At 39.2% G+C, this 143962-nt stretch overlaps 2 protein-coding genes across 14 annotated transcripts; one reads left to right on the top strand and one right to left on the bottom strand.

Moving 5' to 3' along the window:
• Nucleotides 1-11831: 11831 nt before the first annotated feature.
• Nucleotides 11832-32759, bottom strand: LOC134056322 (zinc-regulated GTPase metalloprotein activator 1A-like). Of its 13 annotated transcripts, none has more exons than XR_009934145.1 (15): nucleotides 32644-32759; nucleotides 31520-31606; nucleotides 30604-30700; nucleotides 29321-29412; nucleotides 28192-28251; nucleotides 27097-27134; nucleotides 23942-23988; nucleotides 23136-23222; nucleotides 22289-22333; nucleotides 19729-19785; nucleotides 17047-17098; nucleotides 15122-15190; nucleotides 14953-15018; nucleotides 13020-13130; nucleotides 11832-12384 (listed from the first exon to the last, which is right to left on the bottom strand). XR_009934145.1 is itself a non-coding variant. In XM_062513048.1 (15 exons), the coding sequence occupies exons 1-15, from the start codon at nucleotides 32753-32755 to the stop codon at nucleotides 12311-12313; spliced, it is 1113 nt and encodes a 370-aa protein (XP_062369032.1). In that variant the 5' UTR covers nucleotides 32756-32759; the 3' UTR covers nucleotides 11832-12310. The 13 variants fall into 13 exon arrangements, 12 of the variants coding, with proteins under 12 accessions (XP_062369032.1, XP_062369035.1, XP_062369033.1 ...); XM_062513048.1 differs by having other exon boundaries at nucleotides 13020-13149; XM_062513051.1 differs by lacking the exon at nucleotides 15122-15190 and having other exon boundaries at nucleotides 13020-13149.
• Nucleotides 32760-39858: 7099 nt separating this feature from the next.
• DOCK8 (dedicator of cytokinesis 8) lies at nucleotides 39859-126253 on the top strand. Its single transcript, XM_062513722.1, has 48 exons — nucleotides 39859-40033; nucleotides 57062-57164; nucleotides 61377-61552; nucleotides 63329-63400; nucleotides 66704-66827; nucleotides 67560-67772; nucleotides 68175-68260; nucleotides 69387-69453; nucleotides 69706-69855; nucleotides 70487-70567; nucleotides 71399-71558; nucleotides 72149-72294; nucleotides 72528-72621; nucleotides 73706-73868; nucleotides 81059-81176; nucleotides 82861-82931; nucleotides 83684-83822; nucleotides 85313-85414; nucleotides 86205-86300; nucleotides 87382-87616; nucleotides 88561-88725; nucleotides 90483-90655; nucleotides 92283-92378; nucleotides 93298-93393; nucleotides 94173-94322; nucleotides 95721-95834; nucleotides 96727-96882; nucleotides 99554-99693; nucleotides 100284-100453; nucleotides 101738-101880; nucleotides 102623-102805; nucleotides 103436-103571; nucleotides 104171-104258; nucleotides 105945-106041; nucleotides 106751-106885; nucleotides 108729-108881; nucleotides 109950-110108; nucleotides 110863-110963; nucleotides 111407-111599; nucleotides 116148-116291; nucleotides 117148-117279; nucleotides 118884-119018; nucleotides 119544-119633; nucleotides 120085-120321; nucleotides 121039-121182; nucleotides 122213-122319; nucleotides 123171-123338; nucleotides 123925-126253. Exons 1-48 carry the CDS (start codon nucleotides 39981-39983, stop codon nucleotides 123986-123988), a joined length of 6318 nt encoding a protein of 2105 aa, XP_062369706.1. The 5' UTR covers nucleotides 39859-39980; the 3' UTR covers nucleotides 123989-126253.
• The last annotated feature ends 17709 nt before the right edge of the window (nucleotides 126254-143962 follow it).

Below are 143962 nucleotides of genomic sequence, written 5' to 3'. Positions count from 1 at the left end.
CCTGTGACTGTCAAACATCAGCTGAAATTTTCCATCCAAATGCTCTTTTCACACTGGGCCCACACAGCATTTTTTTGCCAGGACAATTCTCTTGGTAGGGGAGTTGGGGAAAATAGTAATGTATTTATATTTATCTGACACCATAGTCATTTTTATGTCGTTCTTGTGCTTAGGAAATCCCTGGTGTAAATAGACCTACATCTGAGCAGGCAAAAATAGTTTTGTAAGGCATTTTTCTCATTTCTATGGAGGAGTCTGCTCCTACACCACTCAGAAGCCTGATGGAGTGTTATGGTTCAACATAGCAGCATGTTAGCTGCAATGGTAGCTGGTGGCCAGGCAAACATGGGTGAAATGGTTTTGTCTTCTACTGAGGCTAAGAGTTCATTCAGTAATTCATTCAGTAGTTCGTTAAGAGTCAGTGAGAGTCACCTGCTGAATGGTAACCAGAGGAACTGAGTCATGGTTTTGAGCCCTATTTCTGCAGGCTTTTTAGTGGTTCATAGCAGATGAAGTGTGACAGTTTAAGATACAATTTTCTACACATACATTTCTTTGGCAGGGACAACTGCCATCACAGTAAAATACAGTAAAACATGCTATGGTAGGCAAAGCCCAGCAGTTTAGTTTAAACAAAATAATCCATATAAGCAGATACAAGAATTCTGGGCCTGTTGGCAGAATACCTTTATAGGGGGCCATGTACTGCAGCAGAGGGCCAGAGCACATACAGGAGAACAGTAATCTCTTTTGTTAGACCTCCTAGCCTGTAGTCATGACTGTGGCTTCCTATACTGATTCAGAATGCATTTTAAACAGTAAAAGGGAAAAATACGCCTGTGGAAATGCCAGTTCTCTTATCCCTAATACAAACAAAGCATAATTTAAATGAGGTAGCTGTATCTTAAATAATTTTGGGCACTGACAGCAGTGAAACCACTACATTAGTGTGCATTAGTGAGAGCTGAAATAAAATCAGGGTAACTGCTATCTACCAGACCAAGTACCCAACAAGAAAAGAGCGAAAAAAGATAGAAAGTGTTAGAAAGAACAGATAAGATCCAAATAAAGGAAAACACATGACTGAAGTAAGAAGAAATGTGATAGTCTTTGGAATAAAGAATTGACTGCACTTTTCATGTGGATGGAGAAAATGTGTTGAACATTTGGAAAAAAATATATAAATTTGAGTCCATTTTAAAAGCTCTGCAAACACTGACATTCTCAGAACGTATATTTTGAGGGACAATCAATGACTATTTTCCAGAATTCCTTGTCTCCACCCATGTAATGTAGGCACAGTAATGAAAAAGTGTGTTTTAAAGTCTTTTCAAGCATTGCCTTGACAAAGACACTAGCAGAAGTGTAATGGGTTGTACTGAGAACTGTAAATTTTTTAGTTCAAGCTCTGCTTTAGGTAAGTCAATCCAAAAGTTTATGTAACACCTCTTTCATTGTGATTATTGTAATACTTTGCAGAACTGTGTAATAAACTTATGTTATTTCAGGGGACCTCAGGTTGTGTTTTAAAAAATAAAATACCAGGATTTGCTCCACAGGAGCAGTGCGAAGTATGAGGAAGTTAATGTAGGGAGCCTGAACATTTTAGTACAAAAGCTGAAGAAAAGGAACACTTTCTTACTATTTCTAGTTCAGTTCTTCAGTTTTCCAGCAACCAGATTAGCATTATGTTGATGCATTTATCAGTGGGTAAGTGCTTCAATTTCTGTTTTATAGCAAAGCAAATCCCATAAGCAGTCCTGTTGTCAGCAGATGTCATTGAGAAGTGGAGGTATCTGTAAATGGCCAATATGGCAGTGCATTAACTGATTACTGCTGTGTATCTTCAACAAATTAATAATTATCAATTTGGGATATTAAAAGTCTGGAATGTCCTCTTGGGAAACAACAGCTCAATGTATTCTTAGTATTACTAAACTGTGTTGTGAGTTTTTTAAAGGTTGTTAAAATAAAAACCAGCTTAATGGAGTGACAGAATACATGTTAAATTTGTTCTGTTTCCAACTAAAACAATGAGCTTTCTGAATGCCAATTTTAGAAACTTGGTTTGATATGTGTGTAATCTAGTCAGGAATGTTTTCAGCCCCTGCTTGGGTTCTTATTTGATTCTTAAAGCTTTTTAATTCCTGAGTCTTAAAATGTTTACCATCACTCATTTGTCTTATGACAACATGGCAGTGTTAATTACTTTAAAAGCTATATTTTTGTGTTTGACAATCTACTTTTTACCACCATTTTACTGGTGTCTTTGTCCTTTTACTTAGGTCCAGTTTTCTCATGCACTGAGCTGGGAATTGGGTTGTTGCCTGTGTGGACTTGAAGGAAAGAAGTCTGTCCCAGTGCAGCAGAAGCCCTTTATAGCCACACAATTACTTGTAATTCAGTTGACCTGGTGACCTGAAGTGTCCCCTCTGCAAGATGGCAGAGAATACTAATGGATTTTCTTGAAGGTAGATTATAGAAGCCCAGCCCAGTTCTGATTTGATTTCAATGTACAGGAAATTGCTGTGGACATGACACTTCCTTTCTGTGGAGGAAAAATATTTTGTATCTGCTTGCAAATGTTGCAGGGGAGTTGAACCAGTGCTATTAACTAAGCAAGTTTTGACTTAAAGCTCACAGCTCATCACTAGTATAATACCTGAGTTTTAGATGGAAACATATTTTTACAGTTGTTTCATGCAATATTCGTTGCAGATAGAAATGTGGATACTCAAAATTAATTCAGCCATTCCCCAAGGTGCTGTGTTTTGAAATTCAAATTCTTATCCTGCCACTGAGCTGGATACTCCAGTTCCTCTTATAGTGCAGTTACCATATGAAAAATGGCATGCACTTACTGTAAGTTGTTAACCTGAGCTATTGAAATAAAAAATAAAAAATAAAATGTCAGTTTATTTAAACCACTCCAAAATTGCAATTCAATGAATATGTTGTTTTGCTAATAAAAGCAAAATCACTTTTAAGCTCCAGTGCTTCCAAATGAGGCATTTTCTATTTTTTTTTCTTAAACTTGCAATGATTTTGTTTCAAAATGTAAATTACTTAGGAGTTAAAAGAAATTAAAAGAGAAAATAAAATTGAAAAAATGATGGACATTTTCACTGACTATAGCTGTCTTGTCTTTCAGTTCACAAATTGAAGTTTTTCTATGCAAGCATTTCTATTAGAAAAGTCAGAGAAAATGTATTTTATATCCTTATAGGAAAGTTACTTCCCTTGTTGCAGAGTTTTATTGAGAAATAGTATTTATGATTTCATGGATACCCATCGAGTTACTTCCTGGAAATTTTACTTAATCCCCAGAAAGGCTACATTTCACTACAGCTGCAAGTCTGTAATTACTGTGAAGCCTGGTGATTGTTTTAAGGAATATTTTCACACAAACTTACATGCAAATTGATTTACAAAGCCCAAACAGGAAAAATTCTTGAAAACATACTTCTCGTAATTGATAACTGATTTACTGCTATGCCAGCAACTTATGATGTTGTGTAAGTCAGGTCTGACTTATAAAATTGCCTGTTACTATCCATCTAATCAGGAGAAACAGGAAGAAAGAAAAGGATCAAGAAAAGGAACCAGAATCATCAATCATTCACCTAAACAGAGAAGGCAATTCTTACAAAAGAAACATCCTCCAAAATGTCCAAAGGATGTAGAAAGTTTATTCAAATAGTTTTGCCCACTCTCAGGTGAGTCATACTCTCTAACTGAAAGTAGGTTAGTTAATCTTACTTCATGAAAAATTAAGTGTGCAGTCACCATAATCTTGCTAGATTGTGTTATAGAGATAGATATGTTCTGTTTAACAAGCTGTTTGTACTGCCAAGTAAGCACTGTGTTGTCAAGGCCTGATTTAGCAGGAACTTATTTCAGATACACTGTGAAAGCCTTACACTTCCATTTATGGTTATTTACCAATTATGTCACCAGTTAAGAGTGGAAAATTTATTCATATGGTTGTCATTCCAGCACATGGTATACAAAGAACAAAATGCAACTTCCAAACCATTCCTACTGCTGCAGACCTGCAGATTCCCAGTCTGATTTTCAGAGGTGCAAGAAATAGCTACTGCCATGGCATCCAATGAGACTGACGTACGACAAGGCCCTCCAGGCTGTAATGCTCAGGTGACATCATGTTCTATAATGTTCTACATCTTTAAGATACTGCCAACCAAATGGCCTCTTTCACATCATCACCCACTTCTGCACTGTGGATTCCTGGCAAGCAAATTACTTCAGGGTCTGAAGTCCCCTCCTTCCAAGCAATCATGTACTCTGTGTATCTCCATCCTTCTCAGTGGTGGAATTACTGAGTAAAATGAAAGCCTCAGCTGGGACGCAATGGTTTGATGCTGGGAGCTAGGCAATGATAACACAAAATGCATTCTCAAATTTATCCTGCCTATCTGTCTCCTAGCCCAGGGATGCTAGGTAGAAGGGTGCAGAAATACTGCTGGTTTTCTTGCTATACTAACTATGAAAGAAAGATTGAAATTACAGTAGAGATCTATTTTTCATCCATTTTAAAAGCTATGATTTTTAACATTAAGTCAAAGCATATGAGTTTAAAAACAAAGGGAAAGAAATGTTCCTACAACACATCTTCACCAATGTATCTGAAGGAAGATAAACAGTCAGCATAATGATTGCCTTATAAATGTGGGCCTTCTACAACAATAAAGCAAAGTTATAAAAGCAAAATAACATCACTGTTCTGAGTGGTAGCATCTCTGGAAAGAGCTCAAAGCTTAAACTTCTCAGGAACACAAACACAGAAACACAGAAAAAAAAATAAAATGAAGAGTAAAGCAGTATAGAAAAACAGCTCCTTCAAATCGAGGAGGATTTTAATAGCAGATTTATTTCTGAGTTTTTGGGAAAGACACGATATGCTTAAGTCTCAGTTCAACAAACAAATTCACTGGCCTTTTAGAAAGCACTTTGAGACATAAGGATTAAAAAGCCCTGTTTTAAGGAAAAGTTCCAGCTAGAATTCCAGTGATTCTTTAATTAAGTGTCAACATCATGGTATTGATCACTTTGCATAGTTGCTTAATGGTTTGCTTTGGGGCTTTTTTTGCACCTACTGAGAAATAGTTAACTTCACCATGTCAGCTATGTCTGTCTCTGCTATTTAAGGGAATACTATTGGACAAAGCACTTGAGATTTTTCTCTTTTTAAGAATTCTTCTCGTGTCAAGGATCAAGCAATTTTTCAGTATCCGTAGTCTAAATTCTACCTGAAAATTTTATTTTGTCAGGGAACTTGCTTTATCTTCTGACAATAGCTGATGAAAGGAAGAAAATTTCTCACGTTAACATGCCATGTCTGCTAAACAACCCTTCTACATCCAAGTGACTCTGATTGTTCCTTCTGTAAGATTAGACAGACATAAGAACAGTTCTTTAAAATTATAAAAACAGTTCAGAGGAAACCTTTGACTAAGGTCCAGGGAAAAATTATAGAAAACGAGTCAAAGGTGTAATTTCAGGATACCTCAAGAGATTTGGAGCCAAGTCCTGGCCAGAACCTGGAGTGACTGCAGGTGCCACCCTTAGGCATGGAAAGTGGTGGAGCAGCGCCTCCTTCCGTGGGCATATATGCTCTGCCAGCCTCTGTGGAGTTCTGTCCACAGCCAAAGTCTGATTTATTTTTCTCTTTTGTGACCTACCAAACCTTCTGGCTCATCTCTGAAGAGTTCGCTCTCACTTCTCATGACCTGCAAGCCAGGAAGGGTGCTTAGTTAGGGATATCCATTATTGTGTACACCTTTGGAAAATTGTTGTCAGACGAACTAGACAAACTTTTCTGTTTTGCTGCATCTTCCATTCTTGGTTTTGCCTGACCTTTCATCTGGTTCTGCAGCCTACCACTGCAGAAATAAACCTGTCATTGAACTCCTTTGACCAAGTCTGTCTTAAAAAAGACCACAATGCTTTTAGACAAGCAACATGGCTGATTTAGTTACTCTGGAATTACCAGTTCTTTTTCCCAGGATGCTCCTCTTGCACAGAGTGAAGAGCTATTTCTACCTATCTGTTTAACTAAGGGTGCAGGTTTGACTTGCTCTTGTTGAACTTTGCCTGTCAGGTTTTACTTTGGATCAGATTATGTCAATGATGTCAGTTCCCATCCAGTCACTTTCATGGCTAAATAATTAATCAGGAACACTCTCCCTCCTGTAGCATCAGGAATACCTGGGGGGTGGAGGAAGGTTAGAAAAAAAATCACTACCAGACCAAAAATACGTAATGAACTTTGCACTCTTGACTGCTCTTTTTGAAGACCATGATTAAAGTTATCACTCTTCCTATGGTGGTGGTGCAGGAAAGCTAAAACTTACCTTCTCAGACCCTTTTGATATCGTAATTCAGTCAGCAAAGGCTTCCATCAAAACCATGAAGTCAGTATTCCCTTACTTTTAGAAGAAAGAGGAAAGAATTTGCAGGCGGAAAAAATCCCACTCTGATTTTAGACTGAACCATCTAGGGATAGTTCAGTCTAAAGGGATACAGATTTTTATTTTCCATAAACTCTCTCCTTTGTTACCTAGAAGAAAAAGCATTAAACCAAAATCAGATAAGCGCTTCTTAGGAAACTGCATCTGCGTAGTTAAACAGCTGACAAAGTTGCTGAAACAAATGTTACCACTAGATGACACCAAATACTCGATAATGTGAACATTTTCCTACCTGCGAGTGGGCTACCTAGAAGACAAAAACAAAGACATGGAGCAGCTGGGATAAATCGTCTTTTGGAACAAATTCGTTTTCCCCAGGAAACAATGGCAGAGTTCTTCACCGAGTAAAATTTGCTTACTTATTGGATAGTAATGTCTTTTAGCTCAAGTAATATGCTGCTTTACAGTCTTCGAGTTGTCCTCTGACATACGACTTTCTGTTATTCCTGTTTGCAAACCAGAACTCCAGGAACTGTGTCAGTTTTCATTTTTACTCACCTTCCTCCAATTCCTCCAAGGCAGATGCTGATCCCACAGGCATGTTTTCAGAAACAAATAGCAGAACATTTACAAAGAAGCAAATGAAAACACTGATTTTAGAAGTTTTGTCTATTCTGGCTTTGACTGATAAGCAAACTGATCTAGTTGAAGATGTCCCTGCTCAGTGCAGGGGGTGGACTAGATGATCTTTAAAGGTCCCATCTGAACCAAACTATTTCATGCTTCTGTGATTCTATGGCTATGATTGAGACCTCCTGGAAAGTACAGCTTAAATATCATAGGAATGTCAAGCCTTTGCTCAGGTAGCTCCAAGTACATTGATGGCAGCCGTATCAGTTTACAACAACCAGGCCCTTTCATCTTGTTATAACATTAGAATGGCATTATCTTGCTATGTGTTGTTAGCAGGTAATTGTAGCATATATGTAGGGGTTTTTAATAAACTTTCTCCGTAAGATGAGGTTCAACGCTGTGATTCTGAACAACCTCTTGTGAATTAAAACAAAATTCTGCACTGGTCAAGACAGAGAAATGTAGCCTTGTCTGTTGTATTTAAGTGAAATTATAAAAAATACCGATTTTAGCATTTTAAGATCATTACTAGCTGCTCATTCCGACAAAAAAAAAAAAAAACAAACTTGAGCATTTCAAGAACAGCACAGGGAAAGCAATAAAGAAACCAAATAACAAATTAGCTGTGTTTGTAGATTGTAATTATTAAACTGAAATGATGAAATAAATTTGAATCCTATTAGGAGAGCAACGTGAAATTAGTAGGCATTTCAGTTTAGCTGAGTGAGGACAGTAAGATCACTGGAACTCTCCATCACGCTCAAAGATTGGAAGCACTACAAGTAAAGCCACACTTTAGACCAATATTTTAAAGTAAATGCAAGTTACAAACATTTTACTCATTTCTTAATGGGCAGTACACATCCTAGACTGCTTGACACTTGATCTGTTACAGCCGCATCCTTTTCTGAACATTTCTGTGGATGTTGTTTTGCGGGACTGAGGCCAAGGTGCACTGGAGCCCGAATGCCTTGAGCAGGTGTCTCTGTGAAGCTGCTGGCCATAGCCAGACTTGAATTTCCTCTTTGTTCCCTTTGCCTGCATGTACACAGCTGGAAGGGCAAAGGACTATGTGTGAGCCATCGCGATGGGATTGCAGTCTTGTCATCCTGCAGGATGCCACTGCCAGTAACAGGCCACAAGCTTTGTGCTGAGTTGTGCAGCACCTCAGGGCTGAAGTTCGCCACACCTGGTCTGCCCAATGTTTTCCTGACCTGCCTGAAGGTCTGACTTCTTTAATTTTTTTGACAGCATTCTCTAACTAGCCAAGTGTAAATTGCTAATTTGTTTTACTTTTTTTTTGTCCTTGGATGTTACAACCGTACTTTTACATCTAGTAGTAACAAGCTGCCATTCTGCATAGGATGAGATATTCATGGCTTGAATGTAATAATGCAGCATACGGAAACATGACTGATACAGTATCAGTGGCCTTGAGAAGTGGAGATTCTAGGATTCCAGTATCTCTAGGATTCTGGACTAGGATTTGTTGTAGATGAGTACAGGCATAAGGGGTGATAAGAAATGTACCACAGGCCTAGCACTGGAATCCCACTGCTAGAAACAATTCACCTACAATCACTTAAAACCATGCAGACCTGGACCTGTATGAAGTGAATATATTGTATATGTAATTTTTATAACAAATTTGGATGCAATGTGAAGCTGTATAGCAATGCAGGATGAGCAAAGCATGGTTGCAAACACAAAAAGAGCTCATGTAGAGAGAGGGAGGAGTAAGAAACAATGGAAACTGTAAGGGCCAATGTACCTGGTAGCAGAGGAAATGCCCCACAAGGAGAGGCAGATAGCGTTGGTGTGAGCTCTGCAGGGCAGGTGGGCTGATGACAGCAGTAGAGAAAGGGTGGCTCATGAGAACAGCAGGTGGCTGGGACCCCAACCCTATCCATCCTGTCCCCTCTGGTCACATCCTGCCTACAGGAGTTGGGAAGGAACAGGGACAACCACCTGCACCAGCAGGTACAAGGTCATACATGTGGATTAAGAAGTAATGATCTAGTAAAATACTACCAAATTCAGAACTGTCTACATTTTAAAGGGCATAATAAATTAAACCATGATCATCCATTCATCTTCCTGGGTAATTCCTGAAGATTAAACCAAACAAGTGATATAAACAAATGGCACAGGAGTGCAAGGATATAGTTTTTGTTAGTTTCCAGTTTAATGGAGCACATAAAAACACATGGAAAGTAGAATACTGTGGGGGAAAATGCTGCTCTGTAAAGTTTGTTTCTGCAGATGTTTGATATTCATGAAGGCACATGAGTAAACAAATCATTGCACTTTGCCTCTAGGACAAAAACTCCTCAGCCTGTGCTAGGGAACAAAATGTGTGGGGTTTGTTGACAGGATCACTTCCTGCCTAGAGCTTTGTGTCTTTTGGTGGAGGGACTGAAGCAGTATTAGTGGGAGCAATCTGGCTGGGAGTCAAGCCCAGCTCTAGATGGCCATCATTTCTTCAGAGACGGTGTGGCTGTGCCCCTGCTGGGACCTGCACAAGAAAAACGGCTAATGCTTGTCCTCACCAGATCCCTCCTCACCCAGCCTGAGCATCCCCTGCCTGCCCCACCATCCACACCACAACCTCAAGACAGGGCTGAGCGGTGTCTGCTTGTCCCTTTCACCCTCCACAACCTCACTTCACCCCAATTCCAGTTTCTTGGAGAAAGCCATACTTGACATACATCCCAGGAACACAAATATTACAGCAATTTCATAGCTTTTACAGAGCTGTCATTATCTTTCCTCCTCTTTTTGTTCTGGCATGATGCAAAGACAAGAGATGGCACCCCAGGTTGTGCATGTAAGAACAGACCAGAAAAAAAAAAAGTTGGTTAAATAAATATACAAGAAATGTAACCAGTGGTCTTTTTGGGAGACAAAGACCAAGTCCTTGGCACGTTTCCAGTCTCATTATGTGTGAACAGAATAGAGGACAAAGCACTGGGGCATCCTGACAGCAAGAGAAGTACAAACTCCCACCCTGCTCAGGAGCTGCTTAGTCTCCATCCCAGGAGATGCCTTGAAATATGTAGGCAGTTTACAGAAGACAAGCAGAGACAAAGATGTGCAAACTGACTAGAGCTTCTCTGACACCAGCATCGCAAGCAGCGCACGGAAAAGTCCTAGCAAGAAAGGGTAAGTAGTATCAACATGAGCTATACAGAATGCAGAGCATATACTCCAGCTGCGGAGATGCCCCTCTACAAGAACAAAAAACCTCCAGTGTACTGACAGTCATAATGGAAATTTTACAGTGTGATGGAGTGTGTGGTGGGTGAGCAAAAAAAAAAAAAAAAAACAAAAAAACATCTAAAATAAGACTGCAAGCTCTCCATGGCTTTTTCCCTTATGACTTGCAGTTGAAGCTCTTACTAGGTCTCTGACTTTTTCTGAAATTGAAAGGTAGTAACACTTCAGAGATTAATCACTCTAAAGAGAACAGAGTTCTTCCATTACATGAGGCATTTATAAGAGGTATGTTGATCAATTTTCCTGTGACAAATGGAAGCAAAAGCAGCAAAAATATAAATTATCCACAAATTAAAATTTATGTGATCGTACTACTTAATGAGTAACAGTGATGGCAGTAATTTGACAAATTTTCATGCAGGACTGTGTCATTTCTGCAGTTCAAAACAGTGTGAGAACATATCCTAGTTTTAAAAATTAAGAGATCTGATTGCTAAAGGGAACAGTCATAGTATCACTAAGCAATATCAATTCACTCAAATGCCACCAATGTTCACTAAACAGAAAGCATCATTGTGCAAGCAGATTGTTCTCTCTTTATACTTTGCTTTGGAGAAAAAATTAGGTCCTGAAAACTACCTCAAGCTACCTGGAGCTACTTCCAAGGTGAGGAATGAATGTCTGCTGATGTATCTACTAGGAGATTAAAGAGTTCTATCTGAGCTAAGATACATGACTTAAATATTTTAATCAATTGAGACACCAGTACCTGGCAGTGCAAGGTTAATAAATGTCTCCATCCTCAGCTCTTTTGGAAACAGATTTCAAACTCGCATATTCCAGTAGAAGCAAAGTGAAAAAATTTAAGACTGCCAATACTGGCTGAGGGAGAGACTGAAGGAATGGCCCTCATTCTTTTCTTTCTAATGTTAGGTGTGTGACAAGTAACACAGTCCTAGTACTGAAAACAAGCTTCTTCTTATGCAGATACATCACCCAGCATCCACAGCAAGCACTGTAGCTGAAGTCCATCCTTCAGAATTGCATGTCCTAGAATTTAGTTTGTAAACATTTTCAATTCTACATTGTCTTCTTGCATTGACTCATTTTGCTTTCACACAACTGTAGTCAAAATATCCCTGTAAAGCTAAGAGGTAAACAAAATACTGGAGAAAGTAGAGGGCAGGAAGTTCAACTCTGAACTGTAATGAGTAGAGAGGTAAGAGCTTGAGACTAGGTTTTCAAAGCAGTGTCACAGAACCCCATAATAAATCATGCAGAGCAGCCTAAACACAGTGGAAATGTGCAGTCCCCAGTTCCCCAAATCCTGAACTCGCAGGATCATGGCCTAGAAGATCGAAGCGTTCAAATACATCTTTCAAACTGCTGACTATGTGACCAAACACTGCATTCATAGCTTTTGTGTAGACAGCATTTACTCCATGTGATCTTGTGCCTCTGCTACCTGTGTATTTTTACTTTCATTATGCAACAGGTTTAGCAGTACCTGGGATGAGTGCATACATTCAAAAATCACAAAGCAAGTGGAAAGAGATGGAAGACAGTTTAATAGTAAACACCAGACATTTTGTACTGTGGCACTAATCACTATTGCTTCATTCCCAGTGGAAGAGTTAGCAAGAGAATGCACTATGCTTCAAACATGTTTCCCATATCCCCACAGTAACACTTCATGTAGAATATAACAGCCTTTTGCCATCTGCATTTCAGCACAGTTACACGATATTGCTGACATAGGTTCAGCCAAATCCAAAACAGAACTGTGTTTGATTCTAGACCATAAGAGCTAATTTAAACAGTTGATCAGCTGGAATTCTTGGGAAGACTTCAGGGTTTAACAGTTGCATAAACTGCAAGAGGATAGAGAAACTACTACAGTCTTATGTCATTCAGTCTTTTCTGTTATAAAACTGTTGCAGGATTAAAACTGACATTTAATCTTTTTTATTAAAAGATTATAAAATTATATTATAAATTGAGTTTATAAACTCAGAAAATTTAGTTTTCTGTCAACTGTTTCCTTGTTCTTCTCTCACAGTGGCTATGAACACTTCTTTGATGATCTCTTTATCCAAGTTCCTGCCTGTAAAGAGAAGTAAAATATCTAACTGTATTTTACAGTGCATTACAAAAAACCACATACAAGCAGTTTCTTCTAACCTAAGAAAATATTTATTAAAGCAATCAGTGAGAATAGTAGTATTGAAATTAAGGCAGCAACAGACTTCAAGCCGCACAAGATAAGGGAAAGGGGGAAAAGTGGGTTATTTTTGGTAATAAAACACTTTGCACAGCAAACAAATAAACAGAAAGTTGAAACATAGAACCTCACTTCAAGCTTTTCAGAAACAGAACTGATTTAAAAACCTTCCTTATAGTTACTAAATATTTGATCAAATATTCAAACTATTCCCATCACCCAATTTATAATCAGATTTTAAAAATAACATTAAATATGCCAACATAATTTAAGAAAGCTTAGTATTTTATTGATTTGATTTTAATGGTACAAACAAGGACAGTAGACTCCTCTCAGCTGCAATTTTGAACCTCAGGAGGTTTTGATGGATAAACCTTTGAGAAAGGGTTATGCTGAACATGCTCACTGCACTTACTCTGCCCACTTTAGTCTGATTGCTTTTCACTGGTCAAGTCAGAGGACTATCTGTGAAAAAAACAGCTTCAACTCAAACAAGGAGATGTGTAATTTTCCCTTACCAATTAGGACCAGCCTGTTTGTTCTCTTTTCATCTTCTTTCCAGGCTACTGAAGTCTCTTCTAGGTCATAGAGCTCATGGACACCTTGGACTATCACTTGATGAGATTTGCCTTGAATAGATACCAGTCCCTTATCAGAAAAATAACTGTTAGGGTATATAAACAAAACTTTAAAGTATGTAAGAAGGGAAACAAAACTTTTAATTTAGTTCAAGAGGGAACAGTATTTCTGGCAACTATGCACTTGTTAGTCAATCAACATATCATATGTCTACTTGTAACATCCACTTTCACATCTCCTTATTTTGTTAAAGGCTAAGAACTACACTCTACCAATTACACTTTGCCTTCTGTTCCTCCCTTATCAGTACCTAGCCTGCTCAAGCAAAAATTAAATGTCATCATCTTCTATGCCTCTTTGAATACATATATGCAGTTTGACATGGGAGTCCATGAAAGCCTGTCTGCCAATGAAATGATGCAAAATGAACAAAAATGTCTGATTTCAGATTAGTCCAATTAAGCTCTTATGCTCAGTATATTTACTTTTCTGAAAGAGAATCTCTGAATACTGGAGAAAAAATAAACATTTGTGAAATACAACAACTAGCAACAGAAGGGATTACAGTCAGCATGAGTCCATTAACCCACATATCAAAAGCTCTATTAAAACTAACAGTTTTCATCACTTCACAGTACAATGTTCTAAAATACTTTTGCGCAACACCTTCTGCAAAACATGTCTTATACTTTCTGACAATTCCTCCCAGAATTTGCCCTAAAACAGGACACTTCCCTAAAGAAAGAAAGAATTAAAAATATTTCATAAAATAGGTCTCCATTTGACCTATTAGTTGGAATTCTGACTATTACTGCCAAAAGGGATATGACTGCAGAAAAAAATACAAATATAAAAGCAACAAACTTTGGAACCTGTTCTGTAAGCTGCTTGGCGTTCATTTGCTTTGGTGTATTTGTCTGTGACTGAAGCACAACACAAATCTTATCATAGGCCTCACAGCTCATAAAGGAGTAGTTTGACTCCAATGCTCAATACACCAAAAAACGCACTTGTGCATGGCATTACTGCTTTTCAGGTATCTTCAGATACATCAGTGGCTACTCTCTTATTTGTCAGGAAGGGGTAGACAAGGATACTCTAATTTTGTTGCTGAAAAAGCAAGAAAACATTTTCCTTCCAATAAAACTGAAATAATTATGTTGCTATCTAAAGATGGTCAAGTGTTCTCAGGAAATGAGAGCTTTACTTTCTTGCTTCTTACAGCATGCTAAACGACTGACTGGATCCCCTTTTTTTTCATTATTTACTCAGCTGCATGATATAATGTAAATGAAAATAGACCCTGAATCATCACCTCTACTCTCCAAACCAGGCAACTGAAAAACATATGAAGTACCCATGAAGATGAATACTTATGAGCTGTATCTTTAAAACTACTGCCTGACAATAATGTAAAAAGTTAATTGTAGACCACAATTACTACTGCATTCCTGTGTTATGCCAAACTGAATTTCTGCATATCATGGCAACAATTTTAAGTGCATCTAGCAACCTACAGGATCCAATCTATATTATCTCAGCCCTAGATATGTGAGATGGATGGTATCTTTCAAAGCAATGGAGGTGGAAAATGAAAAGTGATTTACATATGGCTTGATTTTTAACCCTCCCACTGAATGTTTGGGAACTGTACATCTGCCCTCCCCATTGAAAACAAGTAGGATCAATGTTTGCTCCTCTGCCATCTGTCTTTCTGAGTTGTTCATGGAACAACTTGCTACTCGCCATTTCATCTGCTCTGCTACAGTGATCCAGCAGCACCTTTGAGGTCCGTAACTCACAGCACATTGCAGTTTTTTAGGTGTAAAGATGAAAAGCACAAAACAAAGAAGCTGGTAATTTCTGACTAACCTTCAGTCTTATAACATCCATGGTGCACCCAGTCTTATCTTTCACATTCTTCTCCCATAGAAGATTCTATAAAAAGAAAAAGTTGTTTCCAATAAACAAAGTGGCATGGGATTAGCTTCTATTAAAAAACCACAATGATTTTTTGAGTTGATGGTGATATATTACTTACCTGAATAAAGAGATTTAAGTTTTCTTCTTTTATATTTCCTGGAACTTCAAATGTTACTGTAATTATAGCCTGCAAATGGGAAGATACACTTATTATTACCACACTGAATAAACATCCCCTTACAGTAATTTCAAAAAATGTTCTTTTTAAGTTGGCCTCATAGAAAGGCAAGTATATGACAGTATCAATTTTTTTTTTTAAAAATCTCTATTTCTCTTCTGCTATAATTTGCTAAATGAAGCTCTACTTTTTGCTTCTGTTTGGGTGTGCACTTATAGGGCATACACAATGCTTTGAACAGCTTAATATCATTAGCTACTACCATGCTATTCTTTGCGGTAGAGACTATCATGATCAAGCTTTCAAATATGGTTAAGAATGCTGTTTTTTTGCATATGATCCACAACAATTCTATCAGACCAAAAATAATCAACATAGTTTTCATAAAAGGCAACCTGTACTTGCTTTTTAAGAAAGGATATTTATTAACAGACTATATAGGAATAGATTCAGAAAATAAAGATGTATGAAGTTAAGTTTTGTTCCAAAGCAACTACCAGCTATTTAAAGAGGAAATAATACGTATTATTTTTGTCACTGTAACTGCTCAATGGTATGGAAGAACAGAGAGAGAATTACTTCCTGTCATGTTTTCAAATGACTACCTTCAGATGACTAGTCTAACTTATGGAATAAAATTAAAGCAACAAGCAGCAAATGTTTGTTTAATGACCAAGTAAACTTATCGAAACAACCAAGAGCTAACACTCTTGAGCAGCCTCAAAACACAGCAGACCAAAGTTCACTGTGCTCCAAGCACAGTGCAGTTTGTTTTTGTTGACCTTCAACATGAAGATAATAAGCATACTTTGTCATACAACAAGAACATGCAGCCTACTGTGAGAAGTGTTCTGCCCTCATTTTGGTCTCAAATGTCTCAATTATCATCTTAAATACGTGGGTGTTAAACTAAACAGAGATACAAACAATGAATTCTGTCTAATGACTCCACACTACAAAACTAACAGTAATCTCCTTAATAATACAAAGATACTATAACTCATAACATTTAGAAGGCTTCTACTCAACATTTCTAGCTACTTTAGGGATCAATTAAGATTCTATAACTGAGCATAGTTAAGATTTTTTGATTAAATGAAAACTATCAACATTGTCTTTGTAATTATAATTAAGCACAAATTGGTTTTATATTTAAATTTCAGTTCCAAAATTAAATTAAAATTGCTTTTTCCTGTTCTCAAGACTAGCAACTTCACAGTTAAAATATTCAGTTCAAAAAGAAAAACACAGGCATTTTATGTATCATATTTTAATTTGAAAATTAAATTTAATCATAGAAACTTTCCAAAGAAAGCTCACTTTTCTAAGACACCTTAAGAAATAGAAATTTTTACTCTTTTGCAGCCACTGAGGGAACTTGTGGACTATAAGTGAACCCAGCTAGAGATAACCCAAGGAGGACTGTGACCCACAGTTCAACCCGAGAGATTTTGTTTTGGACAGAAAACCTGCAGGACAGACTGGCTACAAATTTAGGACTTGTATCTGCACATACCTAAAAAAACAACCAAAAAAAACCAAAAAACCAAACCAAAACAAACAAACAAAAAAAAAAGTTCTATTTGGTTCACTAATACTCCCCATGTGAATCAACAAAGGACATGACTGACTGGAGCACTGGAAGCTTATAAGCTATTTTTGAAAATGAAACTTAATATAGCCATTTAGAATCTATCTACAACAAAGCACATTCCTTTTCTGTAATCTAGGTAATCGTCCAAATACCTTAGAACACATTACTCCCTAACTGAAACGTTTTGAAACATTAACAAAATTAATGTGCAATATTGAACAGCCCTGTTGGAAAAACATCAAAGCAGTATTTTTGGTAATTTGGTAGTTACCTTATCTAGATGTGCATGTGTTGTCTTTACATGCTCAAGCTTTTTCTGCAAACTGAAAATAAGTAAAGTTAAATGTCACATTTGAGTAGGATGGATGAAATGTCATTATTTCAAAATTTTTAAAATTCCAGTATTGCAGAGCAAAACTGAAATATCAAAGATAAGACTATATATTCAGAATAAACTTCAACAGTTAATTCAGTTTTAATCTCAATATAAAATGTTTAACTATATTTGTTTGATACAGTTAATTGTTTGTGTTAGAAAATTAAGGGTTTTAAAACATAAAGGCAATTATAGTGCTGATTTGTAGTATTTTCAGCATTAAAAACACAACACCCTTGATACTCTTTTGTGCAAAAAAGGGAAACTACATCATTAAAGCAAGCAAGAAAAAACAAACTCTAGAATTTATCAAGTTAATAGATGTTGCTTTTTTAAAAAAACTTTACTTGAAAATCAAGAAGAAAAGAACATACAAAAGCTGTTGCTTGAGAGAATGAAATCTGTAACATGAATTGAAATATTATATACCAGCTTCCACTTCTCAGGTGTACAGCTCACTTCTACTACGCAGTGTGCCTGCAAACTTAAAACAGATATACTCTCTACTCAATAAAGGAACTTGGGGACTTCTTTTGTAAATTAATATTTAGAATCTTATTACATCCTTTTGTGTGTACAACACAAAATTGTACTGCAGCTTTAGATTTCACATCCACATCTGTCTTCTGTATTGTTTCTGTTTTCTCTCTATATTGTGAATAACACAAAGAAGAAATTCTGTAGCACAAGTTACTGTGATGCTCTCTGCTGCTTCAGAGGCATTGCCCATAAAAATCCCTCCTCCTAATTTGATGACTGTAAAATTTTTAGAAGCCTTTTTGGTGGGGAAAAAAGGCACTGTCTGCTACAGAAGTAACATTTCACCTTCCTACTTCTCCTATTTCCTTTGCTTTGCTGTCTTAGTCTCTTACTGCCCTTCACAAAATCCCGAATTCATTATGTGTTTCCTGTGACTTCAGGGTACATACAGACTACAAGGTTCTGCGACACAGTCACACCAAACAGATGTTGTATCTATCTGCTAGCAGAAATCCTTCCTGCAGTATGCCATTAAAAGAACAAATTTATTAATGTACTGTGTTCAAGTGATGCTGGATGCAAAGAGTTTTTCTGGTCAGGTGATGGCACTGAAACCACAACTAATATTTTATGTGCTGATTTCTTTATCTAGGAACTAAAAACATGTAAGCAATTTTGCTGTGCTGAGTTCAAACATAAACAAAACAAACCAAACTTTTTAAAAGTAGTCTACAATCTTCTAGGTACTTTTAGAATTTGTCTTTAAATGCTTACATTTTTGAGTGTTTCCCCCGTTTTAATACCAGATATTCAGAAGCTCTAAAATAACTGAGTGTAATAGGACAGAAGACTAGACTGAGGAAAGCAATGAGGAATTTGTCAGTTCTGTGGAGTGCAACAAACTAGTAAACTTCACAGAACACCACCTATTATTACAAGTAATCAGATCTAACTGTGAACTGCTGATATCAAGAACAATCCTTTCCTGGTTCACATCTTTTTACTGCTTTATTTCTGTTGTGGGGCTCCAGCATGAGTTAATTCAATTAGCTGATCCATTACAAGAACTTGGAAAGTGGGTTGATGATCTGGCTTACTAACCAATAGTTACCTGTTGCCTCTAAATGATGTATTAGCCTCCCACATCTCTTAACTTTGTTTTGGATGCCTAGTTTATTATTTCCCTGATGCTGCCATTGGTAGAAATCTTGAAACAAACACTACAGCATTTCACTGATCAGACAAAAGCCACTGCCAGCAAATAAAAGACCAAACCTATCATTTTGATTGTACTGTATCAATTCAGAGGGAAATCTCACAAGCACATGTTATCTAATAGAGGTTACTAATTTGCATGTCCTGCAATTTCTCTCATCTGTGAATAAGGAATCTGCTCCACTCCATTTTCTGAAGTGAAGTGTATCTAGGAAGAAAAATCAAGCTGATACTGCCCTCCTTTTCCTCCTTTCCTTTATGATTGCTCCAGTAATCCTCACTCTCTTTGCTGTGCTTCAGCACATAAAAAATGTACAGAAAGACTCTTTCCTCTCCCTTCCCATTTTACTTCTGCACCCATCCAGGATGCTGAAGCATGCATTTGGCATTAAAAAACCCCAGGAATGAGAAACACAGTGATCAGAATTTGTAGAGCCTTTGTTTGCTGTGGAACCCCAGTCCATCACTCTTTTCTGTGAAATCTAAGAAGGCCTACATTTCATCAAGATACAAAGGAGAAAAAATTTGAAATGCTTTAAAAGAACCAGGGAAGTGTATAAATCTATTCTGATATTAAACCAGAACTTGCATTTTAGGGGATAGAGACAGTCACACACACTCTGGCTCTTCTAACTTTATAAGGCTGAAAAGGTTTTTGTAGGCATTTGAAAAGAATTCCATCTGACATTACCACTTATAAAGCAATAATTTCTAAAATGTGACTGTCCTGGTTAGACAGGACAGACTAAACTAGAATTTCTAGCAGAAACTGAAAACAGAAAAATTCCAGAAACAGATGCAAATTTGAACCAGGATTTCAGTGTGTCTATTTCATACATAGATATTTTTTTCTAATAAAAGACAACAAAACTATCACCATACCTTACTCCAGATAAACTGTCAAAAGCATGTAGGTCCAAGACATTAGAGAGATCAACTCTAAATAGAAGGGAAAAAAGAAAGCTTTGTATTTTTCATGTATTTAAATGTCAGGCTTTAAAGGTGTTCACTGAAGTTTATGTTTCTTTTCTTGTCTATCAGACCAGTGCCATTAATACTTAAGACTTATTTTTGGATATCAGTGGTTGGTACTGTCTTCTACAAGGAAATGCTGTGTTACTTACACAATAACATGTAAGCACAGAAACATATTTTTTAAAAAAATACCCTAAAATACAAGGTATTTTCAAAAAATATGAAAAAATCCCTTATACTGGATGCCTGAATAATAGATTATTTTCCCTAAATAGGAAATGGAACCTTGAGCCTCTCAAGACAAACACAAACCCCTGAAATATATACAGCTAATACTGACACGCTGTTAGCAAACAAAACTGAAACAACTTCATGAGGCAAGCACTACTACAAGGAATTTTAACTCTACAATGTGAAACAGACAAATGAAAAATGTCGTACAGAATACTGTATTGTTACTGGCAGTACTGATCGTATCTGCTTATAAGAATGGCTACCTAAAAACTTATGTAAGAAACTTTTCTTCAGAAAGCAATACAGACTACAGATTTCACTGCTGATCGTCTCTGATAGCTTTTCAGATGCAGTTAATGACATATGGCTAAATGAAAAGAGAGGAAAAAAAATATCACCTCTGGAATACAACCAGAATCATTAAACTTTTACATTCAATAATAGTTGTACCAAGCAGTTTCTAAAATGAAAGATTTGTAATGGAATACACTAACAATTCCTGTGCAAAATTAATGACCAGCTCAGTGCCAGTTGTTCTCAGCAGTGCTGCAAAAAATCACATAATAACCCTCCCTTTTAAATGTGGGCTTTTGAGGGATAAACCCCCCTTAAAAAAGGTATGCCATCACATAACATGGCAATAAATTAATTTTGTGTTTACTTCATATTTGTAATGTTTAATAATGGAAGAGACCCTATGTGTCATTTAGAGAAGAGTATTTGCAAGTAGTGAAGAGTTGTCATTGAGGATTGTATCTGAGGCCCACTTTATTTCATATACAAAACACAGTGCTAGCTGGCATCAGACACTATATAATACGCAAAGAGATCATATGTTGGATCTCCTCCAATGGCCATTTAAAACACAAATCATGTAGTTCAATAGCTTCTTCAAAATTGGTGCTATCTGATCACGCAACAACAGCAAGTACTTTTCTCCATGATTTCCAACTACATTTGACAAGAACTTTAAAAAATCAGGCATACTTTATTAAGGTTATAACTATTACCGTCTCTTTAAATTTGCTTAAATCAAAAACCTGTATTTTATGACCGTTGACCACAATAATCCAATAACTGACATAAAAATACACAAATCAGTCCTAGCAGTCAGGAAGATACACTGCTCTCCTAATGCTACTGGGAATACAGTATCCATTTAACTCCTTATTAAAGGAAAAATCTGAGTCAGAATTTCAATTAAAAACAGCAAAAACAGTGCAATGATTTTTCTTGTTCTTGTAATTTCCTTCCACTGCTTTCAAAGTCATTTCATAGGAACAACTTGGCAGAAGCAATGAATAGAAGGAACAATAGAAGGAAAACACTGTAGTGCACACGTCCGATTATTAGCTCAAAACCAACCTGGCCTTGCAAGCCGCTCTTCAATCACAAGGCTGGTTAGCAGTGTATCTTTGTGGCCAAGAAGGCCAAGGGTGTCCTGAGGTGAATTAGGAAGAGCACTGCCAGCAGTGGAATGGAAGCTGATCCTGCTGCTCCAGTCAGCTCTAGTGAGGCTGTGCCTGGAGTGCTGTGCCCAGTTCTGGGCTCCTCAGCACAGGGGATGCAGAGCTCCTGGACAGTCCAGGGGAGGGCAATGAAGATGTCTGAAGGACCAGAGCACCTGCTCCTTTAGGTCCTTCATAACGAAAGGCTGAGGGAGCTGGGCCTGTTCAAACTCAAAAAGATGTCTGAGATGGGACCTCCTTAGTGTACAGAAGTATCTGAAGGGAGGGTGGCAGAGGATGGACCAGGCTCTCCATGCTGCCAGGACAAGAGGGAACAGGCAGAAACTGACACACAGGAAGTTCCACCTGAACATGAGCAAGAACTACTTTACTGTGTGGGTAAAGCACTGGAATAGATTGCCCATAGAGGTTGTGGAATATCCCTCATGGGGGATATTCAAGAACCATCTGGACACAATCCTGTGCCATGTGCTGTGGGATGACCCTGCTTTGCAAGAGGGCTGAATAAGATGACCCACTGGGCTCTCTTCCAACCTAACTCATTCTGGGATTCTGTGATATGAACACTGACAAAGAAAAATATAAATTAAAACTACATTACTATATTAAAAAAATATTTTCTAGATGCTTAGTCATAATATAAATATTGGATTAAATATTTCTAATTCAATAATTTTCCTTTAATAAAGCTAATTTAATAGAGTACTTTAAACTGTCACAAAAGAAGCAGGATCTAGTACCTAGTAATAGTGGCCATTTAATACCTTGATCTTTGTGTCTCTAGGATTTTAACAAGTCCATTTATTGACCTAAAATAAAACAGAAAAATCATTAGTTAGATGAAAATACAGCTATGATATATTGTTTGAATATGTTAACAGCATTGTGTGAAATAGCACCCCAACTCTTGTTATCAGCTTGTTAAATAACTATCAGATAAGGCTTGAGATATTTGGTTTCCACTAACAGCCAGGGAATTTCACAAGTTCTGACAACAAGATACCACCAGTGAGAACAGCATTTTCCTGTCCAAAGCTATTCATGATACACTCTGCTCAGTCTAAGCATTTTTTTTTATTATTTCAAAAAACTAATACAGTTGTAAAGTATTTAAAATTTTCAATGTTTAATATGGCTTATCATAGTATTGACAGAAAAGGGTATTCAATCTTCAAATCATTAATGATCCTGATCACTAATTTGACTCAGACCACTGGCTCTTCTGCTCTCATGATAATCGTTTGAGACTTCCTCCCTGTATCTTTGCATTTGTTAGTGAACTCGTATTTACCAGCAGATTTTTTTTTTCCCACTTCTGCTAATTCTCAAAACCGGCAATAGCTGCTCAGAAACTAAACACTTAAGAGAAAGCCTGTCCTTAGTAAATAACATCAAATCTTACCTAGATTGACAAAATGCTGACATTGTCTAAGCACACAGAAGTACTGGAATACCTTTAGCAAGAGAAAGTCTCTTTTCCCTTACAAGCTTATCAATTTGTGCCACTCTAATAATGACAATTAATTTCTATTCTAACGGCAGTAAAGAAGTAGCTATGTTTAAATTAATTTTTGAGGCAGTAGTGTTACAGTTATGCCAAAAGTTTCATACCTCACAGATGTCCTGACTTTATTCAATTCTTCCTCTGAAACCAAATCTGTTTTATTGATGATTATAAGATCAGCTAATGCAACCTGCCTATATATTAAGGGAAAAAAAAGAAAGAAAAAGACATCACTAACAAACAAATACTTTATCTGTAAGGCAGAAACATCATCCCTCCCATGGCCTCAAAAGATACTATGAACATTAATCAAACCAGAACATCATGGAGAATGATTAAAGTACTACTGACTTCTCCTTCAAGTATGTTCTTCTGTGCCCTAACAGATCAAATTAAGGCTTGCTAGGTTCTTTTATTTTAGGATTGTTTTGTTTGTTTATTGACTTTTTTTGTCTAATCCAAAGTACCTAGTGATTTAATAACCACCAATTCCTATTTGCCTTGCATGTGGTCCTTGTAATGTGATATTTGAAGCCTCATTGCTTTATGCAGATAGGAATTGCTACAATTACTCTTCATTACTGCGGCTCCACATTTATTAAAAAATATTCCTTTATCTCCAGTTCTGCTTCAAGCATGATAGATTCTAACACAAAACTTTTAATTCCCCCAACACAGGTACTTCTCAGTCAATTAAATAAAATCCCATCACTATTAAAATACAAGAGTAAATTCTTGGCAGAAAGACCAAATGAAGCATGAGGTTGCTTTTTCATATATTACCTCATTATACCAATCTACCTTGGTTTAAGCAAAGCAGGAGAAGAAGCCCTATAAAAGGACCCATTTCCAATTAATTTTTATACAGTGCAATTCCTAACCTGATACATAAAATTAATTTTTACGTCCATACCGTGATGCTTCATTGATAAGACCATCTGGTTTCTCCTCTGTCAAGTGCTAAACAAAAATTAAAATAATTGGATTAATCAGATTCAAATTAAATTGGAATTCATTTGCAATTAGATAAAGCCAAACCCAACTCAGCTGAGGTCTATTTTTCAACCAGGTATTGAGGAAGATGGCATCTAGAATCCTTGTGTTAAATGATGGTGAAGAAGTACATTTATACATTCACCATTACAGGGATTTATAATAACCATAAAGCAAACTCTTCTAATTAATTTTATTATTAGAATGCTAAAGAGTTGGAAAAGTTTATAATATTTATTTTAATTACTTTTCAAATTTACAATGAAGTGAAAAAGTCACCATGATGTACAGCAACAATTAAAAAATATTACTGAAAGAAGATGAAGGATAGGAATTTTACAAACGTATGTGAACTCAACTAACTAACAAACCACAGGCTAGGCTTTCAGTATAGCATTTCACATATGTAACTTCACACTCTTTTTCTCTGGAAGACTGTACAAGACAAACTATACTTTGATAGTAAAAACTGTTAACTTTTACCAGGTTCGTATGAATAAGCCACTGCTCTTTGGCAAATCTGTCCAAAATCAGAAGCTACAAGAGTTTCACTATCATCTCCACTTGTCTGCCCAAGCTAGTGCCTCCACAGAAGAATTAATGAAAGGGAAAAAAAAATACCTGCATCTCAAGCAGCAGCAAACAAAGCTTTTCTTAACTTAGACACAGCAACAGACTACATTGAAGCAGCAAGGTCTAATTACAAATTGTTTTCTGCCCACTCTGCCATGCAGGCAGCAATCTCTAGGAGAGAAATAGCACAGACATCTGAAGGAAGCCAAACTTCAAACTGATTCTGTAATATTAGTTAAGAACTTGCCACTTATACTTGCATCTCTGGGAAGGTTAGAATCCTGTGCCTTCCTTCCTCAGCTCTAAATATATCAGAAATATTATTTTAAAAGCTCAGTTTCAAATTACAGAAACATCAGATTAGAAGTGGAATCAATTGTCATGGGAAATACATAGATTTTTAATAACCTAAATTTTTTTCCCTTTATTGGAATTATCAGGCATCCAACAGTATTTTACTTGAAAAACAAAAATAGGTTATGGCATACTATGAGTCTATCATATCAAAACAAACAAAAACATTTCCTGATTGTGCACAACCTAAGCAGAGCATAGCAAGATGACTCTCAGGAACCTCTCCTCTGACCTTTACTTTGTAATCCTCTCTGTATTGATCCTATTCAATTAATAATTCAGTTTGTTGCCCTGAAAAGAACACCTGACAGTAGTCCAGATGTCAGGTCCTGGCAGTTGAGGACTGCATCTTCAACGAGTCCAACTGTTTGCCCTCGATTAAAGAAATTAGTATTTCAAATTGCTGTGTGACAAACCTGTTAAGGTGATAACCCATGGTGTCAATTACCACTTCAGTTTCAATTTGTCTGACTGGTCACAGGGATGTTTGTCAGCTTTTCTTGTGATGGGCTGGTTCCTTGAAGCATGACACACTTAAAATTGCTGCCTATTATCTCAATGTTATTAACTGTACGGCTTTCAAAGTTCTTTGAATAATAAGCAGCTGCTAAGGTCAGGCTTTGCAACCAGAGGAACTAAACAAGTCAGAAAGTCCTTATATATAAAGCAAAAGTTATTTACTTAGTGCACTACTGAGAAAGTCTGAAGTTCCTACTATTCTGAGTAGATGTCAGTGTTTTACAGGTTTACTGATTAAATAATGTATGTTTTCAATGAGCTGCCAAAGGTAATAGTAGACAGAAAATTTGAATGTTTCAAAACATTGTTGTGTTGTTTCCACTATACTACTTGAAAGTCTAATATTTAAAAACATAATTTTCAAACAGTAATGATTTAGTGCTACTGTGTGCAGCACAGTTGTATTTGATCTAAGACAACAATTCAGCACTGCATGAAGAAAAAGATAAACAGAACAATATTTCTGCAAGCAATGAAACACATCTGAATTAGTATGAGGGAACCCAGCTGAAAAGGGGCTGACCTAAAGCATGATATGATTTTTTGTGATAGCTGAGTTGATTCAGAAGACAGTTCCTGTTTTGAAGGGCAAACCACCCCCTTCCCCTCACTCTTCTACCAACTTCTCCACAAAAGTTCTTGTGGAACACAATGAACTTCCCATTCTTGCTTGCTATGAGGTTAGATTTGTTCTGTTCCAGTCTAACACAAATTGATGAGAAGACCCAAGTAATCCAAACAAACAAACAAAAAAAAATCTTACACAAGAAGCATCACTCTCTTATTTTTAAACCATTATTCTTCACCTCTCTGAGCAATATGCAACCCTTGTAAATGCAGAATTATTAAGAACACAGCATGTGGAATTTTTATATAATGAAGGCATTTTTTCTTATGGTGACTTTTTTTCAATCCTGCAAAATCAATACCCAATCAAAGCAGTAACCTCCTAAGTTACCAAGTTGCAAACAGTTATATTTACATCTACTTATTACAAAAAAAAAAAAAACCCTAAACTATTTGAACCACAATTTCTGTTGACCCAAGCTCATTGTTCCTATATTATAGATTGTTCTATATGTTTGTTCTTACATTATACTTTATATATAGATTACTCTAATACCTGCTCTTTTTGTCTGCTTCCATACAACATTTTAATGTGAAGCAGTACCAGGACACCTGTGCTTTCATTTCTCCCTGCCACAGCTGCCCTTCTCAGTCCAAGACCTAACTCAATTGTTACCACACTGCTATAAGGCATCTGTTCTTAGTCCTCTCCTTTCAAGTGATACAGATCAGTTACCAGTTTCTCCACTGTTTTTACAGAAATCGAAATTCCTGTTTGGATTAAAAGCAAGATTTCTGAGTGAAGAGATAGAACTAGAAGGAACCAAGTACTTAGCAACCTGGCAACTCTTGTCAAACATGTTGCTACATCTGTAAGAATCTGAATTCCTGTGAGTATCAGTAGTTCGTTGTGCTCATTCAAAACACAGTAATAACAAAATACATCCTCATTCAATGTAAGAATTACAGCTATTGTTAAAATTAATTAATCCACATGAACATGACTGCAATAGCTTTTCTAACACTGCAGTTTTAAACCATGTAACAAATCTAGTACCTTACCTGCAATCCATACTTTGCATCAACAACAGACACGATACCTAAAAAAAAAAAATTAAAATGAAAATTTCTGTGCTGAAAGCAGCTGGAATGTGCTGAAAGCAGCTGAGAGTTTAACAACTTGCAAACTCCTGTAAAAGGTAACAATACCAGCACATTTACAACTAGTTACAATAAACCGAAAGCATCTGAATATTAAACTTGTTATCTAAATAGTTTTTTATTGATTGTCCTATCTGTGGTAGTAAAAATGTCTACAGAACCAGGTGAGATAAATTCTTGCAAAGTAGATACCTCATCTTCCATAAGACTAAATTGGCTGAGGTATGCTGTTACAGAATATTGAAACAAATGAAAGGACTGACTGATGTATGCAGCCATTCCAATGGTGAATGACCAGGAATTTGTAAGTCTTTGGCAGAAACTTAGGAAGCTCTTTCTTAACGAACTCAATGTTTCCTTCCTTGGCTAGATGGGTATTTCACAGACTGACCAAAATGTTAGTCAGGCATTTTTAAAGCCAAAAAGTAATTTCTTTTCCTACATTAAAAAATGGCTCTTTAGTTACATATAGTGATGATTTTAATATTCTCAGATTTTTTTGGGAACACAGCAGGTATTAGAGCCAGCGAGTAGAATAGGTAAAGAAAGAAGGAAACAAAAGGCAGAAACATCCAGCTGTTGACATGTTATGACTTCAGAAAAATAGGAAACCCTTTAGGAAACACCACATTGCAGGAGAAGCAGGGCAAGGAAGAAAGATAAAAAAGCATGCTGTAATATTACTCCTAAATGAGGTTTTATAACATCTAGCTAATGAGATTTCCACCCCTTACACCACAATCAAGAGCTGTCCATAACTGATCCCTTAGAAAAGCACTACACAACTTCTGTTGGATTTAGCAAGATTAAACTAAATAAACAAGCATCAGAATAAGCAAGGATACCTCTGTGATTAAATCTGGCAGTGTGAAAACCAAGTTCATACATTTCCAACATTTTCTGACCTCTTGCCTTAAAACACCTTAAAAAGAATACATTAGTCTAAATCCAGATATGAAATGCCAATACACAGAAAAATAAGCTTGCATTTCTTACCATCAAGATATATGTCACTTCCCAGCTCAGAATCAACCCAGAACATGGAGGCCACAGCTCCTGAGAAGTGCAATATATATACAGTTGCAAAATTGAGATTTTTCCAGTAAACTAACAGAAAACTAATTGAGATATTTCATAGCAAAACTGTACTTGTAGTGGTAACAATAAGATCAGTAACTAAAGAAATTCCAACACTTGAAACTGTCCACCTGAAGTGATACAATGCAGTCCTTCAAACATCACTCTGTATTCGACCCAAATACCTGTCATTTGTTCTAGTGCTTATTCATGCAACATATAGCAGGGATCACAACATGAAATCGTTTTCTGGTATCTATTGATTTTTTCTCCAAAAAGCTTAATAGTTTTCCAATTTGACTCAAACAGAATTTGTGTGTAACAGAGGCCAAATCAATGTGCTGTCTTTTGAAGAAAATTACTTTATAATGACAACTATTTAGCTTTGAGCTGGAAAGCAGCAGTCTCCTAAAGGGAAAACGATTGAATTTCTGAGAAGAATTTCCTTCCTTCTCCATCTACAACAGATTTTTAACGTGGATGATTTACAGAAAACTGTTTTGGATAGCTGTTCCTAACATGAGCTCAAGTTTAAACACCTTTCTATAATAAATATTACTAAAGAGCACAGAACAATTCTGTAAAATCTATTATTGCACTTTAAGAAGAATATACTAGTCTGTTTCACAGTGTATTTCAGGACTTAACAAAATATAAGCTCTATCACAATCAGTGTAACAATACAACAGAGGCTAACTATTTAGACTTCAAAAGGAGGAATGCAGAACATCAAAAGTTTTCAGTAAACTACTACTTTCAGTCTATGCTTCTCTTTGCTAAGCCCAGTGTCTTCTCTAAATGGAAGTAGAGGAAATATATTTTAGCTGGATTTCCAAGCTCTATATTCAACTTAGAGCAAATCTGACAAACATACTCTCATTTCCACCTTAACCAATTCACTGGAATCTACACAACCATAAAAGTATAGGTGCCTGACAACTCACCACTTTACATTACAACTATCGAACTGAACTAACTGGCAAGCAAATAAGCACTTCATAAAAACAGAGTAATTATCATGGTTATGAAAATTGGTGATGTGAATTACCTGGATCTGCCAAACCAGTTGTTTCTAGCAATATATAGTCAAATTTTCCTCTCCTTTGCATCAGATTCTCAATTGCTTTCACACCATTGTCCCTGCAAGAAGAAACAATTAAATCTGAGAACGGAGAAAACAAGCTAAAGCACATATTCAAATGTATCTTCTGATGCAGAACACACAGTATCATCAGAGCAAAAGTTCTGAGTCAGGACATTTGCAGACTTACAGTCTACAATGAAATTTTAGTTATATGGTGGCATAATATAAGGCAAATTTTAGTTTTCTGTTTCATTCGGTCTGAAAATAGTATTTGCCAAATCCCACCAGATGACCTAAAGATTTGTTTTCAAACACTAAACAACCTGTAAAGGACAGAAGGGCTGTGCAGATATGTAACTATTTGGTTTGGCAGCTGATATTACAGAAATAAGGGGTGAGGTAGAAGTGAAGCATGTTGCCCTGCTTTTCTACCTCACTTACACCAAGATTAACATGTGCCATTTACTTAAATTACAGTGGATGAAGTCAGCCTGAAGCAGAAATGTATAGCATGTATATAAGAAACCAACATATATAAACAAATCAGCAAGATAGTATTCCTTACACTCCAGAACAACAGAATCCAGTAAGATCTTCTGTTTTCCACTCACTACCTACTACTATTTAAGGCAGAAGACCAGTTCTCAGGACAAACAGGCCATGACCCTTATCTACAAACTTAGCACAAAAAATTGAGCCTAGGAACAAACAGGGTAAAGAGCATGTCAAAGAAACAAATACTCTCTTGCTTTTCAATAGTACCATCAGCTTACAGATTTGGATACTGTGTTTCATTAGGTCATAAAAGGTTTTCCATTTATCCTTTTTGATGAATACAATACTGACGCAGTAACCAATGTACAAAGAAAAAGAAGAGTAAGTATTTTGTGAGGAAATTAGGAATCCTGAATCATAGGTCCAGTCATCCTGAATCTTCAGCTCTCTACATGGAAGCATATAATACTAACAACACAGGGATAGATCCCTACTCTACAATACCCCACCAGTGCCTATATTGGAATTTAGATTACTTTTCTGAAAGACACCAAGTCCAAATCCAGTAAGGCAGGAACAGGAAATAACTTTCTACCTACAAAGTTCCAATTGTTGTTTCATCTGACAAAAGAAGTCTCAGTAAATTATACCATCAGTTTCAGGAATCAAATCCTGGATGTCTTCTCCCTTCCTCAATTCCCCACAGTATCCACTGTAAGAACTTGTATATATATATAATAGTCCTTACTTACTTTACTGAACAGCACAAGCAGCCATTTCTGAGCTCCAGCCATTCTTCATAGAGTTCTCCCCCTTGACTGATTGACAGAGATTTCTCCAAGGCACTTCCTAAAAATCCAAGTAGTGCTGTATTTTTAATCTACAAGCTTGCACGACAATGCCCGTAAGAGAGAGATACATGGACTACACTCTTCTCTCCCAAGACCACGTTTCTGACCTATTCTTAAGAAATTTTTACTTTCCATTTTCCGAGAAATTTAAAAGCCAAGACAAAGCTGATTCCACAAAGACCAAACTCCACTGGATGATGGTACATCACAAGTGCCACAAATTTTGCTAAAAGAAAGGGACACCAGCTTGTGCCTTTGTATCAAATAAGGTTCTGCCATTTTATTTTAGGCTTTGTGAGCAGAAAAATGACACATCTCTTTGTTGATGAAGACAAACAAAAGGACCAACACAGTGTAAACTGTAAGCTTCTCACTGTAGCACAGATATGAAATTATAGCTAGAGCAATTAAAAATCCTCAAAGCAAAGAGTTCAAAGAACCATAGCCATCAAACACATCTCCCCATTTTCTTGGCCCAGGACAATTTGTGATCTGCAAATGGCTGAGGGAAAAGGAAATAAAGGAAAGTATTATCGACCAACATATTGTTTTAATTTCCATTTGCTAGAAAGTGAGTGAGACAAATGGAGGTATAGTACTTCCAACAAGGTGATGCATTTATTTGCTTTACTGTGAGGGCCTACATTTATATGTGAAACAGATTAATGCATGTCATTATTTTATGAAAACCAGCAAAAAGACTATAAGGTATAATAATTTCAGTAATGGATTTAAGCTTAGAGAAGTCTTGGTTTACAGCAGTTTTATGTACTTGTCATTTTGTGGCAAAAAGAAAGGTTTCTGCACGTTTACATACCTTCTCCAAATTCATTCAGAATAACTGCTATTCTTTTACTATGCTGCTCTGTCAGTATGTAATTTAGAAGAGTTGTTTTTCCAGCTCCTAGAACACAGACCAATTTCTATTAAAATGTAAAAAAAACACCCATATGTATTTTCAAATAAAAACAAAATACTGTTATGCATGCACATGCACACTTCAAGCAAATCCCTACTAAATAGCAGTTTTCATTCTAATATCCTACATTCTATTCTAATTATGTAGAAAGTAATTTGTAGATATATTTGACCCCATAAAACGACCAAGACATTAAATCTCAATCTTAAATGACTTATGTATTTTCCATTCATTAAGTGTCAGTACTTCATAAACTTACAAGTTCCCTACTAGCACGGTAGTCTTTTCCTACAAAACTAACTTTTATGCTTCTCTTAACAAAAGGCACACTAAATCTTCTCCCTCTTACTGCCTTTTCTGACCCGTTCTGCCATCACTAACCACGGATGTGCTACTAACTGCGTTTAAACAAGTCATTGTTCAAAAACGTGATTGCAACCCCTGCGACACCACCTTAGGAGCAGTTTCATCACATGCACAAGATCACAGAGTTGTCAAGGGTGAAAAGGACCTCTGAAGATCCAAAGCACGAGACCACTACAACTAGTGAACCTTCCTTACTCGTCCTTAATAAGAGTTTTTTTCTGCAACACTGTGATGCTAAGTACTAAGTTAAAACTTTCAGAACAGCGACAGCCATCCTAAATTTAACCAGATCCTTATTGTCCATAACTGTGTGTAGCAACTCACTACAGTCGAGGGGTACGGGAAAAAATCCGTACCTCACTTTTTTCAGAGTGCAACAGAATCTGCATGTGACCGAGTCAAGTATGTTGCGCTATTCTGACGTTAAGGGGCCAAGAGCCATTTGTCAATCGTGACCTGAACGAAGCGGCCCCCAGCAAACAAGGTGGTAAAAGCAGCAGCGGGTGCTTACAGCGCTGCTCAGAGCGGCCCTGCAAACCCACCAGAGCGGCCGGACGGCCCCGCGCTGCTCCCCCGGCCCCGCGGCAGCCCGACCGCTCGCTCGGGCCTTCCCTACCTGCACGCAGGCCCTGCCGCGCGCTACTCTCGCTCCTCACCTAAGTACCCCGTGATGATCGTCACGGGGATCTTCCTGCCGGGGCCGGTATCGGTGTGCTCCGTGCCGCCGGCGCCTATGGGCACCAGGTCGGGGCAGTCCTCGTCCTCCATAAGCACGGCCGGCCCCACACAGCCAGCCCTGCCACCGCAGTGACGTCATCGGGCGGGGTCACGCACCGCCCAAGGGCACCTCCTCCGCGTGGGTTCTGCGCAGGCGCGGTTCGGGGGCAGGCGGGGCGGGGCGGGGCGGGGCGGGGCGGGGCGGGGCGGGGCGGGGCGGTCTCAATAGAGGAAGGTTTGGCTCGCGGAGTGCTGGGATGGGTGGGAGTTTGTAGTGCGTGTTTGGGGAGTGTCCTCACTCGGGCAGGGACGTCGCATCCCACGTGGCACAGGTGTGTGCCAGACGGTTCTGGAACGTTCTGCTGGGAGGGAGCCTCTACGCCCTCTCGGCGAAATCTGTTCCCCTGCTCAGTCACCTCCACACCAAAAGTTCCTCCTCATGTCCCGGTGAAACTCCGAGTTTCTGCCTGTTAACTCTTGTGCTGTTGCCTGCCACTAGTGAGGGGAGCCTGGCTCCACCCACTTGACACCCTCTTTGAGACAGTGGTGGACACTGGTGGGGTCCCCTCTGCTCAAGGGGTTGTTTCTTGAGCCTGAAAAGGCCCAGTTCCCTCAGCCTTCCCTCATACGAGGAACGCTGTTCTTTAATCACCTCTCTTGCTCTTTCTTGAACCTGCTCCAGGAGCTCCACGTCTCTCCTGTCCTGAGGGGCCCAGAACTGGACACAGCACTCCAAGTGAGGTCTTGGGAGGGCTGAATAGAGGGGCAGGATCACCTTCCTTCGCCTGTTGGCAATGCTTTTCCTAATGCCCTCCTAACATTCCCCATTGTCCTTCTTGGCCACCAGGACACGCTGCTGGCTCTTGGACAGCTTCTTGCCCACCAAGACACCCGGGTCCTTCTCTGCAGAGCTGCTCCCCAGCAGGTCAGCCCCAAGCCTGGTTCAGACAAACAGAAGCAGTGAAGGGGCCCCAGTGTGAATAACAAACATGGTGCAGGATGCACGTTCTCTCATCTATCTATAATCAAATAATCAACAAGGTGAATGTTGACTTTTGCCACTCTCTATTAGGGACTGTGAGGGGGGCACTTAGGATGTGTCAGACACAACTATGGGTAATTTGAACAGTGTTATGTGCTCCCCAGCTTTCTGCATGCCATAGGTTTTGCAAATGGGTAACACATGTTCCATTTCTCCATGTCAGAAGGTGTAAATGTAAGGGCATTCGGAGGCACAGAGGATATTGGCCTGATGCATGCTGATACATGCACACACCTTAAACCTAGGTGGGGTTCTCTCTTCTCAATTAAGTTTCGGTAACATTGGTTTGAGTTCTGTTCACCTTCTTAGTCCATCTATTGGCTTGTATGGCAATAAATGTACTTGGTATTTATTCTTGATTCTTCCTATAATTGTATAAGTTAAAATATTTAATCCTTATCATATTTAATGATATTCCAATCTAAATAGGTGACTTCTCCTTTAGTCATTCTAATTTTAACAAACATGTGAAAGTCTGCTTTAAGAAATGATAAAATAATTTATTTAATCCATTGATTCAGCTTGTCCTTGGAGATACAACCATATTTATTCCAACAGAAATATCCACCATATACAGACTGTTGATTTCTAGAGTTTTAGAACCAATGCGTTATAAAATGCATCTTTTTGCATTCTTGTTTCAGTGACTCAGGTCATTGTCTTGTATGATTCATCCTATTTTAGAGGAAAAATCTGATCAGGTTTTCAAAGCTGTATCTGCTAGAACCCTGCCTGGTGGTAGATATTTTTGCTGTCCTGGGACTGCACAGCTTTATAAAATTTTGTTATTAAGGTATTGATTAAAAAAAATTACAGGACCGTGTAAAAGAGGAAAAAGAAAGGCATTGGGAATGAGCCACTTTGCATTGCAGCAGATGGTAAAAAATGGGTGTAAGTTGTCTTTCAAAATGAGATGGTGAAAAATGCGTGTAAGTTGCCTTTCAAAATGAGACTATTTGTAATACTGAAATTTCAGTTACATGTCAGTGAGACATCTGCTATTGGGAAAGAACGGTGATTAAACCAGCGTCATGGTTCCTTAAGTGGTTCTGCTTTTCATCAGCTCACATAAGACTGCTTATTATTTTTTCTTTTGAACATTACCTAAAACAAATACTATGTTTTCTGGTTTTTCTTTTGGTTTCTTTAAAGTTTATATTCAAATACTAGAATTTTGCTGTAAGTGTTAGCTGTCCTTTCATTTCTGCTGAATTATGTAATGAAGTCTACTTTGTAAAGTAGACTTTACAACCTGCAAAACCTGTATATTTTAATGTGGGGGCAGCCAAATGAGCATAGCAAACTTAAATCTGGGTGGCACAGTTGAAGTGTTTTGTTCTAAGATATTTGTAGACAAGACATACAACATCAGAAAGCAGTAAGGTGTTGTTAAGTACCAAGAAGTTGTATTTAATTATTATTTTAGTTGGCTGCCCTTAAAATAACTTACTCCCTTCCCTAATACTGAAGATCTCAGTGCAAGCAAGGCCGTCTTAATAATGGACCAAAGACTGATTGTAATGATGGACTAAAGTGTTTAAGGCTTTAGTGGAGAATTAGGGAAGAAGGCTATAACAGGAAAATAAGGAACAGCATTGCAACTTGCTAATTCCTGACAGTAGCTAGGAGAGCATGATCTGAGCAAAACAGCAGGAGAAAAAAAAATCATTGGCATTTTAATATTATGTTGAATATGAGTCTTAAAGCACAATAGCCCTGTGAGAAGGACCCTCCCTTTATAGTACTACTAGTCAATATATTACAATGTAGTTCAGCAGCTCAGAGAAAGGAATTGCAAATTCATACAATGATATCAGTTAACCTGCCAAACAGTAAGAAAATGGATATTAAATTCAATTTTGTGATCTCAGAATACAAGATGGTAGGCAGATGCATAACTTCAGTCAGTGTGATTTGCATATTCCCTAGGGTACATTTACTTCTTTGTTTGTTATCTGTGTAACTATTTCTATAATGTTATTTTCATTTTCTTATCTGTACTTGCATTGACAGTTTCTCCTGACAACAAGACCTCATTTTTCTTTGAAGAATGCATATTATTCACATGTCATTTAAGACAAAGAAGATCTTACTTCAGCCAAGGCACCTGCTTTTTAACACTGCAACTATTTATGGTTTATGTTCTTAGTACACCTTGTAACGTGAAACTAGAAACATTAGAAAAAATGTATGGTTTACAGTCAGAATCTGAATATCAGACCTCATCTAGCAAGTTGCCTCATTGTATGTGAGAAAACTATGTCAGTAAGGGAAAATTTTGTGAGTGTTGGTTTTACTAGAGGTTTGTTGACTGTGAAGGTGAACAAAGAAACATTTCTGTTTGAGAAACATTCTGATGTGAATCTGGCCAGTAGCATTTGTATTCCTCCAGAAGAATTTGCACAGACAAGTGAAAAAAGAAGATATGCTTTCACATAGACTATTTTTCTTCTTTTGGACTCAAGTGCTTTATTTTGTAGCCTTTTGAAAAAGGGCTGCAAAGTGATCTAAGTTCCCTTTCTTCTGTTTCACCAACACAAAACTGAAACTTAAACCTAGGAGTGACTTATTTTTTTAAGGGAGTTCATTATTTAATTGCCAATCTATATAAAACAATAATAGGAATAATGGAAAATTGCACTCATTTTTCTGAGGTTTAGTCTGCTAAATTTCATATAACATTTTTTGTTTAAGCACTTTTGACTAAATTACTTAGATTTTACTGGATACTGTTGAGATCTGTGCCAGAAAAGCACTGAATTTGATGGCATGTCAGCTTCCTCTATGGAAGGAACATCTAGCTCCATTGGCTGCATTACACTCTTCTGATATGGTAGGAAGGTGGAATATGAGCAAATATTAACAGGCACTGTGTGTTCTTGGCACGTATTGCCAACTGAGATCATCACAATTTTCCTCTTGGTGTGAACCTCCAGGTATTCTTGTGGGATAATCAAATCATATTTATTCATTAAATGAAGTTATATACCACTGATGTTTTTTTGCCAAGGATGGAAACTTTACATTTTAAAAGATAGAGAAAATTCCCATTAATCTAACTTAGTTGGTGGTCGGTCAGCAAAGGTACATCCTCTACAAATTACCCGGTAGGGGTGTGTTAGGATATAGGCCATGATTGTGATGGAATATGAAGTTGTGTTTAACAGTGTTCATAGTGCCTTGGTACTCAATCATGCAGTAGCATTCCTCACTGCCAGTGAAGAAAAAAGATGTTTGAAAATGTGTGCCTTAAAAGAAAAAAAAAAAAATCCTTGTTAGGTGGCATGTAGACATGCTGACATGATAGTCATTTTTTCTTCCAGTGTTTCTTTAACCAGCCTGCAAACTCCTTCAAAACAATTTGCAGCGGTGTCCATTCTGCCCAGGCACCCATACAGAACCTGTGCTGTTATTACCACCACTCAGCTGTTCTCTGTGGCTGGGCCTGCATCTCCTCATCCTGCCCAGGTACATTACCCATCTGGCCATGGATCCAACCCATGTCAGGTGCAGGAGGAAGATCTAGTAATGGTGAGAGCATTTGAAGCCCAAGAAAAATTACAGGGAAGCATAGCTTGTGACTGTTTCTAGGGCTGAGGTGGTGAAGCAGTGATTAGGACTACCTTTTGGGATGCATGTGTGTTTGATAGGAGGATGGGGATAAGGAATGGGGAGTGCAAGCATGGTTTCCACTGTATTTATTGCAATACCGAATAGGAGCTATGGACACCCAAGCAAGCTAGGTTTGGAAAACAGCAATCTGTTCTGTAATTGCACTGTTTCCTTTAATTTTCATTTTTTTATGCCTTCACTGGAACCTGGTTTGATGTAATATTTTAATCCTCTGACTGGAAAGATCTTGTTTGCAGGAACTCAAATAATAGTTCATTTAGCAAAAAACTGGAGCACACATACTGACAATATTGAATTGTATAAGATAGCTTAAAAAATCACTTCATCAGCTTTTCATCTGGTAGTTCTACAATGAGTTAAAACTATGCAAATTTGCTTAATGAAAGTCCATACTTTTTTTTTTTCCCTTCAAAAAAGGCAATGTAACTGCTGACATAATAGATGAAAGGAGTATTTGATGGGTTTTGCTAATCCTATGCCAATGTAGGGTTCCGATAATTAATTTAATCCAAAAAGATGAGAACTTTAAATTATCCAAATGTTTGTGCTGTATCTGCTGAATATATGTGCTGGTTTTGGCTGAGTTTTGGTAGAATAAATTTTCTTCATGGTGGTTGGTATGGGGCTGTGTTTTGGATTTGTGCTGGAAGAAGTGTTGATAACAAAGGGACATTCTTGTTATTGCTGGGATGTACTTGCATAGCATCAAGGCCTTTTCTGCCTCTCACCCCAAACCACCAGTGAGGAGGCTGGGGGCAGGGGGCACATGGAGTTGTCAGGGGACAGAACCAGGACAGCTGATCCCAACTGACCATAGGAATATCCCAGACTACATGGCATCATGCTCAACATAGAAAGCTGGGAGGAAGAAGAAAGAAGGGGGGCCTTTCAGACTGATGACATTTGTCTTCACAAGTCACATTACCCATGCTGGAGCCCTGCTTTCTTGGGAATGGCTGAACATCCACCTGCCCATGGGAAGCAGTGACTGATCCTTGTTCTGCTTTGCTTGTGTGTGCCGCCTTAGTTTTCCCTATTGAACTGGTTTTGTCTCAACCCACAAGTCTTCTCATGTTTATCCTTCTGATTCTCTCTTCTCTATTCCACCAGAGTGTAAGTGTGAGACGTACCTGCCAGGTGGGGTTAAACCATGACAGCACCTTCTCTCTCAATGTATATATACATACTAGCCAAAACTTTAAAGTTTTGGAAACTTTAATGTTGTGTGTCTCCTTAGGCATTTTTTTCCTGCATATGGCAAAACATTTTTGAGTAGTCCTTTTGTCCATGCTTACCAAGAATATATGAAGCTGCAAAATAAACAGTTGTATCATTAATCAATGGATGTATTTGTGCTCATTGGTATGTTATCTGCATTTCTGCTAGCTCTATTTCTATAGCAATATTTAGCAATCAAGTAAGGTCCTTATTTCATGCCACATGAGCTATTAATATGAAGCCTGGACTCTTTTGTAGCTTCAATGAGGTATTGTCTTGCCAGACCCAGTATCTATGGCATTCAAAAGTTTTTCTTGTCACCAATACATGTTGGACCACAGCTACATATTAGTGATTTGTAATTAAGTGATACTTAAGTTCAAGTTAAATATAGGTAAGTGGCTTTAGCTTTATCTTGGTGAGGTAAAGACAGGATGGGTGTGGTGGGCAAGTTCCGTGCAATGAAGTGTCCAATTTATTCTTCCCAAGGCAAATATTTGTTAGGTAACAACATCCTAGTAAAAGTAAATTTTAATATCTTCTCTTGTAAGTTTCTGTGAGATATTACAAGTCTTGTTCTGCTGTACATCCTTTTGGGGCTTTTTTTTCCCCCACAAACATATTTGTTTCAGTTTTTGAATTTTTATATATCTCTGTTTTATTAAGTCTCTTTGGCATCTCTACATTTCCCTAGGGACCCTTAGCCAGAGGTTAACCTAGAGGTTAACATTCGTATTTGAATGGCCTGGCAGGACGGGCTGGATCCTCGGCGCCCGGGGCCGGCCCGGCCACGCCGGTGCCCGCTGCTTCCTCGCCCGCCCCCGCACAGCAGCGCTTGACCCCCGGCGGGTGTGTATATGTGTGTGGGGTGTGGTGGGGCGGAGGCGTCTGACACTCGCACTGCGGTTTCCAGAAGAAGGGGCGTGAGGCATGCTCATGGATTCCCGCAACTATGCACGTTCGGATGTACACAGTGCCTTCCCTTCCTCTCCGTGCCTAAGCGCTTGTCCAAAGTGTGCCCGGGCGGCTCGGGGTTCGCCTCTGTAGAAGGGGGAAGTTCCTGTTCTCCCCCAGTGCCCGTGGAGCCCCGGCCGAGCTGGTGGAAGCCGCCGGGAAGGCGCAGGACGGGCCGGGCGCTGGTGGCGCTGGGGGCAGGGGCGGCAGGGTGAGCAGCCTGCTGTGCACTAGGGCAAATCCCTCCCACTCCGGCCAATTTCGGTGAGGAAGGTGAAATGCGGAAGTTACCACCCAGAACTATCAGTGGATCGTCGGGTTTTTAGCCCGGAGCACGCAATTAAATAAAATAAATAAATGAAATAAAGCCGCCCGTCGTGCGTACAGCCAGTCCTCGTCGGCAGCCGACAGCCACGGCTGCTCGCCCGTATGGCGACGTTACCTGCCGCAGACAGGAGGGCGTTCGCCCTGAAAATCAACAGGTAAGCGGCTTTGCTCGTACCTGGCAACTGCCCCTCGCCAGCCTCAGCCTGGCCGAGACCAGCGGGACGGCGGGAGCCGGGCGGGACGGCTCCTCCCCTGGAGACCCCGGGGCGGAGAGCCATCCGACAGCTGCCGATAGATAGCCGGGGCTGGGCAGCCTTCCACGGGCACCGCTCCGCGGCCCCGCTGTCCCTGCGGCAGCTGCACGCCCGGGCTGCGCTTCTGCTGTCGGGTTTGCTCTGGTGAAGGGTACTCAGGCGAAGCTGGCTGTGGGTCCGTGCCCTCTGGCAGGGAGGTGACGTCCAGTCTCACCCCAGAAGTTTCTTCCCCATCTGCTCTGTCCGAAGAAGTCCCGAGTTCTTTGGAGGGGGCTGCTCGCTGGCGACGGGGCGTGGGATTGGGGTTCCCCTTCACAAGAAGTGGCGAAATTACCTGATCCCTCTAAATTACCACTCCTGGCAAATGAGGGGTTTATGTAGGACATCAATTCTGCAATGACAACTTTTTTCCTGTTCTTTCATCTATGAAAAGTCCCCCAATGACTGAAAATGTATCTACCTCCCACATTCCCTCCCTAAACCAAATAAGAGTTCATCTGTTGGAACATCATACTCTTGAGACTAAACTTGCTGTCTGATAGAATTTGGTGTCTTTTCCCGAGGAAGTGCTGATTTGCAGTTCGTCTGTGCTCTGTGCTGACAGTAAGAAACCAAGACAGTTATTTTCAGATTGTTAGGTTAAGGGAAAAAAACAGGCCTCCTTTTCAAGAGTCTTGTCATCTGAGAAAAAAACTGTGTTTCCAGGGTGTTGATGTAAGCACCAGGTACCTGAGTTTGCTGACACATAAAAGAACAAATAGCATAATGGTAGTATAAACTGAGGATAAGTGTCTGTGCCAGAGAGAAAAGTATGCAGAGAAACTCCACCTCCTCAGCAATTTGTTGGAAGACATGGGGTTTGCAGTCAGGGAGGATAAAATTAGCTCTTCTGTGATGTGCCTTTCTCATGGCAGAATGTGCAGTTTGTACCTTTCTGTATTCTTTGGGAGTTTATTTTAATTTTATGGTGGAATATTCTCAAGAGTGAGACACCAAATTTGGAAGCCATCAGATGAGCAGCTCATGAGAGGATCATGGCACGATTCCTGATCATTTGGGGACTTGCTTGAACAGAAATCGTAACTAGCTGATGTTTACAGACCTTGAGTTATTTTCTTTCTTCCTATTTTTAGGGTCATTTTTTGGCAGCTTTCCCTAGCTTTGGTGATGGACACTGTTCATCTCTACTACTAAAGCCTTACAAAGTAATGGAGTCATAGCAATCAGTTCAGCTTCATTTCATGAAGGTTCACAAAAATTTTGCTAGTAAGAACTGTTGGAAACTAAATTGCTGTTTTTTTTTCTTTTGAACCAGTAGTGAAATAGTATTTTTTTGTAGCAAGCTAAATGTTGAAAAACATTTCTAAAACATTAGAATTATAAAAATATTCTAAATATTATTCCAATTTAAGAATGCACCCTTTTATTTTGTGAGCATGGATATTCTCTTTTACACTTACACTTTACTCTGTTTTATCAACATAGTAGATATTTTTTAGAAGGATATTTTGTTCCACTTACTTCAAAGGAAGCAGGACGTTTTTATATGCCTCCAAAGCAGTTTGTACTGTTGACAGAAGAGAGCTCTTCACAAGAAGCATTTTTAATATGGTAGTTCGGACATTTTTAAAGCAATTTTCAAAATCAGAGGAATAATAGGTCAGTGTGTTAGGTTTCTTGTCTGTACAGAAAAGGGTAATTTACAGCTGTAAAATTTTGTTTCTTTCTCTTCAAAATTTTTGACTTCTTAAAAATGCAACTTGTAGTGAAAGTTGAACATTACTGACCAGGCAACACTTTCAGGACCTGGTGCATTGCCTCTATAATTACTTTGCATTTGCTACAAATTTACATGCAAAACTCTGCCCTTTTTTTTGTTTACTCTTTCTCTTGCTAGTGATTTATGCAAGCTATATATTGTTTTTATGAGGACCAGCAGAATTTTAGGCTCTATTCTGCCTAAACATCAGCCACCTCCCTGCTACTAACATGAGGTGTACCCTGGTGTGTTTGGTGAGGCATGACAGATATCTGACCAACCTATGAACTGTGTTCTATAAAAAAATTATCAATAACATGATACAAAATGTCTTAGTGGTCTCATTATGACTTAAATTTAGTGTGAGTTCATGAGTACTGGACTTCCAGATGATTCAGGAACAGCTATTGCATGACAGGCAACACATTTGCTTAGAACTAGGTCAGACTTTAAAACCAGACCTTCAAATACCTTCGAACTCTTGTATGCAGCCTGCCCACGTAACCATGTTTTCCTATCACTTTATTCTTCCTTCCACCCATCTGGTGTCTGCTGCCCCAACCTGTTGCTTCCTGCCTTTTTTTAATCCTGCAAAGACTTGCACATATGTTTTTAATGCATATATGTCAGTAGTTCTTTCTGCTTTAATAGGATAGGTTATCTGAATAATTATGTTAATTTCCTATATAGAAGTGAAGGAACAATTTTTTTAAAAGAGTCCCTCAAGTCAGGCAGCTGGAAATCAGCATGGGACACAAAAAGCCAGATCATTCTTGCTGAGTTTAGTTCAAGATAGTAATTAGAAGATATCTGGATTGTGCAATGTAAGTGTGTCTACTTTCCAGTTACAGTATTTATACCCAGGAATCAAGGAAGTTAAAAAAAGTAGTTCTGTAAACCACTAAGGAGAAAACAACTCACCATCGCTAGACATGTGGCAGCTGAGCAGTGTAGATTTGAGAGACCAGAAAGACTGAATTTTAATAAGTTTGTATTGGCAGTGTGTTAGGATAAACACATTAACAGAAGAGATAGTCTATTTTTATTATTTCTGTTTAGCTAGGGCAATTTGCTGTCTTATCTTTCACATAGGTCTTGCAGCAGTAATAATTTGTTTTGACTTCAAATGAAGAAAAATGGGCTTCAGGTACCTAGCTGGGGCCCTGGTCACCAATGCTCTACATTCAAAACATTTCAACACTCAAATTACAAAACAGAATGTTATGAAGAGCAGCAGTACAGGTCCCTAGCATATAACTTAACTTTTTAAGAGTCACTTTTAAAGTGACTCTTGCAATTAAAACGTCTCCAAATAGGCATACTCCTTAACTGCCTCTACAGACAACTGTTACTTATTACATAAGTAACACAAGTATTACTTAAGAAGTTTTCACCATTAATTTCTGTCATTTCATTTCCTCATCCCTGAAATTGCCCACTTGTGAAACAAACTTAGCTTTTCCTGTTGTGGTTTTAAGATGTGTACTTAAGGATGAGTACACATTCCAAACCCCCTGTTACTGGTAGAGATATTTTTCACCAAATCGGGTTCTTCAGAGCCTCTGCAAACCTGGCCTTGAACATTTCCAGTGATGGGGCATCCACAGCTTCTCTGGGCAGCCTGTTCCAAGGTGTCACCACCTTCACAGTAAAGAATTTCTTCTTGATGTCTAGTCTAAACCTATCCTCTTTCCCTTAAAAGTGAGAGGTTTCGCTTTCTCTCTTGTCCTGTCACTACAGGCCCTTTTTAAAAGTCCCTCCCCATAGTTCATGAAGGTCTCCTTTAGGTACTGGAAGGCTATATTGGTTCTTTCCAGTGTCTTTTCTTCTCCAGGCTGAGCAAAGATATCCAACTCTCTTGTGCATCTTCACAGGAGAGGTGCTTCAACTCTCCTCTGGACTCACTCCAAGGGGTCTGTTTCCTTCCTGTGCTGGGACCCCAGAGCTGGATGCAGCACTGGAGGTGGGGTCTCACCAGAGCAGAGCAGAGCAGAGCAGAGCAGAGCAGAGCAGAGCAGAGGGGCAGAATCCCCTCCCTGCCCTGCTGCCCACACTGCTCTGGATGCAGCCCAGCACACCTTTGGCTCTCTGGGCCTTAAGCACACATTGCTGGGTCACATCCCACTTTTCATTCATCAGTACCCTCAGTTCCTTCTCTGGACAGCTGTTCTCAATTCATTAATCTCTCAATCTGTACAGGTCTTGTTGGTTGCCCCGAACATGTTCAATGCCGTGCACTTGGCCTTGTTGAACTTCATCAGGTTCATATGGGCCCACTTCTCAAATCTGTCAGGGTCACTTCCCTCTGGACAGATCCCTTCCATCAACTGAATCAAGTGAAGTACTCAGCTTGGTGGTGCATTCATTCCCACTATATATGTCATTAATGAAGTTATTAAGTAGTATTGCTCCCTCTACTTACCCTTGAGGAACAGCTCTCATTACTTATTTCTGTTTTGGACATTGTACATTTACTGCAGATCAAGCAAGAAAGCTATCAAGCTAGTTCCTTCTCCACCTAAGACTCCATTGGAGATGTTTCTCCAATTCAGAGATAAGAAAATTGTGGGACACAGTACAGAAATTCAGGTCACTCTTGCCATGTCCACGATGCAGTTACTCCATTGTAGAAAGCCACTAGATGAGTCCAGCACAATTTGCCCTAGGTGAAGTCGTGTTGGCTGTCTTTAATCACCTATCTGTATTCCATGTCCTTCATTATAGTCTTGAGGAGAATCTGTTGCATGATCTTATCAAACACAGAAGTAAGCCTGACTAGCACTGTTCCTGGATACTGGTTTTGTTTGCAAACCATTTAATCTGGCTATAGGAAATAAATACTGGAGTATATAGGAATATCACTATACTTTTTTAATCTTTCATTAATTTTTTTCCAAATTTTCAGCTGACTACAGCTTGTGTTTCTTTCCAATTGTCCACAGCATTTATCTCCCATTTCTGGTTTATGGGGATATATTATAAACTAATTGAAGTATCTGCTCAATGCTTTCACAGAAACACACAAGAGTTGAGGTTGGAAAGGACCTCTGGGTGTTACCTTGTTCAGCCCTTCTGCTCAAGCAGAGCTGTTAAGACTTAGCTGCCTATGATCAAGTCCAGCTGGAATTTGAAGGACTCCAAGGACGCAGACTCCACCCTCAAGGGAAACAGATGTTTCACTTGGAATCCCCCAAGTTTCAGGTCAGGCCTTATTGCCTCTAGTGCTGTCACTGAGAACGACTGAGAAAAGCCTCTCTCTTGTCTTCTTTACTCTGTCCCTTTAGATATTTGTATAAATTGATAAGACCCTCCCTGAGCCTTCCCTTCTCCAGACTGAACAGTCCCAGCTGTCTCAGTCTTTCCCCACTAGCGTGTAGTCCCTTCATCACCTTAGTCCCTCTTGGCTGGTCTCTCTCCAGTATATCCATGTCTCTCTTGTACTGAGGAGCTCAGACTTGGACAGAGAACTTAGGCAGTCTCACCAGCATCAAGCAGAGGGCAAGGATGAACTCCTTCAACCTGCTGGCAATACACTGCCCTGCACCCTGGCATAACATCTGGCTTTTTTGCAACCAGGACATATTGCTGCCTCATGTTCAACTTTGTGGAAGTCGTAATCTCCTAGAACCAATATAGTCATGGTCTGCTAGGATCTCTGATGCTTTCCTGCAAAGCTGTTTTCCAGCTAAGTGCCTTCCAGAATATATAGGTGCATGGAGATGATCCAGGTACAGGGCTTTGCACTTGTTGAACTTCACAAGGTTTCCCCTCAGTCCATTTCTCCAGCCCACTAAGTTCCCTCTGAAGGGCAGCATGACTCTCTGGTGCATCAAGGTCATGCTGCACTCTCCTCCCAATTCTGTGTTATCAGTAAACTTGCTGAAGGTACACTCTGCCCTGTCATCCAGATCATTAATGAAGATGTTAATCAGAATTGGATCCAGTATTGGCCCCTGAGTTTTACTGCTAGTTTATACCCTCTAGCTAAACTTCTTGCCACGGATGATCACCATCTGTTCAGGAAGTTTTCAGTCTCACTGTCTGCTCATCCAGTTCATACTTCACCAGCTTTAGATATTATTCCTTTAGACAGATGAAGAACCCCATCTCTTCACTTCAGGCTGTTTTTTTTTCTAGCTTGTGGCATCATTGTCTTGGTGTCCTCTGGATTTGTATTCAGTATAAGGAATAGATTGTATATGGCTCTAAAGCAGGTGAAGAGAGGGGAGAGAAGACTGGGTGCTCTGCAACTTCATATGCTACTCATGAAGACCAATCCCCACTGCTGCCTCTGCACATAGGTGCTTTACCTTCCACCTGCCCACTGTTTGAAATCAAGGCAGTTTGAGGGAGGAGAAAACATAAGAAAGACTCCATACCATGGTTTCATCCCTGCTCTATCAGTTACAAGTGCTCACAGCATGTGAACAACTAAATTAAGTTAAATGTAAGTTATTAAAAGCCTCAGATGGCTCTTCCCCTAGGTGTATTCACCTGTGTGTCATATTCTGGGACAGTTTTACAGGTACTCCTCCAGTGTAAGTGTGTATTAGACACTTATACTCCAGTATAGCAGAAGTGGATTGTAAAGCAGTTACAGGAGAAAGTTGAAGAAGAAAGCAGTATTGTATGTCCAGATTGTACCATAGGGCACAAGAATTGATATTTTTGTTAAAAATTCCTGTAAGCATCTCCTAATTTCTTAAAGGTAAGATTATTCAGGATGATACCTTTACTACATTTGGCATCCTAGTGTCCATCACAAAGACTAAAAGCCCTTTCCTCTGGCATACTCTGCAAAAATTGCAACATTTCATGAATAAAATATATGTACTTTCAGGAATTAATGAAGAAATAGCAAGAAAATGCCCTCATAACTACTTTTCAGACAATACTGATGTCTTTGGTTATTCACAATGGCTTAATTTTGGGTTTTGTCTATTACCCTTTATGGAGTTCTCTGCCTGCCATAGAATCAATGTGATAGTAGCCACTTAAGTAGGAGGTTGATGACAAACACAGGTCCACCCAGACATATCTCTGTGCAAAATTACAAGTGCAGGAAAGATAGGCTCCATAATACAAGTGTAGACTTTATCAGCTGCTAGGCAGCTGTAGAGACCATGTCTTTCTAGAACAGTTGGTCATGCAAGTGAAATACTGTTGTTACAGTTGAGACAGATGTTACTGACAGCTAGGAAGCTCTCTCACTGCAGACTTCATACTTAAATAGGGTTAAAAATATAACTATCCATTTTCTGTTGCAGTTGTTTAAGTGTAGTATTATACAGCACTGACTTATCTGTGCAATCACTGAACTCAGGTAAATAAACCCTTTTACATTATTAGAATAATAGGGTTTTTTGCTTTTTCTCTGGGAGTTGAGTGTTATGCTTGAAAGAAACTTTAATCTTTGAGCTCAAGAGCTCAGAAAAGCATTTTAACATGATTTTTTTGAATCTTATGTCCCTCCAGACTTCAGACATATACATGCATGGTGAAGCCTAGTCTGCAATTTATTATTATTTATTTATTATTATGTTCTTTTTTTATGTATAGTCAGGAAAATCTTAAGCTTACCAAAGAAAAATGTAGATACAAATAAGAAGCATTTTAATGTCCAGCAATGAATATTTCTTATTCATTGTTCAAAACAGTTGTCATTTACAAGCATGAAGTGTAAAACAGCAATAAAGAAATATTTAATATTGTATTTTATACCTTCTACTATTTCCAGGTTTTGTGGTCTTTAAAAATTACAGTTCACAAGCACATGTCTATATAGTTGTCCTTTTTTCTATTTTGACTTGATTACTTTTTCTTTAATTTGCTTTGAGAAACCCACCAGATTTTACCATTGCCTGTAGCAGTAGGAAAAATGGTAGTTTGTGAATAGGCTTATTTGAGAACACAATTACACTAAAATTTTGCTATCATAAGTGCAGTTACAGAAAAATAGGCCCAGGCCTAGCCAGCTCTTGGGCCAAGTTCATATTAAAGTCCCTAATACCTTTCCTCATGAGTTTTGTAGAATTATATTTGCACATGATGAATCACAGTTTTCTGAGCTTTGGTAATAATGGAGATCTTTTATAAGGGAGTCAACACACCTGGACTCAATATTAGTATTTTTCCCTAATGTTAACCAAAACGGGTTAGATAAGACCATATATTATTTCAGTTGTCACATGATGTGAGCCTTACAAAGATAATAGTAACAAGACCTCATATTTAGAACATTGAGTAAAATGCAGCATTTCTCCAAGCTTGAAATCTTCCAGATACATCAGTTTGTAACTTATAATATAAAATGTCTCACATAATCCACATACATTTGTAAGAGTGTGTAATAACGAAATTTGTACATGTAAAGACAACCAGCAGATGCAAAAATAGATTATTTTTAACAATAGTTCTTAATATATGCCAAATTTGGTGAACATTCTTGTTTTTAAGAGTGTGAGCAAAAGATCCAGCTTTCAAACATACCTTAGATACTGCTTTGGCTCTTGCTGAAGTTTAATCAAAATCCCCTGTTCTAGAAATAGCAATACCTCTTGATGTGCTTGAAAGAGGGCCAATTTTTTTTTTCAGGCATATTGTCCTATTAAATGATTCTACTTTTCTAGTTCAACTTAGCTCTAAAGAAAAAATGTTGTTCTAAGAAGTGACTGGGAAAAAAAGAAAAACCCATGTTTTTCCATATCAGGAAAGTCACAGTGAATCTCCACAAATCTGTGTTCTTAGAAAATGAAGGGCCAAAATATTAACACAAATTATTTTTCCAGTTCTGTCCCATTTGCCTTATTTCTTCCTCTGGGCTTTCATGTACTCAGTATTAAAGACCTTTTTATGAATATATTATTAATTTATTTTAAGTTGACAGCTGCATTTTTTGCTGATTGATAAAAATACCAACTTTAACCTTGAATAAAAAAAACCCCTAAAAGACCAAAAAAGAAAAATTTCCTTCAAGTAACATGTACATAGTCTTTATTTTAATATTATTTATTACTGTTGTTAATGTCTGACTTTTTCCACTTAGTATCAGTAATTGTTTCTTAGTAAAATGGGAAAACAAAGCACAAGAACTATTAGACTTGGTCCAGGGTTTACAAAATTATCAGTACTATAGTAGCATTTTCTTAGTGAAGTCTTTTGGATGCTCAGATAATACACATTAGCTGGAATATAAGTCTTTGCACTTATTTCATAATCACATGAATTGGTGGAGCAGTGCAGACAGAACAAAAATCTAGAAGAGTAAACTAACCTTATTCTATTACTTTCAAATCATAGTATAAAGAGAGGGTGGCACATACAATTTTTACTGGCCTTAAAATTGCCATTATCATTGTCATTGTACAGAATGTAAGCTTTTGGAAGACTTAAAGAGTTTAGGGAAAAAAAAAAAAGAAGCAAGTAGTGCCCTAAGTAAAGTTCTGAAATGGAATATAGACCTGTGTGCTGTGTGGTCTTCTGGAAGCTGTAGGGGGCACATTTATTAAAAAGTGCTTCTTCAGAATATCTCAGTTAACAGAAAATAATAAGGTGCCAATGTGAGGTTTAGTACTTCAAGCAGAAAGTGTTCTGGGCCAAACAGAAAATTAGCTTTAGATTAACTGTGGTTAATGCATTCAGAATGAAAGCTTTGTGTACATAGTGCTGGTGGACATTAAGGCAATGGGGACAACAAAAGAATTCTGGTGTTTACACATGTATTTATCTTCTGTTTGCATCATTAATTAGCATCAACTGAGATATTAATTAGAAATTTTCTATTGCATATATAAACTATCACAATCAGTCTAAGTCTATAATAGGATGACAGATGGCATTGATTTATACTTTCTGCTTTCCAGGAGGTACCACTAAACTACCATTCAAACCTCACACCTAAAACCACTTTTGTTGCAAGAGCCAACCAGTCAACAATGCATTTACATTGTCTTCTCAAATGTTATATCATAGCTATTCCTTTTATCCATACAGTGATTAAAAACTGCATAAGAACTTTGTTCACCAGGACCAAATAGTAGGTTTTTCATTTCTTTGCATGGCCAGGGTTAGAAAATTATTTTTGTGAGTGCTTATGTCTCTTCCCGAGGGAAAAACAGAAAGGCGGAGAAAAATCTCAGCGAATAAATATCATATATGACCTGGGAAAGAAATAAAAATTGATCTCTTGCCTATTTTTCTTTGTAACAAACTGACAGCATAATGAAGTCAACAGTTTCCTCTTCTAGATTTTTTTTTTTCTTTGTTCCCACACCATCCCTTGTAAGAAGATTGTTGTTAAATTTCAACCATCTTGAATAGGATCTTTATTGCTTTAGCTTATACAGTCTTAATGTGGTAGACCCCAAAGTGGGTGTGTGCCAGAGGGTGTACAGCCTACCTGAGCCAACAAGGAAACAGCAGCAGTTCAGATCGACCACTGCTGTAAACAGTGACTAACGAAGTGGAGCTCTGGTGCCTTAAGGACTAATTAGAAACTTAGAAGAAAAACAGGCAGTTCCACTGGCAGTAAGAACTGGAGATCTAAGTGCGATTCCCATATTTGCTAGTTAAAGACCTGGATCATTGCCCAAAACTTTGTGTGTGTCTGCGTGTGGGAGTGAAAGACAGCGGTAGGTAATTGTTACATTTTTCTCTTCTAGAGCTTTTTAGTTGCTTGTTTTCAGTTGTAACTAGAGGAGTTTCATCTTTGGCTCAGAAAAGAGCAAATGCTAGCTGTGAATTTTCTTTGTCAGTGTCAGGTGAAAGGGATTAATCTTTGGGGTAACCAAGACTGAATATTTTACCTGTTAGTAAAAGTTTTCACTGTTTTTTTATGATACTGCCATCCATGTATATTTAAGTGTGAATGTTTCTGTCTTTGAGGATAGTTCTCATACTCTCTATTTATTTTTTAATTTATTTTCATATTCCCTTGCTGTCTAATTGCATATGCAGCTCTTGCAGAAGACAACTTCAGTCTGCTGGAAGGGACTGTAAGGTTGTTAAGGATTACCCTTTCTGCCTCCGCTCTAATAGTAAGTAGCTTCGGAGAGCTTCATCCAGTAGGCATGTGAAATATACTTTTAAACTTAGATCTTTTCTTATGAAGTTTCTGATTTTCAGTCAATAGGTGATCTTTGAAGCTGTTCTTTTTCCCTTTTATTTTTAAATTGCATTTCTCTGTTTGAATTTTCATATAATATACATACTAACAAAATACCCATTGTGCCTGCTTTTAAATTACTTATTTCAAAGACCTATATGACTTAACAGAATTTACAGTGAAACTGCAGAACCTGCTTTATGCATTATAAGCATTCATATAATTTTCATTACAGAACCAGCAATGTTTGGCCATAGATGTAACATATGTTAGAGGAAGAAAAGAAATGGCTGTTTTATCCTTCTTTCCTGATACCTCATCTAGGCCCAACTAATAGCCCAAATCTCCAAGCTCACGATCCTTCAGTGAGCTCTGTCCAGAGAAACATTCCAGAATTTGACCTACAAGATTAATTTAATTTTAAGAACCTCCAGGTGTAGTCTGTTACTTTGGTTACACTGTTAATATATTATGCAAACTGTGTGCTTTGCATTGGAGAGTATTTGTGAAAGGCTATGTCTCACCTGTTTGCTAGCAATTGCTGGAGGTTTGTAGCTACCTGTGGGACAGACACTGGTGAAATTGAGATTGAGAAGCACCAGTTTGGGGTTTGGGTTTTGTTTTGATTGGTTGCTTTAATTTGGTTACCCTCCAGTCCTGTCTGGGTGAATTTGGAAGTCTGGTGAGTTGCAGTTTTTTCAAGAATTGCACCAGAGAAGTATGTCATCATCATTAAAGGGCCAAGACATCACAGAGTGTAAAAATGAGTTCAAATTTATGTTATTTTGCTCTGACACTGTGGTTCAGCCAAGGACCTAAAATCCAGAAAATCCTTAGTATGCTGTCATCTGCCATCTTTCTAAAGGTTTACACTTAGCTTTCTACTTGCATGTGAACCTTTACAAACTCTGAATTCCACAGTGATCTTGGTGGAAAAGTCTTCAACAAATCTACATCTTATTTTTTCCTAGTGAAAAGGAACAGCTATCAAGTGATAGAGCTATTAACACTGCTGGGTCCCATTCATCTTTGAGAGGGCTGCAGTTGCCCAATGCTGTTTTCTAGATAGTTCAAGGACCTTGTGAATATGCTCTTGTCCCTATGCAATCACAGAATCGTTTGGGCCAGAAAGTACCTTAAAGGTCATCTATATCCAGCCACCCCCTTCATGGGCAGGGAAACTTCAATAGGCCAGATTGCTCAAAGCCCCATCCAACATGTCCTTGAATGCTTCCGAGGTCACGGCATCCACAACCTGTGTGGGCAACCTGTTCCAGTACCTGACCACCCTCTGTGTAAAGAATTTCTTCCTAACATCTAATCTAAATCTTTCCTCTATAAGGTTATAACAGTTGCCCCTTTGTCTTATCTCTATTTGCCTGTAAGAAAAGTTGCACTTCCTCTTTTTGACGTGTTCCATTTAGGAAATAAAAGGCTGTGATGAGATCTCCCCAGAGAGTTCTCCAGGCTGAACAACTCCAGGTCTCTCAGACTTTGTAGAAGAGATGCTGCAGTTCTCTGATCATCTTTGTGAGTCCCCTTTGGACTTTATACGACAGGTACATGTTTATTGTGTGCTGAGGACCACCCAGACCTGGATTCAGTACCCCAGGCAGGTCACAGAAGAGTGGAGTAGAGTAGAGTAGAGTAGAGTAGAGTAGAGCAGAGTAGAGTAGAGTAGAGTGGCAAAATACCTGCCCCTCAGCCTACTGGCCACAGTTCTTTGGATGCAGCCCAGGATGCAGTTGACTTTATATGCTATGAACACACGCTGCTGGGTCATGTCCAGCTTTTCATCCAGGAGAATCCCCAGGCCCTTCTCCAGGGCTGCTCTCAAGTTCTTCTCCCAGTCTGTGGCTGTACTCAAATCTGGGACTGCCCTGACCCAGGGCAGCACTTCACACTTGTTGAGCCTCCCGAGATTTCCATGGGCCCACTGCTCAAGCTTGTCCAGGTCCCTCTGGATAGGATCCTGTCTTTTCAGTGTCTCAGCTTCATGTCATCTATAAACCTGCTGAGGGTGCACTCGATGTCACTCTTGATCTCATGGATGAAGATACAGAAAAGCACCAGTCCCCAGAACTCTGTCTGCCCTGAGGAACACAACACCACTCCTCACCAGCCTCCACCAGGAGGGTCCACAAGAGTCATTGACCACAACTCTCTGGCTGTGTCCATCCAGCAAACTCCTTATTCACTGAATAGTACATCCATCATAGCCATTCTTCTCCAATTTGGAGATAAGCTGTCACATAGGATAATGTCATGGAAACCTAGATACATGACATCAGTAAATATTTTTTTGTTGACCGTTGTGACACTCCATCATACAGGGCCACCAGGTTGGTCAGGCACAATTTGTCCTTAGTAAAGCCATGCTGGCTGCCTTGAATCACCTCATCTTGCATGTGTCTTAACACTGCTTCCATGAGGATCTGCCCCACAATCCTCCCAGGCACAGAGGAGAGGCCCACCTCTTTTCTTTACATATTGATATCTTTTACATAGTCAAGGACAACTGTTGTCTCCTGTCAGTCTCCCTTTTTGTGACACAACTGGTTTTTTCAGTCTTTAATCCTGGGTCATTCTTGCCAGAATTTTTAGCCTTCTGACTGCTATTTTTTGAAGCCTTTAAAAATTCATTGCATCTTACTCTGTGTTGTAAGCATGTACATCAGCCCAAGTATGTCTCATCAACTTCTCTTAACAGAAATAGCATCAGTTTCTCCTCACGTGTGGTACTTTTATTTGTAAGTGTACCAGTATACTCCCTCACTGTCTATTCTGTAACATGGCTATTTTTTTTGACTGTTAATTTCACTTCTTGTACTTCTGCAGTTGTTTTTTTTTTTCTTCCAAAGTTTAGAGATTTACATTCATTTTTATTGAATCTAGCTGTGCTGATTTTGGACTATTTCTAAAATACTCACTATTCCTTCTGCGTTGAAGCAATCCCCAGATTTTAGTCCTATGTTACCTGTATCATCATCTGTGTTGTACAATAAAGTATGGACTGGAATAAGATTAAGGAAAAGTTAACTTGCTTCTCATAGTAATATTTCCTTGCAATCTGCTTTTGAACTAATGATGACTATGCCTTGAATATGTTTTATTAACCAACTGTGAGCTCTTCTGGAACCAGTTGTGATGATTCAGTTTAGCCATTCTCTCTGCTTATAGGAATGTCACAAGGGACAGTATCAAGAGCCTCACTGACCCAGTTAAACTATCACAGAAAAGCATGAGACTGCTTTTAAGTGACTGCCCTTAGATAAATCCATATTGTCTGCTCATCATCTCCTAATAATTGCCAATAATATACCAATAATTGCAAAACTTTTTGGACCAGAATTTACTGCAGTCCACATTTTCTAGTTGCCCATCATGCCCATCACCAGACTATTAATAAACAGGTGTATCTATGGTGATGTACATTTTAATGTTAAGTCAAATTTCATGGTCCCCTTGCTTCAACTGAATGGAAACCACAGAACTTTGTCTCAGATTTCTCAGTGGCTGCTTTGCATTTATCCTTAACCACTTACCTTCTTTCCTTTTTTTTTAACACATAGATAGACCACTGTTGCAGTCAAGTATGACTGTAAAGCTCTCCTTGGAATCAGACAGGCCTATTGTACAGACAAGGAGGGTAGAAGTATAGCCAGGCATAGATGGACTGCAGCCTCCATGAAAGCTAAGACATGACATGCGCTCTATGACTGTGAACAACCATTTTCCTGAGGGTACACCAATAGTGCCCAAGGCAGCTGTTTGATCAGAAAACAGGCATGTCACAGACAACAGCCATTCTCATATTATCAAAGAGCCATCTACAGGACTTCTGTTTCCACCTTAGTTCTCAGATTTTCAAAAGTTTCTGTGCAGATCTCTGACTGTTACATCCACCTTTCCTCCATGTTGATGTGATTAACCTGTGCTTCTGGTTCTTTTAGCAGTTAGTACTTTCCTTTGTCTAATCCTAGCAAATCTAGGCAATAATTTCTGAGTTGGTTGAAACAAATTTTGCTGTCTTCCATTATTCTTACTGTACTTTCTTCCTTTAGTTATTGCAAAACTGTGATGTCAGTCCAATGAACTTATCTGAAAGTCGCCATTACAGATGACAAGGTTTGTCATCCATTAGACTGATTTAGTTTGCAAGTTCTTTCTATTGGTGAGACACTGGAACAGAGTAGTCAGTGCTCTTGAGAACTGTATTTGCTCTCAGTTATGTACATTTGCCCCGGCTTTTACCAGATGGCAAATTTGGCCCTTCATACATATGTGTGCTTCCTCTGTACTTCTTCCTTCTTTCCTTGTACTGAAAATTCACATAATTTCCTCTTTGAAGCATCTGGTAACCCCATATTGGATGTAATTTAAAGATGTCTTATATCATTGTTTACAGCAGCAACTTCTGCAGTAGAAATAGTTTTTTCATCTGCTGTTACCTCTACTACTTCCATCAGTAACAGAGACCTCTGCACAGGGTAGAAACTAACTCAGTTTGCAGTAAAATAATAATTTTGAATAATTTGAGTTTTGTACATACATTCATTATCAGATACTACTGGTAGTGGGAAATTGAGTAACCCTGATAAACAAACAGCTTTTCTTTCTAAAATAGGTCAGAGATAATCTACAGAATGCACAGACTTCATCACTTTCCCTACTTTTTTTCCCTTTCTTGCTTATGTAATCATTGAATAACCTTTAAAAGATCTTGGTTTTGATTTCTGGAATACCACTGATGAGTAGGAAGTCCTCTTCCAAATGGCTCTCTTTACTTTCTTTATAATTCTAGCTTTGTTGTGTCTGGGATTGATGCTGCCTTCAGATTGGAGCAACATCACACTCACAACTGACCTAAAAGCAACTATTCTCATTTATGCAACTTTTATTTTCTAAATTGTGCCTAATATCTCTAGTACTTCCAATACCTTCTGTCAGGTGCCTGTCACCTCACATGAACAGAAATGTATTAAGTGAAATTCAGGGTTTTGTCAGGCTCAAAAATGCATGTAAGTGTCAGAGAATAGATACAGTAGTCATAGGAATCAAGAGGCCACAAAAGAGAAAAGGTGCAGGCAAAACTGTCCTGTGACATCTGGTAATTCTAAGATGCCTGTTAATCCTTGCTGGAGTTGAAAGAGTCTCATGTGGAAGGGAGTGTCTTCTTTCCTCTGTATTTTCCTTTTTCCCATTTGACTGCTCTGGTGGGCTGCAGGCTATTATTTTTTACTTGGAATCTGCTTAACTGCATCTTGTTTCAAAAGTCTTATCCTGAACCCCTATGGTGAAATATAGTGTAGATGTTTTGTCACCATTTAATGGCTGATTATTCTTAATCTGATTATTCTAAATCATATTAAACATTAATTGATTTGTTTCCATGAAAAATGACCACACTATTCTGCTTTTTCAGACTACATACATTATTATCACCCTGGGATTTCTGAAGAATTCAGTTCTGGGCTGTCTCTGCTTCCACAGAAGTCAGTTAATTAGCAATCAAGAAGTTTTTTCCTCAAATGTTTAGCCGATACAGGAGGCAGATTTTTAAATTTCTTCTTTGGTTTGCCTTGGTCTTTTTACAGCAAACTCCATTCGTAGTGTAAGTCTGGGCTTACACTGTTCAGCGAGTGAGTAGTCTCATCTTGCTTTTATCCCTTGATCAATTAAAAAAATACTCACTTATGTGATGTTCATTTTTCTTTCTCTGCTTTATTATTGTGTTTTTGCTTTGCAGAAATGAATCTGCAAGTACTGCTGTGAAGGTCACAGTCACACTTTACTTAAGGCCAAGGTTATTCTTTCTCACATAGCATTTCCCAATTGTGAGGGCTGCAATATAATGATAAAAATCTGTTGGAAGAGTGGCAGAATCTTGGTTATATAGGACTGGAAATGTTTAATGAGATTGGCACCAATTACAAACTAAGAGGAGTCTAGACCATTATCAAAATACATTTCTAAACACTGGAACAGGAGACTAAATTGGCTAAATGCTGGCATTTGGAATTTGTACAGGGATAATTGTAATTATATTTTCTCTGCTTAATTCAAGGCACTCCTCTGCAGAAATAAGAAAGCAATTTACTCTCCAGCCAGGTTTTGCACAGTTCTGTCAAAGAAGCTTAAGCACCCCTGGATTTTCTACATGTAATCTGGTAAGTTCTGGGTTTACCTTCTTTACACAGGTTTGACATGTACATTGCTTAATGATTTTAGGGTAGATTAAATGATCTTCTAAGCGGTGTTGCTTTCCACTGGCTTCTACCTGAAACTATTAAACATACTCTCTGGTGAGCAGAGGAAATGATGCCTTTGAGAAACATTAGAATGTTCCTTGGAGCCTGGAATAGACAGTCCCTCTACATATTACAATGAATCAATGTTAGTAAGTGTTGGAGTATATTACATTCTTTCCCTGATGTAAACTTTCAACTTCTTCAAGTAAATTCTTTGTGTGGTAGTCCTTCTTATTCCCCCAGTTTTATGTACTGAGCATGATTCCATGTGGTCTGAAATATCCTGTGGTCAGCTGGGGTAACCTCTCCTGGCTGTGTCCTCTCCCAGCTTCTTGTGCATCCTGAGTCTCCTTGCTGATGGGGTGGTTTAAAAGCCTTGGCTCCTTGTAAGCACTGCTCAGCAATAATGAAAACAGATATTATTATCAACACTGTTTCCAGCACAAATCCAAAACACAGCCCCATAATATTTACTATAAAGAAAAATCAATTGTATCCGTGCCAAAACCAGCCCAGATCATTGAATAAAGAGGAAAAAAAGAAAGGTGAACGCTCAACAAGCTTGACTTAATACAGTTTCCAGAACTAGCAGCAGGGGCAGCATGCTGACTGTTTTTCAGTGCTGTAGAATGTGCATGTTAAGTGAGAAATGCTGAAGTATGTCCTGATTGGCATAGATATAATTGAGTCAACTGTTATGTGTCTCCGAATCATCTTCAGCTTTCCGCGTGTTACCACCCTCTAAAGAAGTCAGATTATATGACAGTGCCCTTATGACAAAGGGAAAAAATGCCAGATCTTTTTATTGCCTTTCATGAGGATGAGAATTCTGCAAACATTTTATGCCATAAGTAAAATTTACTATGATTTTGGCACTGTCTATGCCCCTACCCTTTTATTTTTTTATTCTTTTTGTGAGGCCTGATAAGAAGAAGCAGCAAGAGTCTTTCTGCACCAGTGATTGTGAAAATCTAGATGCAAGTGTTGCTTCCTGTGTCAGGGCCTCCCGCCACTACTCACTTCCTTAATCGGAAGCGCTGTGATCTTTAACTTGTTCCTTGTGGTTACTCAGCCTGACGAGGCCAGGTCCCTTCTTCTGCATGCAGAAAACCACTTGCTCTACCAAAAAACTTGGTAGCATTTCATTTACTAAGTATTACACTGTGGCTGCCATTTTGTGTGTGCTGTCGCAATCTACATGCTTCTAATTCGTCATCCTTAAAAAAGGTATGTTTGCAGTAATGTTTCATGGCATTTTCTGTACAAAATTATTTTGCACAATTTTATGATATGTGAAAAGGAGTGCTGGCTTCTTACTTAAGCCATTTTCTGTGTTTCCTTTGAAACGTTGCACCAGTTGTTAGGGAGATCATTTCCGTCTGCCTGCATTTGCTTTTCACACTATCTCTTTTACATTTGTGTCTAATTTACGATGGTCAAAAGCACATTTTTCTAGTGATTAAAGGTTATTGTTAACACTTGAACTAGATAAAGAGGACACAGTGAAATGAAGTGGATTTGACCTGTTAGAATGGAAAAGTGTGACTTCTGAAAGCAAGTGCAATGGTTTATCAAAAATTAGATTGTATTAAGCAAAACTATTTTGCATGCAAAACATTGTATCTTCAGCAACTGAAAAGATGTAGTATACCCTTGTATACTTTAGGCTGTGTTTTACTTTAATCTTCTGTGAATTTCTTTTTTAGTAGATCTAAATATATATGCAATTTATATATTGTATATTCTTATATATATTTATATCTAAAAATCTCTATATAGACTTATTTACAGATCTATATACTAACATGCTATGCTTTACCTACTGACAGTACAGTAAGTGAGCTTCAACCATATTATGTTGATAGTTAATTTTTAAAAATAGCAAATAAGATTTACTATTTACTCATAACTGTTGATCCAACATGTTCAGCACTACACTGTGTGCAAAACAGAGATAGTGCTTATACTAAAAACAGAGTAGCAGAGTATATTTCTTTGGCTGACTGCCTCATAATTTGATGGACTTGGTTGTAATGTTAAGTCTTCCCTCTGGCTAAAAAGAGCAAAGAGAGGGAAAGATTTTTCCCAGAGACATTTTTGATAAGTCAGTGGATGCCTTAAATGTACAGCCAGAGGAGTGAGCTCAGAGACAGAGTTTATGCAGAAACCAATATAATTTCCCTATAAAAGGGGAACCTGGGGTAGGGGGTGGTACTTGTTCGGGTTCAAAGGTCTCTACTGAAATATTTGCAGGAGTATTTACCACATCTGGGTTTTTTTTCAGAAGTCTAAATTGGTTTGCTTCTCCTAGATATTTTCAGCACATTTCTTCCAAATATGTTTCACTTTCTGAAAGATATTTCTGGATTTTTGTTATCTGAAAAACTTCCTCAACTGTATTTTCAGAACACTAAAAAGGTTCCAAAGCTTGAATTTACTAATAATTGTTTTTAACACATTTTCTTATCTACTGTGGCTGATGTGGCATATTAAGTGTGAGCCATTTTAGTTCTGAGTTACTGGAGCCATTATTAAGTCTCTATGCATGTTTCATAAATTGAGAAATTTCTCATTGTCTCATTGAGCTAAAATTCCTGATGTTGTAGATGTAACAGGGGTATGCACTGGTGTCACTTTGTGCTCTGGTGAAATTCCTGTCAAATTCTATGAAAGTCTTGCATGAGCATGCCTCAATATTAATGAGGGAAGACTTGCTGATTTTGACCCACAGATTTTTTTTGTGCAGAACACTAGACTATAGAGAGGATAGCTTAGGAACACATTGGATGAGACAATTACATTGTCTCAAAAATAACATTGAATATAAAGGTGTGTTGATAACAGAGACACTGGGTACCCTCTTTTCCCATGAAGCATCAGCAGCACCACAGATGTATTTTTTTGCTGGCAGCTTCAGAATACTGCCTTGTGAAAGGTATCTGGACTAATCAGTGCAATGCAATCCTCACCCTTTACAGAAAGGAGTATTTATTAGCTGTTTTTTGCTAGAATTCTTACTCACAGTAAATAAGTTATTCCAGTGCTATTATTCAAAGACTGTAATGAATTTTCTTCACTCTTACAGTGATGAGGTGTCATCGGCCTTTCTGGAACATACAGAAAATAACCTATAGATTTCCTAAAGCTGTAGTTTTTAGGTCTACTTTTTTACTTCCCAAGAAAATCGATGATAAGAGATTCTAGTCTCTGTACTCAACTGGACAAATATTATATTTTTTAAGAAATACAGAGTATTTTTATTTGGTACATAGCAAGTAAAATAATTTTCAGTTTTGTCTATACGTAGAATAACATACACTTTTAATACATGAAGTCGCATTTATTTGTATGTAGAACATCTCTAGGTATCAAATCAAACAAGAGTTTCTGCCTCTGTTTTTGACACTAAACAGATAAAAAGCAGACAGTTTCATGGTAGGTATGAGTCGTAGAGCTTATGCTTGTTTAACTTTGTTCTGAGTGGATCTTCTGTTTAAGAATGGCTAATTAAATGTAGTGAGATAAAACTGTTGTTCTATCAAGGTGCAATGCTGTGCACTGTAGAAATGGGGAATATCTAAGATTTTCAGTAGTAACTTTAGTAGTTTCATGTAGTCCTTTGCAAAAGCACTGCACAAACCCTTAAGAAATATGATAAATTAAGAATTCCAATAATACAAAACCCAGTAACATTCAGAGATGAAAAATAGTACATTTTTCTGATTTTGAGTGTATAATGTCCTCAGCTTTGTTTGCAGTTGAAAGCACAGAGTATTCCTAATAGTATCTTTCAGGCACAGCATCTCAAATGAGTGTATCTTCATGATGGCAGCAGCCACAGTGCTTACAGTTGGTTCTTAGCTCCATAACCTGGAGTAACTTCCAAGACTTGGCCTTGTTATTCCTGATGTGTTTTGTCTGCTGTCTCCTGCCCACTGGCGTTGTCTGTCGCTGCCATTTTGGTCACCTTCCTTATATCCTTTCTGGTTTCCTAGTTTAGAAATTTAGATGTTTGTTTCTGACATATAATAAATAATGGGACAATTACAATAGTTAAATGAGTAAGCCTAAATTACACTGCCAAGAAGAGCCTTCAGTTCCTAAAATAAATGCTTCTTTATTTCTCATTAGCCTTCCTTTTATGATGCAGTAGACCCAGTAGATTTTGAAGGCTTCCTGATGACGCAGCTGAACAACTTGGACTTAGATCTAGCACAAGAACTTGGGGACTTTCCTGAAGATGATCTGGATGTTGTCTTTACACCCAAAGAGTGCAGGACTTTACAACCCTCTATGCCAGAAGATGGGTAAGGAGAGTTTTTGTCCCTCCAAAATTTTGCAAAAATAAAGCTAGTTTTAAATAGTTAAGAATAGTTTTGAAGATGTTGATCCAACATCACTCTGCCACTCATCCAGCCATTACACAGTTCCTGAACTTCAAATGTTTGAGTTTTGCCCCTGTCCGTGTTAGCACACTGAAAATTCTGCAAGTGTTTACACCACTTCCTAAGTTTGGTGGTGGCAGAAGTGAGGTAGACATCAACCAGGAAGTAAAGAAGGACAGGAGGATGGTACAAAAAATAATTTTTGCATCTGTGATGCCAGAGAAAGCAATCTCTTATTTATATGATGGACAAAAATATTGAAATAATTATTCAACTTTTGAAATTACATCTAAAATAAGGCAATTTCTTACCAATTTCCAAGGTTACTTTCCACTATTCCTGATGTTTAAAGCAGCTGTTAGTTATTTCTTTTTCCAGTAGGAGACCATTCAGGCTCATGCTGTCTAATCAGTTTTAAGCCTGATTTGCACCACAAAATTATTAAGTATTTTTTAAGAAGTCTGTGATAAAGCACATACAGTCAATACCAACAAATATGCTTTCAGCAGATTTGTTTTCAGACAGCAGCTTGCCACTTAGCTATTCACAATGCTATCCTTGATATTAGTGTTTTTACAGAAAATCCTGGTCAAGGGTGCCAGGATGTTTTAGGGAAGATGAGAACACAGGAGGGGCATGCACCAAGGACTGGGCTTCAGGCAACAGAGTCTTTGATGTCTCTGTGCACCGAGAGCAGGAAACAGGTACCACCAACCAAACTGGGTTAATGTGCTGCCTGCCAGCAAACACACCTCCCACCTGCACCTGAGGCAGGAACCACTAGAGGCAGGAACCATCAGAGGCAGGGGCACTCACAGCCTGGCATCAGCCAAGGCTCTGTCCCACCACATCAGCTGTTAGCTGGCCTCGGTAACCTCAGTTGCAAATCTCTTAGGAGCTCTATGTGGAGAGTGCTAAAAATTATCATACCTTTCACCTGTTCCTCTATTGAATGTGTACCCTACCTACTCGTTTACTCATGTGGACTGGAGAATGCTACAAATTATTTTGGAACAGGTCATTAAAAATACTAAGAATAGGGATAGGGGAATTATGCCACAGCATCATGATGTGAAGTTCATGGACATTGTCTTTGGCTGAAAGACTTGCAGTTCAAAATAGTGTCCAGTCTATCAAGAAGCACTGACAACTCCCTTCATTAAAGGAGACTTATTTGAAAAACAGAAAATTAAATTATAACATATTATTAGAACTTAAAGTTTTATTATGCTATCTGATTAAAAGCTTAGTGTCCTTTTTTTAGATTTTTATTTGTTTCTGTGAGAAAGAGAAAATTTCACCTACCTAATTGCAAGTGTCCAGGGGCTGAAGCCTCTAAAAATATTTCTATATCTTGAGAGTTGTTATCAAGTTTTTAAAATCACAAGGTTGGATATGTTGCATAATTTATTTAATTTAACTATATATTATAGCAGTGTCACTCTTATATTTATGAACAGATGGTGTGGCAAGTGGTTACTTCTGTTAAATGTATGTTTGTACACTTATCAGCACAGTACCAAAAACCTGCATAATGGAATTCATGCAGTACAGAGGATTTTTTTAAACCTCAAACAATAGTTTAGCAGTAAAATATATACACAGGAGAAGACTAACAGAGTGGCCTTTATCTGACTAGATAAATTTGTTTTCCTGAAAGTATGACTTAGGAGCTGAAAGGTGTTGCTTTCTCCACAGGGTTGAGCTGGACTCACATGTCAAAGACTGTGTTCAGACTTACATCCGTGAGTGGCTGATTGTGAATCGAAAGTAAGCGACATAAAACTAAATAAAATCAAAAATACATTGCATTTTACTTATCAGAGAGGAGATGTTTGCTGTTATAAGTAATCCTAAATTATAATGATTTTAGTCAGTGATTGAAGATAAGAACAGACTTTTCAGTAGTATAAATAACTATATTGTATTGTCTGAGATGGTGTGCATTGCCAAATACTTGTTACAACTGCTTCTTAATTATCAGGCACTCTGGGAATGGATGGGAAGTTGATGGGAAGAAATTCACATCAACCCTCTGTAATGATGATTTATCTTAATCAGGAAAACTAGTACTGTTTGATCCCACTAAAAGGAAAGATAACAGGGATAAAGATTATATTTGCATGCTTTTCCCTTATTCATGCCCTGAAAATTCAACATGATTTGATTTCCAAATGTGTCTGAAAACTGAAGGATTATGGGCTTTCCCAGCAGTGATTGAGTGTATTCATGGGATTATCCGTGTTATACGCAAATTTACTATTTTACATCAGTAAATGTTCTCTGCACTTGAGGTCAGTGTAATTCAACACACAGAGTTGGGCCTGTAGTCATTATAAGTACTTAATTTTGTTCAGTTTAGTTCATTATATTTTAATTTCATTATATTTTATTCTGCCCTATTCCATTTCATATGTAAAATGTGGAGGGAACTCTCAGTCAGCGCTCTCTGTTTCAGAGATGTCTGCTCCCAGACTCTTAGGGGAGTCTGTGGGATGTTTTGCCTCCTTCCTCATCACCTCCTCCTGTTCTTTAGAAAGAGGTTTTTGGAGTTCTGTTTTATCTGTAGCACTTCCTCTTATCCATTCCTGCATTAATGCCCAGCTCTTGAAAAGCAGAAGAAGCAGCTGGTGGTTGAGTGCTGACAATTTTGCTGCCATTTTGTTGTGCCCCTTCACTCACCCTTATTAGTCTGTGTTTTTCTGACATAAAGCAGCCAGTGCTTTACTGGTTTACAATGGTGATTCTAGAGGAATTTGCACTTTTAAACTGTGCACCTTGTGCTCCTCAGTGGAGCAGCTGCTGGGGGTTATTAAGAGACTTCCTCCAGGGGTGCTGATGAAATTGAATTCTCAGAACTGCTCCACAGTGAGTCACTAGAAATCGGCTGGTGGGTTTTATGGGCTCTGCTCCTGCACCACTCAGAGCAGAGGCACTAACTCTTTCACACAGTGCTGTTCTGAGCATGCTGTAAAGAGCCAGCGTGCAGCTTTGTTTGTGTACAGGAGAAGGGAGTGAGCAGTAAAGTAGGTGAGGTGAAAAATAGAACATAGCTATTTTTGCATTTATGTATGCTGGTAGAAATGTGAATGGAGCCATAGAAATACACACATGTGGAAAGTTTTGCTGAGTGTTTTACTATTTCACTCGTTCAGGTGAGATAAATTTGCATTCAAAATCTTTATTGAGCAGTTGACTGTGGTAAACACAATGGTGGACTCTGTCAGAAAGCTGAGCTTTGGCAGCTGTAGCTAAAAGTGCAAGCAAGTTATTAAAAATTGCAAAGAACAAAACACTACCAAATATGCTGCAGTGTCACATGAACTGGTGATAGATTGCTATTGGGAATCTCATATTATGCTTGGACAGTTTTGTTTTTTTCAAAATAGGCACGAGAGAAAGAGAAAATATCAAGAGTGAAGTGAGCAATAATTGTAGAGGGCTTTCCATTGTTTTGAGAAAGGCTAGAAAAGCTGTAACTGCCTACTTGACAGATGTTATAGAACAGGTTGCTGAATATATTGTCTAGTGAGGTTTGGGTGAGAGCAGCATGTGAGTGACTTTGATGCATTCATGAGCATGAAGGTTCAGAACAGGAGATGGTGGAGCCTCCAGTGGGTGGCATGAGCAGAGGTCATACTCAGGCCCCAGGGAAGAGAGGTATGTAGCACACAGGATGGGCGCAGCTGGAGTCCATGTGGCCTTGCAGGAGGCTGAATGGGAAGCCTGTTTCTCCTTTCAGTTGTCCTTTGTTCTTTTTCCTCATCTCATTTTCTTAATTCGTTTTTGTGCCCATTAAATTGACATGTGTATAAAAACCATGGTTTGCCACTTGGTAAGTTTTAATTGCTATAATGTTTTTCAAAATAAATAAAAAATATAAATAAATGTTCCAGGTGTACTTTAGTGGAAAGGCTTCTCTAGTGTAGTTTGCATACCACAGGGAAAATGTGAATTCAGATACATAAATTTCTCCAGGGAAAATGTGAATTCAGATACATAAATTTCTCCATCAATCATTTGTTTGCCACAAAAGGTAGTGAAAAGAATAGTCTATTCAACTTCTTTTGGATTCTTAAACTCATGCAGAATTTCTGCCTTCCATTTTGGATAACTACAGTGGTTCCAAAACAAGGTCACATCCAAGGAGAGCTGGGATTGTCTTTTTATGACCAGTTTTCATTGCAGTGAACTGGCAAACGATTAAAATGCAAACAATTAAAATTAAAACACATCAGACCATATAATTCAGTTACTCCCAAAATGTAATAAAAAGGTGTCTCCCTGATCAATAATTGCTTATTATGTCTTCTTTGATGTCCAGTCATTTCTTTGGGAGTGTCACAGAAAGCAAAATGAATGAAGCAGCATGTTGTAAATAAGGAGATTGGTTGCAAGAAGACTGTCACAGGATTTAGCAAATTGCATACTAAAGGGAAAGAAATAAAAGTCTGGATGCATCTAACACCTTTTTTTTTCAGGGTACCTGCTGATTTTTTCCATCTGCCTGAAAAATGTAACTTGGAATTTCAGGATAAGTTTTCAAAGCTGCCAGCCTGGAGGGTTACATTGTGGCATAGAATAGCCCTCTCCAAAATCAGGCATCTTTTTGGAATGTGTAGATTGTTGCACGTGATTAACTTTGGATACTAGCTAGGTCCAGAATAAGAGCAATAAGAGCTTTGATGTATATAATTGAAGAAGCTAGCCAAGAGATAAATGATCCTGATCCATGTTCTTAAGGTCACTGAAATAATCTCCATGTCTGATGATGAGATCAGAGCAAATTTTGTGCCTAGGTCAGGTTTTCCTGCTGTCTCAGTCTTATATTCTTCATAAAAATAATCTGTTTTTTTTTCCCTTTTAAACTGTCCTTAATATAGAGTTGCAATGGTGCGTTAAAATGTGTTAAAATTGTGAAATGTCACATTTTTGCATAAAAGCTGTGCTACACTGCTTTTTTGCAGAACCATCTTTTCAGTTTTTAAATAAATTTTAATTTTTCTTTTCTGATTTATTTTCCCGTAACACCTCCTCATCTTATCCTGGCTTTCTTGGGCTTCTCCATAATAGAAACCAAGGGAATTCAGATATCTGTAGCCTGAAAAACAAGGGATCCCGAAAAGATTTTCACAAAACACTTCAAAAACAAACCTTTGAATCAGAAATACTGGATTCTGGTGATGCAACTTTTCAGGTACATTTTCTTCACTTTGGGAAAAGTCATCAGATACAGCAGTTTCCCTCAAAAGAAGCATCTGGTGTGACCTCCGCTTGAATGTTGTGCACAGTTTTGGTCACTGCAATATAAGAAAGATATAAAGCTATTGGGGAGCATCCAAAGGAGGGGCACAGAGGTGGGGAAGGGCCTTGGGTGAAGCCATGTGAGAACTGGCTGAGGTCACTTGGTCTGGAGAGGAGGAGACTGAGGGGAGACCTCACTGCAGTCTATGTTTTCCTTGTGAGGGGAAGCGGAGGAGCAGGCACTGATCTCTGTGGTCACCAGTGACAGGACCCGAGGGAATGGCCTGAATTTGTGTCGGGGGAGGTTTAGGTTGGATATCAGGGAAAGGTTCTTTACCCAGAGGGTGGCTGAGCACTGGAAGGAGCTCCCCGGGGCAGTGGTCACAGCACCAAGCCTGACAGAGTTCAAGGAACATTTGGACAGTGCTCTCAGGCACACGGTGTGATTCTTGGGGTGTCCCATGCAGAACCAGGAGTTGGACTCTGTGACCCCAGTGGGTCCCTTCCAGCTCAGCATATTCTGAGATCCTGTGATCTGTCATGGCATCAAGCAGGGCACCATGCTCACCATTAGGCCTCATGGCAGAGGAGGCATAAAGATGCTCTCTGCCAGATCACTAAGAGCCACTCTGTGACACCCTGGTGCCCAAGCCACAGCTTGGTACATTTCCTTGTTTTCCTGCAGGTAGGGCCCCACCAGGTGCCCGCTGTCCCAGAGGAGGCCTCGAGGGCCACCCTGGCCTGCTCGGACCTGGAGCTGCGCAGCCTGCAGCCGGACCCGCGGCTGGAGCACCTGCTGCGGCACGTCAGCGCCGAGGAGTTCGAGAGGCTCAGCGAGGAGGCACGCCGCACCAACAGGCACCCCGAGCTCCTCTCCCTCTACCCCTCCGTCGACGAGGTGAGCGGGAGGCCGGCTCTCCTGCTAGTCTTTCCCAGCTGGCTGTCCCAGCATGCCTGAGGTTAAAGCTGTGCCGCAGCAGATGAACACTGCGCTGCTGTCAGTGTGGGCCAAGCTATATCCATGCTGGGGATATAGCTATGCCAGGGTGTCACCTGTCATAGCAGCTTGTGCTTGGGGTGCACAGCTGTAAATATTTGGTGTAAGTGCCAGATAGGGGTCAGGAATGTAAATATTCAGAAATAATAAATCTGTTTTCTTTCATTTCTGGAGACATTAACTGCCCACTGAGTGGGGGAAGATGCTAGTCTGTAGCAGTGGCTTGGCTACTGTCACGTAAATGTTTTATGTGAGTGTGTAAATTCACCGTTGTTTCAACTGAGTATGACTGTTTAATGATAGGAAGATGCAGTGGAGATACGACCAGTGCCAGATCGCCCAAAGGAACATCTGGGCAACAGGATTTTGGTGAAGCTGCATACTCTGAAGTAAGTAATCCTTCACAAGCATTGCTCACCATTTCTGAATTCACAACAGTGTACAGCCGCACACCTTGTTACACCACCGCAGGTGGCCTGTACAGCAGCATTCACTGCTCAAGTACTCTTTCTTAGTGTAGCAGAACATTACTTTTATCCATCTTTACAGAAGTCTTTAACTTGCCTGGGTGAAAAGAAGTTGGGAGTGAATCCAGATTACATATTAAAAAAAAAAAGTGATTGGTGTCCTATATACTGCTGGACTTTGATTGTGGCTTAACCCCATCCAGCAGCCAAACCCCACACACCACTTGCTCACTCCTCCATCAACAGAATCAGGGAAAGAATCGGAAGAATAAATCTGGAGAACTCGTGGGTTGGGATGCAGACATTTTAATAGGGAAAGCAAGTGGCACACAGACAAGCAAAGAAAAACAAGGAATTAACTCAGAGTACCCAAGGGCAGGCAGGTGTTCATCCAGGAGAGACAGTCCACATATAACATGACTTGGGAAGACAAACACCATCACTCCAGATTTCCCCTCCTTTCTCCTTTTATCCCCCCCCACCCCATTTATGTTCTGAGCATGGTGCAATATGATCTGGAATATCCCTTTGGACATTTGGGGTCACCTGTCCTATCTGTGTCTCCTCCATATCTCACACACTCCCCAGTCTCATCACCAGTGGGAGGAGTACCAGAAGCAGAAAAGGCCTTAGTTTTGGGCACGCCTTTATATTATCAGCCCTATGTTCAGCAAAAATCCGAAATCCTAGCCACACTCTGAAGAAAATTGATTCTCCTTCAGCAAAAGCCAGCACAACTTCACAAACAGGGAAAAAAAGAAACAACATACGATAATTTTAACTGACCTCTGAGACCATCTTCCTGTCAAATTTAGAAGATACATTGCATGCAGTTTACTACCCTTCTTTTCCTCTCAAAATCATCTAATACAATGCACAAATTAAAAAAATCCTCTAGACTTTGAGAGAGCTGAGATCCAGAGCTAAATATTTCTTTGCATTTTTAATGAAAGTGCCAGTCAAAATATAACTCTTCCTTTTTTTTTTTTTATTATACATAGACATACGAGTGCAGTATCAATCACTCTTGTGTGTTTTTCCCTAACAGGTTTGATATAGAGATAGAACCTTTGTTTGCATGCTTAGCTCTCTATGACATAAAGGAAAGAAAAAAAGTAAGTGTGTATGCAATATTTTTGTTCAGTTGGCCTGTTTTTTTATCTCCAGAGTAATAATTTAAGAAAACTTATAAAAACCCTGCTACTTTTTTACACATGCAGTCTGATCCAGGATTCTTGTTATTCAGCCAGTCCCATGCTTGAAATTTTGTATTTTATAATTGTAGTTACAACTTTTGACTTGTTTTAAAGTAAAATTTGAAGCCTTTTTTCTTTACAATATATTTTAATCCCTTTTTTCTTTTCAAGATCTCAGAAAATTTTCATTGTGACCTCAATTCTGATGCATTAAGAGGATTCTTGCGTTCTCATACACCTTGCATTGACTTGTCTACTCAGGCAAGATCAGCAGTATTTTCTGTCACTTACCCCTCACCAGATATATATCTGGTAATAAAGGTATGTTGCAGTGATACTTTGACAGAATTCTGCCTGTTCCCAGCTGCTTCTGTTGTCTGAGTTCACAGAACTGACAAACATGGCTTTTGTCTAGATAAGATGAATGATGGTAGTTTTTAATAGTAGTATGTGAGCAAGTGTCCAGTGTTATATATCGTTCTCAAGTTAAGAAATTGTATTAGTATCCTGTGTACCAATTCTACTAAGCATGCAGAATTTCCTATCTCTGCCTAAGGGAAATGAAAAATATAGTGAAATAAGGCACTTTCAGAAGTTTTATTTACATTCTGTGGAGGTTTTTTGACATTGGTTTCGTGTACTTTGAATTATTTTGTTTGCTTAATACTGAAACTGAGTTAGCCTGCACCACTTCATTTGGAATGTGTCAATTATCCTGATTTCAGTGAAAATGCAGTAGTAAGTGATTGATGGTGTTGTCACATACATGTTTTCTGCTTTCTAACAGATGGAAAATTAGAACGTTTAGTGTCAGTTACTGCACAGAGACAGTTTTTAGATGTTATATACAGCTATATATCTAAGCAAGCTCTTTCAAATTGCTAGAGAAACAACATGGTACTATTTGGATGACTTTTGTTCTTTAATCATCTTATTTTACTGCTTTTTGTAGATAGAAAAAGTGCTTCAGCAAGGAGAAATCGGAGACTGTGCAGAACCTTACATGGTTCTTAAAGAAGGTGAGGCTGGCAAGGTAAGTAAATAACTGTAAAGAATATTTAGATCAAAAAATACATGCTAAAAAATAAAAACCAATTTAAAAAAAGGAAATAAGAGAAAGAGCAGATTCTTTGAAATAGGATGGAATACCAAAAACACTGGGGAAAAAGCCGGTTAGATCATCCATAGAGCAAGCAGTTTGATTTCTTTCAACAGAAAGAAATCAGGAAAAAGCAAGGTGCGTTATTGTTACTGACCCCTTTGGAAATCAATACTGACAGAGTACTGCTTGAGTCATAAAGCAGATAGGGATGAGCAAAGGAAGTTACTGAAATATAGAATTAGCAGAAGTACTTGTTCCTCAGAGACATGCTACTGATTTTGATGGGCAGACAGCCTGTTGTAATGTGCAGCTATTCAGTTCAGTACTGTTGTCCATAAACAATGTAAGTTCTGTTCAAGGGATTCATGGTCACTTACCTCCCTGGAACAGACTGACAGTGTTTGCTGGGTTTCCACACATCTCACCTTTAGAATATTGCTTTCAATATAATTTTTTCCTGTATCTGATGAAAGAAGTAGAATCTGCTAACGTTTTTGGTGGCTGATCAGTCTGGATTTGAAGATTACTACAAAAAGATTGGCTTCCTACATTTCTATAATGCAAGTGAACTAATTGAAAAGAAATTGAATTGAATGTACAAATCAAAACAGCTACAGTTCTGTCAGTGATGTAGAAAGAAAATATGAGAGATACCAATGCAAATTATTTACTGAACTGTAAATATGTAACTTACATTTTTGTCCATGGTAGCACTGCAATAACTGATTGCTTTTGAAACAGACATTATTTTCTTTGTCTCAGACAAAAGAAAAGATTGAAAAACTGAAAGCACAAGCTGAATCCTTTTGTCAGAGGTTGGGGAAATACAGAATGCCATTCGCCTGGATTCCCATAAGCCTAACTAATTTCTTCAGTGTTTCAACACTTGAACGAGAAATACAAGAAGCTGAAGGTTTAAACGGTACTTGTTTAACTTTTCTAAGACAAAATGACGCTTCAGTAGGACTGGATATAAGAAACAATTTTATTCACTCTGGCATCGAAAGTGACAGATTCCATGTCATGTCTTGTCAGCTTTCCTTTTCAGCCCCACAAACACAAATTAATTGTGTTCTCTGTGCTGTCTCTGAATATTTATCTTTATGTCTGCTAAATATTCTTTCATGGTTTAGGCCCAATTTTCATTGAACACTGGCTTTGTTAAAACAAAATTCCCTTCGCCCCATGGAGTTAGCTAGCAATACTGAGCCATCAAGATAACAAACATCTTGGTTTGGTAGGCAGGACCATTGTTCAATGTGTTTTATAACCCATGAACTAAAAATATAAATAAACTTCTGCTCTGCAGCAGAAATAATGTCACTTCAATAGGTGTGTCCTAGTATTCCACTATTTCACGTAGTCTGTAGTAAAAGAAGCAGAATGTTTTAGGTACTCTATCCTCTGATGTTGGTGAGATGTTCCTGTTGTTTTCTTGTGTATTCTGAGACTCTTTGTACTGCAGCAAAAAGCAAAAAACAAGATCATCATACATTTAATTTCCCTTTGAAGGGAAAGGATCCAGCAGTGACAAGAAGGCAACACTGCTGCAGGCAAGAAAGCTTTCTGACAGAAGTTTCAACTCAGAGGACAACCATCCAACATCAAACTTCAAAACCCTTCAAAGCCCTCTGAAATTTAACACCTTCTTTAAACAGGTGCTGGATTCTCTTTAGTTCTGATTTTGTAAGACATTTTTTATCTATGTAGTATGAATTGTGTTGGCAAAAGCTAACAGTTATATTTCTGCGGGGACAGAGGATAACTGCAGATAGGTAGATAGTAACACACTTGCTTTGGATGCCTCAAGGACATGGTTCACCCTTGAACCTTTCTCCATTATTATGGAGTATTGTTACAAAGGTACTGATTTTTGTGTTTCTCTTGCTAGGAAGGAGACAGGCTCAGTGATGAAGATCTGTTTAAATTTTTAGCTGATTTCAAAAGATCATCTTCCTTGCAAAGAAGAATTAAGACTTTACCAGGTACATAATTCATTTTGGATGGAAGGTGTTGTATGTATTTTTCTTCCCAAAACTGTTCTGTAAATTCCAACCACAAAATTTATTTGACTTGGGTTTAAAGCCTATAATATGTTCCACTGTTGTACTTCCTGGGTTTCTGGTGACTACCTGAACACAGATGCTTTCGAATTTTTTTCTTGTATGAATGAGTATGGAGATTTATCTTGATATATTTTAATTATTTGCTTTTCTCCCTAATTTACAGTGTACCTACTGGATATCTTTTGTTATTATTCAAAATGTTTGAAGATAAAAAGCAAATTTAATGCAAATTTCTAGGATCCTTACTACTTCCCTGCAATGCTTTGCAATGGTTCATATTTTATATAGAGAGATAAAAACATGTACATTTCATCTTAGCTTGATATTAGGGTCAGCATTAACATCAGCATAAACATCAGTTAACAAAACAGAGACGTACAGGCAGCTACTGTCAAGCATCTGACCATCTTAATTTTTCTTTTAAAGTAAATTGTCGTTAAACCTTTTCTGTATTGTGGAGGAACCTTAAAATATATGAACTGAGGGCAAAGCTGTTTCTCCTTTCTAGCTGATGGTCAGAAATGACAAGTCTGAGCTCCACAAACGGTTTTAACTTATCACAGCCAAGAATTTAAAGTGAAAGTCTGCTTATACTGGGGTAAATATTATTAGTATTAACTGTGTAACTGCTCACCACAGAAAGCCTAGCTTTCCTGGTGGGTGGTGCCTACTTTAGACATCACACCTTCTGTTTGTCTCCCAGACAAATGTGATATTACTTGTGTAACATCAGCCAGGATATAATATGTCTTCTTTCTTTTTATTTTCTTTGCAACAGTACAGGGTAGACATAAGGAGCTATGTGTTGCCCTGATTGTGAAGGGACGTGTGTAGGCTACTTCCTTGGTATTTTTCTGTACCTATGCTACCCTTCTTATGCAGCCCAGGGACCAGTTCTTTTTCCTGCACTGTTGCTATGTGACCTTACGTATTGTTTTAATTTTTATTTTATACTGTTATTTTTTTATATTTTTTGCTAAGATTTTGTGATTTAATTTTAAAGGAGAACTTAGAGTGGAGATTTCCCCAGCTCCAGAAAACATTGGTTATTGCCTGACACCAGAACTACTCCCACTGAAGCCATTTTCAGAAAACCGTAATCGCCCTCACAAAGAAATTTTGGAATTCCCAATTAGAGAAGTGTATGTTCCCCATACCATTTATAGGTAAGAAATAACATACTTTTAACATTTCTTAAAAAAACGTTATTAATTTTTTTTTTCAGAAATAGAATCTAAAAATATTTTTTAAAAAGGCTAAAGACAATGTGTTGGGCTAATGATCTAATTTTCTTACCATTACAAGATAAAATACCTGCAGGTTATTCCATAACTTTTTAATAATCATGTTGTCTTTTGAAAAATTTTCTATAACACTAAAAAAAACCTTCACCAACTGTCATTGACTTGGCATCTATCTATCTATCTATCTATCTATCTATCTATCTATCTATCTATCTATCTATCTATCCTCTGTGATTGTTTGCTTTTGGGCTTTTTTTCCAAGTGGGTTTTATTATAACTTTTAACACTTCTGGTAAATGTTTGTGCTCAGTTGTTTCTGTTGTTCATTTGAGTCACCTGAGTATCTGAGGAAATAATGTGTTGCTCTATGAACTTTTTAACTATGAATGAGTGCTCCAGGCTATGTAATTTAATTTCTTTAAATCTGTTCTGTTATGATTGTTTCAAGGTGATCACAGCACCCAGTAGCATGCAAGTGAGTCATTCCCATCATTTATTTCTTAGTAGTCTGGAACATCTGAGTGTCCTATAAGAAATTTACGTCAGAATAATGTGTTTCAAGATGTTTGTGCAGTATTTCATTGCTAGTGAGAGTTGTTAGAGTAATGGCTAACAGTAAGTCTGATAGGATGTATCACAATATTATAGATACAGAAATAACTTGAAACAATGACTTTTGTCTGACCATTGTGTTAGACATCTGACCATTGTGTCAAGACAAGGGAGCAATAATGTTTCTAACAGTAATAACAGTAGATTATTCTATTCTAAGGGAGATTTCTGATCCCTAAAACAGTAGCTAGATACTGTATTGTACTAGGGGCAAAAATGTGACTATCAGTAAGGAATCACAGAGTGAAGGCACAGAATAAAGCTATATGAAACACATTTATTTCTTGTAGTGAAGATTAGCAAAGAGCCCGCTCTCCCGCCTGCTCACCTGACCCAACCCAGGAGGAGAGAAGGACAAGACTTGTGGTTCTGTACAGCTCAGAACTGTACTATGGCAAACTAATTTATTCTGGGGAGATGATCCACACCTTCAAAGAAAACAAGAGATCTGTTTGGCTGTTGGTGACACCTGGATTTGTGTCTCAGTTTCAAAGGAAAGCAAAAAGAGGAAGTGGCAAATCTTATTTTACAATAACAACTTGCAGTGTGGTGTCAGCAGGAAATAAGTAAGCCAGTTTGGCTATAGCCTTGTTAGGAGTTTTGGAGGAGTTACTCCTGGGCTCTGGCACAGTTCAGTGGTATTCAGCTTCCCGAGGGCAGCACACATCACCAGAACACTAAAATGCAGAGAGTTATGGTCCTTCTGTCTTCTCTGTGCATCAAATATAGAACTGGTTGGTGGTAGACCTTTAATTTCTATACATTTCTAGACATTTCTATAGGGAAATCAGTTTTTATAGAATTGAAAGTGGAAATGTAAATGAACATGGGCAAAGATGCCTTTTTTTAGTTTAATGAAAAACTAAGACAGAATTTTAATTTTCCTGTTTGTTGTCTGGCCCCAGTAAGTGTCAATTCCAATGTGCAGTCTTGCAGTGTCTAAAGGTCTGCTTTTGACAAAAAACCATTAGCAACTGCTATGTTTCTGAGCTGTAACAACAGCTGAGTCTGCATAGAAGTTAGTTCTCTTTAGTTTTCATCAGGTTCTCACTTCTGCAGCCAGACATAATGAATATCAAAGCCACCATGCCAAAAATTAATGTGCGCTATTCCTAAAGCAAATTTGGGTGTCTCCACACTATCCTTCCATTTCCAGGGTGTCTGTATTGAATACATACATTCACATTAGAGAAAATGCTTGTTACTGCTCAACAGTCACATTCTTTCAGCAAGATTTCACACCTTACATGCTTAACCTTTTCTTTTTGATTTTCACCCTAAGTAAAAGTTGTGACAGCAAAACAAAGTAGGATTTGTCCAGCCCAACTTGTAGTAATGACAACAACATAAAGAATATTTGCCTTCATTAATCTTTACCTTAATTAGTGGATCAATGGTAATGACACTGCTGACTTGCATAGTTAGGTGATATAAGTCAATAAACATCAAGTCCAAATGTAATATAGAACTGCCGCTACCACTAATGTCCCTTAAGCAGCATATCTGCATATGACTTCACAACTTCCCTGGATAGCCTGCCAATGCTTGACAACCCTTTTGGTGAAGAAATATTTCTTAATACCCAATGTAAACCTCCACTGGAGCAACATGAGGCTGTTTCCTCTCGTCCTGTTGCTTGCTGCTTGGGAGAAAAGGCCAACCCTCATATGGCTACAGCCTCCTTTCAAGCAGTTGTAGGGAGTGATAAGGAGTGATGAGCCCTCCCCCCCCCGCAAGTCTCCTTTTCTCCACAATAAAGACCCTCAGCTGCTCCTCACAGGACTTGTGCTGCAGACCCTTCCCTGGCTCTGTTGCCCTTCTCTTGATATGCGCTAGCACTTCAGTGTCCTTCTTGGAGTGAGGGGTTCAGAAATGAACAAAGGATTTGAGGTGTGGTGTTACCAGCACAGAGGGACAATCCCTGCCCTGGTCCTGCTGCCCACACTATTGCTGGAACAGCCCAGGATGCCATTGTCCTTCTTGGCCACCTGGGCACTGCTGGCTCATGTTCAGCTGCTGTCCCCAGCACCCCCAGGTCCTTTTCCTGTGGGCAGCTTTGCAGCCACTCTGTCCCAGCCTGTGGCACTGCCTGGGGCTGTTGTGAGCCAAGGGCAGGACCCAGCACTGGGGCTTGTTGAACCTCACACCACTGGCCCTGGGCCATGGTCCAGCCTGTCCATGAAGCCCTATGACCCTTTGCTTAATTCAACTATCATGCAATTCTCATTGCTGAGTTCTCCATATGGTCTCCACTCATTTTGAATCTGAGATTAAACTAACCCATGAGGAGTAACTCTGAATTTGAATAAAGCAAAATACAAAGTATTTCATGTTATTTTATTTATTTTCTTCTAATCATCTGATCTTATTTAAGCAATTTGATTGCATTTAGTCATAGATGAGTGTCATGGCTGGCTAGGGCTGTAAAGATGATTTAATGTTTTCTAATTTTTGGATATAAGTCTGCAAACCATTTTTTTTTAGTGTTCTGCATGTAGACACTGGGTGAGGAGGTACGTTGTCAAAGGTATTAGAGAGGGATGAATTTTTTTTTTTTAGGTAGTAATAGCTTTTTCCTTTGTGATAGGAAAAGTGGAGCCTTCTGTTATAGTCTTTGAACTCAGGTCTTGCAAGCTTTTTCTTTTTTACTGGTGTAATGCCATTTTTTAAAATGATGCTATTTTTGATTTATGCCAGCAAGATCAGCCAGCCCACTTTCTTTGTGCACTGTGAAATTGAGCACTTCTTTTTGGTGTGTACTAACATTTCTTTAATAAAAATATTTCCCTGAAATGTCAAAACATTCCAAGATTTATTTGTTTCATACTCCTCTATTTTTAAAAGGAAAAATCCTATAATTTAAAGTTTGTTTGTCATTTCATTTTCTCATTAAATATAAATGAAAATGATGCTGTTTACTGCCACTGTGAAATGTTGGTGCTGAGGAAGAGGGATTTGTCACATGACTTCAGCAATAACTCAGCTTAACCAGGCACAGGAAATCCTGTCTGTGATAGGGGTGGTAACTAATACTTAGGGGATTTCTGGAAGAAAGGTGAAAAAATCCCTTTTCTTTGTGGTTTTGTTTAAATTTAATTGCAAACCGCTTAGCAATGTTCTCAGACTTGCTGCAGGTCTATGCTCTGGATGGTAATCAAATCATTCTACCCCATCCTTGACTAGTTTTGGATGAGGAAAGGTGAATAATGGTGTCTCACTGCTGTTATTGATCTCACAGCATTACTTACTCCTCTCTGCCTCTCTGCCCGTGGAATCCAGAGAGAACATATGTGCTACATGAGAGTCTTCTACAGGTGCTTTGGTCTAATTTTAGACCTGTCCACCAACTCCTCGGATGATTCAAAATTTTAGCAACATGAGAAAAATCATTCAAACTATTTTCCAAATTATCCTTCCTAAAATATGGAATATATGATTAATACACATCCTCTTAAATGTGACATGTTGAAGTTCTGTCACTGTGCTGTTTTCCTAGTCAATGGCTGACTTCAGTGGGTTTCCATGTTTGGTTATGCATTTGTGATGTGCTTTTTAATTTTTAACAATTTTTTCCTGAAGATTCCCCACCAAAATTGTGAAAGAATCAACAAATATTGAAAATTATAATGGGTGCATCAGTTTTGTTTCTAGTACCATAAAATTTAAATGTCAATGTTAACTCATTCCACCACTCCTCACTTACAGAACATTCCTGGTTTTTTATCAGCAGTGACCACCTGCACATATGTTGAGTTTTGCTATGTATGGAATTGTCATCACAGTCATCAATGAAGATGCCTAATATTAATGAAAGGTTTGAGATGCACTTGTTGACACCTCACATGAGGTGTAATCTAGCAAAAAGAAGGATTCTTTTATGGGCACATATGCACAAGCAGTATTAATAAACACTAAGTAAGAATGGTCACAGACTTGGAACTCTGAATAGAGTTTATTTTGACAGAGGATAGTTCTGTATTGCTTTGCCCATGGGAAGTGATTAAATCAGTGCTAAATTCCATAAAAGTGTAGGGAAGTCAGCAAATTTGCATGAGAATTGCCACGTGGTGTCCTGTGCCAGGCTAGGAGGACCCTTACTTTCCCCAGCAGGTAACTGATTCTGAAATAGTCTCTTATAACTCTTCTGGGTCATTCTGTGACTCACAGAAGCTGTCTGCATCTGTGCCTCACCCAGGACTGTACTGGCATTTGGAACTGTATTCTCAGTGATACTGGGAGTTCTTTTGTATTCTCATGCTGTCCTTTGAATAGCTCTTTTGTTTTTTGGTCTTTTGTTTACAGATCTGACTGTATTTGGAGGTCCAGTCCTGCTCTTTCTGCAGGGAGAGTGAGGGGAGAAATTTAATCACACTGACCAGCAGTATTTACTGTGACATGTTGCTATAGTATTTCTGCTCAGTGTAGAACCTTGGGGGAGAAGCAAGGCCTTCTGGAGCACACCATTTCCTTATGGGCATCCTAGCTGTTCTGTTATTTAAAAGACAGCAGTATTTGCTGCCCCAATGCCCCTGCTAACTGCCAGGTGAAAATGCTCCTTGTCTTTTCTTCCCCTCAAGCTTTCAGATTGTATGGATAGAGTGCAGGGAGTAGCACTAAGACAGTGGTCAGCAATGTGTCTACAGTTCATGCCTGTTTGAGGGAACATCTTTTGATCATCTTCTCACCTTCCTGCTTTAGATCAGCCATCACTTTCATCTCTGCAGGATATCCAGAGTCAGCATTTGCCTCTCTTCTTCCTCAGTGCTGATTGTTTTAATACACATGTAAGCAAGATCCCTAAAACTACTTCAGCATAAATGGCACAAGCTTTAGCTTTTCAGTCAAGTACTTGCTGGAATAATGCTTCCTTGGTTGTGTAGTCAGCAGAGAGCTCTCTCTGTTTTTACATATCTTTCATCTCAAGTCACATCTAAAAGTAAAATCCAGTGCTCAGGTGTATTATATAGATTTGTGACATCTTGTCCTAGGCTGCAGATTAATGAAGCAATGACTGTATTATTCAGCTTTCCCTGCAGCATGTATTTCTTCACTTCTGGCAGATGTAGTATTGACAATGCCCTTCATTTAATATGTCAGTCTCCCAAGTATAATTCAGTAGAGGTTACCGATATATTTTGCTCTTTCACTTAGCTTTCTTTAACATCACCTGGGAGAGAATTTGGCAAAGCAAACTTGCACATAAGATAGTAAGGGAAGAGAGGGCATTAGTGTGACAGGCAAAACTACCATTCTGAATGAAGGGAAAGGCAAGTTACAAACTAGTTGTTTTTACTGAGCCATGCCATGTGCCATGTAGCACGTGTTGGTTGAAAAGAGTACCTTGGACTGTGTAATTGAACAGTGCTGTCATGTTGTGACACAATGAATTCGGGAAAATAATCCAGTTTTCTGGGTCTTGGGATACAATAAATTGAAGATGCACTATCTGACTTAATGATAATATTCTTCAAGGCTGCTTGACTTTTGCAGCTGGCAGTGGTACTGAGGAGATATCTGTGATAAGGACAGCGCAATTCTGGGTGCAGCTTCTGACTGCCACAGGTGAAAGAAATCATGAAAGCCCAGGAGTAGTCCTCCTTGTTTCTCACTGAAAACCAACACGTTTCCTCCAACACTAGTCTTATTCCTTACACTCAGAGGATAAAGTGATTCTCAGTCAGAATCCTGTATCAGACTGGGAAAACAAGTCAGTAGATAGACATAATCATGATTCCAGAATCTGTGCATAATTCAGATCTACCTGAAATCTCAGATTTGCCATGAAGTTCACCAGAGAAAAATCTTTCTATTAATATTTTGACTCTTCTATTGGAATTATACATCAGAAGATGACCTATGCTGCCATATTCCCCACAGAAATTAAAGGTGCTTTTTATGTTTAGTGATATGTTCATGTACAAAAACTAGTAAACAGCAAAGTATGCTGTATTTCAAAGCATTATTTGTATTATTGCTAATAAGAATAAGTTTCAAATTTTTATAGAATTATTATTTCAATTTTTCTTATTTGTATTTGACCTGTATTTGTCAGGTTCATTGATATTGCTTTTTTGTTTTCTAACCTATAAATATATGCCTTTTTTTTGCTATAAGCTACAAATATATGAACTTCAGTTGTTGATTTCCTTGTTTTTATCACCTCTGAGTGATTCTTTCCCCCTTCCAAAATCTTATTATTCACATCTAGAGAGGAGCTGCTTTCTTGAGAGATTCCTGCTTTTCATTACATCAAGCAAAGATAATTGTTTGTAACAGAACATAGCTTAGTGTAAGTGAAACCTTAAACATAGGATATTCTGTGTGTCACACCAAGAAATTACCTTTTCTTCGTGGACTTCTGAAATTGAGTTCTGATAAATATTATACTATATATGTGGAATATGGGGAGAGGAATGAGCAAGATTCTAATTTGTGCACTTAATTTTCAAACAGGAATGCTTGCCATTTACCCATTTTATTCTTCCTTATCTTTCTTCCAGGAATCTCCTCTATGTTTACCCTCAGAGGCTGAATTTTGCTAACCGGCTGGCTTCTGCAAGGAACATTACCATCAAGATCCAATTTATGTGTGGTGAAGACCCATCCTGTGCAATGCCGGTAATAAATGCTGAGATGTCTTAGCAGTCTTTTGCTTACATGCATTCCTAAGAAACCTCTGAAGACACAAGTCATTATTTACTTCCCACCACCACAGGTTCTCATGGGGCGTCTAGGAAGTCTGACACTGGCAGCTTGAGAAGCTTTCATTCATCCTGAAGTAGGGCCATACTCCTCACCCACAACTAAAAAGGCTGTGATTCTAGTGGAACCAGAGGCATATTCCTCTCTCTTATCTAAATCTTTCTACCCTATTTTCAGAAGAATGACATATTATTACATCAGTATCATGCTGGAATTTCTACGGGTAAAATTCACAAGGCTTCAGAGACCTTTTAAGAATGATGTAGCCAATTTCCCAGGGTAACTCCTCTGCATGCACTATGTTTACACAAGCGCTCAGGTGTTATGCTGAAAGGTAGAAGTTGGAATCTTCATTGCCTGAACATGAATGGATGCACAATCATACAGTATAGGTAGAGCTTTCCATGTTTGAAACACACTGTGTGTTAGGGCATACGTGTACACTATTAGCAGAGCAGACAGACCTATCTGTGTTCAGGTTATTCAACATCTCTCACTGTAAGATCCTCAATTCAACTTTACCAAGCTTCAGAGGTTCAATTTGAAGTGTTCTAACCCAGATATCTGCGTCAGCCCATTTTTTTTTATATATTTTCAAGACAATGTTGTTGACTACTTGAGAATAACATTGAGACAAAACTCTGTGATTTTATGTATTGGAGAAGGAAAACAATGAGTGGAAATACTGCTTTGAGGAAACTATAGTCCAATAATCTGTTGGACCAAAGACTGTCACCCAACCAGCCTTTGTCATTGTGCTGACATTGTTTACTATATACTTCACAGCCTTGCTCTACATAACCTGTTGACCTGAAATTAGAGCATCAGCAGTATTTTGCAAGCCACATTTCTTCTAGAGCTAGAGCTGTGCCATATGAATCTAACACTTATTTTGCACAATACTGCATTGTTGGTTTTCTTAAACTCTGCCTGTGTTATGATTGGGGTTTGACAAATGGTTAGGACAGACACAGTTCATCTGCCTTCACTCTCCACTGTAAGTGGCCTTCCTCTCAATGCATATAAATATACTTGCACAGTGCAGAGATTCTTGTCTAAGCTCATCTCCCAGGGCTCCCTTTAAATTACTTGATTTCAAGACCATACCATGGACATGTGTCTTAGGAAAGCAAATGTAGCACCAGAAATGCCTATTTCTCTTCACTGATTTTAAAGATACTTCAGACCTCTAAGGTAAGGAGAGATGTATCTCACCCTGGATGAGCAGACTACAACTGAAAAACAAAACTTCTAAGAATGCTTTTTATTTCATTTTTTAGTGCTTAGATTAAGACAGTGTGACAACATATAAGTGGCTTACAATAATTTTTTTCCTATGATTCCTAGGTTTTCAGTTCTTGACTAAGGAATGTGATGTGAGGTAGTCAGTGACTCTAGAAATAACTCTGCTCCATTTTCCTGGTGTTTTACCCTGAATGGAGTGTGGGGAAGGTGATACAAATTATTTATCCCAACAAGCTAAGATAAAACTGAGGAATCATTTTAAGTCTTCAGATACTATCTTAAAATTTACACAAGATGACAATAAATAAATGCTGTAGTCCTAATTGCAGTTTCTTTTTTATTCTTCCTAATGTAGGTAATTTTTGGGAAATCTTCAGGTCCAGAATTTGTCCAAGAAATATACACAGCTATCACATATCATAACAAGTAAGTGTTGTTACTATTTGTATGACTTGAGAAGTATTAATCATGGTCTCTTTATGCATTTGTTACCCTACATAGTTCATCAAGGAATGCCATTTTAAACATTTATGTTTTGTGCAATTTATCATATCTAATTTGGATTGCTACAGTCATTTGCATAAGTGAGGGTTGTGCAAGTGACCATTGCTTTTCTTGTTTGAAGCTTTTTAGTAATTGAGAATATTCCTACTAGGAAGACTAAGGAGCAGGAGCAGGAAGCAGTACAACTTTTAAGATCATTCGCCTCAATGAATTCATAGATCCAAAGGAGCTGAAGGGACATTCTCATGAATGAGAACTTGGGATTTAGTATTTGCAGAATACTTATGGAAGAATTCAAAACAGAGATTGAAACCTAGAGATAGGTGGAAGCTGAAACTGTCCAGCTGATTCTGTCTGTTTATGATTCAAAGCTGTAGATTGTTCATAAATATAACTTCCAGATTCATAATTCATAAAAATATTTCAAAATCAGAAAAATGTATATGTGTATGTGTATGTGTATGTGTATGTGTATGTATATGTATATGTATATGTATATGTATATGTATATGTATATGTCTGTGTGTGTGTGTGTAAACTTTGTTTAACTTGGCTCTGTTTTCAGGGTTTATCTGGTTTAATAACTATAGGATCTAAAAGCCAGCTGGTAAATTTTCTTCTTGCTCAGTCTTATATTTACACTGGGAACATACTTGGCTTTTTTTTTTAAACAGATCCCCTGACTTTTATGAAGAAGTGAAAATTAAGCTGCCAGCAAAACTCACAGAGAAACACCATCTACTGTTCACATTCTATCACATCAGCTGCCAACCAAAGCAAGGAGCATCTGTTGAAACCCTCCTAGGATATTCAGTATGTTCTATGTGATACATAAGAGTGGGTGTGTGTGGGTGCATGTGTCTGTGTGTCTATGTGTATCCCATGCAAACAGACTCTGCTTGTCAAGAATTTTGTCATTGCATCAAAAACAGTGGAAGGTCTTAGTGTGAATTCACAGAAACTAGGTGTCGCCTGTGATGTGTTAGACCCTCAACCTATAATTTTCTGTGTTAACTGCCTTTGAATTTCATTAATTCACCTGATTCAACTGAAATATGCACCTACATGTTTGGCACAACAATGCTTTATAGCACATAATCTAATTCTGTTAGAGTCTATTTATTGACAAAATCCCTAAAGCATATGTAATTACAATTATTACTGTTACCATGTTCATACATGAGGTAATAGCTAGCATAATATTTGCAGTTAGGTTTTACATGGCACTTCATTTCTGTTCTAAATTGTCTTTTATCCACGTAAAAACTTTAAAACCAGAAAGACTCTGAAAACTAAAATGTAGTTCACTTGTCTTCTCTATCTTCATGTTGAGACTATAATGTGTTAGGTTAAGAAATACATGTTGTAGCATAGTCTCTCTGACTTTTTCTCTATTAAACAGTATTTTTAACTGGAGAGATTTTAATATAAAAGGAATGTAGGTGATGATGAACATGATGATGCTTCAGATTTGAAAATGTCCTAGAACTGTGGTCAGCAGTTGATCTGTGGAGCCATACAAGTGCTTTGCATATATTCTTGCTATGAAGTTTGGGTGGCTGTTGTGTTTTGTGCATTTTTGGTTGTTCGCTTGTTTGTTTCTTTGTTGACTTTTGCAGTTTTTAAATCACAGTACTGAGAATCCTTCCATATGGGCTTTCTTTTATGGACAGTTATAGTCCCATCAATATCAGTAGGCTTGTTAAGAAATAAATTAGTTCAGGACAAAGATCTGACATAGACGAAGACTTAACTTTCAAGTTCTTGTTCACCTAAATGCAAAATGTTCCTGCCCTATGACATTCAAATGCCCGGCCTCTTTCAGACTTGAATAAAAAATTAAATGTGTCCAAATATCAGTACAGGGATATCACAAGTCAGTCTGGTGTAGTGACCATAAGGGAGATGTTAAATTTAATCCCAGCAAAACTTCAGCTGTTGATTTGCTTCAATACCAAGAATTGGTGTATTCAAGATACATGAACTTTTAAATAAAAATGTGGATTCCACTAAATCCTTCTGTTAGGATTTATTAGAAAAATGTGTGTCACACTTGAAGAGCTCTGTGTTTGTTTTCTTTAAAAGCGATGGTTTGTAAAGCAGTCTTGTACATTTTTCTACAGTAGCTATCAGCTATCTTTGAATTTCAAATCCAAAGAAATTACTGTTGGATGGGTTAGAGCAGAGAAGTTTGGGTCAATATCTCATTTGTTGTTTTGTTGACTGTATCTAACAAATTAAATAAATAGGTCTGATCATATATCATCAGGAATATTGCTGTGTTTTCTCTTCATTTGTTTCAGTGGCTGCCAATTCTATTAAATGATCGTCTTCAAACTGGACATTATAGTCTTCCTGTTGCGTTGGATAAACTGCCTTTACACTATTCAATTCACTCTCCTGAGGTAACAAACAAAATTACTAAAAGATAGTATTCTCCTAATGTAGGAGAACAGCATAAGTGTTTTACAAACTAACATTGCTGTCTGATGGTAAGCAGTGCCTCCTTTTTGTTCTTTAAAAGGGGAAAGTCTGGAGAAAAATGTTGTTGTTGTTATTATTGTCATTGATGTTATTATTTTATATCATTATAGAGTTTTTTAGAGGTTAGCTATGCAAGCAAATTCTTGTGAATTGTCTAATCAGAGATACATTTGTTTAGAGAGTGTCAAGAGAATGATTAAATTTCTTCCATAGGATAATTTGTTCCTTTTTTCTGTGGTTTTGTGGGAGGGAGAGTAGAAATGGAATCAGTTGGTATTAGTGGACCAGAAAACTGTCCCCTCTCAACAAACATGGCATGTAGGAAGCTTGTCCAGAGGGTTTAAACTGCATCACATCACCATGGAATGCCTTTGGCAATGCTTTGACCAGGGAATTTTAGCCTTAACAATATCCCATCAGAAGATGGATATTTACATGTTCTATACCAGACATCCAGCTGAAATTCTCTAAATTTCCCTGTTCAGTGCATCAGCTTCTGTCCAAGCTGATATCAGATATCCAAGCTGATACCTGTATCAGCTTCTCCTCTGTGACAATGAGGAGATTCTTATCTGTCATCCTCTGTGTGGCACTGAATCTAGGTATCTAAAATCAAGCCAATAACAGGAATATCCTACATTACCTCATGTAAAGAGACTTTCTGTTTGAGCATTAAAAGGAAGATGATTCCCATATTTTTTTCCATCACAGAAAATTCCATCTCAGACACCACCTATAAAGTGGGTTGAAGGACACAAGGGCGTTTTCACTGTTGAAGTTCAAGCTGTGTCATCTGTTCACACCCAGGTAATGCATCAGAAGTAACACACAGCTGTAGTTTCATTTCAAAGAAGATTCAGATGCTCAGGAAAATTTAGCAGGTTGATGAAACAGGTGTTTAAGCACACACAGTTTTTTTTTTTAAAACAAACTCAGGAGCTATGGGAATAAGCTGATATGCTCCATGAATGAAATCCTTTGGTGAAATTAAATCTATTGGTAGCAGTGAACAAATGAGCACTCTTGGCAGCAAGTCACATCGAGCAATAGGGAGCCTGGTGTCCTCTCAGCAGGAGTCTGCTCAGGCTGTGATTGAAACGTGGTGGCAGGGCACAGTGCCAATTTCTGTACTCTGTGTCTTCTGTTCTTCAAGGCTAGTTCAGACAACGTGTCCACATCTCCAAAGACATAAGAACCTCACCACCTCTATGGACAGGTTATGTACCACCAGTATGTGTTAAGCAGCTCACTTGTCAATGTCATGTGTTTGAGGACACAAGCTTAGTGCTGGATGATTCTCAATGATCTGGTCATTTAAATGCCATAGGAAATTGGATCTTTACCCGTCTTAGTGAGATGCTGGTTTGAGACAGACTTGCTTTGTTTGGTTGCTGCTGCTTTTCAGTGGCTTTTACCCCTTATCCCATTCTATCCATATCCCAGGTAAACATGTCCTAATAGCTGAAGGCCCTGTGTTTGAAGCAGGTCCATCACCCTTTTGCAGCATGTTTTTTTTAAATACAAGTAGGGCATAACTCATATGGCACATGACTTGTAGGCAGCTGAAACTCAGGTGTGAATGGCAGAGGGATTATAGAGCTATGATGTGACAGAGTTTTATCAGACAGAAAGAAAAGTATTTTCATAAAATAAAGCAATCAGTTTAGTGAGGGCAATAACAGTCTGTATTTGAACCAGATGAATAGGAGCAAACGAAACACTGTGACAGCTGCTTTACAAGTTGATCACTGAGAACAGCTGCTACTGAAAGCCAGAAGGGTGAAAATCTTTACTTTCATCCCATGAGGTGGCACAATCAGGCTTTTCTTAGCTAGCAGTAGCCTGAAATATATTGACTTTGTTAACTGTGAGTGCACTGTATTTGCAGGACAACCACCTGGAGAAATTCTTCACCTTGTGCCATTCTCTGGAAAGCCAAGTGACATTTCCCATTCGAGTGATGGATCAGAAGATTACAGAGGCTTCACTAGAGCATGAATTGAAACTCAGCATTATCTGTTTGAATTCTTCACGCCTTGAACCTCTTGTCTTATTTTTGCATTTGGTACTAGATAAGCTTTTCCAGCTGGCTGTACAGCCTATGGTCATAGCTGGCCAGACAGGTATTTACTGGTTCATGGCCTTCAAGAGGCCTTGCAAGCAACCTAGAAATGTGGGGGAAATGGTTGCTAAAATATTCAGGCTTGGATTTAGTATTTAGGTTAGCACACTTCAGAAAGAGTTGTGCTGCTCAAGACAGTTTCACTGCACAATTTAACCAGGCTTAACTGACTTCATGCTTTTTCTCTTTTCCCCCTGCATATAAGACTCTTAGTGTCTGGTTGAAAGGTACATTAAACTGTAGTAATTTACTTATCTGAAAATATCAGTCAGAAAGTGGGCCGTGGTTCAACTTTGTTTTGGAACTGAGTTGTTTTGCAAGTAAAACACCAGAAAAACCATTATCCTACAACTGACACTGCTATATGCACCATATCCTCTGCCGAAATGTCTCTAGATAGAGTTGAATGAGCACACAACCAGAGAATATAACATCAAAGATTGATTTTTGTTTTACTGAGGTGCCAGTTGCCCGTAACACATGTTAAGTCCAGAAGAATGGCATACTTGCAGACAGTAGTGTACTTAATTTCTTATCTCATTCACATAATCAACACTTGTCATTGACTACAGTATTTGTGCTAAAGCCTGCTAGCTTGTATTTGTCTGCTGCTGGACAGTAATGAGACTTGGTATTCTACAAGAAGATGTTTTATAGGAAATATGTGAAGGCTGCTAGAAATGTAATTAACAGTTACAGTCTGCTTTTATGTAGCACAAAGTGACAGAATAGAAATGATTAGGCTGAAAGTCAGTGGGTCTGCTGAAGAGTGTTGTTTGGCTTATGCAGACTTTGGGTCTGATCAGGCATAGCAATTACTGTCTAAAACTCTAAATTTGTTCAGGACTGAATTGAACCTTGAAAGATTAGTTGTTGATATCAAGAATGCCCTCACTTATGTTCTAGCCTTCAGTGCTGACTCTAATTATTGCCTTTGTTTCACAGCCAACTTCTCACAGTTTGCCTTTGAGTCTGTGGTTGCAATAGTGAATAGTCTCCACAACAGCAAAGAGCTGAGCAAGGATCAGCATGGAAGGAACTGCCTTTTGGCATCTTATGTGTACTATGTATTTCGTCTGCCAGACCCACAGAGAGAAGTGGTCAAACCAGGTATTGTTGGTGCAAGGGTTGCAAAATTATTTTTTTCTTGATACATGCTGTTCAGTGTGGTGCTTTTGAGAGAAGAACTTAAGGCCCAGACCTATAAGATAGCAAACACAACTTCTCAGACCCAGACTGCACACCATTTAAGCACTACACTGTTCTGATGTTCAATTCTTCTCAGAGTTACATCAGGAATGTCAGTGCTCCAAAGAGCAATGTGGACTTGCCCCTCATAATCTTCATCCTTCAGTTATTAATTTAAGATGAAAGGTTGAGGTGTGAGGTTTCTGTAGCTAAAACCAATGTTGTAGCTTTGTGAGGATGGATGCAAGAGAGGTCATCTAAACTGAAACCTTTTCTAGAAGAATTTTTTATGAGTTAAAATGGCCCCAAGAAGCCAATTTTTTTGCTGACCTGTACATCAATAAATTGCTTTCCATGCTAAGTAACCTACTGCTAAGTGATACAGTGCCAAGCTCACCAAATATGTCCTTTTCATTAAGGATGTCATTGGAGGATAAAATGCTGTATGACCAGCAGGTTTAGACAGCTGATCCTTCTCCTCTTCTCAATCATGGTGAGGCCATGCCTGGAGTGGGCTCTCCACCTCTGAATTCCCCAGTACAAGAGAGACATGAACGTTTTGGACAGAGATGAGCCAAGGGCCCCAAAAATGACAAAGGTTCTGTAACATCTCTTCAACAAAGAAAGGCTCAGAGAACTGGGCTCTTCAGCTTGGAGAAAAGAAACCTCAGGGGAGATCTTCAGTGTGCACAAAAAGCTGAAGGGAGAGTGCAAAGACAGAGGCTGGCTGTTTCCAGTGGCACCTAGTGACAAGATCAGAGGCAATGGGTACACACTGAAACAGAGAGAACACGAGGAAACACTTTTCTCTGTGTGTGAGTGAATGCTGGTACATGTTGGCAAGAGAGGTTGCCCAAGACTGTCACCTTGAAGATAGTAGAAAGCTGCCTAGTTGTAGTCCCAGGTAGCTGACTCAAGGATATCCTACTTGAGCAGGGGGGATGGACTAGATGGCCTTCACTGAGCCATTCCAACTCAAGCATTCTGTTATACTGTTGCAATCATTATCCTAAAGCCTATAGGATTAATTTAATTGATTGATGTATGTTAAATGACTTACCACAAGCAGCTGTGCTGTGGGAGCTAAAGATATGTAGGCCTTTTTCTCCTTTGCATATTAATTTAGATGCACCTTGATGGTCATTTCGACTGATGTTGGTATATGCTAAAATCTGTGAACTCACATACACTTGGGAATTCTTTGGCTTGGAAAAATAAGGTCTGTGGTGAAACTGAAAACTAGATATCGTTTAGTGAAATTCTTGATTGCAGTGCTCCCTGCCTCCTTGGATACTTCAAACATGGTATTAAATCATATGTTGAAGGTGGTGTTTTGTGATCAGGCCTGTGAATATTGTCTTAACCTACAGCAAGTTAAAAAGAGCTGACAGCAAGAAAGAACCATTGTAATAGTGCTGCTACTTAGTTAGTCCTATTAAGCTTTTGGTACTACTTCTGCAGTGAGCTTCCCAGTGAGCTGTTGATGGGGGTAATATTTGTAACTTTTCATTCAGTGCCTGTCTAGATTGTTAATGAATCAGTTTGTAGTGGGTTTTTTAGGAGCTTTATTCTTTTCAAAATGCTGATGTTACAACATCACTGAGCAAAACTGACTTGAACCTCATTTATTTCTCATGTCTATGTCCTATAGTCTTAATTCAAACTTCTTGCTGTGGCAGGTGGAGGCAGCAGTGCCATTCCAACAGAATCTCGTTACTACACCTTTGGACGCACTTCTGCAATGTCTGTTGGAAATAAACTCCTGCAGAGCCGAGTGATAAGCTGCAGCAATCCTGACATCACTGTTACACAAGCTACTGATGAGGAGGTCAAAAGCATCATGTCATCCAAGGTAAGAGAACTAAGTCAAATATCTGAAGAATGGTATGGCTCAAAACCTAATAATCTAGATTTTGTCTTTGAGGGTTGGATTTGCTCCTTGTAAATGCCCTGTATTTGCTGATTTGGCATAGATACATGCTAAATCCCACTCCTAAATTCTGATGTTTCTTACCAATGGAGAGCAGGAGGTGAGAACTCTATCTCTTATCTGTCGCTTAGACACTCTGCAGAAGCACTTGCTTTTTTTTCATGTGCCTCACTTACCTGTTGTTCCAGATATTTAAGTTCTGTTCATATCTGGTGATCTGGTCTGGTCCAAGTCATAGAGTCAGTGCAGTCACAGATCATTCTTCCTTTTTTTGTTGCTAATTAGCTTCCTATTAAAAAAAGAAAAGTCAATTATATTACAACCCCATGAAAGCAGCCACATAGCTTTATATCAGCTACTGTGCTGAAGTCATGTGCATAATTTGCACATGGGTCTTTCCAAATACTTCATTCAACCACACAGTGAAGTACAAGCTTCCTCTGCATTCTCATCCACTGCTACATACACCACCAATGGCTTGCAGAAAGGTCAATAACATCCAAGAGGAAGGATTTTGCTTCCCTGATTGGCACCAGGTGCTTGCTGATCTACAGTGTCCCAGCCCATCTCAGAGCTAGGATTGTTGTGCACAGCTCTCTGGGGAAACTAAAACCTGGAGTTTGCTACTCAGCTGGAATGAAAAGCTGGAGCTTTTTCCTCTGGCATAAGCAGGATTTTTTTCCCCTGTGCTGCTAGTTGCAGCTCTGGTAGAGCTCTACAGCAGTACATCTGATGAGGTCTGAACTGTACTCCACCTCGCTTTTCTTTTGAGTGTTATATATGTTAAATATTGATTCTCAAGTAGGTTATTTTCAGAAATATTTTGAAGTACTTTCTCTATGAAATGAGCATGTGCCTCTCCATCTAAAATGAATAGGTGCTGGTCTTCAACTAATTAAATCAGAACTAATAAGCTACATAGGCTTTGATGATTTATTTGATTTCATATAGGCATATATATCCATCCATAGCAATTTTTAATAATGCTGATTTGAATTTTATGACTTTTACTCTAATGTACTATGTCCTAGGGGAAAAGGAAAACCGAACCAGAGCCCAAGGCATTTTTCAAATTAATACAAAATTAAAATATTTGATATTGCAGCTTCATCACATCGGTAAATGCAGCAATTTACAACTGGTTACTGCCGTTTCACTGCCTCTTTAATTGGCATAACTTTTAATGGAAGGAAGACTTCAAGAGGCTAATTATTTTCGCTGTAGAGCCTAAAACTTACACCTCAAAGCTTACACCTTTTAAAGGGCGAATGGTTATCCTGCAAAGTACAACTGCAATGCTGCCATTGGGCACGCGATGGCAGTGCTGGCATTTGTACCCTGCTGCTGCCGCTGTCGGGTGGTCTTCGGCCTTAAGTGGGAAGGGGGGTGGGAAGAAGGAAAGAGCATAACTGTTTAGATGAATGTCTGTGTGTACCTTAAAAAAAAAACCAAACAAACAAACGCCCCACTGAGGGTGATTTCTTCTCTGTTAATTAAATTAAGTTACTTATGAATTTACTATCGTATTTCTTCTACCTGTGTCCCCCAGCCTATGGATCACAGCTCCAGTCGGATGTCTTACTACGCTGAAGGAACAAATGACATGCCAGGCCTTTGTGCAAGCACAAGACCATCCAATAAAAAGGTAGGCTATGGTTATAAGGAGCTCCTTACAGAACCTGGAGTGTCCTGAGGTAGAGCTGGCAATTAGAGCTTCTAAGTGTGGAGAGGGAAGCAATAGAACAAAATATCAACCAGTTTTATCAAAGGAATTAGTGATGAGATATTGAATCAATGGGTAAACATTACTCAAACTTTTTTGATTCTGCTCCAGAGTTTTTAGATTCTTTATCCAGATTTAGACAAGTAGCAGCCTGTCTGGATCTTCCCTTTGCTCTCTTTCTCGAGGTCTTAGAGCCTCAGTTGTTTTCCACTGCTATTTACCCTTAGATACATGTCTTTACATGTTACAGTAAACTCCATTCAGAAATATTTGCCTCCTCTTTCTTCTGTCCCTTTCTTTGTCCCTTTTTGTAGCTTTAGAACCAAGCTTTTTGTAGTCCAGATTTGAATTTCCTAAAAGTTAAGAAAATTGGGATTGTGTATCTTGTGTTCAGATCTCACTGTAAAAAGTGTTGTCTCCAACTACAAATGTCAGTACAAGGTCTGCTGTCATTATTGCTCTGTCCTTCTCTTCCACTACAGAGTCAATCTTATTTCTACCTTATCTCAGAAAAACATGGATATGCTAAACACTTAGCAGGTAGTGAGAAACATGACTGCTCCCTATCATGCATGCAGACACGACCTGAGAATGGTCCAAAGGCATTTCCCTCTTCAGTTATCTATGGTTCTGGATCCACAGAAAAATGAGTCTCAAAGTTTGTCACCAACAGCAGTCTTTAGATGTCATTTTGATCAAATCTGCCTTCTGATCTTACAAGGATGCCCACAGATCCCAATCCACCTGCTCACCCTCCAGTATGGAGAAGTTTCCTGTAGGGAAGATGTTGAAAATAAAAGATCAGTTGATTGGAAAGCCATTTTCTGTGTTTATTATGTAGCATTTCCATGAGGAACTGGCATTGCAGATGGTGGTCAGCACGGGCATGGTGAGAGAATCAGTCTTCAAGTATGCCTGGTTCTTCTTTGAGCTCCTGGTAAGACTCAACAGTGGTATTTTGCAATTAGATAATGGTGGCATATGGTAGGTGCTCCAGGCACAGATTCAGATGGGTGACAACCTTTTCAGTTATTCAGCCCTGTGTAAAGGAGAGGTCTCAAATAATGAAAATACAACTAAAGAATTCTTCATATTCACCTTCCTTTCTCACTGTGGCAGTGATGGCAAAGTTCTGCATGAACTACATGAGCAGTAGTCCACAGCTTGCAAAACCCTGATGGACATTCAGACACCAAGCCCTTCCTTATCGGTGAATATCTGTTCCTGTCTTTTCCATTCTGTTAACAACATGGAGCAGTGACAAAGTTCCACAAACTCACAGTTCCACAGCAATGTGGTGATGCATGTCAGTGGAAAAAATATACTGATTTCCACTGTCAGCATGTAAGAAATGCAACATTAGGTCAAGAAATAGAATTCCACAAGTGTTACTTCTTCTCTCTCATCATGATGGGCAAAAGTTGCAAACAGCAGCGTTTCAGAACTGCAGATACAAGGGTTTGGGAGAGGGTGATTCTGAATTCAGGTACTGCGAGTAGCCAACTGCATGAATATGAACAGGAATCCATGTCTGTATTTGAGTCTTAGACGCTTTGTTGTCATTGCCATGTAGGATTTATCACAACTACTCTGAGAAAATAAGTGATGAAAATGAGGGAAAAAGAAGTAGGAAATCTTTCTCTTACAAACAAACTTAAAGCAGTACTTTACCTCCAGTCTAGACCTTTTTTTAGTATTCTTTTTTCTGCTTTGCAGATAAAGAGTATGGCTCAGTATGTTCACAACACAGAGAAGCAAGATAACCCACGAAGAAGCCGGTTCTCTGATCGTTTCAAAGATGATATTACTACTATAGTTAGTGTGATTACTTCAGAGATTGCTGCCCTTGTAGTCAAACCACCCAAGGTAAGTGGATGAAATAAGCACTATGGATCCTTGCTTCTCATCTTGTGTTACACTGAGCTTATTTCAATATCAGCAGTGTTGCTAGAATTAGGACAATAGTCTCACATGGACCTTAAACGAGAGCTGTGGCAGTGAAAAGGACAGCCTTGCACTCTCTTTGCAGACTGCTTTTTTTTCACTGTGGCTGCAGTGTGCAAGAAGAGAATTCCCTTTCCTATTAATAGGAAAGAATGGACACACATTTTCAGTTCTAGTAATGGTTTATGCCATGTTAGCCAGCACATCAGACTACAGTCCCAGCAGGACTTCTTCCTTTTATTCCCCTTTGCACTTACCCTCTATTCTACTGCATTGTGTTTCATTCTTCATTTGACTTCTCTGTGGCAGTGGAATATGCCATAGGAAGGCAGTGCTCCTCGTGAGTATTGCAAAAGCCAGCCCCAAGTCATCTAACCCTTGATCTCTTTAAAGAGGCACTGGCCACTTGAAGATTGAAGACAAGAAATAAGCATTAAGTCCCATGAAATTCTTTCTACTTTTGATACCTAAAGAAATATATTCCTGAACAGTAACAAAAAGCTTGAAAAGTGAAAAAGTGAATTGTAGCCACCCTGAGGTGCTGCACACCTGTTCTCACTAGTCAGAGGTGCCAGTACAGACAATATTTTTTCTCTGTCATCTCCTCTGTCAGTTTTGAGCATTAAATGTGTGCAGATCCCTCAGGCATCTTCATTGATACCTCTTGGTGAACTACATAGGCTGCTGAGAGTTAATGATTTACATTGTTATGTTTGAAGTAACTGTAGCCTCATTTTAGAGGGTACATGAAGTTCTTTTTGATTCTTACTTGGGGATGTATGTCTGTGGTAATCAGACCAATTCCAAGCATAGAAGAACTTAGCTGCTGGATGGCGAACCCCACAGATTTATCTTACCAGTATTTTGTCACTATCAGTTTTACACTTAAAATTTCTAAACAAAATGCTTGGCATTCCATCAGCAAAGCCAGTGCAGGTTTTTCTTAATATTTTATGTGTTTTAAGTTCCTAAACCAGCATTCTCTGATGTTCAATAGGCAAAAAAGTCACATGCAGTACTGCAGCCAATAGGCAATTCAGAACAGGTCTCAAATTCCATTTCATTATTGTCGGCCCAAAGGGGGGCACAAATGAACTGTTCATTCATCCCTTGACATTTCTCTGTGAAACAGTTGAAATAATTTACAGACATGATTCTGTGCAATTTCAACAAGGTCATGTGAACTGGAGTTCTGAAACAATCTTGTCCTGTATTTTCCCTGAGATGGTTCTGGGAGCTGACCCCTGCACTATTTTTCATGATTTTTAAAAAGTCTCCCACTTCTGTGTAAGCATAACTGGTGTTTTTTCATTTTTTAAGGAAAGTGAACAAGCAGAAAAAATTAATATCAGCCTGGCATTTTTCTTATATGATCTTCTTTCTTTAATGGATCGAGGATTTGTGTTTAATCTCATCAAACATTACTGTAATCAGGTAGGCACCATGCATGATTGAGATCATATTTGGCTTATGTGTTTTGTTCTGTTTGATTAGTTTATCCATCAAGATCCTTTGAGTTGTGTTAGAGCACTGGGTAAATTTCCTATTTCCTATTGCATATGCAATGATTTTAAAACCTCTTTTGATTTGCGATCTGCAAGAAAAAAATTGAGTGGAGGTAAAGACTCTTTTAGAAATGTCATAGCTTGCACTGCTGCAAAACATCCATGAACCACTTTTTTCCCCTTACTTTTTTACTTCCCTTAGCACTAGAGTCTGCAGATATTACAGATCAACTTTCTGACTCCTGCTGAGTGCTGTGAGGACAGTATTTAGATTTTGGGGAGTCACTCAAAATATTACATCTGTCTTCTTGCTTTACAAGTATTTGAAAATTAAAAATAGGGAGTATTTTATTTCTGTTTTGTGACCTGTATGTGTGAAGGTCTGTCAGGTATCTCCACAAATTCCTTCTCCGATGTCATTGTTGATAAGAAGGGAAATTATGAGACCACTGGTGAGAACACTGTGCTGTGTTGCTTAGTAGGATGTTTTATGGGTTTGCCACAGACTCAGAGTAGTTCAGTTTGGTTTTCATTTTTTCTGCAAAAGACAAAAATATTGTGTATCTTTGTTTTGGGAGAAAAGAAGAAAGAAATAATTTGTTATCTCTTGGGAAGTTGATAAGTCAGCTGGGGAACAGGGAGAGAGACACCTTCACTGTCAAACAACGAGCAGCTAATGTATGGAAATTAGGTATGGTGAACACTTTGATGCATGCAGGGCTATGTGTCTATGTCCTTTTCAAGGAGCAGGATATTTCACTACATGGTAATTTAAATAATACTAGTCCATCACTTGACACTTTTTTGTTTGTTTTTCCTAGCTTTCATACAAGCTGAATTCACTCTCCACCCTGATTTCCATGAGACTTGAATTCCTGAGAATTCTCTGCAGCCATGAGCATTACCTCAATCTGAACCTCTTCTTCATGACATCCGCATCTGCTCCAGCATCTCCCTCTCCCTCCTTGTCCTCCCAGGTGGTTGTCCATTAGATTGGTATTGCATGAACATCACATGAAACACATGTAGAAAATTACTTATATTGCTCTATATTCAAATAGTTAAGTTAGAATCAGCTGCTGTTGGATCAGGGAGAAAAATTTCTCACTTGAGAAAAAGGGACAGAATTAAAAAGGCTACAGGAGTGCTACTGCAGAACTGCATCTACAGTAGTTAAAGTTGAATGTGACACAGACATGTGCTCCCCTGGAAACATGCACACAGAAAATGACTGTTGAGGTAGACACACAAGGTCTAAAAGGAACACAGTTCTGAAGACCGGTTTACAGGTGCACCCTTATCCCATCCACACACAACCGAAAATAGTTATTTCAATATCTGCTTTGCAGAATTAAGGCATGCAGCAGTGCACGCTTTCTGTGTGTTTGCCTTCTAACGGAACTTCTTACTTCCCAGGTGGAAGTAGATGGTAGCACTATCTAAGTTATTGACTGACACACTGCAATTTTCAATATCCTGGAATAGTGAATATTTGTTGAGCCTTCATGTTGCTTAAAATAGGATTATCCTGCTTTCTTTTTCCAATAGAAGTGCTCTTCTGGGTTTCTCCCTACCACCATAGTACAGATCATGCTATATCTTTGTCCATGATTTCTCTGTGGTTTTTTGAAGAGTGTTCTCATTTTTATTTGAACTTTATGATTTTCTGTGTGGAAACACTCAAGTATCCTGAGTAGACCATATGATCTTCATCGTATCTCATTTCTGCAGAAATTTTTCCATGCTTGGTCTGATACTGACACTATGCTCTAGACATCCTTAATGTCAGGACCTCCCATGATCTTCCTGATCACAGAGTTCACAAATGCATCAAAAAAAGAAATTGTTGATTGTCATGGGACATGCTGTTTTGCCAGTCTTGCTCTCCTCCTCTACATTCTATGCAGATGGTTTTCTACAGTGGGGCAAACCCCCTGCTGGAGGCTGCTCACATATCTGCTTTTCCCCTCAGTGATCTTGCAGAGGTCAGGACTGGGCTGAAACTTTTCAGTGCAATGCTCCATAATTGCCACAGTGCTTGGAGTCAAGGAGATGGAATTGAAACTAAAATGATGGGAGGTGCAAAAACAGTCTGAGTAATGAAGTAGTTCAAATTCATGGTTTCTTTTTTGAGTGTCATTGCCAAAGAATTGGTTGGATGCTAAGATGTGCTACATATCATACCTTAATAAGGGTTGTCACAGGTTTGTAATAGTAAATAATATTTTCTTGAAATTTTCCCTGGTCCTTAAAGCAAAGCATCGAAGTCTTAGAGTCAGGTGTCACAATGGATTTGGTTAATACTAAACCTGGATGTGAAAGAGCTAGAAACATGACTCTTCTACTTATGGGTATAAAAAATATCAACATAGCTCTTGTGACTAGTTCTATCAAGTCAGAGCTTGGCTAACTCCAGTTTAATTAATCTTTCCTTCAAACAACACCATCAACTCTTTTCTCCTTTAGGAGTAACCTACAGTGTTCAACCTGTGCAAATCAATAAGGCTTGTGTGGCCCTTGCATGGCTTAATGCACTAGCTGACTGCCCTTGCAGTATTTTTGATCTGTCTGCAGGAGTGCTGCCCAGCTTGAGTTAGACTTGCAGTAGAAATATGGTCTTGTGAATAAATCTTTTGAAATTTTTTGAGAGAAGCCAAATTCACTTGACTGGGTGCTCTAGACTTGACATTATTTTGCACAAACATAGCCAATGCTTGTTTGTTTGACGTTGGATGGGAGTACATGGCTTCAAAATACAAGGCTGCTAAGTGACATGGAGTTCATTAGACCAGATAGGAAGACAGCTGCTACAGTACTGATACTTCATGTGTTTGGGTTCTGGGACTATTCCCAGGTGATCTACAGAAATATTGGAAGGAATACTGAAGAATATAAATTAAAAGCAAAATCTGGACTCATAAAACCCAGTGGCTGCAGTGGGGAGTAGAGTCTAAAACTTATGCTCACCTGAGAAAAGAACAAAAACATTTCAGGTGACCTGTGGCACACACCTATGATTGGAGAAGCTAAGAAGTTCACAGCACATATATAACAACAACTTTCCATTCCTGGGCTGGCTGTATATCAGTCACAGCTGTAAGTTAGAGCAGTTTGAAGACTGGTCTACATTATGCCAGCTGGCTGCAAGCTCAGCCAAGGATTTCCAAGGCAAAAGGAAACACTGTTCACATGTCTTTCCTGACCTTACTTCCATGCTAGACATAGTGGAGGCTGAAGAAAGCACAGTGAACTGCTTCTGACACCAAAGTCCCTCTTGATGTAGAGACTGTTTCTTGCTTTGTGATAGCTAGTGGCCGCTATGCAACAATAAGAACAAGAATGGAGAAAATTCTGACTTTGCCTCCTGTCCAAACTAATGAATACAGGGTAGGAATTTTACATGTCAAAAAGTGTAAAATTAGTTGCTCACACAGAATGGAAAGGATGAGATTGCATCCTAGCAAGCAATTCACTTGAAATCACACACAGATTTTTATTTCGCACACAGATGACTTCCTCCAAAATGTCCAACCTTCCGTTCAAAGTCTGTGGTTTTCCTGTGTTAGCTACATTGACTATGACTGTGATCTCTTTCAGAAACACTGGTTTTAGTGATAGTTTTTTAACACCACTAACATATTTCTGCAGAACTCTAGCTCCTGCTCTAGTTTCCAGGACCAGAAAATCACTGGCATGTTTGACCTCTCAGCAGAATACCGTCAGCAGCACTTCCTGACTGGTTTACTTTTCACTGAATTGGCAGCAGCACTGGACGCAGACAGCGAGGGGTGCGTATCCTAATTTGCAGATTTTAGAATGGGATCAGGTCACACTGTGTACTCTTGGCAAGGCCATAGTTTGACTCCAAGATAGTCCGCCTTCCTCTACACTTTTCTGTGAGTCACTCTGTAACATAGCAGTGACCCAGTCATGGCTTTATTTGCTGTATGTTCCTCAAATGAAAAAAAATACATATTTGTGGTGGTGGTATTGGCTGAATAAACAAATTGAGAACACAAAATTCCAGTGTATCTTCCCTCTAAAACAATTCCATCTTTGTCTGAACTTAAGTGTAAACAAAATTTAGCTAAACTTTGACCAGAGTTTGATGCTTTTCCTTAAGCATCTCTTTATCACAATGAATTTTTATTGGAAGTTTGAAAGACTTGGGTGCTCTTTGATTGTGGTAAAGTGGCTTGGAGGTTTAAGATACCTATCATTTGCAAGAAACATTAATCTCTGCTCAGAGAGATTATCTAGTGCATATTGGTGCTTATTACTTGTTTTTCACCTCCTTTCTGTTTATTAAGTCTTTGATTTATAAGTGATTTGTGCGTGGTCCATGAATGGAACTCATGGATGGTTTCTGTGTTAACAGGATTAGCAAGGTGCAAAGAAAAGCTGTCAATGCTATCCTTAGCCTGCTGAGTTCCCATGACCTAGACCCACGTTGCTCCAAAAAGGAGGTGAAGATTAAAATTGCAGCTCTTTACCTCCCTTTGGTTGGTATCATTTTGGATTCACTACCACAACTCCATGATTTTACAAGTAAGACCTTTTGCCTTTGAATTTTTCAGCTTCTAAGAGGGATTTGTCTAAATAACTTATCAAACATAAGAGATTAATCTAGTAAGGTTGAATATTTCTATACGTAGAAGTAAACTGGATTTTTACAGGCAGGAGAAACTTCATTGTCCTCACTTTATGAGGTGGTGATAGACCAGATATCTATCTGTAAGTACTGCTGCATATCTCTTAGTGTAAGTTTCATGACCTTCCAAATAAAGCCTACAAGGTTGGCAAGAAATACTTAGCTCTAGACACACTTAACTACTTACCAGTAGTGAAAATACTGTAGTGATACTGACATCATGTTACACCACAATTATAGAAATTGGAGTGCATTCTCTTTTTCTATTGCTTTTTTACTGCTATAACCATGATACCAAAATTAATTAAAGGCATAAACTTTGAAGAGTGTATTTTTGTCACTGGTTCTGAAAATATTTCATATTTAAATGTCTTAACAAAAAACTTAATAATATGTAAATGGTATTTATTGCTTTGAATTGAGTCAGGTGAAAGCATTTACTATCCATTGACTAATTAGATCCCACACCATTCTTTTAGTCTAAGTATTATCCTTATACCACAGATGAAAAGAATTATGAAGAAACCCAGGTGTGCCAATATGCCTAGGTTTTAGAGTATTTTCCTTTGAGAATCTGTCACAAGAGGCTGTGATCCCATTCCGAACACATGGGGTCCAGCTGACCACTCACTTCTCCAAAAAACAAAGCTTGCAAAACACAAAATGGATACTCAGAAACAGACAAGATTTTTACAAAACTTAGGTATAAATAACTTCATTTGCTGAAATAGCAGGGAATAGAAGCAGTTAGGTGCCTGAAATAAAACTTCTAGTCAGCAGGCAATACTGGTTCTGTCAGCTCTTAGCAGACTTGCATATTTGTTTAATATTACCAAATCCATGTCTAGTTTCTGTGCTTATCCTCTTGATTGACATTAACTAGAACTGGATGATTCCAAGTCTTACAAAGCACTGGCTTGGCTTTGAACTTCAGAGATAGTGGTTGCTACCAGCTTTTACGTATTTTATGTATTTGAATAATTTGGCAGTGTTTGCAGATAGCTGCAATTTCTCTTGCTAATTTTGTGCCTCTTTCACTGCTTGGTACATCAGCCAGACATAGGATGGAGGGATGGAGGTGCCAATTGTTTTGCTAGGTTACAGACCTATGGAAAACTGTGACATGTGAGCAGAGGCAACTGAATTGCTCCTCAAGTTCCAATGGGGTATTTCAAATTTAGTTTCAGATATCCGCAGTGGAAAGGGGCGCACAGGAAACCCAGAAGAAGAAGAGTCTTCAGGTGCAATCAATCAAAATGTGGCCCTTGCCATTGCAGGGAATCAATTCAGCATCAGGAACTCTGGAATACCTCTGGTGTCACTGGTATGTTCACTGCTCTGCCAATCTCCTTTCTTATATCTGTTTTTATATCTTCCTTTTTTTTTCTCCTTTTATCCTTTCCTGGCACAAATAGCTACAGTCATGAGAAAGGGCATTTTTGTTTCTTCCAACCCCTATGGATCGATCCCTCATAGTCCTTCTGATATCTTTTACGATTCTCTTCCAGTTATTTAATTGGTATTTTACCATACATTGTTCATTTTGTTCTCCCACATGCCTATTTCCATTTAAATACCAAACCTAGACTCATTTCCAGATCAACAAATGCCACTGTGGCAGCCCCACAGTTCCAGTCTTACCTGAATCCATGGATCTAGGACTCAGATGCTTGTTTTTCTTTATGGTCTTTCATCATACGTTCTTTTTTTATCTACTATGCAATTTGCCTGACACAACTGCATGGCAGGAGGGAAGCAAATAGTTGCAGAATCTTTTTCTACATTTTTAAAAGGAAATTATTTTACAAGCATGTAAAAACTTGTAGCAAACCAGTAGCCAGTAGCAAACTGGTGCTTCTCTCAGTCTTTCACTTGCATTCAACTGGTCCTTTCATTGATTACATTACAGTGAAAATGACAATAACTATCACCTGCAAGAGGTCAAATTTACTGAAGTCCAGTCCTGAGATTTGATTCCAAAGAAATTTTAAACAAGATTACTTCACCCAAATGCCCTTCATCTACTTTTTCATCTTTCAATCAACATTTACTTTATGTATTCCTAGCCCTACAGACAGAGTGCCACATTAGGTCCTGATACTACTCGCAATTTTTTGATCTGTTTCCTCTGGATCATGAAAAATGCTGATCAGAACCTAATACAGAAGTGGATTGCAGACCTTCCATCCATGCAGCTGAACAGGATTTTAGACCTCCTCTTCATTTGTGTTTCATGCTTTGAGTATAAGGTAAGTGAAACAAGGTTTGTTGTCCTGGTTTGGATCAATTTTTTTCCTTAAATTCCAGCTGTCCAGGGAAAAACTGTTATTGACAGTGGTTTGTGGATGGTTAAATTAGCACTTATCTAATTTAGACAAACTAGTTCAGATAAAATAACTGACAATAGCCTTCAAGCAAAATGCCGCCAAAACTTTTGAGAAAGTCCTGTGAAGGTGTCCTAAGTTGTTTAATTATTTTCTTTTGCCTGGGTATTTGAGGGCTGTTTTTGGTGGGAATTATACTGACAGTTCCTGTAAGTACTGGACAAGACACTAAGAATGACTCTTCATTTAAGAGCTGGGACTTGATGTCAGTGCTCTTCTCTCTCAGAGGGTCAGTCTGAAATGAGACAAGTAACCTTCTCTCTGAACTTAAATTTCTTTCTCTGTAGTACTGAACTACATCTTTCTTTCTATTAGCAGTATATATTGTATCTCTTTCCTCATTTGCAAATCTATTAGACTTTATTAATCTATCATATTCCCTGCTTTCTGTCCCCTCCAGAGGTTTCTTCTGTTGTATTTCATTCTGAAGATGTAACTTGGCCTTATGTTCAAAAATTGAGGCATTGGTATTGATTGCTTTGACTTTACTTTCAGGGCAAGCAAAGCTCAGATAAAGTTAGCACCCAAGCACTCCAGAAGTCACGAGATGTGAAAGCTCGATTAGAAGAGGCTTTACTGAGAGGAGAAGGAGCTAGAGGAGAAATGATGAAGCGCTGCAGAATACCAGCTGGTACTTCAAACCTTTGTCCCCCCAAGCCTTTTGAGAGGACCTCAAGTGGCTGTAGACATAAATGAGTTTGTTTGTCCATTCATCCTTGTCCATTTCACCCCCTTTTCACCCACAGTCTATTCCTTTTCAGACAATTATTGGTTTTGCAAGGATAAAAATATCACTAGGTTACAATTATCCAAGGTGTAGCTCGGACTGAGCTCTTCTTGTGAAGAATATGAAGCCAAGAAAGAAATTTCAAGATGTTCTGAAAAGTTATGCTAGTGTCTAATCAATAGCCAAGAAATGGTATCAAAACTATCATAAATGGTATATAAACTAAAACCAAATTGTTCATAGCAGAAAAGGTTGCTTCATTTAATAAATGGAAAATGTGTGGGTTGTTTTTTGTAGGTTTCTGTACAGATTGACAAGTTAATGTTCTAAAATCCTAGGTAAAAGAAATTGTTGAGTCTTTTTACTAGAGCCCTGAACCTCTAGGTTGAATGGTTTTAGTTCTGACAGACTGCTACAAAAATATATTTCCTCCTTTTGGTGAGCTATCAGACTTCAGTTGTCCCCTTTTGTTCTAATCTCTTGGACATATGTTGCACTCTTAGGGAATGACAGATCAGCAGGGGTAAATGAAAATTTGCGCTGGAGAAAGGAGCAGACACAGTGGCGGCAGGCAAATGAGAGACAAGATAAGTAAGTAATTTAATTAATGCATATTGCTTTTATTAGATCCAGGTTGCTTGGGCTTTTTGTTTTGTTCTTGCTCCTAGGATGTTTTATTACAAAATCAGTAGTTTCAAGCCTTTCTCTCTTTTGTCAAAGAGAAAGAAAATTTTTACGTAGTAGAAATATCCAATTGTTGCTATGACACAACAAAGAGGTCACAAATACTAGAAGAAAAATTCAAAATAGCTATCTACCCATTTTTTCCTTCTTATTTACAGTGTAGCAAACATTAGTTTGTGATAGAGTCATATCAAATACACCACAGAAGCTTGCTACATTTATTTTGGTTCCTCAGTGTATACAGTGCTGTGATATATATTTTATCCAGCAAAGCTAGGTTTGACATGCTGTGTTAATATAGAGAAGCTCTGTTAGCAGGAGGAAAGATAATGCTTTGAGGTTGTAGTAGCTGTTCTAAGATATGTGTCATGCTTTAGAAGATCCAGTCAGCATGGTTAATGTATCTTTGTACATTACTTCAGTGATTGCTGGAAATGGTCCAAACACCTGTAAAGTTCAATAAATTTATTCAGTTCTTACTCTTACTGGGATTTCTGCCCTTATTATAGCACTAAGGTTTTGACAGTCCATTCCAGTTTTTGTTGCTTTGAGTCATTGTAGTTAATAACCATATAACTTCCCTGATTTCCTTTCTTAGCCCTCCTCAGAATTATCTGTTTGTACACTAAAGGATAACTCTTTGCTGCTTAGGTTTTATTTTTGGGTAAATGAATATAGCAAAGCAGCTACACATTTTGAAGCCACTCAGAAGTGTGATTGTAAGGCTGTTGTTCCAGCCACAGAAATGCACCTTAGGAACTTTGGCCAAAGTCACAGTGGATCTTTAATCTCAAGCTCTACAGAGCAACCTCTAGCCAGGCAATAGCACCTTTTTGAGCAACTTAAGAAAAATAAAAATGCCTGTTTGCATTTCTGGCATAGAAGGGATGTGTAAAAATGCAGTTTTGTTAGTAGCTGCTCCTATGCTTATTCACCTGCAGAGGAACAGTGCTCCAGACCTTGTCTTTAAGTCTCAGCTAAGAATGTGTCATGTGTTACCTTACCGCTATCTCCTGTCTTTTATCAATATTTCAGTTCTCTCTTAAGTAGCCTGGGACACTGCTGTATGGACCTGCTCTCTTTAGTTGTCAACAGTCCCAGGAATCAACATTTTAAATTTCCTACATTAAACAATGCTTCTATGGCATTAGGGAAATTTCCACTTTGGTCTAGTCTACTATTTTTTACCTTTTTTTAATGGAATTGCCAGATCAGTTATCCATTATTCCATTTTGGAGTTTTGTGTCCTGCTACAGGAAATGCATTCAGAAATTACAGCATAGTTTACTGAACAACTGAACATGATATTAAGTAGTCATTATGCAGATGATTATTAAGGAAGAAAAGCATCTGTCCAAACTGTCTAGAGGCCTAGTTTTCAAAAGTCCCTTTTGTGACTGCTCTTCTACAATAGCAGCTTTCCTAATTTCACTCCACAGTTTTTAAGAAACACTTCTGAATACTATTGTCATTGTTTGCTCTTATGGCATCATTCAGAATAGTCTGCATTTGTATTCGGGCATTATTTAAACAGCAGGTCATCTAACTCTTGGGATACCCTCTGCTTGCTTTAATTAGAGCTCCTTTTTGCAGGACAAAAGCTGAGCTAGACCAAGAAGCTCTGATCAGTGGAAACCTAGCAACTGAAGCTAACTTGATCATTCTTGACATGCAAGAGAACATAATTCAGGTGAGAAATAGTAGAGGTGGCTTAGTACCAATCCCCGCTTCCTCAGAAGCCACTGGGAGCAAGATTAATTTTTACTTTTGTTTCTTAGACAGTGCAAAATATTTTGAGATCTTCTGTAAAGATCTTGTATATACTTGAATAGAAAAAAAATCATAGGTAAGGAGGAGAAAATTTCATGCTTGAAAACCATGTTAGTAGAAAATAATTTATCTGCTAGGCTTCTGTTGTACTGGACATTATTTTCACATGACATCACTTGTAGCACCTAGTCTCTCCACTCTTTTGGTTGTGGGTTTGATCAGAACATAGCAGAGTGTCTGTATTTAGCCTAGGTGCTCAGGATATCAAGGATGCAAGGGAAAGGATGATTCTTACCCACTGCAGGATCAGTTCCAAACCCAAAATATACATGAAGACATGGAAAGAACAGAAACAGAGCTTCAAAAATCCCTGCAGTATCTGGTTGAGCTTAAAAGTGCATTGAAGAGTCTTCAGAACTTGGAAAATGTTTGGGACATTTCCCCCTCTCTCTTCTTGGTCACTACAAAAGTGCTTTGTAATTTCTCTGAAGCAGATGTTAAAAATGAAGAAACTGCAAACTCTAAACTCCTGGATGTCTCATGGGCCAGAGAGCAGAGCTTCAATTCCTGTGTGCCAGTTCATTGCCAAATTACCTCATACAGTTATTGCTTTTCTCTTTCCTATATAGGCGAGCTTTGCAGCAGAATGCAGAGATAATCTCTTGGGAGGAGTTTTGAAGGTCCTGGTAAATTCTCTTGGCTATGATCAGAGCACCACTTACCTCACTCATTGCTTTGCCACACTCAGAGCACTCATTGCCAAGGTATGTTCTTGATATACTTTTGTTATCATTCTTCCAGTCAGATTAATAGAGCAGCATTTCTAGGGCAGAGCTGTGTGCATTCACTCACCGCTTTTCTTTGACATTTATTAAATATATTTTGCGTATATAAATACAAATTACTATCTGTAGGGTTGTTACAGGATTTCTACATCTGGGATAATTAAATCTGAATAGTCTTATGGGTTTAGCAGTCTACTCTTAAACATACAATATTTACTAATAAAAAGGTAAGCAATTCCACACACTTTATTTCAAATATATTCTGATTTTAATTAGGAACCTTAATGCCAAAAACCACACAAGAATTCCATAAAGCCAAATTTAAAATATTATATTAGCAAGACTAGTTTCCAATCAGCTGGACATCAGAGGAATCAAAATTCATGAGACACTAAGAGCATCATTCTAGGTTTCTATTTCTAAGATGGGTTTCAAAATTCTAAGTAGATTCTAGGACATTGACAGTTTCCATCTTTGTTCTTCCTGAAAACAAAGCCAAATTCTCATCTCTCTTCCATTTCTGTATCACCCATAAAAAACTCTACATCAGAAAAAACAACAACAAAGGAAAAACAGACCTTAACAAAGCAAAAAATCCCCACAAACTTCAAAACATACATGAGGAGAGAAATTGACCCAAAGTTTTGGGTTTTTTTATAATAGAGGTCATAGTAAGTTTGGTGCTTGATAAGAACTCTAAAATCTTTTAAAAATTCATTCTCCTACAAAGAAAAGCATCTCCATTGAGGAAGAGTCCATGAAATGTTTATTTTCCCTAAACTATTCTAAAATATAAATAAGAAACAGGACACTCCAGTCCAGTTAGTGCCTGTCTGCTCTTAAATGCAGATTGGCTGACAAAGCCTAATTACAGGGTAGATATCTGAATAGTTATGAAACTAATAATTATGTTTTCATTTTACTTTATCTTTAAAAGCTGACTTCCAATTACAGTAATGAATTTTGTGAAGCAATTGTTATTCTCATTGAAATAGATCTTGTAGTTAAGCTGACTCGGTTCTGTGTTTCATTCAGCAATCGTTCCAATTATTTCCATTACACTGTAGGCATACAGATGTTATTTTCCAAACAGAAGTGATAAAACTGTGTGCCAGCAGGCTTGTAATATAAACAAGACACAAAACAGTGAGATAATGGACTGAAGAAAGGCTGAGAGCTGGCAAATGGGTCCGCAAATTGGAAACAATATCTTGTGCTCACCTACATACCTTTGAGTACTGTGTATGTACACATGGTGTATCTGTGCTGTCTCTGCTGAGAGTTTCTTTGGACAGACATCCTGCCCCCTGAGTATATTGCTTATTATATGCATTGGGAAGGCACTGTAAGAGAGGGTCTGGCATGAAAGCTTGGCAGTGGAAGTTTTGTGATACAACATAGGAGGAAGAACATGTTGGAAGCCTGGGGAAGGGTAAGGCGTTGGTGCAAAGAGCTAAAAATTGCTCTGTATACTTAAGGAAGTATATTTGCATGCTTCATCAATCATTATGTATTCTGAAAATAACAAATCTCCACACTTCTAAGAATTTTGCAATATTTGATGTTTTCAAAAACTCCTGGAGCCATCATACTCCGAGTTTATTCTATCTCTTTCTTTTTTATCAAAACACAAGCCCTTCTTTCCTGTAGAAAGTCTTAAAAATTGAATCTACAGCATTACAGGAATCAGAAGTCTGAATAAAAATAAATATACAATGTAGTTTTTGAAAGCTTTAGACTTTTTCTGAATACTGTATGTTCAGAAGTTATATATTAATAGCTGGAAATGAGAGTAATAAATGTTTTCTTCTATTTCCCTTAGTTTGGAGATTTGCTGTTTGAAGAGGAGGTTGAACAGTGTGCTGATCTGTGTCAAAGAGTTCTCCATCACTGCAGCAGCAGTATAGATATTACACGGACTCAAGCCTGTGCCACTCTTTATCTCCTCATGAGATACAGCTTCAGCTCTACCAATGTAAGATTTTGAGAGCAGCAGTATATTTTATGCCACCTTTTTTGTGATCAGTTGGAACAAAGACTGAAGTTGCAATAGCAAGCAGAATGCATCTGCAGTCACCTGGTCTGCTGTTTCACACATCTGAGCCAAGAGAAGTGCTAGTAGTGTAGGCAGAAAGTAGCTTTAATTATTTAGTTATTGTTCACTGCTTTGATTCAGGAAACTTGTCCTGCAATATCGGTAAATGCAGCTTCAAACAGAGCAGCATTAGGCCTCTAACAGCAAAGGCTATCTAATGCATAAGCAATACTCTTCACACCATCTTTTTTCTTCCATTCCTGTGTCAGAGCTACTCAGTCTAGCTCTATTCTAATGCAATTGCAACCTCAGTAAAACTCCTTTATACTTGTATTAATGGGAAGTCTTCACCAGCTCCCTGGTCTTAGGACTAGGCTCTGATTTTTACCACACACATGGAGCAAAATACATGCATTATGCATGTAGATTAATAACATCCTAGCACAAAAGGATATGCATTACCATTTTGGATAGCATCTGATCTTGCGCAGAATTGCCTTCACTGGTTATTATTTTAAAAGCCTCGGATATGTAAAACGTGTAAGCTCTGCAGAAGGAAAGTGTTCTGCAGACACACCATCCATGATAATCAGGATGCAGTGCCTCACCAATTGAAGTTCCCAGAGGCCTTTTGCTTCCCAGATTTGTTTCCAGAATGTTTTTCCAGTCATTCTTCCTCATCTATTCCTGTGTGGGTGAGGTCCACACACCCACTGGCCTGTGCAAAGGGGGAAAGGGGTGCTTCTGGCTTTCTCCTGTCTCAAGCAAGCATGCATATTTCCAGGAACATTCTACCCCCAAAGTAGAGACAAATCAGAATTAGGGATCTTTGGCTTAAGTGGGTAAAACATGGCCAGGTTTGATGCACCAGAGGCCAGTTAAGTGAGCAGTGAGTTTACTGCTCTCAGTCTGGTCAGGACAAAGTGAGTTTGCTTCATAGAGGAGATACATACGTGAACTGCAGTGCAGCCATCATTCTTTCATGGTTTTGTTTTTTTCTTCTGGAAGAATTTTTCAAGAGTGAAGATGCAGGTGACCATGTCACTGGCTTCTTTGGTTGGAAAATCACCTGAGTTTAATGAGGAATTCCTTCGACGATCCTTGCGAACCATCCTGGCCTATGCAGAGGAAGATACAGATATGCAGGCAACACCATTTCCCATGCAGGTTAAATCTTTTATGACATCTGAGGTTTTTATCAGGAGCTTTCACATAGGACTGTGCTTGAAGCAAGTTCTAGATCATGGTCTTATAAAGTAATGAAAATAAGGATGAAGTGGTTGTTGCATGAGTTTATGTCTAGCACAACAGTAAATGGGGAAGAAGTGGATATTATTTCATAAAATAAACTTAAGAATTTCCCCTGAAATCACATGGGAGAATCATCTCTTGGTTTTGAGTACAGCTTTCTCCTAGACCCCAGCAGGAACTATTCCCTCTAAGAGTTTCCCAAGATGAAACTTGTTTCATTATGTTTTCAGACAAGTACCATCTGGGACACTTCTCTCTCTTTGCCAACTTATAAGGTGTCAGCAGTAATAATGAAAAGCATTTCAGGCAACTGTCAAATACTTTGTTAAAATTCTTAGAGTAACTCAGATTGTGCTGAAGACTTACAAAAACATCTGGTTTCAGATCAAAGATCAACTAAATCTGAACTCCATTAGCACATACGATTTTTTCATTCAGAAATAAATAGGTCAAAGCATTTCAGCTCCTTTTGATTAATTAAAATGTGTGAGAGAGAGATTTGCTATGTCAGCAGTCTTTGCTGCATTGCGTAGAGCTGAAGAAAACATCCTGACATTTCCTTGGGTAAAAAAATCTTTAGAGTAAGATCAGCTGGTGCAGATGCTGTTGTTTTTCCAGAAGGAAAAAATAAACACCTGAAATTTGCACACTGATTTTTGCCTTGCTTCAGGTAGAGGAACTACTGTGTAATCTGAACAGCATCCTGTCAGATACAGTGAAAATGAGGGAATTTCAGGAAGATCCAGAGATGCTGATGGACCTCATGTACAGGTAAATCCATTTAGAATTGCTACTGAGAAAATTCTGCAGTGAGGTGAGCTGAACTATGCATTTTAGGGACAAGCTGTGACAAACTCTCTGTCTGTTCTGTTTGTGTACATTCCCTCTTTAGCAGAGCTGGTCTGTCACAGGGGGTCCAGACTGCAGTAGTGAGCCCATTGCAGTGCAGCCTCTGGGAGGTGGACATAGATTTGGGCAAGGATAAGGGTCAGGAACGTTGAAGAGTCTTGGATGCAGCAGTTTTGCTTTCCTCATTGTCCCTCTAGTCTCTTTTCTAGCACTGCCGAACCATTTATTTTGCTTTCTGTTTAATGAATCATACAGAATGAGGACAGAGATGTCTTCTTCTGTTCAACCCAGGTGAAGAATTACAAAGGTATTTTTGTTATTTGAGAAGTGGTCGTTCACACCTGTTTTCTGGCCTATGTTTTCAGAATTGCAAAAGGATACCAGACATCACCAGACTTGAGGCTGACTTGGCTGCAGAACATGGCAGAGAAGCACACCAAGAGGAAGTGCCACACGGAAGCAGCCATGTGCCTGGTCCATGCTGCAGCACTGGTGGCAGAGTACCTGAGCATGCTTGAGGATCGGAACTATCTCCCTGTTGGCAGTGTCAGTTTTCAGGTAAAAGGCTTTGACGGCATGAGGCAGTTCTGGTGTGTGTGTTTGTTCTTGTGCTAAGCAAAGCAGAGGTGCATGTATGGGGCAAACATTACAATGGCAGTCTCCAGATTCTATTTCCAGCAGTTTGATACTGTAATCTCTTATTTGCTATGTAGAACCTGTCTATTATCACATGCTTTTTCTAGGGCTGTTACTTATCAACTGTGACAGATGCACCTTTCAAACTTCTTTCTTGTAATCTAGATAATTGGAGCTGCTCAGTTCTTTCAGGCATGTTCTCCAGTCCTTTGACTGGCACCCTCAAGTTACCAACCAAACTCTTTTGATTGATGAATAACACAATCATTGCAGTCAGTCCTGTATATCCAAGTCAAATAAAAATGTCCCATAAGTTCTTTCAGCATGAGCCATAGCTCTCACATTGTCTCTCTGAAGACTCCACTGGTTCTTTTGGCATTGTTGAGCTCATTACTCAGTAATAAACTGGTATTTTCCAGACAGTTTTCCTGGGTTTCATTTTTCACCTTACTTTTCTACATCACATAGATGAAAGCCTTAGTCTTCTTGGTTAGACATTTTTCAATGCATATAGATATAGATATAGATATAGATATAGATATATAGATATAGATATATGATAGATATATAGTTTATCAGATTATGCAGTTTTGAACCAAATTCATATGCAAATTCAATTATTTAGTGCTTCTTTTCTCCACATTATTAAAAAAATATGGCCAAACCCTTAATCTATTGCCATGTGTTGCTAATTTCTCTTTTATCATTATTCCCTGAAGCCAGTGAATTGTTGGCTGCTATGATTAAAGTAAATTATAAATCATTCCAACTAATTAGTGGAACTATTTTGTAGGATCACCTTAGATGTTATATTATAGACATCTACTGTTTAGACATTATTACCTTTATTAGATTGTAATCCCTTCTTTTAGAAAGTATCAGGCTTGTATAGTCTGATGTTGATTCAGGCTAAGTGCAATGCCTTTAAGGTTTTCTTTAGTAATTTTGTATCAGTGTTTCCACCATTTTGTCCTGGTGCAGTCTGATAAACCTATCACCATCTGCTCATCTTCTACACTTTAAAGAAATAGATTATACCCAAAGCATATTTTGTCTTCCAGAACTTCCCTAGTTTTCTAAAACATTTAGCAAAATGTTTTGCCAAAGATTCATTGCTTGAATATTCTTTTGCTTAGCTTTTTTGGAACTGTTGCAGAGCACATTTTATTATCAAAGTGAGTTTGAAATACCTAACACTAATACTTGGTGCACTCATCATCCCTTGATATATCCATACCATCTGGGTATGACTGTATCCCTTCAAAACAGCAAATGTGAACATGATTGAGCCACTTGGCATTTTGCATTGAATTTAATTTATTGGGCATTAGTGTTTGCAATTCCACCTTAGCAATTAGGTGATGGACAAGTGTTTATTCTTGATTTTCTTTACTGTCAAGGTAGTTGTATATACTCTTTTTAATGGCTAAACTTCTGCCATATTTCTTCTTTTATCAGTTTTGTATACATTCAAATGTCTAACTTCCATGCGTTACTTCTATTCATTTCTTTTCTCTCTACTTGTTAGATACTATCATCATTTGGATATAAGTGAAATCTGCATTCCCTCCCCAATATCATCCTGCTCCCAGGCTGCCATGAGTGCTTGTAAGCTCACACACTTGACCCTAATGCAATTCTTCCCTCCATTGCTCCTAGATTATTGCTATAAATGATTATGTTTTCATTTGTGTTAGAGAATTGAAGTCTATTGTACAAGGCACTAGGCAAGCAAAAACTTAGGTGTTTAAAAGCAGCAAATCAATTTCTTTCATCAAAATGCTTATGTAAATACATGTTTTCCAAAGAAACAGTCGCCCTAAATTACAAGAACCAAATTACACAACTCTTTATCTGACAGCACAATTTTAAACTTCAGTTTACTCAGTAACAATAATTAACTCTAATAATCCTTTGCATTTTTACATTGGCTTTCAAGAAAAGGTTTCCCATTCTTTACAAACAGGTTTATGTTTTGTAGCACCTGTGAAGATCTTGTCCAGATGACCTTGTTAAAAGAGGGAAGCACTATGTGGACCGGCTTGGCTTTATCTGTAGTTACAGGTGTCACTCACTAACTCTGATCATTTCTTCATTTGGGTCAGATATGAGATCAATTAATATTGGTGATATGCATTTAGTTGTGGAATTGAGAGTGATAATAATATGAATAAAAATATTATTCTGGATAAGCAGAAGTATTATCTCCTTTGTACAGATAAGTAAAATGAATCAGCAAAGGATCAAATCAGTTCTGATTTTGATCTTCTGCAGTGAGTCTGTTAGCATCCAGAAATCTGACTGTCAGAGTAATAGTTTCCCTTATATTGTACCAGACAAAATCCTTCCCTCTATGCAATCAAAACTATCCCTCAAAATCAGAGTAGGGTCACTTTCAGTGTAATTCTATTTGAGCTTAATTCGTGTTTACACTAAATCCCCTTCACAAGCAGTAAAGCAGAATTAGTGAGAGTATGAAGTGCATAGGGACTGACTTTAAAGCCACTTTGTATTAGTGGCAAGTACTTAGTGTGTGTCTACCTGCTGAGGTACACGACTCAGCAGCAGCCTAATTTGCCTAGGCTGTTTGGCCATGTAGGTTGCAGGCTACCCTGGTCTGATTTAACATTATGAGAAGGGCTGGGGTTCACAGGAGTTTTTGAGTTTACAGAAGTATTTATTTTTCTTAATGAAAACTAGGCTTGTGAAATTCAATATGATTTCTGATAAAATACATGGTGATTTATGTATTGCCTTTATTATGCAAGGGATATGTACAATTCTTCTCTATGGAAGGTGGATCAAGGCAAAAATTCTGTGAGGCATATAAACTTTGCAAAAGATCATGCAAGTCCAGAAGTATGTCATGCAAGCTCTCTGCTCCAAGAGTGCATGGACTGTAAAATATGGAAATACATTCCTGACATTAGTTATTAGAGGCTTAAAGGTGGAGAAGGGATAATTGGTGTCCATAACTTTCTCATTACTTTTGTATGTAAATCACTTTTCTAGACTCTCTTTGCTACAAAAGGGAAATAAAAAATTAAAAATATTATTTTAAAAAGCCACCAGAGTCACATAAAAATAGTCCTTAATGGCTTACAGTCCTTACTGAAAAGGAAAACAAGAAATTAATCTGCATGGCTTGCGAGTTTCTGCAGGTATGTGCCAGTGAACCTAAGTCTGGTTGAAGTCTCTCTCTTCAATGAGACGGGTTGGTAAAATGTGGCCTAGGTGTGCTAAATGTGCTGTAGTTCTTCTCTGTCCAAAATTCAGATGCATTCTGTATTCCTGTGAATGCTGTTCTGAGGCTGTGCTCACCCTTCCTGTGGTGCTGACGTGATGTGCAGACTAGGCAATGTGATGGCAGCATGGTTGGAGTAAATTTCACCCATGGAGAAATAAATACATCCATAAAACCCAGGGGGGAAAGCCCAATGCTGCTAGTGGTGTGTGGTGCCAATTCTTTATCTGAAATCTGATCAATAGTAACAGCCCTCAGTGTCTCTGCTGTTTTATAAAGATGCCTTTAAGGACTCAACTAGCTAGCCAGCTGGCATCCATCCTGTGCTCAGACAGATTGTCATTGCCAGTTTCTGCTGAAGTGAGACACTATGACACTAATTTAACTCCTTTTAATTAATAGAAAATCAAAACTTAGCCTTTCTGCTGCTGCTGAAAGTTACATATGCCAGTCTCATACTCTATGTACACTTATTTTGCTGCTGTTTTGCATATGTTTCTGTATATTATAAAATCTTTAATGTTGATGCCACCCAGTGTCATTTACTAAAAGAAGTCCTGAAGAACTGTAGACATATTATTTCATGGTCTAGGATCTTAAAAGAGTGACTTAATCTAGTTTTATTTAAATGCACAGTAAGATACATAACATTAACAAGAACTTGAGTAAATTATACAAGATTAAAGTGTAGTATGGCAGAGGATGAACCAAGAAGAAGCAATCAATTGTTGCTTTTAAAGTGATATTGCCTGTGTCCTACTTCTTCTCTCCTTGGAAAAGGTGAACAAAAAAACTGAAAGTTCAATTTATTCAAGCAGCTGGCAGAAGGTCTGGAGTGAAGTTTGGAATTTCCTACCCTCAAGTGCCAGCACAAGGAAGGGCACATTGCTTGTGACTCTAGTAGTATTGGAGATTGAGCTCACTGCTGCACCATGGAGATCCCCTAGACAAGAGCTAGTTTGGCACCTGCAGGAATCTGCATTTTAAACCTGAGGCTAGAAAGAAAATTCATTATTCTTGCAGCAAAACTCCTGATCTGCCACCTCTGGAGATTTATAGTATTACTTTCACTTCTAAAAAATAATGTAACTATGTGTCCCCTATTTGCCCCTGGAAAAACTCATTCCTCTTCGCATCATGTAAATATGATTAAACAATTTCTTCCTCAGTCTTTGTGATGTACTGTTGATTTAGGTTTTTGATTTCTATGTTCTGATGTATTTTAGAATATTTCATCCAATGTGCTGGAGGAATCTGCTGTTTCAGATGATGTTTTGTCTCCAGATGAAGATGGCATATGTTCTGGGAGGTATTTCTCAGAAAGTGGACTGGTAGGGCTGCTGGAGCAAGCTGCAGAGCTCTTCAGCACGGTGAGTCAGAACCAGAATCACCAGGAGGGAATGGACTGTGGACTACCTAGGCCAGATCCACAGCTTCATTTCCTGCACACGAGGAAACAATGTAGTACTGCTAAACCACGCATCACAGACCTGCCACACTCCAGATAACAAGGCATTAACAAAACACGTTTTTGGCTGTCCAAATACTGCTTCAGTCAGATTGATTAACCTAGGCTTTATCAGCCTAGCTCAGCTACATACCCACCTCTACTATGCAGACCACAGGCAGCATCAACAGAAAGTGATTGTCTCAGGCAGGAACCAAGACTTTCAGTTGGTATTGTCATGGGATAGTACATTTAAGAAAAAAATCTTGCATAAACTATATCTTTTAGGAGGCATATGCAGGGTTACTCCTATACTTTTACACAGCATACAACCATGAACCTCATAATCTACACTTACTGTGTAAAGACTTGTGATTTAGCATCTCTAAAAATATCACTTGGGTGCCTTTGTCCAGACACAGCTGTGCTTGCCCTGAGCCATACATGACAAACAAGTTCATTTACTGCTGCTAACCTGCATTTCTAGTTCGTGTAGTCCTGAGGCAGAAACCAGGGCTTTGCACAGGACAGCCCAACAGATTGGAGATCCAAATTATGCCCAGTTCATTGTTTGGTGTTCAGATCTGCCCATTTATTTTTACTAGTTTCCAGGACACCAAAACAAGCAACATGGCAGATTAACAGATGAGTCCCATAGATCCGCTTTTCAGACAAGCCATTGAGGGAGCTAGAGTTTATTTTCAGAGTGCCTGAAAACTTTTTTTTCTTTTTTCTTTTTTTTTTTCTTTTTTTTTTCCTTTTTTATTTTTTATCCAAAGGGAGGTTTGTATGAAACTGTGAATGAAGTGTACAAAATTGTCATCCCTATACTGGAAGCACATCGAGACTTCAGGAATCTTACCTTGACACACAGCAAGCTACAGAAGGCCTTTGACAGCATTATTAATAAGGTACTTGTGAGGCAAGGCAATGCTACAAGGCACATTGTTGGGTTGCACTGTTTGTTTAAGGCTGGTCTTACTAAAACTGTACATGTATGTATTGGGTTTGTGTGGCCAGGTTTTGGAAGTGGAGGGGGAGGGTTAAAAGGGTGATGTCAATGAGAAGCTGCTAGAAGCTTTATCCATGTCCAACAGAGCCAATGCCAGATGCTGGCCAAGGCTGGCCAAGGCTGAGCCCAAAAGTGACAGTGGCAGCACCTCTGGGATAATATATTTCAAAAGGGAAAAAAGTTACTGGCCAGATGTAATTGTGCTCAGAGACAAGTGGAAAATATATGAGAGTAACAGCTCTGCAGACCCCAAGATCAGTGGAGAAGGAGGGGCAGGAAATGCTACATGTGCCAGAGCAGAGATTCCCCCTGCAGCCCATGGTGCAGGCCATGGTGAGACAGCTGTGGACCTGCAGCCCATGGAGACCCACAGGGGAGCAGAGATCCACCTGCAGTCCATGCAGCCCATGCCAGAGCAGGTGGATGCCTGAAAGAAGGCTGTGACCCCATATGAAACTCACACTAGAGCAGGGATGAGCCACAGGCTGGAGCAGGGGAAGGACTCCTCTCCCTGAGCTGTGGGAGAAACAACATGTGATGAACTGACCATACCCCCCATTTCCCTGTGCCACTGGGAGAGAAGATGTAGAGCCTAAGGAGAAAGGGGGTAAAGTATTTTTAAAAATTGTTTTACTTCTTGTTATCTTGTTCTGAGTTTGATTGGTAATAAATTCAGTCAGTTTCCCTGAGTCAAGTGTGTTTTGCCCATGATGGTAACCATCATGGTGATCACTCCCTATCCTTATGTCAACTCATTAACTATTCATTGTCTCTCTCCTGTCCAGCTGCAGAGAGGGATAATACAGTGTCTTTGGTGGGTACCTGGCATCCTGCCATGATCAACCCACCAGAATTTGAAATAGTTCCATTTTATTTTTCAAACAAAAGCTTCCATCTGCTTTGGTCTACCTACATAGCCTACAGTGTAAAAAGGTTCTCCATACAAAAAAATCAGAGATTAATATAAAATGGGTTTAGCTGAACATGTCTGTGTTCATCTGGCCACATCTGTTTAACAAAAATAACTTTATTAATAGTCAATTCACTAGTGTTTTCAGGTATAAAACAGAAGAAATATGAAAACCCATCTAAATTCTCAACACTCATACTGTTCCTTCTCTTTCTTCAGAAGAATCTTATTGCTGAGCCTATTCAGTTTCAAATTCGTATCAATTTTCATTGCAAAATTACAAAAGTTCAATTTTTTTTTTAAGTGTATTCAAAGGAATTAAAAAACTAATAAGGCTTTTTGTTTTGTGAAGCCTCCTTCTTGATCAGCTTGAATTTTAAATTAGATTACAGTCAAATGTCCCCTTAGTTTGTACGCTTTCCCTCCTGTGCTTCTAATCCATCAGCACTGATGATATATAGAAGTGGCTTTGAAATGGGAAAAATATAGGATTAGTGGATTTTCTTATATATCAGTTGAGAGGGGGAGGCATCCAAAATACTACAGTCTTCATGTAAAGCAATTGTAAATTTCCTCTTCTTTTTATCAATCAGGGTCAAAAACGAATGTTTGGAACTTACTTCCGTGTTGGTTTCTATGGATCCAAATTTGGGGACTTGGATGAACAGGAATTTGTTTATAAGGAGCCTGCAATTACAAAACTCCCTGAGATTTCTCACAGATTAGAGGTAAAGAGAAACATTATGCTAACATGATCTCAATATGGTGTATTTTTCAATGAATACACACAGTCCTATTATTATTATTATTATTATTACTATATTTAAAAATCAGTAATAAATTGATTTGTAGCATAGATTGCTTCCTTAGTGCATATCCTTTCTGCAGTATCCCTTTTTAAAGGGACATCATGATCTAAGTGATCCATTCTTTTGAGGCTATGTTTCTTACAAGCAGGCCTGTAATACATTAAGTGATTTTGAGCATGCCAGATATTTGCTTTGTTATCTTTTCAGCTCTTTTTATAGAATTGCTATGTTCCCTTCTGATTGTTTTACCTCAAGTTCTGTGATTGAGCAACTCACAGTAATCTTTGTCAGAAGATGCCTTGCCCTGGCAAGCTGTGGTTTGTGGAGCAGTACACTGACTGTGCAAAGCCCAGAAATCGTCATGGTTGTCACTCCTTTCTCCTACAATTGCATTAGCATTGCATTAAGGACTAAAATTTTGGGATAATTCTGTTTCCTTTCTAGGGATTTTATGGCCAGTGTTTTGGGGAGGATGCTGTGGAAGTGATTAAGGACTCTGCTCCTGTAGACAAAAGAAAGCTGGATCCCAATAAGGTAGGGAAAGTACTACTGAGAGGGCTGAGTGCTTTGTCACACATGAGAAATTAGGAGAGAAGGTCCCGATTGCAACCTTTACATTCAAACATTAAGGCACTAAAAGAAACCACCCAATTTGTTACCTCTGTGCTCAGGGGTTAACTCTGTGCTCTGTGCTCATTTAATTTATGATTAAATAATCATAAATGATGATTATTTAATCATAATTAAAAATTATGATCTCTGGTCCCTGCTCTGGTTCCGATCCCCTTAATAGGGCTAAGCTGTGCCCTCCTAGGTGCAAGTTTTGTTAGCTCTGAATAAGAAAACGATCCCTGAAGGATTTTCAGCTTTGTGCTTTTCCAGACCATCTTTAGCCAATGTGTACTATGGGATACTTCACGTGCACCATTCCTCTAACATTCCTTGGGTTGTAAAGTACTGTAATGGTTCTTCCCTCTTTTCTTAGGCATACATACAAATTACTTTTGTGGAGCCGTATTTTGATGAGTATGAGATGAAGGACAGGGTTACCTACTTCGAAAAGAACTTCAACATCAGTCGGTTCATGTACACTACGCCTTTCACTATGGATGGGCGTCCCAGAGGAGAACTTCATGAGCAATACAAGAGGAACACCATTCTAACCACAATGCATGCTTTCCCCTACATCAAAACTAGAATCAATGTCATCCAAAGAGAAGAGGTAATTGGGTTTTGAAGACAAATCTAATTTCTCAAGGCCTGAAGGAGTCTCTGGGTGGGAAAATTTCCAAATTTATGCTTGACAGGAAGAAGAAAAGAAAGCTGAATTTATCAGACGTTGCTCTTGTAAACAGGAGTATCACAGAAGGAACAGACAAGCAAGATAGATATTTGCTATGGAGAAGAGACCATAGCCAGTGCACATTCTGCTTTTGACCTCCTAGCTTTAATGCTGTGTAGGAGGATATGTGAAGCTCTGTTTGTAGCTATACTTCTAGCTGATAAAGCAAAAGTAGGATAGAGTACAGTCAGAGAACTAGATTTGGCTTAGAGCTTATTTAGAGATAGAGCTTATTTAGAGACAGGGAAACTTCATACTGTAGAAAGTGCAACACAATTTCAGGCATGAAGTAACTTAGAATAAGAATTCATTTATGTGAAAAGGTCTGATTCACACTCTATTCTTGCAAATGGTAAGGTGCCTAAGAGTTTTGGATCAGATGCACCATCTACCATGATGACCATCTCAGTGTTTAAGACAGTGTTCTGAGTAACACTCAGAACAGTGTTAATGACCAAGTTAGATTGAACAGTGTTCCTGGGTTTCACAGGTACAGCTTTTGAAACAGGAGAATGATAGTTACACTGTGATATTTAGAACAGGTCAGTTGCATGAATGATTTAGGAAATGGACCATATTTTCTTCCCTTTCCCTTAGTTTATTTTAACCCCAATTGAAGTTGCTATTGAAGATATGCGTAAAAAAACCCAGGAACTAACTGCAGCCACCAACCAAGAACCACCAGATGCCAAAATGCTCCAGATGGTTTTGCAGGGCTCAGTTGGAGCCACTGTAAATCAGGTAAGGGATCCAAATAAGTCAGATGAAGCGTACTTTTCTCACTGTGCATTCTTTTTTGCACTCCTATTTATTGCACTAGAAGAAGTACATCTAGTCAGACACATTTAGTCGCTGTGTGTATTTAAATTTTATCCCTTGATGTTTAGTCACCATATCCTGTTCCTTAGCTATGCTTTTGGTGAAAGTGTTCATGGGAAGCACTGTCCTGGCTGTAGGTGCAGAAACTGACAGAAGCCTTGTGAATGCATCTGAGGATTTTTCATTTCTAACATGCTAGGCATCTCAGCCATTTTGTTCCTTCCAGATGTATCCTTTGGGAATGGGAATAATCATAACAATTCTCCTGTAGAACCACCACAAACTCAGTTTCATGGAAATTAAGTCAATACATGAAGTCAAGACCTGAGTGCCCCAAAATAAAGCTGAGATGCAATAGGTATAACATAAACATACACACTATAAAAAAAGCCCAGGCATTTAAAAAAATAAAAATGGAATTATGAAGACAAGGCAGAGAAAAAACTTGGTGTCATGCACAGTTTCACAGAGCTCAGGCTTTTTTGCTGAAAGCCTAAATACTCTCAGGTTCTCCAGATTCATCACGAACCAAAACATCTATTATAAAATAATGTATTATAAGCTTTGCAAAGAGTGATCTTTTTCAGCTCTGGGCTTATTGCCTGAAGGTCTCGTAATACACACACAGGAGCTGTGTTTCTCTAACATAAACAGGTTTGTCACTAGGGCTGTCCCAGCTCCTCTCTGCTGAATAGAATTTGTTCCCTTTGTTGTGGAACTGGAAAAGGAAAAATAACAGGAGAGGATAAGATATGATGGGCAAAAGTTCTGCTTTCCAAAGGAATATTGTTGGGGAAGGGGAGCTAAAACTCACCCTGTTATGATAACTGTGCTTAGTTTTATTTTCTTTTGTGACTGCACTCATGAAATAACAAACAGCTTTAAGCAAATGTGTGTTCTGTTTACAGTCTAAGCAGGTGGGTTTGACATTTTTCTGTGTTATTTCTGTAAGGGACCACTAGAGGTAGCACAAGTGTTCCTGGCTAAAATTCCAGAGGACCCCAAACTTTATCGACATCACAACAAGCTGAGGCTGTGCTTCAAAGAGTTTATAATGAGGTCAGTAAAACTAAATTGAAATGCTGAATTGCATCAATACATTCAATATTATCAATAATGCAACGATAATATAACTGAGTAATTAACTATGCAAGTTATCATCATGAATCCTGGCATCTCACAATTTTAACACTCAGACCACACTTACTATTTCTGTCACATTAATGCCTAGGTAGGCATTGCATTCTCAAAGGGAAGAAATATTAACCCTCCAAACTAATAATGTATAAATTAAGATCTTACATTTGTTTTATCTTTTGATGTCTTACAGAAATCAAACTTTCACGCTGTTGCATTGATTTAATTTTTAATAAAATTACATTCTTACACAGGAAGCTGTTCATAAGAAAATCACATCTGCCAAGCAGACACAGTGGTAGCAGCAGACATATGTCCTTTGCTTTAGATACCTTTGTAAATCTCAACAATCATATTCACATATGAAGAAACTCATCTCCTTAGTCCAGACTTATCCCTGTTGAAGGATAAGTTTGAGTTAAATAAAAACAAGTCTTTTGCAGAAGATACAGCTTCTAGGTATTGCTATTCCAAATTTATCTGTTCATACAGTAAGTAGGCAGCTAGCTCAGTATTCTGCAGTCATTAAGTTTTTTTTTTATTAGTTCATTCATGCTTTCCTAATATCTAAAAAATCATCTCCATTTATGTACTTGGAAAAAACAGAGCTTTCTTATTAGTTCATTATCACTTTAGTCTTAACAAGTTACCAGAGGAATGCCTAGACTAAAGGAACTGGATACTTGTCCGCTTAAATTACCTAACACAAAATGAGGGAGTTTAACAGAAACAGATTATATATATAATGTCTTTTCTTATTTGCTTTTGCCTAGGTGTGGTGAAGCAGTGGAGAAAAACAAGCACCTTATTACTGCTGACCAGCGGGAATATCATCAGGAGCTCAAAAGAAACTACTTGAAACTGAAGGAGAACCTTAGACCCATGATTGAGAGGAAGATTCCAGAGCTGTACAAACCAGTAGTGAAAGTCCATAGCATCAGGTATAATTAGGGCAGGGTTATGTGTTGTGGTTATAAAAAATATGCCATTTTTTGCAAGGAAGAAAGGGAGTTTTACTGGCAGGTAATGCACTGACAACTCCATTACTGAATAAAGAAATCTGCTGACTTCTGCTGGAGATAATTGTAGTGTTAGCTCTGTTTCTCAAGCTCTACATTCCCAAATAGAGGATTTATGTAATTTTAATGCATCATTAGATAAGACTTGCCCCTCACCCTATCAAAGTTACTGGAAACATCTTGTGATTTTTTAACCTTTGAAGCTAGACAGGAGATAGAACAAGTATGGCACCATGTGGTATTAGGCAGCATGAGGTCATCCTTTCACTACAGAAAACATAATCCTTTTTAGTCACATGACTGATACAGAAGAGTCTAATGTTCTTTGGTTATGATTATATGCTTCTTCACAAAGCCACTGTGTCCAGCTTGGGGTGGGAGAAGAAGGAATGACAACTCTAACCTGCCAACACATAACATGTTTCAGCTGAGCTCCTTTTCACAAGACAGATATTTCTTAGATTGTTTTTAATTTGCCAACTCTATTTATGAATCTATTTCATTGCAGGGAATCTTTTCGTAACCACAGTTTTAGGAAATATGATGCCCAGGCTTCTTCCCAGAGCTCCTAAGAACTGGCAGCTTTGGCCAAGGAAGAGCTTCATGCTGCTAGACAGAAGTGATGGAGTATCTATTCCACATCTATGAAATCAGAATTCTCTCACAAGACAGCATGTGTGCTTTCTGGACAGGTTTTTTCTGCAGAAAAGCATTTACACAAGATCACTGAATGAAAACTAGGGGATAAATCCTAACCAAGCACATATCACAAGGCTTGGAAAGGATGTTTTTTAGATACTTTTGTATATATTGTACAATAATGGCCTAATGCAGAGGGTGGACCTCGGAGTGGTCAGCGGCATGAAGTCAGTCACAACTAGGTAACAGACAGAACTTCATGTGGTTTGATTGAGATGAATCCAATTAACATGTCTATGGAATAACAACAATTTATATGTGTTTATGGTCCTTTTCCAAGAAGCATTTATCCATGTGCTCTCGGCAATAAAGCACATTCTGTAAGTTAATCACATGCTTAAATTTTGTCTTAATGAAGAGAGACATGGTTACCTGCTCATGTTTGCTGATCTGGTAGTCTAGGGAAGGATAATTTCCTCAGTCAGTTTCTGAACAGATTGTCTGTCATGGTCCTTAACTATGGGGAGTTCTGCACAAGTTTTCTAAACCAAAGCATGAAAACCAAGAAGTAGTAATAAATACTTCTTATAGATCTTCTAATTTTTTTCTAATTATGAGGACATGCAGTGTAGTGACTTGACATGCAGTTAGTAATCTGTGACATATTTAGCAGAGCTAACAAGTAATAGTTTAAAAAGAAGATGCTAAGCTATAAATGATTCTTTATTATGTAAAGCTCTTATGTAGATAACCTTAATTAAACCAAAATTAATTACAGAAGCTACAATGGGGATTTCCTGCAAATCACTTGACTCAGGCTTTACTGCAGCTTAAGAGAAATTAGCACATAATTTATAATTCCTAGTGCTTAGTATTATTTGAGTCATAAGCAGATGTCTTGCTAAATAATCTTTACACCACTTCTCTGAGTATGGAAATGTTACTACAATTTTGCAAATGAGGATGCAAAGAGAGAGGAGAAATTAGGACTTTGGAACTCAGGACTTTTGGAACTCATTAGGACTTTTGGAACTCCTTTAGTGAGGTGGTGAAAGAGCTACAATTTTTATTGTGACTATGAGTGCCACCTATTTGTATTTTGAAACAAAATTCCATGAAAGCATCCTGAATATTACTTCCTCTCCTGCAGTGCTTCAGTGTTTTAGAAATGATACTTTAATGTTTGTTAAAGTAACCAATTTCATTTGCCCAAGCACAGAACTTAATGTTAAAATTCAAGGAAATGGTCGATTTTTTTCCTTTATACTTCATTTTAGAAAATTACAATCAACTTTCTCAGAGCTTATGCCATATGTTTCTATCAGGAGGCTGTTGCTTTTAATGGAAATATTTTGACTTTTTACTGTCACCTGCAGCCTTGCCATTTGATAATATGAATATTCCAAGCACTTCATTGACATTTGTATCATATTTTGAACGTGTTTTGTAGATTTGCGTGGATGATCAAACAAGATGAGATGTGAAAATAGGTGAAATAAACCCTGTAGTTATACAGCACTTGGGGTGTAAGAAAATAATTTACCTCCTCATTCACAGTATTGTTAAATGAAATAATTGGGAATAAGTACTCCCTGACTTTGAAGTGAGCATGTCCAAAGAACATAAGCAAATGGTATAAAAAGCTCAAAGCAAAAGTCAGAGAGCCTCTATATCAGAGTGGCTTCTCTGTATTCAAGTTCCTTTGAAACAGCTCTAGATTTAAAAATTACTTATTTCTCAAAATCTTGAAGTTATGATGTCTCTGCCTATCAGAATCTATCTATTATGCCTTTATCTATTGTCTTTAACTGCCAGTTGAGGAGAAAGGTCAGAATACTGTCATCTATCAAATCCACAATTCAACATCACTGTTTACAAGATACTTGTCCTTTACAGCCTAACTAACAGAAATCTCAGTATATAAAACCCCTAACAGGTGTACAGAGTACTAGATAAAAGTAATGAATGGTTCCTTGAACTGAAATAATACTCAGGGTAATATGAATGCTGACGGACTCTTCAGTCCCATTTTACAAGCTGAGCACCTTGCAATGGCCAGTCTTGCCCCCAGTTTGCATTTCATGTTGTCCCTTCTACTACTAAATGAAACCTGGCTTTTACATTTCTTTCAAGATCTGAACTATGTGAAACAATTTTTCTGTCTTGTAATATTCATTTTGCAATAAAGCGACTGTTACACAGCATACTTAGAAGTGCCTTTGTGTTGCATCTTATACCTCAGTAGAACAGCAGCTGGAAATAAAATTTCAGTAGGAAGAGTATTTTCTTGTAGAAGCATCATTTAGCAAAAAATACATTTATTTGGACGGAGGATGTGTTGGTCTGTCTTTAAGATAAATTGTGCCTATTGCAGGGATTATAACTAACAATGCCAGTGGGAAGCTCAGTGACAGTAGTGCCGTCCTTTCTTCCTCTGGTCTGTAGTTGTAGAGCAGAAATATGCCTGATTCCTGAATTCAGCATCTGGATGATTCAAGACTATTTGTCCAAACTAGGTAGATCCAGGGCTAAACTGCTGAGGCTGACAAAGGGGAACCAGCAGGTAAGCACTACACCATCTAGACATTTATCTGGGAGTTCACCAGAGCTCACTCACGCCTTGAACTTACCACTAGCAAACACCAGCTCTAAGGAGCACAGTGCTAAATTTGGCACAGGAATCCTCTAGCTCAGAACGAGCGTCTCTCTGTTGACATGTCAGCCATGCCCCCATCCTGCAGCAGCACACAGGTGGCAAGGTGGTGACCAGCAGCCTCAGGTTTGTGCACAGCCCCACTGCCACAGGAGAGAGCACCTGATCCAGACCGGGTGTCGGCACACACTTGCACATCTGGCAGATGCAAGGAGCCCATGCCAGCTATGAGAAGGATAGCAATGGTGCCCGCAAGTATGAATGTCAGTGCATTTTGAAAACATTTGAACAGTCAAGATAGCTGCTTTTGGTCAGCACTACGATTCCTACGTGGGCAGCCCTAGCACTGGGTTTCCTGGTTTGAAGAACAGCATTTATGCAGGGAGCACACCTGTCATGCTACATGAAAGAAACCACTCAGGAGGTGATGCACTGAACAGGCATGACCATGAGTAGGAGTAGCCGTGTTTGTACCAGTTACAGAGAAAAGCAGTGTTGTCACTTAAAATTGGCAGGTGTAAGTTATTTGACCTCCCCTGGGAAGCTGAATGCTTTCTCATCATGTTTCCCGCCAATTGTGAAGGCTTGGAAAAGCAAAAGCAAACATTTAAACTCTTTTTTGTTGTTTTTCGCTTCGTCTGTTGGAAGGATCATTGTCTCAAATATTTCGAAAAGGGCTGTTAAAGCTTAGCAGAGAGCCTGACAGACAGACAGCTAGGGCTCTTTTTGGTGTTTCAGTCTCTCAAAGCAATGCTTATTAAGAAAATGAAGCACACAATAATAGTGTTTTACTGCGACTTACTGCACTACCTGCTGATGTCTTCTGATAGAGAGGAACACATACAAGGAGTGTTCATAGGGTGCTGCCGTAAGTGCTGAATTTAGGAGTGGGGTAGTTTGGGGAGTTACTTGGCTATGTTTTAACCATCTTTTAAACAGGTCAAACGAAGTGATTAAAAAATAATCAACAGGTCTTGAATAAGTAATCTCAGGTTGGGTAATGCTTCAGTCTAACTAATGCCCTGAAAGGAGAAGGGGCCTCTGTAGAAAAAGTTCCTTTTGATTACACAAATAAAGACAAAGCATTCTCACAGTAAAACTCAGTTTGTGTTTTGGAAAGCTACAGTAAATTCTGGCATTCATTGAGCACTTCACATGGTGAATATGTTTCTGTGATTCTTTATGTACTTACTGAGGGATTGGTTTAAATACTTCATTTTCATTCAAAACCAGACGGTTTTGCAACTGTTCAAGAATTTTAAAACTAACCTTTACTTTTTTTCAGACAATGTTATCATTCAGTATTGGTCAGGAAAAGATCCTGAAAACATCAAACAAAGTGTTCAGCTGATCAAACCAAGGAAACTAAACCCCTGAATATGCTCAATAAACTTTTATTAGAATAACTCAGAAAGCCTTGAAAGTTGTACGATTTTGTTCTACTTGTGTGTTCTAAGCAATTTGATGCTTCACACCCTTCAAAACAAAATTTTCTCTTTAGGAAAAAGAATACAAAGTTGAATTTTACTTTTATTTAAGTTTCTCTTCAGGAATTTAAAAGATACATAAACCATTACACACACTTTTTTCTATGTTCTTTTAGAACTATGTCTTGTTACAGAAATAAGATTTTTCACTATCAGCCTCTATTCATGGAGTATTTCTAAACATGCAAACATTGGTAGGATGCAAATTACAAAAGAAAATTAAATAATCGAAGGGACAAGGTGTTTCAGCTGGATGGCAAGAGGGCTGTGTCTTGTGCATTTAATAAACGTGTAAAACAACTGGAAGGGAAGAATTCCCATCACACATTTCCGACTTTCCTAAATGTGAACATCTGTGCAAATCTCTTTTCCCCAAGAAGTGCTCTGTGGAAACAAACAAGCAAAAGCAAGCTTAGCACTACTGATACATCTAGAATTTGAAAGTGCCAGAAAGCTGTCTTGAAACCTTAAGAACCTCAAGCAAACAAGTGTTTCTGGACTTAATACATAGTGAAGAAAGGAAGTATGCACAGAACCCCATCCCTTCCTTTATTTGCAGGTCAGTTTTTGAGAGATAACAGTCCCTTCTCAGGTATCACAAAAAGGTTGGAAGTGCTCCAAAGGAGTGTATTCCTTTTTGAGTTAAAGCATAAAATCCTGGGCTCAATTCCAACCCTTGAGGAGGCATTTTTCCCAGAGGAATAAAGGGAAGGGAGAAGGGGCTGTGAGCAAGAGCAACTATACAAAAATTGATCGCACTTGCCTCAGAGGCTGGAGATTTTTTAGCAGCCTGGAAAGATAGTATCTTGGCTCACAGCTCCACATGCACAGCTGCAGGAGCACACTACAGGGATCATCAAGCAGAGCTGGGACACACCAGCACGGGACAGCGATGGAGCTGCTTGATGCCACTGATGGAAGGAGAGCAGAAAGTTGCCCAAACTCAACATGTCATTTGGGGATTAACTTATTTTTTTGAATCCTCAGCAGTGCTTTGCTTTAATAAAGTACTAAAATATGTTCCCTCCATCCAGGGAGAACTGCACACCATGTATTAAAAACTAGGATTCTTCATGTGTTCCAGGGTGGTCTGAAACAGTGAGAGGATACCTGAAAAGTGAGAGGATATATGTGTCTATATAACATCTGCCAGGTCCCAGATGAAGCATCTGGTTACCAAAATAAAACAATGGTTTAGTTTAATGGATGAATCTGTTCCTACTGTCTGTACCAGGCTGTGTTGGCAAGTAGGTACACCTGGAGGCTGAAGGCTTACACTGTTAGTTATAAGTTCATTGAAACACAAATACAGTGTTATTTCATCAGGCATGTTGCACCCCTGCTGATGCAACAGCCAGTATTGGAAGCTTCAAGATGAAAAATCTTCATGAGTTATTAGAGAGGATCTACATCCACAACCAATGCTATAAAGCACATATTAATCAGCATGGAACGCATTTGAAGAACAAATAAACTGTCCCCAGCCTCTGCAAAGCAGCTGCAGCTGATATCTTCCAAACAAGAACAAAAGATCCATTATTTTCTTCAGCTTGATCTCTAGTCAAGATGAGACCTTTAGTGTTGAGAGTCATCATTAAATGACCATCAAATGGGCCCATGTTAAGTCAGTCTGCATGTGAGAAAAACAGAAGATGGGACCACCACCCTTCTCAACTGAATGCCCAAGTACATCGAGTTTTTTTCTTGCATTTTTATAGTTAAGGTCCTCAATGTCCTAAGCATATCTCTTAAAAAAAATACTATACCTCTAAGTTAAAATCCTCTCATGAATTTGAAACTAGAATGAAGGTTAAGAAATCCCATTCTAAGAGTGTAGTTGTCTAATGAATTTGATCATTGATCATTTCAATCATCATTGAAATCAAATCATCATTTGTACAATGTAAACAAATGTTGTCTATGAAGAAGGAGAATATGAACTACCTATATCCTACCTATCTCCACAATGAAGGAGAAATTCCTCCAATGATCTCTGCATGAGGCAAAAAATGCTAGGTTCATAAGTTTCCTTGTTCTGCCATTCCTTGGCATAAACATGCACAAATTGAGGATTGCATCAAATGAGTCTAACTTTGGGAGTTGATTTTACAAATCTCTTGTTCCAGCAAGAAATTGCCAATGGTTTTTCTGTCCTACTTTCTTCCTACAGCTGTTGTTTTTCCTTTTACTGTATGTCTCAAGTTTGCTTCTGGAGTGTTCTAAAATATTGTCTCCCTGCCCTGGCATGAAAGACAGGTATCCTGTGAATATCCAGCCTCATCCAGACCAACTCTGCCTCTCATGAGCTGTCATGCAGACATGCTCATCTCTCCCAGCACAGCCATCTAAATAGACCTTTGGTGATAATTTCAGCAAGATTCTCCAAAGTAGTTCAAAACTCAGTTGCTGTATGCACATATTCATTAAGGAAATTATTCTGCTAATTTCTTCAGTGAATCACGACAGGTATCAAGTCCAAGTAAGGCCTTTTGCAGAGATTGAGTTTGGTTGTACAACTTCGTTATACTGGTGATACAACTACATTAAACTGCAGTGGTCTCCTTGTCCTGCTCAAAAATAAAGGTCTGTGAGCCCTGGGGAATCAAGCATTCTATAAAATATTTCAGGGACAAAAGCTTGGTGGCAACTTTTTCCTCTGTTGTATTAGAGTTGCTCAAATCTTGGGGAACATATTTTGACACTGCTTCTCCAAAGATAAGGGGAGAGGCAAGTGATACATTTCATCTAGTAAATGATTTCTGGAGCTGCATTCTTGTGCATTCATGCACAAATCAAGAGCACTGCTCTGCCTCAAATATCCATAGGTCCAATGGTGAGATCCAAGAAAATGTGTGGCAAGCAGCGACACATACCCTCCAGCGTTGAAAACTCTGATGATGGAAATTCAGGCACACTGCTGCAGTCTTTCACTCTGGACTCTCAGGCAAGCATATGCTATTTTTTCCCCCGTGAGCCTTGAACCAAGGTGGAACAAATTCTCAGCCTTCTTTTGTGTTTGTGTGACGTCTCTCCTTTGCAGATGGGGCTCTGCAAAACCAGCCATGTAGTGTGAATTGGCAGTGATGTCCTGTGCTGAGAAAAGAGAGACAGAACTTGCATCCACTGAAACTGCTGCATCCCTAAAAGCAAGTCGGGACAGCAGATGCACAAGAGAGAAAAAGCTGGGCTTTCACAAGCTTGCAGTGGAGAGGATTACTCAGCCTCTCAGCTCCCATGCCCACTGTGTGGGGTCATTCACACCAGTGCAATGCATTACCCCTACTTTTCACTGTGCTATGCAGAATATTCACAACAGCAAACATTCAGTATGTCTTAAACAGGGTTTTATTTAATTCCTTAGGGTGCTATCCAGCTTTGGCACTGGCAGTTGCTTGGCAATGATCAGCAATTCAAAGTGTCCTTCAGAAGCAGAGGTGCACCAGAGGCCTTTGATGGGGGATACTCCAGCAGCACAGCTCTGCCCTGCTTAGCTTTTCTGGGCAGGGAGGGATTGGGGTGCAGGAGTGGGAGGACCACTCTGTTCTGGTCATGCTTAGGTGGGTGCTTGAACACCACTTCCTACATGCCAAATCTTCCTTTCGGATAAAAAAAGAAACGTGCGTTTTTTTCAGGTAAGTGGTATTTCTAGAATGGACAAAATAAAGCATGGGAAAACATTACCATTTCCCATAGAAAGAACATTTTAACTTTTTGTTTTGTTTGGCAAAATAGGAATTATCCTTTTTATAAAATTTTCATAGATTTTTTTTAAATGCATCGGGGCTGTTTCCACTACCCCTACAAATCAGGTGAAGTTTGCTGTGGCTTAAGCGGTTTCTCTGGAGCTGTGAGCCTTGTGAAACTGACAGCATCCTATTTTCTGAGGTTTGGACAAAAGTGGGAGAAGAGAAATTATGCAATTTATGAGTTAGGGTGCTGAGGAGGTGCTTGCTGTGGAGCCATAGATGTACATTGTAGTTTGAAGAAAACCTAAGGCTAACTCATCTGAGATAACTGTGACCTCTTGTGCTCCTCTACAGTGGCAGCAAAGCAAAAAATTGCTTCTAAAAGCAGCAGCAGAGAGAATGTCTTATCCCCCTCCTTTCCACACTTTCACAAAGGCCATGGGCCACAGCTGGGAACAGGATTGATGCAACCTGCCTCTAAATTCAGCCTACAGACCACCTGCACTCAGGTGCACTTGCAGCACAGAGGATGCTGATGTGACTGACCCAGTGGCTCCTGAGTAAGAGCTGTGTGAGATGTCCAACCTAACACAGGTTTCAGACATGGGAAGTCTTAAAATTCAGAAGGATGGGGCCTGAAAATCTGTGAGAGGTCTGCCTGAGCCTCTGCTCAATCCACTGCAGAAGGGCAGGACGATTTCTCTTAAAGTCCTTCTTGTTTTTAACGCATGCACTATGTGTGCCTACGGTTAATCTATATTGTGAGCAATCTGAAATGTCAGTCAAAGCATACCACAGTATTTATCTGGACCAGATCATGGAAAAATACAGTGTGTTCTCTCTCTCTATTCAAAGTATTATTTTTATTTACTTCCAGACATGAGACTTACCATTTCTCACTCACAGACATCAGTCATCTGGCTTTTTAAAGGAAATAGATGGGTTTTGGTTTTATGGGGTGGTAGGGGCTTTTCCTCTAAATGTTTAATAGTCCAGATTTCCTACCTGGCAGAGTAGACCCCAAATAATAAAAAAAATACCCCAGGGAGCTAGAAAAGCCCGGAAAAGCACCTGTTTCCAGCTCAGGGTCGCTTGCTGGTGCTTTGGCTGAGCAAGAAAAACACTCATTCCCACAGCCCCAGTGGGAGCTGCACAGGCATCTCTGGGTGACAAAGCTAGTGCCAGTGCCTAGCTGTGAATGAGGGACCAGCTCCTCATGGCTCACACCTGTGAAAGAGTAGCAACACCCACATCTTCATCCCCCTTTCTCCTGGAGGCTTTGGCTGGGTTAATTTAGACAGAGACAAGTTTCTCTCTCTGGTGCTCGACAGGGTGGGATTTAAGTCCCCTCTGCCAGCCTTCCCTGTATGCATGTGCAGGGCAGATGGAGCATATTGGCAGGTGCTTACTGGCCCTCCTCAGTTTGTGCTCGCCAATACACCCCTCTGCCCCATTTGGTAGACCCCCGGGCTTCCAATTAGTGCCCTCTGCAAGGCCAGACAAGCTCCACGGAGCTGAAGGGTGAACCAAGACCTGCTGGTTTTAATTGCACCTTCAAAGGAAAAAGCCCCATCCACTGCAAAACCACACTGAAAGACTTCTGTCATTCTTACGTGGGTAATGCAACAATTGACTTCTTTATTTAATTGCACTTGTTTCAACTGTCAAGAGCTGGCAGCTCTTGAAAGAAAGGATTAAGTGGGAGAAGTGGAAAGAGTCCTATCTGCTCGCTATGTACACTGCTGTAGTCTGAGTGCTTTCATTCTGTTTGTACAGTTTCTGGTACAACATGGTCCTGACCCAGCTATTCGGATGAATAAGCTGATGGTAAGGGGTTGTTTGCTAGTCTGAATATACTTTCTTTTTGGCTGTTAATATAAAAAAAATTATAAGTGGTGCTCACTTTTATCTCAATTACTTCTTTCATCCCCCCTTTTTTTACAATTGGTAATCCAGCCATAAAAAATAGCCTCTAGATGGGAAATTAGCAGTCAGAATTAATAACTATTAGCATCTTAAAGAGCTGCAGGGCCTGTTTGCAAATTTGAACTACTAATATTTCCAAAAATATGTGGGTTTGTATTAAAATGTACAAAAAATGCTTTTGTTTTTAATAAAAGCTCTGTGGTTTGAGAGGTGGTTTACATCAACATCATAGCAGCTTTACTTAGAAAAATACTTGATGTGATTTAATCTTTAAACTGTTTTAATAGCTTCAGAGATTTCAGAAGAAATACTGGAAATTATTTAGATGGAAATGTCACTAAGCCTATTAGCTTTTTATAGAAGGAGAAAACCCTAAGATTTTTTGTCTACCATTACTTGAGTGTGGTCCACAGGAAAAAAACAGAGAGATTTTCAAATTTCCTTAATATCCTCCTTGGTCTATTCTGGAATCAATAGTCATTGAGAGAAACTTTGGTGGTCTTCATTCACGAACTTTAGGTATCATGTATGGAAAAAAAAATCTGGAAATATGCAGAGCTTCGGGAGAATTAACCAGGGAAAGGCAGAAGAAAAGCAGAGGAATTACACAGAAAGAAGGAAATGAGAAGGAATAAGAAGACGCCAGCATTTGATAGCACACTACATGTAAAACCAGAAAAAGCAAGGAGTGATGCACCACAACCGTGTCCTTTTGCTCTGTGAAGTAACTCACAATAATCACCTTGCAGAGTCCTATATCCAGAGATGGAAAAGAAAACCGGACATTGTTTTCTGTACACTACTGACTTTGCTGAGTCTCCTGCATCTTGCTTACTCCTGGCCTGTGGATTCTGATTTTTATTTGGGAGGGACTGTCCTGTGAAACATTTCCCGGCGTCATCACAAAGCTTCTGAATCGTTTGCTCCTGGAGACATTGGCGCCCCGGGGCAATGGAGATAGTGCTTGAGATAAGAGAGGGAGGAGTGAAAGAAACCACCCATCTATCCATTCCGAATATTCAAACCCTTAAGCGAAAAAATTCAAGGCATACCAAAACAGGAACTACTGCACTCTTTCACAGCTGAAAAGGCTGTAGAGATAGCCTGTTCTGGCCAGTAAAAATCAAGGCACAAGTCTAAAAGCTTTGCTTCTAAGCTGAGGTTCGCTAAACAGTACAGAAGGAGCTAATGCCTATTTTGCTCTTTGAAAGTCCTGCCGAAGGCCCCATCCAACCCAGGGCAGCCGGAGGGCACATCTGCCGAGGCTCCAACATGAAAAAAGCGTTTCACGCGAGAGCCTCCACTGGGGAATCCCAATCCCTTGGCACTGGACTGTGCACCAGCCTTGGACAGGTATCGGATTTGACCCCATTTATCGGACCTGCTGGGGCCAAAACTTTTGTGGGCTTCGAACCAATCCCTCCAACCTGCACACATCACGGACTCCGTTTGGGTTAGCTCCTGGCAGATTTTCCCAAGGATGCTGAATTTCCAGGCGCAGCTCCGATGGTAGCCCTACTCTCCCTGACAAGGAGCTCCCGCATCCCGGGGGAGCCAGGCTCTTAAACTCAGGTCAAGAAAATTCCTCTTTCCTGCCGCCGGCACTCGCACTGCAGCACGGCACCGCCACGCCGTGCTCCCAACAAGCGCGCCCAAAAACCGTGCCCGGTGCCACGGCGGGATAGGAGGAGGATGGTCAGGGGCAGGAGAGCTGTACAGGAGGATGCTCGGGGGCGGGAGAGCTGTACAGGAGGATGCTCGGGGGCAGGAGAGCTGTACAGGAGGATGCTCGGGGGCGGGAGAGATGTACAGGAGGATGCTCGGGGGCAGGAGAGCTGTACAGGAGGATGCTCGGGGGCGGGAGAGCTGTACAGGAGGATGGTCAGGGGCAGGAGAGCTGTACAGGAGGATGCTCGGGGGCGGGAGTGCTGTACAGGAGGATGCTCGGGGGCAGGAGAGCTGTACAGGAGGATGCTCGGGGGCGGGAGAGCTGTACAGGAGGATGGTCAGGGGCAGGAGAGCTGTACAGGAGGATGCTCGGGGGCAGGAGTGCTGTACAGGAGGATGCTCGGGGGCGGGAGTGCTGTACAGGAGGATGCTCGGGGGCGGGAGGGCTGGACAGGAGGATGCTCGGGGGCGGGAGGGCTGGGCAGGAGGATGCTCGGGGGCGGGAGGGCTGGGCAGGAGGATGCTCGGGGGCGGGAGGGCTGGGCAGGAGGATGCTCGGGGGCGGGAGGGCTGGGCAGGAGGATGCTCGGGGGCGGGAGGGCTGGGCAGGAGGATGCTCGGGGGCAGGCAGGCAGCCGCAGCGCTGGGCCCCGGCCGTGCGGGCGGCCCGAGGCGCCGTGTTGGTTTTGGGCAGCGCGCAGCCGCAGTGCGGCCGCCGCGGGTACAAAGCGGGGCCGAGCGCTCCGCGGAGTCGCGGCGCGGCGGGCGGGAGGCGGCGGGACTGAAGTTGTGCGGGGTCGCGGTAAACCCCCCCAGCTCCTCGCCGGGACGCGAAAGCCCGGAGGTGAGCGGCGGGGGATGCCATGGGACGGGATGGGGCTGGCCGTGGGCGCTCGGGCGAGGGTAGTGGCGGCGGAAGCCTCTGCCGCCCCTCTCGTCGAGAGGAGCCGCGCAGTTCCCCCGGCCCGGGGAGCTCCTGGGTCTGTCGGGAGCGGGGAGCGGACGGTCGGCCACGGCGCTGCCCCGCTGGCAGGAGGACGGCGGTCCCGGCGAGCCGGTCTGCGAGCGTGTCGCGAAGAGTTGTTGATCCCCTTCCCCGTTTTGAGCAGAAATGCTTGATTAGGCGCATTTCGTGCATCGCCGCATCCCGCCCGCGGTCGGGGTGACCCCCGGTGGCTCCCCCGGCCCCGGGGGAAGCGCTGCCAGGTGCGCTGGGAAGCACCTGGGCGGGGGAGAGGAGGGGGTGGGATGGGTCACATGTGAGAACAGTGTTCACTGTTGCTTTGTTTAAATGGACCGTCACTAACTTCTGAGCCGGCACTTCTAAAGGGTGGAGAATGTTTTTTTGGGTAGGGGGATGGGACGAGGGGAAAGTCTTGGGCTTTGATGCTCGGTACGTGAAAGTGCCTTAACTTCGGCTGCTCTTCAGGAATCTCAAAAAAACCCCAAAAACAAACAAACAACAACAACAACAACAAAAAGCCCCACCAGCTCACAAACTCTTAAAGACGTCTGAAGTGTTTGAAAACAGTCTTAATTTTTCTGTGAAACAACGTTGTGGGACCAAATAACTTGATACACATTTACTTGTAAAAACTGCTTCAGACGTAATTGCAAATCTCTGTAATGATAGTGTCTTTCTTGTGAGTGCTTTGTCGCCGAGTAACACATAAGACCAAGATGAGTTTAACTTTTCTTGTACCAATGTTAGGGTCAGGCATATTGTTTTTGTTAAATCAAAGCTGTCAAACGTTTAAGTAGCAGCAAAGCCCGTTTGGCAGTTCAATAGCATACTCGTACCTTGGCAAGCCATAAAAGATACCATGACAATTTGCTGGCTAATCTTATCGGCTGTATCTTACCCTTTTATTTTACCCCTTCTCTCAGAGTGACTGGGTCTTATTAAAGGTCGCAAAGGAACCTGTTGTGAAGGAAGGAAAATATGAAAAAGATGAGAGTAGGCTGATGGGGTTAAAGTGAATTTTAGAAAGGCCAAATCAATTTAGTAAGTGTTCATGATGTGCAGAGAAAGCCCTGACATTTTTGTTCAGATGTTTCAAGTCCTGAGGAGTGCTGCCTGGATCTTCGAGTCCAGGGTCAGTTTTCCAAAGGGAGTGGGTGCCGGTAGGGCGCAGTGGTGCTGCCTGACAGGAGTAGGGCTGCCCCCAATCGTGCTGCAAGCAGTTATCTTTGAAGTCTCGTCTCTCTTCTGCCGGGGAACATCTGCCGGATGTTAGTGACTAGGTGAAATGGGATCCCACCCCAAAATTGCCTCCTCAACAGGAGATGAAATATTGTCATATGATGACACAGCCTGTGTCCTTCCTCTGCTGGTTTTGAGTGAGAGCGGTTGCAGCTCTGGTGCATGAAGCTGTGGGGCGATGTGGTGTGGAAACTTACTGCATTCCACACGGTGCTGAGTGTGGGTCACACCAGCGCCGGGGCAGAGCAGCACAGCCCCAGGTTGTGGCAGAGTGCAACTTGGGCTGAAGGATAGGTGGGCACAGACTCTGTTGTGCCTCAAAATCTGTAGCTTTGCTGACCATGTGTTTAATGAAATTTGGTGTTACATTTGGCTCCGTTTCATTTGTCTGACATCACAGCGTGGTTTGCCCCTTTGTATTGCTAGCAATCTAACTGGAAGGAAATTCATATTGTAAATTGCATTTTAATGACAACTTTTGTAGCAGTCCACCCCATACAGGAGTCCCTAGTGTCTTAGTTTTTAAATGTGTGCATCCCTTTCTTTTAAGATTGGGCTTTACTTTAAAATTCCGCTGGAAAAAGCTTCCTCCATGGATTGAAAATTGAATGTGAACTGCTTTTAGGTGTCAGTTCAGTGTGTCTTTAAAAATCCCACCTCCTTGGGAGAATGGAGGTATTTCTTGTAGCACAAATGAGTTTAGTTAGAGGTGAGTTGATCCAGTAGCTCCCCCTCAGTATCTGTTTGCCTTTTCTCACTCTGGCACTTCTCTCAGGTTTGTAAGCTTCTGGTGCAGCTTGTCTCAATTTCTGCAGTGTGCTGCATGTCTAAATAATAGATGCTGAAAGTGAAATGAAAACATCCAAATGAAGAGTCAATTTTGCAAATTATGCAGAGCTGTGAAGAACTGTCAGGAATGGGCATCTGATCATGCTTTTAGTTGCTAAAAACATTAGTTGTTAACTGAGGAGAGTTGCAGATTTTCTTGTGGTGTCAGCACCTGTTGGAGTGGTAGGTCATGGAGAAGAAGGGTTTTTTCCTACTCATTTAGCTAATGGAATTGACTAATGGGCCAAAGGAGGTGTTTCAGGCGTCATTGCTTGTACTGTTTATCCATTCAAATTGTCCTCTGCGCTTTAGAAAGGGAAGAAACACAGAACTTGGAAAGTGGCTTGAAAGCTTGTATGTGTGTGCATGTATGTGCACAAGCATGAATTTTATCTAAAATTGTTGTGGATTGTGTCAAGATGACAGGTGTTAAGCTGATGACAAGATTTCCATGTTGTAATGATGAGGAGGAGTTCATGTGGAGTTGCAACAAGAAGTAGCAATGAACTGCTTCCAAAAAATTTATTTGAACCTAACTTCTTAAAGATGCAGTAAATGTAATGTACAGATTATTTGAAATGCCAGCGGTAATTTTTTACAGAATGTATTTGAGAAGTCTTTTGTTGGAACTATATAAAAATACCTAAAAATCACATTGCATTTTTAAAAACCTTATGTGTATAACCATATTTCACAGCCCTTTATGAAATAAAAATATTAACATTGTTAAATAAGTTCATCTTGACTGGAGATTGAGATTTATGGTGAGGTTTATAATGTGTTTGAGTCTAGTGGGAAATGATTCATTTTGAGTATCTTAATGATACCTGCTTGCATGGTTGAATAATTGACAGTGCTGTAAAAAGGCATTTAGGCATCTCAAGGGAAACTACTTAGGCTTGTGAACTCTGACACTCCACAGTTGTCTCTTACTCCCATTATAGAGGCTATATTGAAGGGAAATAACATGCAAATTATGACTGTTGCCATCTATCAAAAGACTTGAAGAGAAATAAATACATGTCAGGAATGAAAAATTGGCGATTTCCCCCCCCCCCAGTTTATGTATTTTCCTAGCAGTGTTGTATTGTGAATTATACTTGTAAGGTCTATCTAGCATGTTGTCTAATTCTGAATTCTGCCGTGTGTTTCACTTGGGGAAATTATATCTGCAGTCATCACCCTAGTGTTGAGACTTGTGGTTAAATTTAATTAGTGATTCAGGCCATGTTTATATTTGTGATTCGCCAAAGGTTCCCTGGCAAACTCCAGATAGCATAAAGATGGATGTGGTGACAGTCACTTTTTCACCATTAAGGGTGTACTTGTCCATGAGGAGAAAAAAAAGGAAATAGCTTGTAATGTGCTGTAGTGAATATGGGAAATGCTTTCTGAGCTTTGACAGTAATGAGAAAAAATTGTCATTCAGGAGGGGTGGCAAGAGCACCTGATTTGTCTTTTGGGCTGCCATAGACTCTGGGCTCTTAACCCTGTATTAAGCCAAATGACTAGTTTGGCTAAAGCATAACTTAGAAGGCGGCATCCTGTTGGACTTAAAGCACTCCCACAGGCTTCCCTTGTCAGTTAGTGCCAATTTTTTTGTCTTTCTGAGCTGAAAAATGTGTTTCTGATTTCTAATTAGAGCTGTACTGAGGAAGGACAGCTGATAATTAAATATGAGTCAAGAATGCATGTTTTCAATGTCCCTTTAATTCTTTAGAGATGTGAGTGGACTGAAGACAGAGGAGTCTGACAAGATCAGTTGGAACTTAATTGTGGATAAACATTGTCAAACTGAGTCTGGTCTTTTCAAAAGCCAAACTGCTGCTCACATACTTTTCTGATGTATGGGCTCCCTATTGCACACAGGAGCCAAAAGTAGATCCAGGTATCTGCCCTGACAGGTTGGAGGTTGTAACTACCTTTGCCTAAAATAAGACATCTCCAGAAAATGTTCTGGTGAAGGTGATGGTGGGAGGATGTTGGGCACTGGGGATGTCCCAGCCTGCTTCGGTGCCTATGTCTCATTTTCCCACACAGACAGAGATGTCTGTGCTGTCCTGGAGCACTGGGATGTGGCTGTGTGACACACAGAGCTCAAGAAAAAAGTGTCAGTGTGAGAGGTCTCCTACATGCATAATATGTCTGGTTTTCCATCTTCTCTGCAGCTGTGTGTGCTGTGAGCTACGGACAGATTTTTGTGGTGTTTGGAGGTGGTTGGTGTCCAGGAGGGCAGTGGGGGCACCTCACTGAGTTTCTTGGACAAATGTTGGTGACACCACACTTACAGGATGGATTGGTGGTTTGCACTGGCCTGGTGATATATTAGGCCTGCTTCATCATGTGCTAGTGCTCTGAAGTCGAGGATGTCCTTCCTGCCTGGAGGTGCCCTAAGTTGCTGGTTGCAGAAATCCTGAAGGATTTATGTTGAGTTCTTTGCTATCCAAAGGTACCCTTTCCTCATCCCAGGGACCTTACTTTTTCTTACTGGTATACCACCTTGTGGGCCTAAAGAGTCCAGTGCATTTACATGAAACAGCAGTGCCCTATCAGGAGTGGGTTACACTGCTGCTGAGGTTTCCAGGAAGATGCAAACAGTCAAAATGTTAGTTATTGGACAAGGTACTAGCCTTAGTAAGGCTGCTTTGGGTTGTGAGGTTTCTGTACCAGAAGTTTTTATCAAATGTGAGGTACCCATACATCTAAGACTGATGAGGGCTAATCAATCCTGTATGTCTTGTATGGGTCTGAAATTAGGTTACGTTGACTCATACACCCTAAGACCCTGGACTTGTTTTTCCTAGTTTTTTACTACTTAAGTAGTATTCCTGAGTTTAGCTCCAGATAGAGCTGATACCATGCAAATGATCTGTCCTTCTCTTGGTCTCACTGAGCTGATGGCTTTTATAACTGCTGTGCACCTGACAATGAGTTCTGTAGCATGCGTGCACACATTTCAGCTTCTTAATTGTTGACGTGATCAACAGTTCTTGACATAAGGGCAAACACTGATTTAGCTTTCATGCACCATTCATTATTTTGCATCATCCACCATCCCTTTCCAGATAAGGCCGTTTGGTCTGTTAAAGATTGAGCTGTCTTTTTGAAGCCTCTTTCATAATTTGTAAGTATTTCTGATTCCTTCCCAGTTCTGCAATTGCCATTAATGAGAGGGAGGATGCTGCCCAGATTGACTCCGATAATTTTGCACCATGAATTGTGAGTGGCACCAGAAATGTTTCTGTTTTATTCAGCACCCATGCCAATCTCCACACCTCCTGGCTCTTTCCTGCTGGCTCTGCAGGGGCTTTACATGGGCTGCAGGCGGGCTGTAAAACCTGTGCCTAGCTGAAAGCAGCGAGCTCTTCTCTTGCCCTTTTGCTGCCACCTTCTTTCTGTTGGTGCTAATATTATTGTGGCTGTGGGACAAAAGAGACTGGAGCACTGATCTGGTTGGAAACAAACGTGCTGGAATACCTCCGTCCCTCCCCTCAGCCCCGGGTATTTGATGTGTGCACAGTGTCCCACGGGCTGTGCCAACACAGCAGGAGAGGGTGGGAAGCATCAGCGATAGTACCGGGATGTGTTGGAAATTAATAGGCGTGAAACCCATGGGGCTGTGATTGCCTCCCGAGCCTGTGAGCAGTTGGAAATCCAAGTGATGTGTTTTAAAACTTTGGTCCATTAGAACCTTTTTGGCAGATTGATCAGAAGCACTGATCATCGAAGCTTTGTGGGTGGGACTGGGAGAGGTCCTTGCCTTGCATTTTCTCATTTTCTACTCATCGCTACCAGCCTGCAATCTGTTAGTCTCAAAGATGAAGAGTTCAGTTTAAAACAGTTGTCTCTCCCGAGCTATTCCAATCCTTTCTTTCTTTTCTTTTTTCTTTTTTTTTTTCTTTTTTTTTCTTTTTTTTTTTTTTTTAATTAACCACAACTGTTTTCCCGGTTAACGGCTGTAAGTCTTCCTTGAAGTGAGACAGTGTCAGAGGTTGAATGTGTTTGTTTAGGTGCATAAACACGGCTGTGCATGGTGGGGCTTCCAACACTGTGTTTTCATTCACTTCATGAGCTGTTAAATGAGAGAAGGATGGTGCTCATTCTTGAGCTGTTTTGGAACAGCTGCGTCAAAAAGCCCCCAAGGGCCTGAGACAATAGTGAATTCTCTGCGAATGATGCACTTTTCATCTCTGTCTCAGCATATCGCTGTGCAGAGAATCTCCGAGGGTTATGCCAAACTAATCTAGTTCGGATAGCGAAATAAAGTGTTTTATGTGGCTCTTCAGTGTTTCTCCAGAGGGAATTTGCCAAGAAGTGCAGTGACTGGGGAAAGTAATATTTAGATTTACACTAGGCAGCCTTTCTATTTGTGTAGACAGTTCTGAGTGTTTTAAAATTAGAATATGAAAAGTAACAAAGGATAGTCAAGATACTGATCGTGAAACAAAAGCATGAACACTTGACTTATGCATAGTTATAGGAAATAATATTGTGGATTTTTTTCTCCCGACTTCCGGACTTCCAACAGAAGAAAAGTCAGAATTAGAGTTGATAGATCTCAGTTTTGCACCTTGGCAAACACAATATAGATTTGTGGGTGTTTTTTAACCAGTGCTTTGTTACTAATACACCTGTTAGTAAGCAGGTCGTACTGTTTGGTTTTTCAGTATCCTTTGCAGTGTTAGTAGACTGATACATTAAGATGCCATCTACTTCCCACTGCAGAGCAGTTTTTGGAGGGCTGCCCTAGAACAGAGCCTTGCTTTCCCCGCACCCCCCAGGGTGTATCTACCTTAATAGAACCAGCAAAATACCTGCAAAGAGAAGATGTTTAGTTTAGCAGAATCTTTCTTCAGAGTGTTGGTATCAGGAGTCAGTCATATTGGGGGCGGGGGGGGGTGGGTGGGGGGTGGTTTGTTTGTTTTTTAAGGAGAGTGCTTTAGTGGATAGTGACTCATATACTGGAATTTGACTTTTCACTCCAATTAGCCATAGATACACCCAGATGTATCTGCCACTCTGCAATAGATAACTTCAGTGTGCATTGTTTACGTTTCAGATACCAAACCAGGGTGAAAATCAGGCTGTTCATTCATTGCGACCTGTCATGGAGCTGAGTGTGAGTGCAGGTCCCTTCAGGCTCCATTAGCATGAGTTAACTTTGTAATTGGGTTTCTGGGGCAAACAGGGACAGGAAGCAGAAGTAATTTGGCAGGCCAGGCTTAGGTTTTTTTTTTTTTTTTTTTTTTTTTTTTTGTTCTGTGTAGTATAAGTGCACAAGAGAGCAGAAGTAAAAGATGGGTGCAGAATGACTGGAGAGATCCTAAGAAAGCAAAGGACAGTTGTCAGAACTTGATCTGGATGTTATGAGTATCATGCAGCTTAGCCAAGGTGAGACTTTACAGGTATATTGAAGCAGAATTTCTGTAGCTTCCTGTGATTTTCAGAGCCCTTCT

The sequence above is a fragment of the Cinclus cinclus genome, chromosome Z (genome assembly GCF_963662255.1).
Source record: "Cinclus cinclus chromosome Z, bCinCin1.1, whole genome shotgun sequence".
Lineage (NCBI taxonomy): Eukaryota > Metazoa > Chordata > Aves > Passeriformes > Cinclidae > Cinclus > Cinclus cinclus.
This window is presented reverse-complemented; position numbering and strand designations above follow the sequence as displayed.

What these genes read in the sequence shown, in the direction of transcription:
- LOC134056322 (XM_062513048.1), bottom strand. Translation starts at nt 32,755, where the DNA reads ATGGAGGACGAGGACTGCCCCGACCTGGTGCCCATAGGCGCCGGCGGC. An exon ending in AACTGGTTTGGCAGATCCAG is followed by an intron (nt 28,252 to 29,320) that starts GTAATTCACATC and finishes TGCACTTCTCAG; the next exon opens with GAGCTGTGGCCTCCATGTTC. An exon ending in AAGTGACATATATCTTGATG is followed by an intron (nt 27,135 to 28,191) that starts GTAAGAAATGCA and finishes TTTTTTTTTTAG; the next exon opens with GTATCGTGTCTGTTGTTGAT.
- DOCK8 (XM_062513722.1), top strand. Translation starts at nt 39,981, where the DNA reads ATGGCGACGTTACCTGCCGCAGACAGGAGGGCGTTCGCCCTGAAAATC. An exon ending in TTAACACCTTCTTTAAACAG is followed by an intron (nt 72,295 to 72,527) that starts GTGCTGGATTCT and finishes TTCTCTTGCTAG; the next exon opens with GAAGGAGACAGGCTCAGTGA. An exon ending in GAATACCTCTGGTGTCACTG is followed by an intron (nt 101,881 to 102,622) that starts GTATGTTCACTG and finishes ATGTATTCCTAG; the next exon opens with CCCTACAGACAGAGTGCCAC.